The sequence below is a fragment of the Mya arenaria genome, chromosome 14 (genome assembly GCF_026914265.1).
Source record: "Mya arenaria isolate MELC-2E11 chromosome 14, ASM2691426v1".
In the NCBI taxonomy this organism is placed as follows: Eukaryota; Metazoa; Mollusca; class Bivalvia; order Myida; family Myidae; genus Mya; species Mya arenaria.
This window is the reverse complement of record NC_069135.1, coordinates 22,424-166,602: the sequence shown is the minus strand read 5'-3', so window position 1 is coordinate 166,602 and position 144,179 is coordinate 22,424. Positions and strand designations below refer to the sequence as shown.

Below are 144,179 nucleotides of genomic sequence, written 5' to 3'. Positions count from 1 at the left end.
GTTTATTATTGTTTAATGAACATTCTAACGAAATAGGAATATTTTGCATACATAAAAATTAAATATTTACCGCTCCCCAACTTTAAACATCACATAAATAGCCTAAGGTCATATCTCGTATGTTCCTAGTATGTGCTTATTGGGCGATGACACTTTGTGTACAGCTGAGTACCAGTTTGTCCCCATATTTTGACTACTTTGCCGCGTTGTCATGACAAAGTACATTAAATGATCTGTTCGGGACATTATGTTTTCTATTAGGTACATATTATGGCATCAACCAAAAACCGGAGTGACTTTATGCACAACTTAGAACTTGATTTGACCTGTTAGGTGCCAACTTGGACCACAAACTGTAGGATGAGGTCACATTCTTGTCACATAACATTATAAATAATATCGACTGTACGCTTTAGGCTGTCGTGTATTGTTATACACGGGTATTTTATCACTATATAGTAAACATTCTAACAAAACAAATGAATAAATTGCATGTTTGAAATTGAAGTAGTTGCCCTTTCCCCGCGTTGAACCTGACACTTGCGACATTTATTCCTCATAACATATGAAGAGCAACAGTGACCTTTCAAGAAAATGACTTTATATAGTGTCCGAAATGTTTAACACAATCCGACCTTTGGGTAACATCGCAACAACCTTTGGGCGACATGAAATTATTTTACCAGATGACAAAATTTTCTTTTGCCCGAAATTTACTGTGTTTGAAAAGAATACAGTTCTGCATACGGGTTTTACTGTTATCGCATTTGTTATTATTAAGGGACATAGAAGTAAATTGCCTTTTTAATTGCCTACGCATGACATGAATATTTTACCTCTGCCTAAAAGTAAGTTTTGTTTAGGATCAGAAAATTTTACCGAAAAGTCACTGTGTTAAGAAAAGAATATAGTTTTGCATACGGGATTTTTACATTTAATGTTATCGCATTTGTTATTGTTTTGCTTTTTATTTACTTTTGGTTGTTTTTGTTTTTGTGGGTTCATTATTTCTCTGAGGTGTAGACACATTTTAATATAAAAGGACATAGAAGTAAATTGCCTTTTTAATTGCCTACGTATGACATTTATATATTATCTCTGCCTAACAGTAAAGTTTAGGGATCAGAAAATATATTGTCAGTAAGAGTAGTATGTGCCATGTTAGAATATGGCATATATACATTATTTTCAGTAAAATGTTATCATCAGTTATGGTGCTATAACATATATATGTATATGATTATAATTTTAAACGTTTCTAAATGACTCTTTCATCTTTTAAGCACGCTGTAGATTTTAGATTACTGTTTTCGCTTAATAAGCAAAACATACCAGTCAGTTGCATACTATCACGGTCATCGCAGAATCTCATATTTGGCGGGGTTTGTCCGAGGGTTCAATAGTGATTTGATAATTATGATGATCGTAGAAAAGCGGATCTTAAGAAAAACTGTTGTTTCGGAATGGTAAATTCTGTTCTGTTAATAAAGATTGATTTTATTTAGCCACGATTTCGTAGTGATAATGTATGTACCTTTATTCTGTCTGTTTATGAAGTTTGGACGATCGGCATCCCGCCTAAGTACGAGCCTACAAGCGGTATGAACGCACAGCAATGATTTGTACGTCAAATGTCAAGGACACAATACAAGTTAAATATCAAAATGAATACTGTAAATGGAACTTATTTTGACTGAACTTAGTCCGGGTTGAAACTTTACCATGTATACTAGTATTTTCAACAAAACGTAAGTACACAAAGTACTTCAACTGATCCTGAGCAAACATTGTCCTGGCTGTATTGATCATTCATTGTAGGATTTTCAAAACGTTTTCACAATTATAAGGCGCCGTAGCACACACATCAGCCAGACCTTAAGGTAACACTGAGAGGTCAACATTTGAAACAGTTCTATTGAAACATTAATTAATTGAGTACACAATAAATTGAGATGTTCGAGTTTGTTAAATTTTAAAGTTGATCGTTACCAAATTATATATCATACTAAATATAAATAGTTTTCGTCTTACTGTTGAACTCCATGTAAGCCTGTGTTGCAATAACATGGAAAATAGTCTGACTGTGTCTGAAGCTTATTTAGCAGGCTTGACATGTCGCCACTTGGCGTCTATTATTGCCGTTGTTGAGTTTATAAAGGTCTGCCCGCACTCTATAGAGGCTGCGTTATGGCTTGACTCCGTCACAGCCCCAAGTGAGACTGAAACATTTTTCTGAGGCCGAGGGTTAATCCCATTTGTTTGTGGGAAATTTGCCAAATGAGTAACTGCGGGCTCTACTATAAATGAAATATGTGGTCCCACAGCTCTGACTTTTGGATATGTTTTTTTTTTCATTGGTCTTGACTTGTTGTAATTTAGAAATTGGATAGCATGCGTGTCTTAAAAATCTAAAAGCTAGAGTACTGTAACTTTGATATTTTTAAAGGATGAGTAAGACTCGTGGACAGTTCATTGGCAAGAGAGTGTTCTGAGATCAGGATGTTTCGTCCACTGTGTATACATATATAATAATGTGAACTGACCTCTTTGTTGTTGAATTCCCAGTTGCCTCACTACTATCTGAATTCTAAAACTTCTTCAATACCAAAGAATATGTTGACATTTCTTATTGATTTATTTTTCTGATTGTTTTTTCAAATATTTATCTACATATTTATGTTGTTTTTGTTTGTTGTTTTTTTGTTTGTTTTTCTTTTTCAAACGGCCCGCGTTCGATTGTTTTCCAATTTAGTATTCAAGAACGAGATAATTATTGCCCATACTGGACTATCTAGACATAAACATGACGCCCCTAGTCCAGTGTATGCTCTTTTTCACTGAATATAATTTATTTTCTATATTTGAATATTTGTTATTGAATGAATTAGGTGTGGGTCAAAAACCTACAATGTACTTGGACCCGAAGCTTTATCAAAATAACACCATCAACTTGCATAGCATACACCACGTATCATTCTGGACTTCTATTAGTACAATAGTTGTGTACAAGCTTTAAATGAGAAGAATTGAAACATTGCTTATAACATATACATTTTTTCCGATATTTTCTTTCTTGATGCGTTCGTTCGTTTGACGTTATGTTTTTGTGGTGACATGTATTTAATAGTTTATGGTTAGACCGATATGTAAAATCATACTCTGAAATACCTCATTCTTTCATGTAAAAACGAAATCAAAAAAGAAAAAGAAAAGTTTTGTCACCACAACGTGGATAATACATCATCAAAAAATTTGTAATAGTAAGTGTTTGTTTACCGGGCTCGGTAGGGTTAAAAGTTGATTAATATATCGTTTTTTATGCCATGCATAAGTCAATAAAGTCCTTTTCGTTTTATTCCATAATTTCAAACAGTAAAATATATGTGAAACACTGAATATTCTATAAGTTGTTCGATTTAGAAAAAAATGGCATCTAGTACACTATATGAATTTATTATAGACTTAAGGACAATATACCTGCCAATGAATGAAACGGTTGTGTCTTAAATACAGAATCATTCACGTTCTTACGTCAAGTTATGCGAAATCAAAGATTGAAGTAAGTACATAAAAGTTGATGATATGCTTGTCACAAGATTTTCAGGACGTTCGTACTTAAGGACCTATGCAAATTTATATGTCCCAAAAGTGCATTTTTTTTTAATTTTCAATCGATAATCTCTGCTCAGTGTAAATTATGAATAAAATTCAAACAAATTCAAATATTCGTAAAATTATGTTAGTGTTATTGTTTTGTTCTTCCCTCTATTATTTTGCAGGAAAAATGTCCTTTGTAAGCTTCATGTAAATAACGATATGATCTTAAGCGTTCCTTCCTGAAGAAGTAATAAAAATCAATGTATATTGCATGTCGCTTAAACGTATTTCATATGAAAGCTCTTTTCCATGTAAGCTCAATAAGGATTTTGTTTAAACCTTGATAATTATAAAACATACGTTTTTATTTCCGACTCAGTTATTTATTCAACGTATTGATTCAGATATATCATTGGTGTATATTTGAGGTAAAAGTCATGTTAAGAAACACGAAGAAACCTTACATAAAAACAACTGTGCATTTACTGCTAGGATGTGTTTGCAAAGTGTTTGTTATGTGTTAATTTGTCTTTAAAACATGCAGTAAATGGCTTTTAATAATATAACAGTGATATACCTCTTCGTCAGTCAAAATTAAACAAAATATTATGTCAATCGAATCAATTTCAATTTAAGCCTCATTATCCCGTTCAAAATTCCGCTTCTGTGACCTCATTCCTTTTGGGGTTTTTTATACTTCAACGGTTGTCTCGACTTCTATCGTGTAATCATAACCTGGGTTTAAGTGAAAACATCAACCCCCACTTTATAACAATATAATCCCACAAATAGTAAAAATATTTGAAACTAAACTAGGCGTCGTGCTACCAATGAGCACATTCTTTATATCTGAACAATTAATATTTGCAGTCGGACTCCTCTGTGAGAGACATCGTAAAACGAATGAGTGTGTCTGAAAAACTGAAGTTCGATTTGTAATTGAAAAACTTTTTATAAATTGATGGGAAAACTATATAAGAACCATTTTTGAATGAATTAAAATGTTCCTAGATTCATTTTGATACATATTTAAACGAAGCTTTGAATCTTAAACGTAATGTTCAAAATATCTTATATTTGTTATACATTGTCTACCCCACATTTACATGTGTTATGCCAAAGTTTAAAATACAACAACACTGTTTTAAAACGGTTTGCTGTTTAATACACCACGGTTTAATTTTTCGGACTCTACTTAATAACTGGAGCCGTATAATAATTAAGTATGTAAACCCCTTTTAAGGGGCGTAGGTTAGAAATGGAAAAGAGGGGCAACCTATCTCCTTTATATATAACAAAGAGATCGACACATGGAAGAAGTTGTTCCAACGCATGCACGATGGAATCAAGAAAACAACGGTTAGTGGCAATATCAGTTTGCTATTCAATCTAGGGAAGGTTCGTGTGTCGCTTTGTTTAAATAGGCTATAGAAACGCGGAAAGATGATGTACAGACAGTCTTGGGCTCGCGCCGGGACCTACCGCCTAGAGCGAATGTTGTACCTTCTTATCGTTTATTGTGCATTTTTTCCCCTGATGTTACCGCTTTTATACAGTATCAAATATTCAATTATAATTGTCAAGTGCACCTTTAAATTCGTTTTGGAGAGATTAACTGCACTACATTCATTAAAACAACTCATTTTTCTAAGTGGAATTATAATGTATGGTTTCTGGTGGTTGTTTCTCAAGTGAAATAATACGTTACTGATTTGTTTTGTCATTATCTTCTTAGAAAAAGCGTCATATAATTAAATCGAATGGTTTAACAATCGAACAGATACGAGTGAAACTTAATCAAAATGAATATGTACATATTTCATAGCATTTCAGCTTTTCAAATTAAAATCATAATAAGTTTACATTGTATATAGATTTCACTCTTATTTCAGTTCTGAAATTATTTTGAATAATGCACGTGCACTACGTGTGTCCCTTGTACTTTAAGGAATGCCATAACGGTAGATATTAGCAAGGAGTAGTTTCTATTTGTTATTGAAAGTACAGGAACAGTTGGTTTGTAACGACACGTCTGTTTAAGTCGAAAAGAAAATGTATGGAATTGCAGACGACATTACACCAGAGACATATATATAATCCAATCGCCAATTCTTCCTCCAAGTATATGGTCGTCGATGTCTGCGCCTCCATCAGACAATTTCGTTTTGGCATTGGCATAACAGGATTAAGGCATCATACACAACAATTTCAACTTTTCGTATTAAACTATTACTTAAATGAGTCATTCATGCTGCAATGTACATATAGTCATACTAACTTGTATTTTTTATACCCGTTTCATCATTATTGATGTTCTTCCAGCACACGAAAATAAAAAAAGGCTAGCTGCTAACTACGCTTTTGGATACAGGGGACACGTTTTTGACATACATAATCCCGCCTGAGGATGTATTCCGACAACCATATCATTGCTCACCGGTATCGCCATATATAGGGAGAAAATACCGAAATACACGGTTACTAGCTTTCAACGTTTTCCGGGTGGTTCCGTGGTCACACTAGTCAATCCAGGGACAGCAGTTTCGATTCCCAACCGCAACATTAATATATTTATCATCTTCAGGGATGGACGTTAATCGGGGTCCCGTGTGACATTCCTGTACTTTGCGGCACGTCAAAGAATTTGATTGGCTCAAACCAGGGCTGTATTGTGTCTGTGCACCATTCTTGGAATATTTTAAATAACTAATACTCTTACCAGAGCACTCGTCGAATGGGCAAGGCCCGAGTGCGAGTGTAAAGAAGCTTACACACCAACGGGTGGTTGAAGCAATTAAGCAACCCCGTCATTATTGCAAACAATGCTGCTTTTTTACAAGAGTAATGCAATGATGAAAACGGCAATAGAGTATGTCATTGGACAAGCAACATGTATTTGGTTTAATAATAATGACATAGATTTTGTTGTTATTGTTTATTAAGGTTCATAAACCTTTGTCTTAGTGTGAGGACAAGATCACAACCTAGCCCGACTTTGAATTAAAATTAACTTCAAATATTGTCATGAACACAGCAAACAAAATGCAAGGAATAATAATTTGATAATATATTGAAAGGATTGAGGAGATGGCTACATAAATCATGGTTACCGAACTGGCATCTTAACGTTGTCAGTAGGACTAAAGTATTAGGTTAACCGATATTTACCGCTTTAATTCGAACAGGGTCTGCCGCAAGACATTCAGACCTCTCTACGGAATGAGTTAAGTAGTTAAGTTACATTATATATTATTGAACCTTTTACCGACATATACAGTACAACCTTTGGGGTACTTAACCCAAAGGTTGTACTTTTTCATGAACATCCGGCGCTTAACCTTTAGGCGACAGTCAAAAATTGTATATTCTCGATGGCTAGCATTTTTGAAAAAAAGCATCATTAATAATGCTTTACTACATTTATATATGCATATTTTATGAAGGAAAATGCAAAGGATATATTATTATAGGATATATAGCATTTAATGATAATGTCTTCCAAAGGTTGTTCTAATTGGCAAAATATCCCAAAGGTTGAATTTGTATATATATATATATATATATATATATATATATATATATATATATATATATATTCTGTCGAATTTTCTTCAAGATATCAAAATGAATCTAACTCAGTCTTTCATAAAATGAGGCGGAATCTGCTGGTTAAAAGCAGTTTTAAAGGGAATCCCATTTCCCAAGAAAATAACCCGCGGATTTCAGTCGAAAATGGTGTAGAAAAAAGTAGTTGATGCAAAGTTTAGAATTCATTTTTTATTTTTTAAAAACATGATTGGTTTATTTTTGTTCCATTCCACCAAGTCCCCTTTTAAAAAGAGCCCATCTTTATCCTAAATACACTGTCACCGTATGTTTGGTTATGGTTAACATATCCTGGGAAATTTGACATTGTTCATACCTGATTCAAAGTGGTAGGTGTTATATGTAGAATGAGCATTTTTATACCAAGATGGTTTGGGAAACATATTACCTACACACTCATTGATATGATTTTGTCAATAACTGCTTATGACTCACATTATTTAACAATTCCCTAAAGCAGGGTATCATAAAGTAAATGTTATTGTTTATACAATTGGCTGCTATTTGTTGAGTACTACGTTTGATATGACAATGTTATTCTAAAACATGTTCTGCTCTATAGTGGATGTGGCAATACGTTTTGCTTTTAATTAATAGATGCATGAGGTAGAATGCTGAAAAAACTGGTTCAGGTGATGTTTGAAACAGTTTTGAAATTTTTATCCGCTCTCAGTTCCAAATCAGACGTCAACGTGCACACGGCTGAGTTTAAATTTTAACGACTGCATTTTCGAAAAATGATGTAACGTGCGCAGAAAATTGGGGCATTTTTCTACAATAATGCAATGAAATGAATTTCGCTCCAATTTTAGGAATACAATAAAACAAACTTGTTTCTTTCAGTGTAAGATTGTAATATATATTTCACCTCATGAACACCAAAAGTGAATTATTCACGCGTGGCTACGTCACTCGTAAAATATATCTTTTATATGTGCTCAATCGATGAAAAATCTTACAGTCTTACACTTAAAACAAACTACTATCATCTATAGCATCGTAAACTTTTCAGTAGTGCTTCCAAAAACGTCATTTAATTAAAATACCCCAAATCTGTATAAAAAAGTATAAAAAAGGCCACAAGTCGTGCGATGAGGCTCCGATGTTAAGTGGGTCAGCAATGTCAATTTATTCATGCCGAATGATGCGAGTCTTGCGAACGTGACACGTGTTTGGCACAATCTACTTAGAGATGAATTATGTACATCAATCTTATAGATATATGTCAGAGTATTATTTTCATTTTTATATTCACTAAATGTCAATTCATCAAACGTTCTGCGAGCTCACTTATCATATCCAGCCTCACAGGCAACAAATATTGTACGTGTTGAATAGCAACATTAGAAGTGTTTGCCAATATGAACTCTGTTACGAATATAGCCAATGTTAAGTAATGTTGATTCATAAAAATCTATGATTTGCCGAGAAAGGTTTGATAACCTTGTTTATGTATGTTTATATCTAGAAACAATTAAATAATGATAATGTGTCTTCAATAAAATAGTAGTACAGTCCAAAGTGGAAGGAAAAACTGTACAATGATTAAATAGCACCAGACTGGACTTACAAAGATACAATGAAAAACACAGGGACAAGCCATACAAGACAGTAAACAAACAAAAATGAATTTGAAGGAAATTGTTCTGACGGAAAGCATTACTTAAGTACAAATTTACAACGGTGATCAATTTGATATGAGTGAATGCCTTAAAAAGTAATTTGTCTTCTTTGTTTATCTTTAGCATTGAAAATAAGAACATTGGGCATTACTGACGTGTAAAAAAGCATATATAGATATAATGTAATATAACATATTTTATTTTCTTAAGAATTCGTGATCCTAGACTTCTATGACACTCGCGAAATAAAATCTAACTCTGAAATCAACAAGTATGAACTAAATATGTGTTCATTTCAATCATCCAAACGAAGGTTATGATTAAATAGATTATATTCATACCAAAAATGAATGGCCACTTTTTTCACAAATGTTATTTTAACTCACCCTGTAACTCCTAGAGTTGTGTTTATAATGATGCTTTTATTCGACGTTGTGTGAGACTCTGCCATTTTGATGCAGTATCCTTAGGCATTTTCATACGAATGAGAAAATCTGGTGTTTATTGTGCACATTTGATAATTAAACTATAATGTGGTCGAGTGAACGTGTGCTGTTCATCATGTGCATTTCGTCATTCAAACTAGAAAGTGGTAGAATGAAAATGTCGTGTTCTTTATGTGCATTTGCTTATATTAACTAGAAAGTGATAGAATAAACAAGTCCTATTCATCGTGCACAAATGGTGATTTAAACTAGAAGGTGGTAGAGTGAATATGTGGTGTGCATTATGCGCATTTGTTAATACAAACTAGAGTGTGGTATAGTTAATATGTGGTATTAAACCAGAAGCGGGTGTGATAAAAACAGTCGGGTATGTAAAATTCGACAGAAAATGTTGATATATTAAGTACTACCTTAATCCATCCAAATGATTAATGTAAGTATGGCTATGCACTCGACAATGACAATTGTTCACGAAAAGCGGAATTCTATATCGAAGAGCATTATAAAATAAATCTAGTACTTCATTATAATTTCTTTACCATGTCCATGTGTGTCACGTGACAAAAGTGATTCCCCACACTAGTACATGTACGTAAAAATGACGTTTTAATTCATGAAGATTTAAGTTGTATTTTATCAATGTTCGAGTAAACCATACCACGTGGAAATAAGCCCCATGTAAGAACAATCAATATATTGACAATAACATTTGGCCTTGAAGGTCTTCTCAGCAGCCATTTTGGAACGGAAAATGGCAATTACCATATAATTATTATTACTTTTCCTCAAATGTGTTCGATTCCATAAAACGTCATGAGTGGGTCTTTATTATTTTCAGAAATAAAAGTCAGCAACAAGGTAAATACAATGATGATATATGACGTATATCGATTTTATTCTAAACGACTTCTTAATCATTTTGCTGTTATTATTACCTTTGTAATCCCCAGTGAAATTATATTTGAAATTTTGGCAAGATCTTATATTTCATAATATAAAAATTGTTTTCATTGAAGAACTCTTTTCTGTTTTCAATTTGTTTAATAGATTCATAGTAATTAACAACAGTTAATAGGTTAAATTCAGCTTCCCTATTGAAACATAATTAAGCACTATAATTTGTACCAAACTTTGTAACACATGAAACATATTTAAACCAGTATCCGCTTGCAGCTGATAATTCCGCCAAATTTCAGTAGTCAGACAGGAGCCGATGAACAGTTCAAATCAAGAAAGGTGTCGCGTTTTCTTCTTTAAACGTCTTCAAAATGGCTTATTTCTCCCTCCAAAGTTTCATGAATCAGTTTAATTTTATATCTGATTAATAGGTGTATTAGCTTTGAAAATGTGAATTCAGTGCTTATATTATAATCATTAAGGATTAGGCGTGTGAGTGCGAGTTTGCAGTTAATTGGCTTTCTTAAGTTCAGTTAAAGTACATTAAACGTCCCGGGAAACCAGACCGAACCCGACCAATGGGACGGATATGGCAGTAAACGTTACGTAAAACAACAATATCCAAGTGTTGATATTGTCTGGATTTCAATAAATGTTGAACCGTTTGATTGAGTTGTTATCTCTTTGAGATATTGGTGCTACGACTAAAACCTTCTATGCACTAAGGAAGAGATCCATAATGAAGCGCAGCTAGTTAAGTAACGCATTTACTGGTGATTTTGGCTTCACTCCACGCTACGTAGAACAAACCCTACTACCGCGCAACGCAACATATTCTAGACTAGATCGCCGTCTACCCCTTCCTATCGTTCTACGCGGCATCGCAGACGAGGTCGGGGTCACACAACGCATGTTCAACCCCAAATTACACACATCTCCTTGCATAAGTCGTCTTAATACCACATTACACACGATCGTCAACATCGCTGAGTCGAAATGCTCCAAAAAGAGGTCGGCGTCGGCCGCCGCTGAATCTTTCATTCAATATTGAAAGAAAAAAAAACAGACCGTTAAAGCAATAAAAGTTGATACATTTAATTTTTGCTTTCAATCGCGTCTATTGCCATTCTTTGCTCGGCTTCAAAACCCTGTACTTAGCACAACTTTGTGCCGGGTCAAATGTTCGATGTTTGTTATAAATCTTAAAAAAAGACATCTTCAATGCAAACATTTTACTGAATAAGTAAAAGTTTGTATTAAATTAACAAATGACCTTATGATTAAAACTGATACAATGTAAAACACAACCCCGTTCAATAAACTACTTGACTGAAGGGTGCGAAATTCCAATATATTAATAAGTTAATATTATATGTAAATTGTTTCATTTTTGTTCATGGTTAAAATACCAAAACATTTTTTGGAAATATGTCGAAGTGTTTGATTATCAACTTATCAAACTCATGTAATAAAACGGCATAGACTGCCCTTTGTATCATTTGATTTAAGTCTTCATTTTAAGCAAAATTTTGCCTTCCGACGTAGCATATGTGACGTAATTTAACATGTGGTATATACATACTGTATATGTATGCAATAACATATTTGTTTTGTGAAAATGATATTTTCACCAATAGATTTATTTGTTCATAAAATAATGGAACTTTCCACTAAATGCTACATATATTCTTCAGTGTCGTGTTGGTGGTCTTCGAGTAAACCACCGCAAAAAGCTGGAAATTGTTTATGAACTTGTTTAGTACAAATTTAAATCTCTACTATGTTAAAATCAATTGTGTACGTAACAACTTTGCTCCAGATCATATGCTTTAATTCCATTCGTCAAGTGCGTACCTTTCAAAAATTTGGCATAGCTGGAGTTTCAATAGTGTTAAAACAGCTATAGGACAGCACTCCTTTCATATCAGATCACTAAGGAGTACAAGTAAACGGACTATTTCAATACAGGTTTGTAATACAAGAAGAAACTTGGTGTATTTACATCAAGTGATATGCAAAGTAACACTGTGGTTTTGCTTTACGTCAGAGAAACCCAGGTCATACACGATAAACATAAAAGTAATAAAACGTCTGTCATAAAAACGAGAGACAAAAATAAATGAAGAGTCATAAGAACTTGCTTTAAATCAAATTAAGCAACTTCTTTGGTTGAATGTTCTTCTTCTCTTTTCATCAGCTTCCTTTTGTTCTCTAATCGTTTCACACGATTTTCTTCAATTTCAAGACTTGCTGGGAAAACAGTTTGGTGGTATATTTTTTTATAAAATGCATTGTGGAAAACTTCTCTACAGATATGTGTTACTCTCTCGGATGTGTTTCAATTGCCGGTCATTGATCCCTGCCTTTCCCGTCTGCGAATGCGGACAAAGTCAAAATACTTGTAGGTATGTTGTATTCATCATGCGCATCATCGATCTCTCCTCGCCCTGCAAGAAGTGGGTCCTCTTTCTTGATTCATCGACATCTTTGTCACCGGTAGCGACTGTGGCTTTTTGTCGGTTTTGCCCGGTACAGTAACTCCTCGCAGGTGCGCTATGGTGAGGAGTCTTGAGTCTCCTGTAATAAACTTTTTGCTTGTCTTTGGTTTTCTGGTTGTAGAATTCAAAGGTTGGTGCTCCAGTATGTATGATGACGCCACTCGTTTATGAGATACGAACTTAGAACTGGTCAATAAATTCCTTATTTCTTTTATTATTGCTATCCGTACTTTCGATGGAGGTAATTTTTCTCGTATAGTTTGCACTAACGGAAATGTTTTTTTGCATTGTCTCAACATCTCTTATCCTTTGCTTGTCACCGAACCCGCGTAAATTGTTGATATTACCCTAACGTGTAGGTATGAATAGGTCATCCAGGTGGCTGAATCCATCTCTAAAATATTCGACAACATTTCTGTTTTCTAAGTTCGTCAACGGGAACCCAATAATACAGGTCTGTGTATCTATTATTTAGTTTGAATACATCCAGTGTAAAAACTTACATAAACATATTTTGTTTATATGGCTTGTTTTTATAGTATACTTTTGATTACATACAGGAAAATGTCTCACATCTAGACCTATAGGAATCATACTTTATTGCTTTGTTATTGCAAAATGCAAAATGTTTGTATTAATTGGTAAATTAATGGTAAGCATATGTTGATATTTAGAATGAGAATTAATGGTATAGTTTATGTTAGTATGACTTTGTATGTTTTTTAACCATTTTTGTATGGTATAATGTGTTGTTCACTTTGCCTTGTTCTGGTTAAGTCAGGTATTGTAGGTTTTCAAAGTTACTGGACGACTTGTTATTGGACAGCTCTCCAGAAAGGCAGCGGCGAACCCTTATTTATAAGAGATCAAATACCATCGATTCACAAATTATCAAATTGGCAATGGTTTCTATCATTTATACCTTATTAATGATGAAAACTTGAAGGAAAATCTCAGTATTTTGATTTAGTGTATCTGGAATCAAATATTATAAGTAAACAAACACTTTACTTTTACTTTGTATACCAAAAGGGACTTGAATGTGCGCTTGCCTATGTAAATGAAACACGCATAAACATAACGTTTTATGCAATAGATACAGAACAAGGTTTTTTTGTGTTCGTTGTAGCAAAACGGTTTATTTCGTCTGTATGAGGACTCTTTTGAAGAAAAGAGAGTAACTGTATCTGAATTTTACGACGATATGTGTATTGCATAAATAAGTGAGCAAATAAATGCATAAAAAATAATAAATACAGATTTATTTATAGATAAATAGAAATATATTTCCGAAAGATAAAAATTTGATTGCTATCATGGCCTTTCTAAATACAATGTATCGGCTAGTGGAATGACTCGAAATTCTCGTGCATGGTTTGCTTACAACCGTATGAAGACACTTTTTGATAGCTCTGATGGGCCTGTAGTCGTATAATCACAAATTGACATTTTTTGCTTAGGCTCACTGTACCGTGTATCAGACATCCTGATAGGTGGGCATCACACTCGTGGTAAACAAACCGCTAGTGTGAATGAAGGAGTCATCGGCGGCCGACGCCGACCTCTTATTGGAGCGTTGTGACACAGCCGACTCTTACTACGAGATGTGTGTAATTTGGGGTTGAACATGCGTTGTGTGACCCCGACCTCGTCTGGGATGCCGCGTAAAACGATAGGAAGGGGGAAGACGGTGATTTCGTCTAGGGTAAACTGCCATGCGCGGTAGTAGGGTTTGGCGGCGATCTGTTCTACGAAACGTAGGGTAAAGCCAAACTATCCAGGAAATGCGTTGCTAAACTAGCTGCGCTTCATAAAGAATCTCTTCCTTAGTGAGAAGGTGTCGCAACGCTCCAATAAGAGTAGTAGCACCAATATCGCAAAGAGATAACAACTCAACCAAACGGTTCAACATTTAGCACCAGACTGGACGTACATTTGAAGTTCAGACAATATCAACACTTGGATATTGTTGTTTTACGTAACGTTTACTGCCATATCCGTCCCATTGGTCGGGTTTCCCGGGACGTTTAATGTACTTTAACTGAACTAAAAAAACAAACTTAACTGCAAACTCGCACTCACACGCCTAATTCCTAATGATTATAGTATTAGCATTTTGAAAGCTAGTATACGTATTAATCAGATATAAAATTTAACGGATTCATGAAACTTTAGAGCGAAAAATAAGCCGTTTTGAAGACCTTTAAAGAAGAAAACGCGACACCTCTCTTGATTTAATCTGTTCATCGGCTCCTGTTTGACTGCTGAAATTTGGCGGAATTATCAGCTGTAAGCGGATACTGGTTCAAATATGTTTCATGTGTTACAAAGCTTGGTACTAATTATAATGCTTAATTATGGTACAATAGGGAAGCTGAATATAACCTATTAACTGTTGTTAATTACTATGAATCTATTAAACAAATTGAAAACAGAAAAGAGTACTTCAATGAAAACAATTTTTATATTATGAAATATAAGATCTTGCCAAAATTTCAAATATAATTTCACTGGGGATTACAAAGGTAATAATCACGACAAAATAATTTGGAAAACGTTTAGAATAAAAACACTACACGTCATATAACATCATTGATTTTACTTTTTTTTTTTATTATATTTTGCTTCTGAATATTATTGAATTCTCAAAAAGCCACCCATGACGTTTTATTAAATCGAACAAATTTGAGGAAATGCTAAAGTAATCATATGGTAATTGCCATTTTCCGCTCCTAAATTGCTGCAGAGAAGACCTTCAAAACCAAATGTTAAAGTCAATATCTCAATTGCTTTTCCATCGGGATTTGTTTTTCGTGTTCTGGTTTACTCGATCAAGCTTAAATGAAAACATTTCATGCATAATGAACACTATATAATCACTCTTCCACTTTCTATTTTGTATGAACAAATGCGCGTGATGAACACCAAATGTTCACTCTACTTTATCATGTACATATACTCTATGTCCTTATGACGAAAGCTAATACACCTATTAATCAGATATAAAATTGAACTGATTCATGAAACTTTGGAGGGAGAAATAAGCCATTTTGAAGACCTTTAAAGAAGAAAACGCGACACCTTTCTTGATTTAAACTGTTTATCGGCTCCTGTCTGACTACTGAAATTTGGCGGAATTATCAGCTGCAAGCGGATACTGGTTCATATATGTTTCATGTGTTACAAAGCTTGGTACTAATTATAGTGCTTAATTATGGTACATTAGGGAAGCTGAATATAGAAGATCAGGCATGTTTAATGCTTTGAAATAGCTGACTGCTTAATCGACGCTTTAAAAAAAACTGTTGATAATCGCTAATAGCTTCAAAGTGTTAATTTGTGCATAAAACAGTTAGTATGTCATTGTTTTAGAAGAAAATGCATGTATACTTGCTTTGAAATAGGATACCATTTTAGGCCGCTAGGCCGCCAGGCCGCTAACTTCACACCGCTAGGCCGCTAGGCCGCTGAAGTGCTCGATCGACTTTTTTGAAAAAAAAATGAAAAACGCTTCAGAGTGATAATTTGTGCATAAAACAGTAAATATATCATTGTTTTAGAAAAACAGGCATGTTAAATGCTTTGAAATAGCTAACTGCTTTATCGACGCTTTTGAAAAAAAACTGTTGATACTCGCTAATAGCTTCAAAGTGTTAATTTGTGCATAAAAACAGTTAATATGTCATTGTTTTAGAAGAAAATGCATGTATAAATGCTTTGAAATAGGAAACCATTTTAGGCCGCTAGGCCGCCAGGCCACTAACTTCACGCCGCTAGGCCGCTAGGCCGCTGAAGTGCTCGATCGACTTTTTTGAAAAAAAATAAAAAACGCTTTAAAGTGATAATTTGTACATAAAACAGTAAATATATCATTGTTTTAGAAGATCAGGCATGTTTAATGCTTTGAAATAGCTTACTACTTAATCGACGCTTTAAAAAAAACTGTTGATAATCGCTAATAGCTTCAAAGTGTTAATTTGTGCATAAAACAGTTAATATGTCATTGTTTTAGAAGAAAATGCATGTATACTTGCTTTGAAATAGGATACCATTTTAGGCCGCTAGGCCGCCAGGCCGCTAACTTCACACCGCTAGGCCGCTAGGCCGCTGAAATGCTCGATCGACTTTTTTGAAAAATAATGAAAAACGCTTCAGAGTGATAATTTGTGCATAAAACAGTAAATATATCATTGTTTTAGAAAAACAGGCATGTTAAATGCTTTGAAATAGCTAACTGCTTTATCGACGCTTTTGAAAAAAACTGTTGATACTCGCTAATAGCTTCAAAGTGTTAATTTGTGCATAAAAACAGTTAATATGTCATTGTTTTAGAAGAAAATGCATGTATAAATGCTTTGAAATAGGAAACCATTTTAGGCCGCTAGGCCGCCAGGCCGCTAGGCCGCTAGGCCGCTAACTTCACGCCGCTAGGCCGCTAGGCCGCTGAAGTGCTCGATCGACTTTTTTGAAAAAAAATAAAAAACGCTTTAAAGTGATAATTTGTACAACAATTGATTGATGAAGCTAATTCTAAAATCCTTAGTATTGAGCTGAGCCACAACTTCTTGAGTGATAAATATGACACTGTTTACACTGCTACAAACAACCACGAGGAATCGTTGAAAAAGCTACAGGGCGAGGTAAAATCTATCTCACAGACTAATAAACAACTAAATGACCAAAATACAAAACTTAAGGATGACGTTACAGATCTTAAATGTCGGTCTATGAGGGACAATTTAGTGTTCTTGAACATTTCTGAGACCTCTGCACCACGCCCAGACCTCCAGGTTAACACCGTTGAACAACTAGCATCAGCTGACTCCCCACCGATGGAAACTGCAAGCGGCGATGCGCAAACGACCCAGGCGGCGAGATCGGCCCTTGGGAGGCCGGGCCCGGCACATGGTTCGTATGCAAGTGCTGTGAGTACCGAAAACTGTAGCCAGAAGATTCTCGATTATTGTGAATCGGTACTGAAAATCGCGAAAGCCCGCAGTGTAGTACATATTGATAGGGCTCATAGGGCTCCTGGGCACCCAATTTCCGGGAAAATTCGGCCCATAATTGTAAAATTCAAAGACACTGACTCTAAACTTTTGGTAAAGAGAGCAGCCTGTGCAGTTAACCAAGGCAAAAATGTGTTTGATCAACAGCCGAAGGAGGTACAGGAGATACGGCGTGAGTTGATCCCCATCATGGAACAGGCCAAGCGCGAGAACAAACATGCCTATTTCGCCAGCGATAAGTTGTACATAAATCATAAACTTTATACCCCAACCTCGTCTAACTAGGACGGGCGAGGAGAGTATGAACTTTCAATCATTGCGTGGAATGTTGAAGGTCTAAAAACGTGTTTATCTGACAATGAATTTGTAAATTTTGTCTGTAATTTTGATATTGTATTCTGTTCCGAAACATGGCAAACGAAAGATGATAATTATACACTTGATGGCTATGATTGTATTTCTGTTCCAAGAAAAGAAAGTGTTTCAGTTAATAGAAAGTCGAATAGGGGCCATGGTGGGATATGTCTATTTATTCGTTCGATATTCAAAAATGGTATTACTGTTTTAGAATGTGATGAAAATGGATTTATTTGGTTAAAGATTGATAAAGAATATTTTCGCTTAGAAAACGATATTTGTATGTGATTTGCTTATATTCCACCTGCTAATTCTGTGTATTTTAAGTCTCATAGCACCGGATATTATGAAAAGCTAGAAAAAGATATACGACTTTATAGTGAATTTGGTAAAGTTTGTATTATGAGCGATCTAAATGCCCGAACAGCAAATTTTAATGATTATGCTGATTCTGTACAATTATTTGATAAATATCTAAATTCTGTAGATGGTGATGACGAAGAAATTAGCATTGTTGATAGGCATAGTGAAGATAGTATTATAAATTCATCAGGTATAAAATTGCTTGATATATGTAAAAGGACAGACCTAAGAATTGCCAATGGCAGAATTGGTGATGATAAAAGTATTGGTCAATATACATTTATGTCAACGATTGGTAAAAGTGTAATTGACTATGCGGTTATATCTGCTGTGTTGTTTAACGTTATAAGTAATTTTATTGTACATGATCTGGGGTGGTATTCAATATGTAATTTAAGTCAATCTTATGGTCATACATGATTGACTTCATTCACTGTATTGGTCAGTTATAAATAACAAGCACTCTGATTAGCTACATCGTTCTTAGATCCAGTTAATACCAACATAGAATACCAGCCCTGTACACTTTTTCTAGCCATGTACCTATACAAATTAATATTCGTTGTGTATACGAAAATACAAAAATGAAGACGCCCCTGCTACTGAAAAATTAGCTTGGAATAATAGTAGTATCAATATGTACAAACAAGCTGTTGCAAGTGAGTTAAATAATCTTAACAATATTGTTAATAATGTTTTATGTTCTAATGATGCTATTGACAATGGTATAATTACTTTTGGAAACACCCTGTATAAATGTGCACATGCAGTGTTTGGTTTACAAAAACAAACATATAGTCATGATAATCGGAGAAATTGTAAAAACCCGTGGTTTAACAATGATTGCGATACAGCTCGGCGTGAATTCAATAAAGCGAATAAAATGTATAGGTTAAATAGGTCACCTCATTTGTCAGCTGTTGTTATAAACAAAAGACATTGTTATAGGCGCGTTAAACGAGTATCGAAACAGAAATTTAATTTAAGAAAAAAATCACAATTACATGATTTGTCTAAGCAAAATCCAAAGCAGTTTTGGAAGGAAATTAAGAAAATAAAAAAAATGTTAATAAGCATTCTGTGTCTGCTGAAGATTTTTATTTACATTTTAATCAACTTTTTTCGAGCGATGAAGTGTATAAGGACGAGTATATAGAAACTGTCTTCAACGATAATATCGTATATGACAACATTGTTAATACGTTGGATTGTGATTTTAGTGAAAGTGAAGTTATAAAAGCTATAAATAGATTGAAACGTCAAAAGAGTCCTGGAGAAGATATGCTCATTCATGAATTATTTATAGATAGTAAAGATTCTTTAGCTCCATTGTTATGTAAACTGTTTACTTATATTTACACTAAAGATGTTTACCCTCATGGACTAAAGGAATTATTATTCCTGTTCCAAAAAAGGGGGACTTAAATAATGTTGATAACTATAGAGGAATTATGTTGACAAGTGTGTTTTCTAAAATATTTTCATTGTTGTTGGACAACAGGGCTCGGTCTTTTGTTGAAAATAATAATTCTTTGTCCGATTTGCAATTCGGGTTTAGGAATAAACGTAGTAATGTAGATTGCATATTTGTATTACAAAATATAATTAACAAGATAATAGAACGTGACAAGGGTTAGCTTTATTGTGCATTTGTTGACTTTAAAAAAGCTTTTGATATGGTGTATAGAAATGGTATTTGGTTCAAGCTTTTATTTCAACAAAATTTTTCGTCAAAATATGTAAATATGTTAAAATCTATGTATGAGTCCGTTAAAATTTGTGTTAGAGTGAACGGAAAGTTGTCAGATTCGTTTGAAAGTTATATGGGTGTGAAACAAGGGGAAACATTATCACCATTGCTATTTATTATGTTCATTAATGATATGGAGTCACAGTTAAAAAGTGTTAGAGATGACTTTGTAAATTTAGAAGAATTACAGATATTTATGCTTCTTTTTGCTGATGATACTGTTTTGTTCTCTAAATCTATGGCCTTCAATTGTTATAAAATAAATTACATGGTTATTGTTTAAAATGGAATATCACTGTAAATACTAATAAAACTGTTGCTATGATATGCAAGAAAGGTACACGGAAAGAAAATGTCAGTCTATTTTATAACAAAGTTAAACTGGATATTGTTAATAAATTTTGCTATTTGGAAGTAATGTTATCATCCAATGGAAAATTTTCAGTGGCCCAGAAAGCTTTATCTGAACAAGCACTACGTGCAATGTTTTCGTTAAATTCATTGTTTGAAAAGATACCCTTAAATGTACATGAAAAACTTAAATTATTTGATTCAATGATTTTACCAATATTAACATATGGTTGTGAAATATGGGGATTTCATTCTGCTCCCGATATAGAAAGGGTTTATTTGAATTTTTTAAAACAATTACTAAATGTTAGATGTCAAACAACTAATGCTACTGTTTATGGTTAACTTGGCAAAGTGCCATTATATGTTATACGCCAAGAGAGGATATTGCAATATTGGTATAAGCTTGTAAATTCAAATGATAAACTGTTGTCTAGATGTTTTAGATATTGTAGTTCACTAAATATAAGCAGCTCATGGTATACTGATGTTAAAAAATTGTTGAATTATTTAGGATTTAACTACCTATGGGATAATATGTCAGTCACTAAATTACAGTTGTCAAAAGTTATTGAAAGATTATATGATCAGCACACGCAGAAATGGTATGCGACTTTAAATGATTCGTCCAAACTTTGTACTTATAAAGATTACAAAACAAGATTTTGTTATAAAAAATATCTCGATAGTGTCACTAATGTTAACCATAGAGTATCTCTAAGTAGAGTGCGATGTTCAGCACACAAGTTAGCTATAGAAGAAGGCAGATAGAGAAATATACCAAGACATGATAGAAAATGCATATATTGCAATATGAATATGATTGAAGATGAATATCATTTTATTCTTGTATGTCCATTTTACAAAGATAGTAGACAAATGTGCTTACCACGATATTATTGTCATTGGCCAACCAAGAAAAAAAAACTATGTAATTTGTTAAGTTCTGAAAATGCAGCATTATTAAGGAAATTTGCTAAATTTGTTTATATTGCCACTGAAAAGCGCAAAAGTGCTTTAATTTAATTTAATTATATAAAGTGTAAACAAAAACCCGTTAAATTAACTACTAGACTGAAGGGTGCGAAATTCCAATAGATAAGTGAATATGATATGTAAATTGTTTCATTTTTGTTCATGATTAAAAATATCAAAACCCATTTGAAATGGCTGATCTGTTGAAGGAAACAAATGGTTACATTAGTCGAAGAAAATGTAATAAATCGGTGCTAAATTTTCCATCCAAATGCCGAAGACTGATGGCATGAAAGAATAATATATGTATACAATAACATTCTTGTTTTGAGAAAATAATATTTTTAGAAATACATTCAATCTTTCATTATATATTTGATTATTAATCAACTATTACGTATTTGACGAGATACAGACACAACTGCGGTATCAATACCAGACAATTGAAGACAAAATATGCCAGAATTCGCTCAATATCGACCAAACTCGGCCAATATCAACAAAACTCGCCTAATATGAGTTTTCTCCGTTCTGATTGGCTACAAAACTCGCCTAATATAGGATTTGAGAAATGGGTCATTTTCATTGGCTGTCGAAACTCGCCTAATATGAGAAATATGCTGGAAATTGCTTTATCAAGGTAACCATTTTGTTTTCCGTTTACCGACTTTTAAAAAAAAAAAATCTGCTTCGTATAACTTTATTTGGAATACTTGAACCTATTGAATGATTGAACCATTTTGTACGGTTTGATATAACAGTTGTATTTAACCCGTTGGTGGATTTTACGACTATTATGATTTTGTACGCCGACAAAATGGACGACGAAGATAAAACATTTGACGTTTTGGCAAACGATTTACAAAATAAGACGAAAAGACAAGCTTCCTTACAATGTACAGTGCTTTATTCATAAGTATGTGCAATGTCAATATAAGGATGCATGTCAAAATCAGCAAAGTCAAGTCTAGAAAAGCAGACACCATGAAAGATAAGGGATAAATACGGCTTCAATTTGAACTAAAGGTAAGTTATAAGAATGTTTTTATCCAAAACGGTAATAGTAAATTAATAAAATACTTATTAATTAGGTGATTTCATATTGGCCCAGTTATTTGTCCTCGGTCAGCTGTATTTGCCTTCGCCCTTTCGGGCTCAGGCAAATACAGCTAACCTCTGACAAATAACTAGGCCAATATGAAATCACCTAAATAATAACATTATATTATTCCAATATGTGCTGCAGAACAGTGATGTTTTGGTTGTTTTGTGTAAACTGCCGGAAAAAGCTGGAACTTGTTTATGAACTTGTTAATGAAGTACAAATTTGAACCTCTACTAAGTTAAAGACTGCACTCCATTCATATCAGATCACTAAGGTGTAAAAGTAAACTGACTATTTCAATGCAGTTCTGTGGTACCAAAAGAACATTGGTGTATCTCCATCAGGTGATATTCATAGTACCACTGTGGTTTTGCTCTTTGTTAGGCAAACCTAGGTCATACAGGATAAACATTAAAATAATCAACCGTCTTTCATAAAAACGAGAGACTGTTAAACGAGCTGAGGAGTCGTAAGAATTTGTTTCAAATCAAATTAAGCAACTGGTTTGGCTGAATGTTCTTCTTCTCTTTCAATCACCCTCCCTGTGTTCTCTAATCGTTTTTATTTCACACGAATTCCTTCAATTTCAAGACTTGCTAGAAAACAGTTTTGGTAGTATAATTTTAATATACTGCATTGTGGAAAATTGCTCTACAGATATGTGTTGGTCTCTCGGGTGTGTTACAATTGCCGGTCATTGATCCCTGCATTTTCCGTCTGCGAATGCAGACAAAGTCGAAATATTTGTAGGTAATATTTCCTCGCCCTGCCAGAAGGAGATCTTCTTCCTTGATGTATCGACATATTCGTCTCCGACAGCGTCTGTTTACTTTTCGCCGGGTTCGCCCAGTACAGTCTCTTTTCGCAGGTACGCCTTGGTGAGTGGGCTTGAGTCTCATGTAATCAATATTTTGCGTGTCTGTGGGTTTTCTGGTTGTAAAATTCCCAGGTTGGGGCTCCAGTTTGAATGTTGCTGCCACTCGTTTATGAGATACGAAATTCGAACTGATCTCTTAAATACATATTGCTTTTAGTATTGCTATTCCTACTTACGACTGGGGTATTTTCTTTCTTTTATTTGGGTTTAACGGATAAGTCAACCCACTCACATTGCCCCAACGTCTCTTATCATCTGTTTTTCGCGGAAGTCGCGTAAGTTGTTGATATAACCCTAACATGTAGGTATAAATATCCCATGCAGCTGGCTATATCTATCTCTTAAATGGTCGATAACATTTCTTTCTTTTTTGTGTTCGTCAATTGAAACCCATTAATACAGGTTTGTTTATCTGTTAACTTGTTTATTTACATCCACTGTACATGCTTTCATATACCAGAAGTGAGAGTGTTGTACTAAAGTCTAAGTTGATTAATTGTTGTCCAACAAAGAACCATTCTACTCATGGCCTCTCAAAGTACACACCACAATTACTATTACATTTTAAATTTAAGAGCGATTACCTTTGGCACCTGTCGTCGTAATCAAAGTAAAATAAATTGGCATACAATAAAGTTTCTATTTTATTATATAGAAGAACATATAAGACTCAAACAATTTTAATTAAAAGAAACAGATTGAATTAAATCAATGAGGTCAAGGAACAAATTCATACCCTGTTGTAACCTAGAGAGGCTGACTAGTTCAACAGGTTGTTTGCTTGCCCCTGTAAATAAAACATACTTTAAAATAACGTTATATTCCCAAATTGACATTTTTATGCTACGGCTCACTGAACTGTATCAGTGATCCTGATAGAGGGCATTTCACTCTTAACATACCGATTGTGTGAAAGAGTCAGCTTATTTCATTTTGGAGATTTTGCGATACAGCGAGCGAAGCCGACCTTTTTTGACGATATTGTGTGATGTGGTATAGAGCCGACCCATGCAATGAGATGTTCCGCAGTTTGGGGTTTAATATGCGTGGTATGACCCCAACCGCACCTGGGTTGCTGCGTAGAAAGAGAGAAAGTGGGTATATGGCGATCTAATCTAGTGTATGCCACGTTGCGCGGGGATGCTGCGTTGCGCGGTTTAGGTTTTGACGGCAATCTCATCTAGGATATGATGCATTGCGCGATACTAGAGGTTGAAGGCGATCCGTTCTGGGAATTGCTGCGTAGCGTGGGGTGGAACCAAACTCTCCTGTAAATGCGTTGCTAAACAAGCTGCGCTAAATAATTAATCTCTTCCTAAGTGTATAGAAGGTATAAGTCGTGGCACTTTTATCGCAAAGAGAAAACGACTTAACTGCAACATTTCTTGCAGTTCAAACAATATCAACACTTGGATAGTATTGTTTAATACCAGCTAGCGTTAACCAAAGACGTTCTGTCCCATACCCCGGGCCCTGACCTGTCCTTGACGCAGCTCACCTCGCGCGGACAATGCTCCCACTCGTCCGGGGTCGTTCCTTTACTCGCCCTTACCTCGGGTCCAAGTTCTCCCCCCGTTTCTAACAACGATTCGTGCCCCGTCCGTCGTCTTAAGTACCCCGGCTACAGTCCCACAAACACATCAAATTTAGACGCATTTTTACAGCGATATCCCGATAAGGTCCATGCACCATTGTTAAAGAATGGTTTCCGATTTGGTTTTAGATTAGGATTTGAAGGGTCGCGCGAACCCATCGATGCAAAAAATTGCGATAGGCTAAACTTCGACCAAGCGTAGTTTTCGATAAATTGGAAAAAGAAATATTGGAGGGCCGAATGGCCGGGCCGTTATTTAGTCCACCGTTTAAAAATCTTCGAATTTCTCCCATAGGCTTGGTACCGAAGTCTGATGGCGGTTGGCGCCTTATCACTCATTTAAGCTATCCACGGGCTGGCGGTAGTGTTAATGACGGCATAGTTAGTCAATTAAAATCAGTATCGTACACAAATTTTGACACAGTGGCAGACAGTATTCAAATTGGGAAGATCAACGTTAATGGCAAAGCGTGATATAAAATCTAGATTCCGACTACTTCCAATTTCACCTAAAGACTTCGAATTATTAGGCATTAAATTTGATCGCAAAATTTATATAAACTTTAATTTACCTTTTGGCGCCAGTTGCGCACCATATTATTTCGAGGCATTTTCGACCTTTATCCATTGGCTTGTAAAAGACATTTCAAAAATTCCATCACTTGATCATTATCTGGACGATTTCATATTTTGCGGGGCACATGGAACTAGCAACTGCCAACATTTACTTTCCATTTTCCATCAAGTATGTGTACAGTGTACCAATTAACGATGGAATAAGCACGGACCCTTCCACTGTAAAAGTTTTTCTGGGTTTGGAAATTGATTCTTCACAAATGCTTATTAGAATACCCCAGCACAAAATCGCAGAGTTGAAGTCCCTAATTTTGCTCTATATAACTAGGAAGAAAATAACATTGCGAGACCTTCAGTCACTCGGTGGTAAATTTTGCTTTTTCGGCCAGGCAATTCGTTCTAGAAGAGCTTTTTTGCGGCGATTTTATGATGTAATGTCCGGTATAAAACATGAATTTCATAAAATAAGGATAACAGAAGGAATGCGCGAGGACTTTCGCATGTGGCTGTTTTTCTTAACAAGTTTCAATAGGGTTTGTTACATTCCCGAAAATGCTTGGTTGGAAAACGAACATTTACAACATTTTACCGACAGCGCGGGTAGAGTCGACCTTGGCGGCGGCTGTTACTTAAACGGCAATTGGGATTTTTTCCATGGCCTCTTGACTGGAGCAAACATGAAGTCATGAAAGACATAACGTTTTTAGAAATGGTCCCTGTGCTGCTTAGCTTGTATCTTTGGGGTCCCGAACAAAAAAATAAAAAGATAATTTTACGAATCGATAACGAGTTGCCATAATCAATAAACAGTCTGCGAAATCCAAATGCGTTATGCACATTCTCAGACATTTTGTGTTAAGATGCATGCGCCATACTTTTTTGTTTAAGGCTGTCCATATTCGAAAGCAGTTGGTGCGCCTTCGCCAGCTGGTACCCGACTTGGCAGAAAGGGCACCAATTCCACCACTTTATCAGAGCATGATCTACGAAATGAGGCTCGACGACTAATTGGCTGTTCTATGTCCGGCAATACATTACAGTCGTATCAAACCGGTTCTCTAATTTTACGTATCAATTTCCAGTCAGCATCAGCTAAGTTTTGGAATGCCCTCCCATCTGACATCCGAGACTGTAACACCTTGCAAAGTTTTAAGAAGGCTCTGAAAACACACTATTTTATACAGTATTATGGACGATAAGTGTTTTATTATTTTATTTCCGAGTGCATGGATCTATCCGGGATTTAACTGCTTGTTGTTACTTTTATCTTTAAATGTTATTGGTTTTCACTAACTCTGAAATTATTTTTCCATTATTTTATAGTTATTTCAAACATTTTATATTATTTTAATTTTGTACATATGTACTATGCATAAACACTTTGTTTTAATTGACTAGCGTTAAGATTGTTATAAGCATTTTAGTTTGTCTATTGTTTTATATTACATTGTAAAGCACTTTTGAACATATTTTATGTATGAAAAGAGTGCTATAGAAATATGGTATATAAGTAAGTAAGTAAGTAAGTAAATTGTTTATTACCGTGACATGTGTATAAACATAATACAAATTCAATAGTTAAGTATCAAACAGATAACACCCGGCCCAATGGGCCTATAGGTCACCAATTAGAAAAAAGTTACAATAATTCAGAGAATGCATACTAATACAAAACATACATATATGAATATTAAACATTCAGATATCATGAGTATATGATATGCACTATTATGACAATAGCAAATATTGGAATTTCAGTATAGTTTAGCCGTGGAAATTAGCTAATTGGAATAAAATAATTATGATGTCAGAGATAGTAATAAATAAGACATCAGTGCGATAACGCTAGTACTTATCATGGAGATGTATTATAAAATATATAGCAACATTCTACGTCATGTATTATATAAGTCTATCTATACAAAGTATTTCTTCTTATCAAAAAGGCATGTACCAGGTATTTGGCAAGCCTACGTGGATAATTTGACATCACATGAACTAGTTTTTCATTCACATTTAGGTTGATGTCCTGGTTAAAAATATCGCTGTAGTGCGTATTTCTCAAGTCACTATAAAGACTGCAGTCAAACAGAAAATGCTATCGTCTTCAATCGACGAACGTTCACAGTGCCTACAAAGTCTTTGTTCCACAGGTTCACCGACAAACTGACCTGTTTCTATCCTAAGTGGTAAAATTCCACACCTGAACTGACACAATACAGATCGTTCATTTTTGCACAAATTTAAGCTGATATACTTTTCAACATTAAATGTGTCCTTAAATACTCTGTATGTTCTTAGTTTGGGAACCTGTTGTATATCCGTTTGCCATTTTCTACCGTAAAAGTCATTCAGAAGATCATCAACCTTAGATAAATGAACCGTAGACTTAGATTCGAAGTAGTCATTAAGGCCTAAGACGTCCATCACTTGTTTAACTTCATTTGATCAGTTATTGTTAGTATTGTGTGTAGCATATTCAACGTTAAACACTTTTTTAGTAATTCTGTCGTCGCTCATCAGGTTAAGTCTGTTCCACATTCGAATCATAGACCGCCATCGCCGATAGGTGCTCGGTAGCCAGCCCGTATCTCCTGCCATGGCAAGGATGGGGGTGAACCTATGGACGCCCAGGAAGTACCGCATTGCCCTGTGCTGTACGTTGTCTAAATGTTGGTACTTTCTAAAGCCCCATACTGAAGAACAGTAGTCCATGACTGGCGTGACACATGAGTTAAACAACTATTCAAAAGATTTGAAACCAAAGTCTTTAAGATTGTGTATTTTGCTAATAATGGACCCTAGTGCGCGGCCGGCCCCTTTCTCCAATGCTTCACTATTAAATGCGTAGTCACATTTTCCATGAAAAATCACACCAAGGCACCTATACGATCCATAGTTTCTAGAACATCATTTCCGATCCTGAACACAAAGTTACTGCGCTGACTTCTGCCCTTCCGGAAGTGCATGCACTTTGATTTGCTGGCATTGATTAGCACGCGCCATCGCTTACACCAGTCATGCACTTGATTCAGCATGGTTTGAAGATCCTCCTCCGATTTCGCCATTAGGACTATATCATCAGCGTATAGAAGCATGGAGAGTTTCCGGTCGCCTATCTGGAACCCAAGGTCAAGGTCATTGACCTCGCGGACAAGGTCGTTTGCGAATATTGCAAATAATGTCGGGGACAAATTGCTTGACGCCAGTAAAACAGCTGAACCACTCTGTCAGTTTGTTATTTATACGGACCGTTGAAACCGAACATGTATAAATGTTCTTTATTGAATTATACAGTTTGCTATCTATTCCGTTAATAAGTAACTTGTATAAGAGCATGTCCCTGTTAATATAGTCAAAACAGCGTTTCAAATCGATGAATGCAGCATATACTTGAGTGTTGTTTTTAATAATGCTGTTTAAAGTAAACACATGGTCCTCGCACGACCTATCGGTTCGAAACCCATTTTGCTCGTCGGCTAAAATGTCATTATTTTCAAGGTATCCAGTCAACCGCTTATTCAGAAATGAGGTGTACAGTTTACTAATGCAAGCTAAGAGACTAATCCCTCTATAGTTCATGGGCACTCTTTTGTCCGACTTAGGATCCTTTAAGATTGGACAGATAATAGATCTACGCCATATTGATGGTATTGTACTGGTGTCAAAAATCCGCTGAAATAATTGCTGCAGGGTACCTATAACGGCCGGATTCTTCACCACGTCATACGATAATTCATCAATGCCGCAAGCTGACCCACTTTTCGATCTCTGCACTATTAAAGCCACTTCCTCGATAGTCACATTTGAATTTAGCTCAGCGTTAGGTTCGTACAATGGGTCTGACATATTGTTTTCTAATAACACCTTATGTATTTTCGCTCTGTCAAAATGCTCATCGTCAAAATCATTGTGCTCATTGCAGTTATACAAGTTGTAAAAGTCATTCTTCCATTTCTTGAAAACAATGTTCTCTTCGTGCGAGATATTTCCCCTTTCGTCAACGATTTCGATTGGGATTGAATTGTCTTTCCTGGGTCCTAGATTTTGTATCTTTGTCCAGAATTCGTTCGAATTTTTGGTTGTCATTTCCTCAATGTCAATTGCAGTGATTCGTTTATAGTATCGTTCCGTCCTGCGTAGCAGTTTATCAAATTCATTTCTAGACAGAACATACTCGTGTCGAAGCTTAAGGCGTCTCTGTATACTATCTTTACATTGAAGGAAAACTACTTCTTTATTTCTCATAATATCCCAAAGACTTTGTAAATCATCGTCCCAGAATGGTTTGCGCAATTTCAGGCGTCTGTTTGTTAACTTTGTGGTACCTAGTACCGGTACTGTGTTTCGTAACTCTGTTTTAATGATGTCACAGAGATTTCCATAAATGTCATCCACTTCTGCTTGCGTTTCTCGTGCAATCTCTATTCTTGAAATCAGATTTGCAATGGCTAAGCGCGAAGTTTCACTAGTCATAAAATCATGAGGGAGTCTCTTTAAATTGTATCGCACGCTGCTGGGGATATCCTCGTGATCATCACAATAGCGGTTATAGTCCAATTCAAACGTCGCTATCAAAACAGAGTGGTCAGGTATGCGTGATCTTTCACCTAGTAATCCATGAAGCAAATGTTTGTCAACATTGGATTGAGATGATAATACTTTAAAGGTTTTGCACTTACTAAACATGTCATGGGGAATACATATGTAATCAACAACAGCTCTGCCTTTTCGTGATAAAGACGTAAAATTATCATTTTCAATCCTTAAACGGCCATTTAAACAACTCAATTTTGCATCATTAAGATCATGACCATGTTGATTGATACTTTTGTCTATTGAAGTTCGCACAGGAATGCTATCACATTGATCAAGAGTATCAGACAATGTCCCAATTCTAGATTTAAAATCCCCTACAATGTACATATTATCACATTCATCATATAAATAATTAGTGACAATAACTGAGCAAAGAAAGACTGTGCATCTCTTCCCCGAACAGAGTTTTCTGGCGGCAAATAACAGCTAAATATCACAAACTCAGTTTCAGTTTCTTTATCTACGAGTTTCACAGCTAATATCCCATCATAAATTCTATCAACAACTTCAGCGTTGTAGTTTTCAAGTAGAGAACAACGAACTAAAAGTCCAACGCCTCCGGAACCTTTAGGAGCATTTCTGTGAATGTCCGGCCTATAAGCGTATAAGCGTTAACGTTAATGACATCATTTCCTGTAAGATGAGTTTCACAAATAGAAATAACATCAGCATTAATACTGCTTATCAACTCTTCACGTAAAGTACGATTGTCTTTCGTCCAACCACACACATTAATATGCGCGACTGTGAGTGACCCACTGGGACGGGACTCTTCCTATTGCGTTTCCTGTGGGGTCGTCGGTTGTTGCGGCCCATCTCCTTGGCGCGGCCGGATCCGTCCATTGGCGTCTACACGGAAGTTTTTACCATGCGGTAGTTGACTAAGGAGTGTTCTGGCATTCAGTTCTATGAGACGCTCGGCATGTGACTAATATAATAATAATGATATTAATGAAGATGGACTACCTCATGTAATGATTATTCACATTGGTGGAAATGACATTGGTCAATATCCTACTAAAGTGTTAATGGCAACTTTTGCTGAAGTAATAAGAGCGCTTAAAGAGCGCTTAAAGAATTATTTCCATCAACCACTCTCGCAGTATCGCAGATAACGCCTCGAACAAAAGGGCGCTATTCAAGTAATAAGTGTGCAATGGGAAATGTAAGACGCCGATTAAATGGCTTTATAAAACAAACATATTAGGTGTTGGGGGTTCTTTCATTTCTCAAAGTATAACGCCTGAACATTTGAAGTCCGACGGTGTCCACTTGAACGAGCAGGGCAATGCGCTTTTGATTCGCGACATTAAGTCCTGCGTGTGCAGTTTGGTAAATCATTGAAAATAAATATCAGTTTTGTCAAGCGACGCTTTATGATAATACGCTAATACACGTTTACGGTATGCTTTACCGTTCATGGCAAGTTTGCTGCTGAGTGATACGAGGCTCCTTCCTTGTTGCTTTTTTTGCTGCCGAGCCAAAATTTCCTTACAGTATGAAGCAATTATTTAAGTGTTTCATAAGATAAAAAACCAAGTTCTGTTTTGGGTTGTGACGCTTGTTATCTCTTTATGCTTATATTTTGGCGAGTTCGCTTCTAGTACCTAGAATCTCACATTGGCGTTCGGCAGCACTTAAATTATGATGTTTTATTAAGCTATTTGAATTATATAAATACAGACAGTAGATTTAAAGTTAAAATGCTAACTTGTGAGTTCTGGCCATAGTACACCTTGACGGAATTCACGTTCAAATACTTAAGTTTATTTCATAATCAAACTCGTAAAGCCCATTGGGGGCTATTCAAAACTGCTGCTTTGCCCTTTGGGGCGGTCGCCAGTAATACGCCAAGTTTGCAGGGGACCAGATGGCTTCGTTCGCTGTTCATGCTTGTGAATTCGTGCTTGTGTAAATAACATGGAGCCTCGCCATTAAATCCAAACTTTAAATATAAATAAAACAAAATAAAAATTTGACAAGTTATTTGTTCTGTTGTTTTATATCGCAAAGAAAGTTATGGTTATGGTTGAACTTTGAGTAAGAGAAGCTAAGCGCTCCATTCGTTCTTGTAAGTTGAGGATTTATCGATAACGTGACGTTAACTGCGAAATACGTGACATTGGTCGGGCTCGGTCTGATTTCCCGGTACGTTTTACACAATTACTTTAACTGAACTAAAACAGCAGCTTAACTGCAAACTTGTACTCACACGCCTAATCCCTAATGATTATAGTATTAGCACTGAATTAACATTTTGAAAGCTAATATACGTATTAATTAGATATAACTTTGAAGTGATTCATGGAACCTTGGAGCGATAAATAAGCTGTTTCGTAGCCTTTACAAGAGAACGTGACACGACTTAAACTGTTCATCGGCTCCCGCCTGACTACTGAAATTTGGCGGAATTATCAGCTGCAAGAGAATAATTATTCAAATATGTTTCATGTGTTACAAAGTTTGGTACAAATTAAAGTGCTTAATTATGGTACAATAGGGAAGCTTTATTTAACCTATTAACTGATGTTAATTATTATGAATCTATTAAACAAATTGAAAACAGAAAAGAGTACTTCAATGAAAACATTTTTGATGTTATGAAAATATAAGATCTTGCCAAAATTTCAAATACAATTTCAATGCGGATTAGAAAGGTAATAATAACAGCAGAATGATTTTGAAGTGGTTTAGAATAAAAGCGATATACGTCATATAACATCATCGTATTTACTGTGTTGTTGTTGTTGTATTTATTTCTGAATATAATAAAGACAACCTCATGACGTTTTATTGAACCGAATACATTTGAAAAAATGTAATATTTTTTTTTATGATAATTGCTGATGTCAATAAGTCAATTGTTCTTCCATGGGGATTAGTTCCACGTGGTATGGTTTACTCGAACATTGGTGAAATATTACTTAAATCTTCATGAATTAAAACGCTGTCATTTTAAGTACATGTACCAGTTTGGGGAATACGTTTTGTCATGTGATACACATGGGCATGGAAACTGTAATCAAGTACTAGAGTGCATGACTATTATTATGTTAAAGATTTGATTGGATTTAGGTGGAACATAATATATACTCATTTTCGGTCGATTCTTACAAATCCAACTGTTTCCCTCACACCCGCTTCTAGTTTAATACCACATATTAACTATACCACACTCTAGTTTGTATAAACAAATGCGCATAATGCACACCACATATTCGCTCTATCACCTTCTAGTTTAAATCACCATTTGTGCACGATGAATAGGACTTGTTTAAAATACCACTTTCTAGTTAAAATGAGCAAATGCACATAAAGAACACAACATCTTCATTCTACCACTTTCTTGTTTGAATGACGAAATGCGCATGAAGAACAGTACACGTTTAATCGACCACATTCTAGTTTAATTATCAAATGTGCACAATAAACACCAGATTTTCTCATTCGTATGAAAATGCCTAAGGATACTGCATCAAAATGGCAGAGTCTCACACAACGTCGAATAAAAGCATTATTATAAACATAACTCAAGGAGTCAAAGGGAGAGTTAAAATAACATTTGTGAAAAAGTGAACATCCTTTTTTCATTTTTTAATCATTTTCTTCGTTTGGATGGGTTATCCGTTAAACTATTTCAATTATTTTCTAATTCGTCACAATAAATTAAATTGGCAAATGTGTTTAAACAGCGCCAAACGCGTGCATAATCCATTATGCTGAGCACCTGAAAATAAAAATAAAAACATATTAAGTTCATATTTGTTGATTTCAGAGTAAGATTTTATTTCGCGAGTGTCATAGAAGTCTAGGACCACGAAATCTTTAAAAAACAAACAACAATATTATTTTCATTGCCAAAGATAAACAAATAAGACAAATTACTTCTTATGGCATTTAGTCAGATCAAATTTGATCACGGTTGTAAATTTGTACTTAAATAATGCTTTCCGTCAGAATAATTTCCTTAAAATTCATTTCTGTTTGTTTACTGTCTTGTTTGGCTTGTCCCTGTGTTTTCATTGTATTTTTGTAAGTCCAGTCTGGTGCTATTTAATCATTTTACAGTCTTTCCTTCCACTTTGGACCGTACTACTATTTCATTGAAGACAAATGATCATTATTTGATTGTGTGGATATCTAAACAAACATAAACAAGGTTATCAAACCTTTCTCGGCAAAACATAGTTTTTTATAAATCAACATAACTTAACATTGGCCATTTTCGTAACAGAGTTCGTATTGGGAAACATTTCTGATGTTGCTATATTTAGCACGAACACTATTCGTTGCCTGTGACGCTGAATATGATAAGTGAGCTCGCAGAACGTTTGATGAATTGACATTTAGTCAATATAAAATTGAAAATAATACTTGACATATATCCGTAAGACTGATGTACATAGTTTATCTCTAAGTAGCTTGTGCCAAATACGTGTCACGTTCGCAAGACTCGCAGCATTCGGCATGAATAAATTGACATTGCTGACCCACTTATCATCGGAGCCCCATCGCACGACTTTAGGCCTATGTTGTTTTTTTTACTTTTACAGTTTTGGGATATTTTAAATAAATTAAGTGTAAGACTGTAAGATATTTTCATCGACTGAGCACACATAAAAAATATATATTTTACTCGTGGCTATGCTACTTGTGAATAATTCACTTTTGGTGTTCATGAGGTGAAATAAATTGCTATCTAACACCGAAACAAACATTTGTTTAATTGTATTTATTATATTCCTAAATTTAGAATAAAAGCCATTTTTTAACATTTTTATAGAATTAATGCTCCAATTGGTGCGCACGTAACACCATTTTGAAAAATGACGTCATTAAAATTTAAAACCATTCACGTGCTTGTTGACGTTTGACTTGAAACAGAGAGTGAGCTTGAGTTTCAAAACAGCAAAATACCAATTTGATATTCTCACTGTTCTGTTTCAATCATCACCTTAACCTGTTTTCGAGGTCAACCTCTAGCATCTATAAATTAAAAGCAAAACTAATTGGCACTTCCACTGTAGAGTTAAACATGTTTAAAACCACCATTGTCATATCAAACGTAGTACTCAATTAGCAATTAGCAGCCAATTGTATAAACATTAACATTTACATTATGACACCCTGCTTGTGGGAATTGTAAAATAATGTGAGTCATAAGCAGTTATTGATAATAGCATATAAATGAGTGTGTATGTTAGGGGCGTTTTTGTTGATACCAAACCAGTTTCAGTTTTGGTTTCAATGGTTTCAGCAGTTACGAAACCGGTTTTGATGGTTTTGCTTAAAGTAACAAGTGCATGGTTTTGTGTACATTATCAATAACATGGCGGAGCTGCTGAGCCAAACAATTACTAATATAATACTTTGCATTCAGCTCATTTGCCCATTGTAAGGCATTGTTATCTAAAAGATTGAGTTTCAACAAACGTGGTTGATCACTTTCCGCCATGTTGTTTTCGAAGTAAACTAGGTTTCGGATGGAACGAACCGATGAAACCGCCTCCGGTAGGGGTTTCGATAGTTTCAAAAACCGGTTTCGGTTTTCGTTAAGAAACGATTAAAACTGGTTTTGGTTTTATTTGAAACTGTTACAACAAATACACAGTTCGTGAAACCGAAATAAAACCGAAACCAGTTAACTACCAACAAAAACGCCCTAAATGTTTCCAAAACCAGTTTCATATAAGAAAGTTCATTCTACATATATCACCTACCAATTTGAATCAGGTATGAACAATGTCACATTTTCCAGGATATGTTAACCATTGGACCATAACCAAACATACGGTGACAGAATATTTAGTTTAATAATGGGTTCTATTGTAAAGGTGACTTGGTAGATTAAAACGAAAAATAAACGAAACGTGTTTTCCGAATAAAGATGAATACCAAACTTTTGCTTCAACTACTTTTTTCATCACCATTTTTGACTGATATCAAAACCATTTGGCACTAACCTAGTGCCTCTTAAAGTGGTCTATATTTGCGAATAAGACAAATTTGCTTGACCTGGTAAATGTATTATTGAATACTTGACAGTAATTTAATGACCTTCAACTAGTTTAATTTAATGGGACTATAGGGCCAAGAAATAACCACAACCCTGTTTGAAGGAACATGGATAAGACCTAACAGACACTGAAAAATACACACAACGTACAAACAATACATACAGCAAACACAAGCATTAAACTTGAAATTGACTTATGCGATGGTCGGAGTTATGTCCGAGTATGACAACATCGTACCTATGACGAGTTAGTACTGTTGCACGCACCGCAATTAATCGGTTGCGGGTGATGTATGTATCTGGTTGTTGTTGTTGTCCCCTAAATTATATTTTTGCTTGCACCAATTTTACCCCCTTCACATACACTTACGGATCGCAGACACGTTGGTAACCGAAAGCATCCGTAAATAACTCGCTGGTAGCCGTAAATAACTCGCTACAACTCCTAATATACCGTAAAAAAGTCGTAATATACCCGTAAGTTGATCCGTGACAACTCGTAAAAAATCATGGAATTTTGCTTTTAATAACTCGTAATGATCAGTAATTACACAGCTCTTTAATCGGTCGTAAAAGTGGCCAGATAATAAGGATTCGTCTGTAAGGACTCGTAAGAAAACCCGTGTTTAAAGGGGGCATAAATCGTATAATTTATTTTGCTTTTATTGTTTGTAAGTTATGTGTCACTACGGCCATGTTACTGATTGTTTTATTTTGTTTGTTCAAAATAATAAAAGAAAACAAAAACTAAAATGCAGTTGAAATTCAAGAAGTAAAATACAGGCTTAATCAATCGCGGATAAAATCTTTCACCTGGGCCTTTTCAGGAAGTGGTAAAATAAAGGTGACCAAACAAGAACAGTGCTATTGCGGTGAAGCATAATTAACGAACGATATATGTGCATCAAATATACTTTTCTGTAACCACCTCTTCATCTTTTGGTTAAACTATTATTTAATAACCTGAAATAGATTCTGTACATTAAACATTCACCATCGTTTTTAAATGCTTTATTTATAACATTTCCTAGATCATTGCGAACAAATGATACTTAAAACTTCTTTTGTAATTAATTGTTTATGCCAATGTCTCTAAGAGCAGGAATGGTAAATCTTAGGATTATGAGGATGTTATTTGATTTTTATGAAACAAATTTCGTCTGGAGAAGATCTCAGAAACTTTAGGAGGTATGTAAAATAATCAGAATAATGCAGAACAGCTCTGAGGCCCCGTTTTTAATTGTGATATCTCTATTGCATTGCTGCAATATGTTCTTATTGAATAGGAACCATAAGTTTTTGATGCGATGCAGCACTAAAAAAAGATTTGCCAAACAAAAAGCCTTGTATTCAATCGTTCAAATGTATGCTTTATGGTAAATCACTTGAAGTTATCAATTTACAACGTTTATTGGTACAACAGTGGAAATAACAGGGACAACCCAAGTTGTCACAGGAGAAGACTACTTTGAGAGGCGCATAGTTAAGGCCTAATAAAGACTTCACGCGAAACACACAGCATAAGGCCGCTGTTGGAAATTGCATGCTTTGAATAGATCAATCTAACTAGCTGTCTTTAAGCTGACTGTACACCAGATTGGTACAAAAAAGTTTTTATCTGTAACGAATCTCAGGACAATTATTTAATAACATGTTTTACTCTTTGATATCATAATTGATTTTTTTTTTTACCAAAATGTAAAAAAAAATGTGCCGTAGGAGACCGGCGTTGTTTCCTCTGGGCCACGAATACTTCGCCTACAGTTGGAATATTTTATCTATATACCTAACCAATCACGCATAAGGAATGAATTCTACTAGGTAGACATACCTAGTAATCTTTTTAAATGGAAAAATACGAAAAAAACTGCGAAAAACATATCAATATTAAACTATGTGGTACTTCATTTAGTAAGTTTGAATGCATTGTACAAATCGATATCAAGTTTATGTCAGTTTTCGGCATTTTTTTTTTGGCAATTTCATCATACGGAGTAAAGTCTCTTTAAATGGCTTAGAGAAAATACAACGGGCAATGAGAATCATTGTCGGTACAACATGGGGCGGTGAGAATCATTGTTGGTACCTCATGGGGCGGTGAGAATCATTGTCGGTACATCACGGGGCGGTGAGAATCATTGTCGGTACCTCATGGGGTGGTGAGAATCATTGTCGGTACCTCATGGGGTGGTGAGAATCATTGTCGGTACATCATGGGGCGGTGAGAATCATTGTCGGTACCTCAAGGGGCGACGAGAATCATTGTCGGTACCTCATGGGGTGGTGAGAATCATTGTCGGTACATCATGGGGCGGTAAGAATCATTGTCGGTACATCACGGGGCGGTGAGAATCATTGTCGGTACCTCATGGGGCGGTGAGAATCATTGTCGGTACCTCATGGGGTGGTGAGAATCATTGTCGGTACCTCATGGGGCGGTGAGAATCATTGTCGGTACATCACGGGGCGGCGAGAATCATTGTCGGACATCATGGGGCGGTGAGAATCATTGTCGGTACATCACGGGGCGGTGAGAATCATTGTCGGTACCTCATGGGGCGGCGAGAATCATTTTCGGTACCTCATGGGGCGGTGAGAATCATTGTCGGTACATCACGGGGCGGCGAGAATCATTGTCGGTACCTCACGGGGCGGTGAGAATCATTGTCGGTACCTCACGGGGCGGTGAGAATCATTGTCGGTACCTCACGGGGCGGTGAGAATCATTGTCGGTACCTCATGGGGCGGTGAGAATCATTGTCGGTACCTCACGGGGCGGTGAGAATCATTGTCGGTACCTCATGGGGTGGTGAGAATCATTGTCGGTACATCACGGGGCGGCGAGAATCATTGTCGGTACCTCATGGGGCGGTGAAAATCATTGTCGGTACATCATGGGGCGGTGAAAAACATTGTCGGTACATCACGGGGCGGCGAGAATTATTGTTGGAACAACATGGGGCGGCGAGAATCATTGTCGGTACCTCATGGGGCGTTGAGAATCATTGTCGGTACATTACCGAGCGGCGAGGATTATTGTTGGAACAACATTGGAAGGCGAGAATCATTGTCGGTACATCATGGGGCGGCGAGAATTATTGTCGGTACCTCACGGGGCGACGAGAATCATTGTCGGTTAATCATGGGGCGGCGAGAATCATTGTCAGTACAACATGTGGCGGTGATAATCATTGTTGGTACAACATGGGGCGATGGGAATCATTGTTGGTACAGTATGGGGCGGTGAGAATCATTGTCGGTACAACATGGGGCGGTGAGAATCATTGTCGGTACAACATGGGGCGGTGAGAATCATTGTCGGTGCATCACGGGGCGGCGAGAATCATTGTCGGTACCTCACGGGGCGGTGAGAATCATTGTCGGTACCTCACGGGGCGGTGAGAATCATTGTCGGTACCTCACGGGGCGGTGAGAATCATTGTCGGTACCTCACGGGGCGGTGAGAATCATTGTCGGTACCTCATGGGGTGGTGAGAATCATTGTCGGTACATCACGGGGCGGCGAGAATCATTGTCGGTACCTCATGGGGCGGTGAAAATCATTGTCGGTACATCATGGGGCGGTGAAAATCATTGTCGGTACATCACGGGGCGGCGAGAATTATTGTTGGAACAACATGGGGCGGCGAGAATCATTGTCGGTACATCATGGGGCGGCGAAATTCATTGTCGGTACTTCATTGGGCGGCGAGAATCATTGTCGGTACCTCACGGTGCGGCGAGAATCATTGTCGGTACCTTATGGGGCGGTGAGAATCATTGTCGGTACATTACCGAGCGGCGAGAATTATTGTTGGAACAACATGGGGCGGCGAGAATCATTGTCGGTACATCATGGGGCGGCGAGAATCATTGTCGGTACCTCACGGGGCGACGAGAATCATTGTCGGTTAATCATGGGGCGGCGAGAATCATTGTCGGTACCTCACGGGGCGACGAGAATCATTGTCGGTACCTCACGGGGCGACGAGAATCATTGTCGGTACCTCACGGGGCGACGAGAATCATTGTCGGTTAATCATGGGGTGGCGAGAATCATTGTCGGTACAACATGTGGCGGTGATAATCATTGTTGGTACAACATGGGGCGATGGGAATCATTATTGGTACAGTATGGGGCGGTGAGAATCATTGTCGGTACAACATGGGATGGTGAGAATCATTGCCGGTACAACATGAGGCGTTGAGAATCATTGCCGGTACAACATGGGGCGGCGATTATTATTGTTGGGACATCATGGGGCAGGGAGATTCATTGCCGGTACAACATTGGGCGGCGATAATCATTGCCGTTACAACATGTGGCTGTGAGAATCAGTGTCGGTACCTCATGGGATGGTGAGAATCATTGACGGTACATCATGGGGCGGCGAGAATCATTGCCGGTACAACATGGGGCGGTGAGAATCAATGCCGGTAAAACACGGGGCGTCGAAAATAATTGTCGGTACAACATGTGGTGGTGAGAATCATTGTCGGTACAACATGTGGTCATGAGAATAATTGCCGGTACAACATGGGGCGGTGAGAATCATTGTTGGTTCAACATGTGGCGATGAGAATAATTGCCGGTACAACATGGGGCGGCGAGAATCATTGTTGGTACAACATGGGGCGGTGAGAATCATCGTTGGTACAACATGGGGCGGCGAGAATCATTGTTGGCACAACATGGGGCGGTGAGAAATATTGTTGGCATAACATGGGGCAGTGGGAATCATTGCCGATACAACATGGGGCGGCGAGAATCATTGTTGGTACATCATGGGGCGGTGAGAATCATTGTCGGTACAACATGGGGCGGCGAGAATCATTGTTGGTACATCATGGGGCGGTGAGAATCATTGTCGGTACAACATGGGGCGGCGATAATCATTGCCGGTAAAACATGGGGCGTTGAGAATTATTGTCGGTACATCATGTGGCGGCGAGAAACACTGACGGTACATCATGGGGCTGTTTAAATAATTGCCAGTTCGACATGGGTCGGCGAGAATCATTGACGGTTCATCATGTGGCGGCGAGAAATATTATCCTTACATAATGGGGCGGTGAGAATTATCGCCGGTACGACATGGGGGGGGGGGGGCGAGAATCATTGCCGGTACAACATGGGGCGGTGAGAATCATTGTTGGTACAACATGGGGCGGCAAGAATCATTGCCGGTACAACATGGGACGGTAAGAATCATTGCTGGTACAACATGGGGCGGTAAGAATCATTGCCGGTACAACATGGGGCGGTGAGAATCATTGCCAGTACAACATGGGGCGGTAAGAATCATTGCTTGTACAACATGGGGCGGTAAGAATCATTGCCGGTACAACATGGGGCGGTGAGAATCATTGTTGGTACAACATGGGGAGGCAAGAATCATTGCCGGTACAACATGGGGCGGTGAGAATCATTGTTGGTATAACATGGGGCGGTGAGAATCATTGCCGGTACAACATGGGGCGGTGAGAATCATTGTTGGTACAAATGGGGTGGCAAGAATCATTGCCGGTACAACATGGGGCGGTGAGAATCATTGTTGGTACAACATGGGGTGGCAAGAATCATTGCCGGTACAACATGGGGCGGTTAGAATCATTGTTGGTACAACATGGGGCGATGGGAATCATTGTAGGTACAGCATGGGGCGGTGAGAATCATTGTTGGTACAACATAGGGAGGCGTGAATCTTTGCCGGTACAACATGGGGCGGTGTGTACCATTGCCGGTACAACATGGGGCGGTGTGTACCATTGCCGGTACAACATGGGGCGGGTTGTATCATTGTTGGTACAACATGGGGCGGCGAGAATCATTGTTGGTTCATAACCGGGCTGTGAGAATCATTGTTGGTACAACATGGGGCGGCGAGAATCATTGTTGGTACAACATGGGGCTGTGAGAATCATTGTTGGTACATCATGGGGCGGTGAGAATTATTGTTGGTACAACATCGGGCAGTGAGAATCATTGCCGATACAACATGGGGCGGTGAGAATCATTGCCGGTACAACATGGGGCGGCGAGAATCACTGCCTGTACAAAGTCGAACATACCTTACTGAAATGCACCACCAGAAGGAATATGTTTTTTCCATTGATGCATCCTTACATAAATTTGAAAATAAATGCTACTCAAGCTGCAAGGAGAAATTATGTTTACCTAGTGCCTACCACTTTTAATTCCACTGTCCGCTCTAAAATGTTCAAAAGTTTTCTTACACCAGATATCTGCATTTAGGCTTCAACTATTTCTTTTAACGGACCACACCGACAAATCGATCTTGAACTACGTCCAACATTATATTTGTCAAACCAAACGTTTATGAGCGCATCTACCTGTGTTTAAACTAGTCTGATTCTACCTTGGACATGACCCGGCGACCATCCCCTATCCCATGTATGTCACTCTCACTTCTCTTCTTCCCACTCTTATTACCAACTAGATATGATATACTTGTTTGAAATCGTTAAAATTAATAACCTCATCATGATCAAATATAAATGTTACAAATAAAAAAAGCGAGACCTAGTATAAGAATCAAAGCTTTAACCTTTATTCTTTCATCAGTTATTTTCGTTCTGCTTGTTGTTGTTGTTGTTGTTGTTTTGATCATAAACCACTTGAACTGTTCATGTTTTATTGTCACAAGCTATCCTTTAATTGCGTCAAAAACATTTTACTTCTTGAAATAAACTTGAATGTGAACTATTGTTTAAACCTAATTAAGAAGCAAAGCTGTAATTTAAAGGCGCATAATATAGGTTCATGCAACTTCTTTATAAACATTTAAATTCATTATCATATTTAACTCATTTAACTATGATCAAAACAAAACAATAACACATAATTGAGGTAAACATACAAAAAGCATTTGCGATAATTTGGCCTTTTTTATATTAGGAATTTGTGCCTATGTGCCTATGTAGCTATTAATTAAAAAATCCATATAAAATAGTTTTGGGTTTTAATCAATTAAGTCAAATGAGTAAAGCATGAACATGCATTTAAATTAAAAACAAAGGATATAAAATTGCAACAACCTATAGTGTGCGCCTTGATACAGTTTTTTTCAATACTAACGCTCGTAATCCTACCATAAAACACACTTTTATTTCATCGTTGTCTTCGGGCAGATTTTATTTAATCGTTTTCAGATACGTCGGAATGAATATCGAACGACATATGCCTCATTGATTTACCCCAATCATCTAAACGTCCAATGGCAACGGTAGTTTATTCGCACATTAAACACTCAAGTTCAAAAAGTATCTCCTTGATAGAGCCTTAAAGGTTTGTTTTCATACGAGCGACCATACATGATTGTGGAATGGAATTTAATCTCAGTTTTCTATTAAATAAGTCCTGTTTTTCCAAAGAAATCACATGTAGGTCATGTTTTAAGAATACCAATTTGATGCTTGATTAAACGTGGAAGTCGACGGAATAAGCTGTATGATACCCATTATTAACTGATTAACTCGATTAGATTCAATATACTGAACACACTTTCGAAACTTTTCTGGTATTTTAGCAATTATATTGCAAAATACACATGTGACTAGATTATTACCTCGAAAATAGAGTAGTCCCTCAAAGAATATTTTCCTAGAGTTTAGAATAAATCGTTGACTAAACTGTTACATGGAATTTTACCTGTAGTCTAATGAGTTGATCATTTAAGGAAATGAGAATGAACCGTTCTGATTTAAAAAGGCATGGGGCACAGTCGGACATGTTGCTACCAAATATAGCGATACAAAATATAGCATTACAAATTTACAAATATTCCCATTTAAATGACTCGTAAACTGACTATGGCCTCATTTGAACAACTCATTCACAAAGTGGTATCCTCACATTTATTAATGGCTGTATAGTTACTATTTGCACAGCTTATATTATTTTGTCTTATGACGTAAAGTGTACAGAGTGGTTCATAATATATCTCCCCATATGTCATACTGATATATTTTATACAGACAAACATAACACAAATTAGTTTCCATATTATTCTGATCACAGACTGAATACCTTTATAACATGTCTTACAATATAATTTGTCAATAAGTCAGTTTTACAAGATATGTTTCACCCGACGTCCTTTTTCTGCAATAACTAAAATCGAGTGTACGTGTTTACATGTAGGTATTTATGACCCCAGTACATTTTTCTTTACTAATGGACTTTGTTTTTTAAGAAATTCAAAAGATGAAAAAATAAGGGGACAAATGTTGCATACTATATGTTTAACCATGCACATTCAAAACTGTTTGAAGATAGTTAGTTGGCTGCTAAGCTCTAATCTGTAATTGCTAATGATATTTTTTTGTAATATTCCAAATAACATGTACCTGTACATGTCAGATGAAAACGAGAAGCGGTCACAACTTATGCTCTAAAATGCATAAAGCTTTAGCTTTCGCGATCAATATGGTCGTGGACCAAATATATTGTGCCCGGTTTAATTATCCCAGGGCAACCTTATTTTTCCATTAACCGGGAAGTAAAGAATAATTAAACGAAATCTGGCTTCGAGAAACATCCTTGGCCCTCGCATGCATTATTCTGTCTTCAACTACTAAATGCTTGTCTTTGGTTTTGACAGACGAGGACGCAATTGGCAAATGACCAGTCACATTCATTCTCGCCGCTTTATTCCAGTCAAAGACTATCTTATGTTTCATGTACTGCTTCACGGCGTATGTAAACACGCCTGAATTCATATCGCATAATCAAATATATTTCCTTATTTGACTCTTTTCTCGGCATGTAGAAGGTCATATTGCGGTATACTTTGTTTAAGATGTACATCGAAAAGTATACAATATAACAACATAACATTTATTCAGCATAAAATGATATAACAATTATAGCCAAAATGCAAAACATATGAAATAAATCATATGAAACAACTCATCGTGAAGAGCAAAGGCATGGTCAATAGAGAAGTATACTATATATCATAGTATCAAATTCTTAACATAATTAGGTTCTCGATCGTAACAAAGATGCATGATGTAAATATTTACTAACATTGGGCATAATTTTTCCGCTGTCTGAGGACAAAGGGTAATCGATTTTTGTTTTGTTGGCCACATAGTAATATTTGAGAATAAATTTTCGAAAGAATATTAATGAGAGTTACTCCGCTATAATAATTATTTTGCTCGTCTACATTGCCCCCTTTAAAAACAGGTACATTATTCCAGCTGTATGTGATTCGAAATATTTATCAAAATTATGTTAACATATGACGTAGATCCACGTGGACCCTTCTTCGGAACTTTGCAATATATTTATCCTTATATTTTGAATGGATTTCATCCTGTATAAAACTATTCTGAAAATAATCCTATTGAAACGCACCAAGACAAGTTGCCCCTCTCCCATAAAAAAATAAATAAAACAACAACAGAAAAACAAAAATAAGTAAATAAATAAAACATAAATAGTGAAATAAATAAAACAACAACAACAATAAAGGACACAACAAACAAACTTAAAAACCAAACAATAACACTAACATTGGAGTGCTTTAGTGAGCGGATGTTCATTCAATAAGAGCTCAAACGAAACGCTAAACATTTATCAGTATTTCGATTTTAGTAGGCAGACAATTTTAATTTTATTGCCTTATTGTAATAGCTTGGGAAATTTTAAACACAATTGTTTAAATAAGAGTGCACACACAATATCAAAGTTCAACTCCAAACGATCTTTATCGCCGAAAGATCATGCATATTTTTACCAATGGAATGTATTTTTCGCTTCTAACCTATAATTAAAATAATTCAGCATCGAGTGATACCGATTTTCTGGAAATTATAAGCGTTTTGAAATTCCATTTATCAAATTGTCGTTTATTGCACTTGAAACAGGTTTTTGAATGAATTATTGATCCGAAACTTGACATCCTAATTCGTTTGGTTTGTTTTCAATTATTCGCAGTGTTTTATCCTTAAAAGCCTAAGATTATGTTCACTTGTCTGGAACGCCAATTCTTAGTTTCCGCCGGGAAACGCTATAATCTACACACGGCGTGGAATCTCTTCTTTTTTGAGAGATTTTCCCTAGGAAATAGAAAGATTTGTTTGGAGCGAGTGGTGAATTTCCAATATCCATGCTGATGCGAATGATGTTGGACAAAGCGCAAGGCTCTCGTGGACATAAAAGCTATTTCATTCATAGGAATTCCAAAGACAGGGTCCGTTTTGAAAATAAAATAGCAGTTATTTATCACTGGTGCTTTGAAGGGACATTACAGGGGTAATGAGATACCGCGAATATCAGTGGATCTTCTAATGAGCGTTTTCCCTCCGGATGAAATTCATATAGTAGAAATTGATTAATAAATAAAAGAAAGCGCGATAAAGTCGCCGCGATTATGCTTGCTGGGACAGGGTGTGCAGAGCTTTCTCAGGAAGGATCGCCGGGAAATTCTGAATGAAGCGGCAAATGATCTATCACTCTAGTACCTCTGGCTGATGGTATTGGACGCTTTTTAATTGAACGTAAACGCCTGTTATTCTTGGTAATTTGCGATAATAATGTTATTGTTTAATGACCGAAAATTTAATAATTTTCAAAAAATATACAAACGGACTTGAATGATTCACACGTAGCGAAGTAAATAATACACTATATTAATTTTGGTGAGAGGAATACTAATATGCATATAAACCATGATTTTAGTGCACACATGGAAATTAATTTCCCACTATATATTTAAAGAGCGTGTTAATTAGTGAAAACATCGTATTTAAGATAATACCTAAAACACGCAGAAATTATCATATTCATTTAATTTAATTATTTATTGCATGGACATGTATCGTCCTATTTGAATGATATATGAAAAATACTTTACAAACGTTTTATTGGAATGTAAAATATGTGTCAAAATGTCAAGAAAGAACTCCGTCGAACTGGATAATACTACCTTGGATACATTCTCCAGTTCGTTTGACTGGACTTTAGTGTTCGGTAACGATAGTTCTAATTCGAGTGAGGATCAATTTGTGGGTGACGGGAAGGAGTTATGGCGGGAAATTCCGTTAGGGATTGTGCTTACGTTCCTGTGTCTCCTCACAACGGTTGGCAACGCCATGGTGCTGCACGCAGTCCGCACGGAACGCCGTTTACAGTCGGTATGAATCATGCTTGTTAATGTGTCTTTATTCCTAAACAAGTGGAATATTATGAGGGTTTTTTTTTAAGAAAAACGCAGTTTACGCTTATTTTTTAAGTAAAGATGAGTTTGATTGATTTAACGCAAAAGATAAGACTGTATCCAGTTGTTTGGCTATTGTTAGCAAAATTGATATTTCATTGCTTCATTTTTGTCCAATAGCTACTATTAACCAAATATTTAATTTAACGGTGCAAACTAGCCCCAGAATTTTGTACAAACCAACGTTTATAAGCTCAAATCTGTATAAAATGTAAAATTATAATATAAAATCGAACACAAAAACAAGACCATGCATCAAGGATTTATTTACCAGCGCACACATTTCGTGTACCTCGCCATATTTGCATATTGTCTTGTCGTTGTTTGAGTACCCGTATCAAATGCTTGGGGTTTTCGTCGTTCTTTGAGTAGACAAGACAAGACAAGTCATGCAAAAACCAATAACTTGAACTACTACAGCCAACGACAGTTATGGCATTACATACTTTTACGTGAATATGTTTAACAGTCACTAGTAAAAATTCCTTTTAAAAGCCCGACCAAATCTCTTACTTGCCAACAATAAAGCTTGCACCCTTGTCAGTAAAATCATCACTGGGTTTGTAAACGATATTGTCAATATGCTCTTCCGAAATGGAAATCAAAACTTAAATCCCACACAAGCAAATGTTTTGGCGAAGTTTTCAACAGGGAAATGATAATAAATCACGGACGTAATGTTTTACATGCATGATGGTCCTTTACGAGTGGAGTATTAAATCAATTTATGTAAAAAAAACAACCTTCATACAATTAAAATTGATTGTGAATAAATCATATACACTTCAAAACTACTATTCTGGGAACACTACGTGGTAGTGTTGTGCCGATTATCGACTATAATCAACAATTGATCGGAAAAGCCTGCGTCGGCGACAATCGATAGTGAAATTTGAACAATCGATTATAGAAACAAGGGACAAAACCGCTACCGACTAATTTTCATTTTCAGGTTAATGCTAGTTGATGTTGAAATGTTAAAATGTAACTATGTTAAGTTGTCTAGTAATATTCTTTTTAAAAGTCAGTAAGTCTTTACAGTACCTTATTACAAATTTTCTTGGAAATTTAACTGCTAAAGGATTGGTTCTCAACTTCTTTGTGGTTTGAAAGTGATTTTTAAAACATGCTAACATTTACTTCTTACCATGTAAGAATTTAGTTTTCTAAAAGGATATGTTCTTGTAAAACATATAGAATATTCTACTGCTTGTTGTTCTTGTTACTGACTATGTATTAAAAAGAAATGGATATCTTTATTTGTGTTTATTAAACACATGTATACCAAATGGAAGACAAAACTAGAACCTGTGGTCTCATGTTCTTTAATAGAAACTTGTAAACACTTGCAACGGATCGATACGTTCTGAATAAAAAATGTAATTTATACAAAGAAATGTACAAACAAAATTATCAGGGAATTTTAAAACTGGTGCATGTACTGTATATTTATACCTAAAATATCATGACCAAACATAATTAAATAATGATAAAATCGATTAAATAATCGATCATTGATCGGTTTTATAAACCGATTATCGACAGTAATTTTTCTGTCCGATTTCCAACACTATTACGTGGGAACATCACCCCTTATCTATTAAACAAATAACATCAAGCGTGTTCTTCAGTACAAACACGTGAATGTGCCTTACTGTCTCTAATATTTTTTATTAAGTTCATAACCTGTCTACGAATATCCAGGACAAATATTAACTAAAAATATCAATGTTGAAATATGAGCTTTTTGTTGTGTTCAAAACTTATTAAAACTGTCTGAAAGTTAATTGCCATCGCAGAGGTAGCATTATTTGTTTGCTTGAAATTGAACCATAGAAATGACAAAAGTATTTATTTAAGTAATATTCTTAACGGTCTTACATTTTCCAAAGGGTTTGAAGAATACTTTTGTATTAATCATCTATATGCCTACATTTTGCCATGTTTACAACATCGTCTCAGCGAAGGACAGAAATTTTGTATTTTTTTCTTTTGGAATAACCTAGCCATAATCTGTGAAAAACGTCTTAGATTAACAAGTATGTTTTCATCGATTAAAACAGGAACATTCTTTAGATATAAATAAAAATGATTTATTGTTTCCATCGATAAACTCGAGGTTGAGCAAAAATCCGGACTAGAGTATTCGGACAATAAATGCATTCCTAATTTTGTTCTTGATGATAGTTTCTGTATTCCAGTTGATATTAATAAGTTGGAATTGTTAGTAAATCTTTTCTTACAAGGTTTTACTTTACACTTAAAGTACTATCCCGCAACCAATGTCAAGTTCAGATGACAGATGGACTAAATTTGTTTTTCGTTGTTGTTTTTTTTCATTTAGATATTATTATAAAAAGTATTTATATTTATAATGTATACAGTATATCTGTTTTACTTCATTTAGTCTTAGTAAACATTCTAACAACTGACCAGTTAATATTTTCAATTTCTTTAATACATGTGTATTTATAAATATTCCAACCAAATTTTAAGCTACATTTAAGTCCAACAAAAGATGGGCTTATGTTTTTCCTTTTACAAAGATAAATGTATTTCTTCATTTCGTAATAAAGTATATTTTATTTATCAGAATTTACACCAGTGGATCCCAACATAAAAGACTGACAGTCCCATGTGAAAGGTTCATTTCCTGTAGATAAAACATTTTTTACACAGTTTAATAAGGTTTGAACATCATTACAATTCCAAAATAAATGCACTAAAGTTTCCTTCTCTGACAAATAAAATGTACATAGTCTGTCATTCACAATATTCATTTAAAACAGAAATGAGTTTGTAGCTAAAATCCTATGTAAGATTCTTGTTTGGAACCACTGGATATAAGTATCCATTAATCTATAATTACTAATAAAAACTAGTAATGGAACACATACATTTTAAAGACGTTGGTGATTGGTTTCCTTTTTTCCATTAAGAGAAAATCTCCCTCGAGCCCAAACTGTCATAAGAGCTGTTTCTGTGTGCCATTTTTCGAAAACCTAAAGTCCCGTGTCAAAATCTACAAAAGAGACAGTAGAAACGGGTGTGGGATGCAGTTTGTTAAATGTGTGTTTGATTTCAATTTATGAAAGTTGATTGCACGTAATGTTCTGATTGCATCGAATTCCAAGTAAATTTGTGTTTGAAAAAACAAATCATACTGTGTGGTAGCACGGTGACCAGATTCGGTCACGAATATGTTGAGTTACAAAGAACATCAGTTTTAGAAGCAATGGGAGCAATGAAGTTAATCTACTTTGAAGATTCAGCACACGTAACTACACTGCAAATATATTGTTAAAAATGCAAACTATGTATTTAAATGCGTCATACATAAACGTTAATTGGCAATGACTGTTTGATTTTTTTAAAGGTATTTTCCTCTCAACAGTATGTATCGTGGTCCATGTTTTGACATTAACTTTCAATTCAGAAAGTAAGTCTCTTAAATATTCGATGAATTGAGGACTATTTATGTTTGGTTGTTCAACTTGTCTACGTTATAAATCTATAAATTTATATATTATAATAATGTGTTTAAGAAAGTAACATTCTTGTCATTTGTTTTACCGAAAAGTGATTAGATTTTAAATAGTAGGTGTACAAGTTCTACCGTAATGTGATAAAAACTTTAATAGTCATGCTTTCAAGACAATCTACCAAAATATGACAAGATGTTAAATATTACGCATAACAAATAGTATTCTAAAAAGTGTGACTTAACAAAGTGATTTTATGCAGCCAATAGCGATATAATAGTTTAATTGCCACTGTAACGTGCCGATGCTCGGTCGTTTTCATCTTCATATTGCACTCTACCTCGAGGCTACTGTGCCACTTGATTGGTAACAGATGATAGGAAACATGATAAGAAAGTGGATCTAGATATCGTTTGATAAATATTCATTCAGCAAAGATTGAACTTTATCTTTTTATTTCACTTTGCAATGAAAATAAAATAAATTTGATACTGTTCTTCTTGCCTCCTGCTATAAGCATACTCGTGCGTTTACTTTACAATGGAAGACTAGGAACTAAACCTGGAATACGCTTTCACAAATTTTTAAATTTGATTCTCTAGAGATCATACCCGGCGTTCACCTATTGCTATGATAGATAGCTTGGTAAGATAGCCTTTAATAGTATGCCATGTATAATTGCGACGAGGAAAAGAAAAGCAATTTTACAAGAAAGAAAATTGATCGTAGCCTATACCTCACAAATTTGATGTTGGACCTTTCAAGTTGGTTAATGTTATCGTTAGCTTTAAATGAACCATGAAAAACATTTGAAGTATGAACATCCTTCGTTATAGCGTAATTGTTTCGTGACAGATAGCTTTAAGATTCTTAATGATTAACACTATTTGGCAAAAAACTATGAAAATCATTTGAAGTTGATCAGATTTTGTAACTACATAGAAGTTGGCGTTTAAGTGGGGCAACCAAGATATGGCGTTAGACAGAGCGCTTGGGCTGGTTTGTAAAACTGTTTAAATTTTATATTAAAGAATCTCAACCATTGTGTTTGCACGTTGACAAACATACATGAAGAGATGTATGTGTTGTTGAAAAAATACTTTGTTCGAGTATAAATACATATTACCTTGCCATGTGACCAACAAAACGCCTTTGGACGGCCTTGTGAAAAGTTTTGATCAGTATCTCATTGGATTTATAGCTCTGATATCATCAACACATTTTCGCTGAAATTTACCTTTCCAGAATGTAGACATAATAAGGAAAGTTTCCATATTTCGTATAAGCAATGGCCTCACATTGTAAACATGAGCATTAAGACATCACCGTTCCAAATTTGATAATTTGTGCCAAATACCAGTGTCATTTACATCGCTGCTTTTATTTTCATTCTAAAAATGAGTATTGTACACATTTATTTGTAACATTATATATATATACGAGGGTTGTTCCAAAACTTCCGCGACTTCCTTTTATGAAGTCTTATTTAATTTGATGAAATAACATTATGATTTTCACTACATGTATCGATAATGATCGTGTTACATGCTTGCAAGATTTGAAGATGAAAATGCGTGTGTCGCAGTATTAATATCAACAAATATAATACAAGATACTGTAAACCGACGCACGTAAGTATTCCTACTTAAGTTGTATATATACATGGCTTTAAATCGTAATTTTGAACAGGATATCAAAGGTTGTCGCTAAAAAAGGAATAAATTGCGGAACTATTGTCATTATCGGAGTATAAACGCAGTTAGTCCGAAGAAATCCATACGTACTTTTACCAGCCCAACTGCGTTCATATCCCCGATAATGGCATCAATCCCGAAATTCATTACTTAAATTTACACCAATAGTTCATTATTTCTTTCAATAATTGATTAAAAAAACTTAACATCTATATTAATATGCGATGTTTCGCAATCCGAAAATATCAAGTTCAAGTTAAAATATTTATTGTATGAAGGCCTCCGGTCAATAAACAGATTTGCATACATAAATAGAAGTAAACAACGTGGATTTGACCAAACATAGAATTCACAAAATATTAGTTGTTATTATGGCATCATACATGTTAATCAACTATGATAAATTGTTTCTAATTTTGTCTGCATAATACAAATACCTAGCCATTTTTTGCAAAACTTCTATGTTTTTTTGTAGCTATTAATAGAAAAAACTCGTCATTTGGTAACAAAATAATATTCATCCTCAACAACATCTTTACAGTATGAACAAAATCTATGCTCTCTATCAATTCCGGTATATATATATGTAAAATTTATTAAAAAGTTTCATATTCTCAGAACAAGTTTGGCTCCATAATTGTAGATGTTGATCTTTTAATCTAGTAACATATTCCGTAAGAAAACCTTTTTCATTTACTACATGCTGTGACTCCCTAATATATCTAAAACCATTCCTAAACAAAGTCATAGGCAATACATTAGCCCAATTTTCATGACCTAGACTATCATACAAATTTAACATATTGTAACACAACGTTATATATTTATCATCACATAGGAAGTTTAAAATAAATTAACCAATATTTAAGAGAACGTTTAGAAGCATAAATATGTAAAGGTAAAGATGGTGCGGTCATCGGAAAATATTCGCAATTGCCGAAAGTCTGTTCATTTAAGGACTCGAATTTGATGTGTAAATACTAACACGTGAACGTCATTTACAACTACTTTAACGTCATAAACAGTTTCTTATTTGAGATTGCAGTTGTTGTTTTGCGTAAAATAACAAAAAAAATAACGACGTTATAAACCCGCGCGGCGCAGTGATCAGTAATTTAATTTTGTACCGCGATTGTGAATGTTAAGAAGTTCAATTTACAAATGGCATGGGTGGTCTTCCAGTATGAAGCAGTCAGGGATGAAAAAACAACAGAAAACGGGGCGTCCGAAGTCCAAAACAGAGGATATTGTACAGACGGTATGAACGCTATCTGTTTTTGCCTGAAATGAAGTCTTTGAACAAAGATAACTGGACCATCGCGGGGAAAAGTTTGAGAAAGGCGCTTGACTGCCCCAACGCTTACGTTTTGACGGAAGAATAGACGTCGACCATGAGCTGCATGGCATTAGATGTGATGTTTGTGATACTCGTAACGTTATCTGTCGGAAATTTTCGGACAAGATTCATTATATAAATGCTTAAAAATATACTTAGCTTGTCACGGAGATTCGAGACAACCCTCGAATATATACACCTTGTATGCCTTAAAGCGCTATTGTTTATAGTGAATACCAAGGGAAGTTGGCATATTACTTTGTTCCATACATATGCTTTGATGACTGCATTATTGTGATTTTCATTGGTAATTTGTATGTATGCAATCTGTTGCGCATTTTATTGAATGTGCATGTTATTTATTTAATGACCATCCATGTCTAATTGTGGACGATACTGCCAAGAAGTCTCACATTGTGGTGTTCATTAATTATGACTGAAATCACGCCAGTTAGTTATCAGAAACTTTATGACTCTCTGAATTGACATTGCATCGATATATTTGTATTCAGTCTATTCAGAAAATCCTTCAGGGCGGATACTGAAGACTTTAGAGTACTGTACATGAAAGGTTAATTTCGCGCCTTATAGACACTGGAGCTCTGTTGGTAAAAATATTAAGGAAAATATAATTGAAATATACGGGTTTATATGTCGAATAGTAGTTTTGTTTTATTTTCAATATAACTAATAGGTTAAAAGCACTCTTGTTGAATAATTTTATAAATAACAGTTAATGTATGTGTACATATGTCGTCAAAACCACGTGGTGTGTAAATAGTGTTTATATTTTGAAATAAAGCTGAACACGTCTAATCATGATGATTGTTTGAAATGTATCCTGCCGGAGGAAAGAAGGGTTATTGATTGAGAAAGCATTTTACATAATACAGAACCAAATACCTGTTGCTTTATTGCGGTAATATTATGTGTGTGAAATGATTACAAATACGAGCTAACAGGCAGTTATGTAATAGAACTATTTACATAACACAAAATAGAAGGAACATTATGAGGCTTGCACGTATCAGAGATAACGAATGTTTTCCTCTCAATAGGAAAATATCTTTTGATGAAATTAGTTGTTCCATGAAATAAAAATCCAATAAACGGAAAGCCCGTTGAGAAATTCCCGTATCATAACGCGATTAAAACCGTCTGATGAACGTGAAATTCGACCTGTTATATATCTTCCTCTTCATGATTGCAATTAAAACTCACCTGTCGGACATTCTACACAAACACATCAGGAATAATTATTTTAAAATAAGACGGACATTGCGTTAATTTTTGGTTGTCTTTAACAGTATACCAACCCATTGTTATGTCATATAAATCTCTTCTTCACTGAATATAACACCACAATTTAAACAGATATTCGACTTTAGAAAGCAAATTAATGCGATGGTGCATAAATGGTTCATCAACGTAATGTCTCAGAGATGATATATCAATACAATCTGTCGAAGACGAATTATATGGATACAGTAAGAAGTTACAATATAAAGTTACTGTAGTTTAGAAATATTGTGATGTACTTCAATGAAATTGTTATAAAAATGCTTAGTCGGTTTTGCTTTAAAATAGTTTATGTATTTTATAACATAATCAAGAGTTCATTGCAACACTTGTGTGTAAATTACCAACACATTGTCTGCAGAGATGTTACTAATGTGATAGTGCCTTTAACACTAATGAAATACACAGTGTATATGAATGAAGCAAGCAGTGCAATAGGTGGTGTTCTACTGTTGGCGCCTTTGGAAAAGACGTCAGACTTTCCCACGAACTTCTCAATAGACGTCAAACTTTCCCATGAACTTCTCAATGGACGTCAAGCTGGACGTCAAGATTGTCCATGATCTTGTCAATGGACGTGAAGCTTTCCCATTAATTTTTTAATGGCCGTGAAGCTTTTCCATAAACGTTTTTTATGGACGTGAAGCTTTTCCATAAACTTTGTTATGGACGGGAAGCTTTTCTATGAACTTTTGTTATGGATGTGAAGCTTTCCCATAAGCTTTTTAATGGACACGAAGCTTTTCCATGAACTTCTCAATGGACGTCAAGCTGGACATCAATATTTCCAATGAACTTTTCAATGGACGTGAAGCTTTCCCATTAACTTTTTAATGGAATTTTCCATGCTCTTCGTAATGGACATCAAGCTGGACGTCAAGCTTTCCAATGAACTTGTCAATGGATGTGAAGCTTTTCCATGGCCTTGTCAATGGTCGGAGAAGCATGTTTTTTTACGCACTTCTTAGCGCAGATGCCGAAAGTGCCAGACAAGCATGCTATGCGGAAACCATTCTCGAGGTGATGTAATAAGTTTGAACATAATATATACTATAAAATGCTAAGCTTTATTCAGAATGTAATACAGTCATTTCAAATGGCATTCATTGTTTTAATTGTAATTTCTTGTACAGTAGTGTCACCCTTGATGTGTTGAGATGTATTTGGTGAGCATATTGGACTATTTTGAAACTGTTCTTCATAAAAAGTAAAACGATAATCACAATTTACATTTCATTCAGAAAAATACATTACATTTGTTCGCATTATAACATGAACATTATTCTACAATTTTGGAAAAAAACATGACGGACCGATAATCGAATTTCAAAAAAGTGTAGAGTTCTGAAAGGAAGGGATCGATTTTAGCAAGCGGCTAGCATTAAGGTATCGCAACGGGATCTCAGCTGTTTAATATGGTTCACCATCTGGAAACGGTTGTGAATAGAATCAATCTGATAAGTTAATGTGACTTCTGCTTCTTAAATAATGGCGGATATATTCTAATTGACGTCATTATAAAACAATGCCTTTGTAAAGGAAATATCGATTGTTTAAGCTCAAAGGCTAAAAGAAAAAACAAACTTTCTAACATCTTTTTTCTGTTATGATTACATTGCTATTACATGAAGGTTTGTTTTTTCTTCAGGAGGCATAATCTTTCTTGAATTTCCATGCGTTAATTACCTAACACTTCTGAACTTCATGTCATGGAAGTAATAACATATTAATCTATTTCAAGACAGAAAAACCACAGCCTTTCAAAAATAATGTTTAAATGCCTTTGTTTAATTGGATTTAGCGATATGCCTCTCTCTCCAATTAAGTAAAGCTTCGGAATGTGCGTGTTCTCTTACATCAATCAAGTATTTAATGATTTGGTCTTTAATGAAAAGAATGGCATCGAAAGAGACAGTTTGTTGTTTCTTGCGTATTGTATTTTGTTTATCTTGTTATTATATTACTACAAATTTAGAGTGGTAAAGAACACCTAACTGGTCTATGTCTTCCAACAGCAAGTTTCATATACCAAACTGTTTGCAAATTTTGTTCAATGCCGATGCGAAGCTGAGAAATCCAACATGGCGTCCAAGATGGCCGCCAAAACACAAACATTTAGTGAGTATTCATATTTGCCTATTTCCATTCCTACGTTTGAGTTTTCAATGACAATTTTCAACTGATCTGTTAAAAGGTATATAACCAATGCGATATACGTGGTTTTTATTACTATGTATGTCGTTTTTGTTTATTTATTAAGCTAAAATATGCTAATTTATGTGCAAAATAGGGGTTAGTATTTAGTATTTTTATGTGCAGACTGAAAGAAGGTAAACAGATATGTGTATTTTTCAGTTAAAATGGAGGTACATATTATGGACATTTATGTATATGGCATTTTAATTAGAATTAGTGAGTAGTCCTGTTGCAGTAAGGTATATGATGTGGGTGGGGTAATTCAAACGAGTTTCAGCGGTACCCCATACTGCACTTTTTCTACTATAGATCAACTACTTTTAACCAGTTTTTAAGTTTTCTTACACTTCATAGTTATACTAGACACATATTATAACAGTTAAATACAATTTTAAATGATTCATAATTTGTTGGTCAAGGCGGCGACTACATTTAGAAGAACACTGTGGGTAGGTTTGCATAATTTTATGAGTGGTCAGATCCATCATTATATATTACATTTCAAAAAAAGATTGAATATAATTCACAAAACTGTGTTGTGTCTTTAAATTATTACTTTTTACAGAAGGCGCATGTTACATTTACCTTTAACTGCGAGATTATCAGTAAATCTATTTGCTGGTGATTACAAAACATCACAGCAGTTACCACCCCCCTTGATATAATTAAGCCATGGGAAAATATACTGTAAGTTTGTAAGTCAGTAGTGTTCACATTTGATGCTATTGATATTATTGGAGAAAAGTAATTGCTATGGTATGTATCATTTCATAGAATTGATAAAGTATGATTCTATATGTTTTGCTTCACTAAATGTCTTTCAGAGACAGCTTGAGTTCAGTTGGGAGTGTAACTTGAGTATGAAACAGAACTTAAACAGAACTAAACGATTTTAAAATGTATAATATGAATTCAAATAATACGAGTTTAGGCAGATATATAGGTTAGTAGTAAGGGTGAAAAACTAGGTATGTGTTGGTTTTGTCACACAACCCATGACCTTTGAAAACAGAATAAGTCAACTATTAGGAGAACCATCCAGCAGGACATTTGACAAAAAATGCCTACCAGGTGGTAGTTTATACACCATCACGGCTTACAAGAAACCGAGTCAAAGACCAACTCCCGTTTTCGACAGCTCTGTCACACTAGACGAAATAAATCCAGTAGAGCCCAATGCTGTAAAACGTGTGAGACTGGATGAGTTGCTATACTCATTGGGACGGAGCTCCGTCATTTGTGATGACTTAGCTGAAGATAAAAAAGTTCCAAACTGGAGCGGTTTTTTTCGCAAATTCAATGGGGCAAGACAATCAAACCGTCTCGACTATCGCCTACAACCCAGTCATCATGGCCAAACCAACAGATTACAGCACTGTGCACACAACACTTCTTCGGGCCAAAGAGGTTATGCATGAGTTAGGACAGAGTCAAATTTGTTGTCAAAAGCTTGTGCGCCAGAGAAGCTTGTTAATTTTGCGACAGGTGTTCATGCTACAGAGGAAGATGCTGCAATCGATGAGAACATGTTTAGAAAGAGGACATCAGATGTTAACAATTGTGTCTGAAAGACTAATAGTAAAAGGTGATGGCTCAGATCCGACTGAGTAAAAACCATGTCAGATATGGAGCAGAAAAAAACGAAAAAACAAAAGGCAGAAATCATTAATGGGGCATCAATGTTTGAACGATTATTGGCAATTAATGCGTACAAGAAGGTGCCGTCTGAACGTGTATTTTTCTTTGAAAATACAACAGTACCACTGAGTATGTTCAGTGATTGGGGAAATATGATCAAAACAAAGAAGTCAGACTTCATGACCAAGTTGGAAGAACTATTGCCAAACACACGAGAAATGACAGACAACCCAGAAGAGGTCATATTTGAAGGTATGGCTTTTGTACAGACATAACCTATGCACAGTGAGCAGGAGACATTCACTGACATGGCAGCTAAGTTACAACAATATACCCTTAGCACAGTCCGTGAAATATCGCCCAAAGTGACGAAAATCAATATATTTTTCGACAAATATAGCACAAATGGCTTGAAAACGGAAAACAAAAATACAGAGGTGATTGTAGCCAAAGTTAATGAAAAAATGTTGATGTTCGAGGTGAACTTAAAGTACCGAAGGACTGGAAAATGTTTTTGGGTAACGGGAAGAATAAGGAGAGAATGATCCAGTTTAACAGTCCTCTTGATCAATAGTGGTAAAAGCACACCATGCGTTATTGTCACCACAATTGGGTGTTGCAATCAACCCATACTCGATACTAACCAATAGGATGCAGATACTGTAATGATACTTCATGCCAAGTATGAGGCGGAAAGGGGGTCAACTTGTATTGCAATCCACTGTTCAGGCACAGATATTATTGCTGCATCAGTATCGATATATAGGCGCTACTCATCTGTATATGTCAACTGGAAGTGTTACTCTACACACGGATGGTAGACGATTTATTCCAGTGCACCAGTTGATTGACAAACTTACTGAAGAATAATTAATTATCCTGCTGCCAGTGTACTTCATCACAGAATGTGATACTACCAGCGGATCTTTTCGGAAAGGGAAAGGGATCTATCAACCTCTCTTCAACTTGGGGGAATAATTACTGCTTTCCGGCCTTCAAAGTATTGAATGCACCACGTTTGTAATCAATTTGTACGGGGGAAGCGACGTGCAAACTCTTCACCAGTTACGATGCTTCAAAGCCAAGTCCTCTGTTCGTCCAAGGAACTTTCTCCCAACCGCAGACAGCCCCAATCTTCATCTGCAGAGATGTGTGATCCAGTTGTGGATATGGAAACACGCCACTACAGCACAACACAATCTTCCTCCATTTACTGACTTTGGATATGAAATAGACGAAGATTGGTTGACACACAAAATGATGAGTCAGCCAGGTGCTGCATCGGAACTCTTGAACGACCTCGTTTGCGGATTTGAAATATGTAGCGAAACATGTGTTTGCTTTGCAAACAGACAACCATGCACAGTGGCATGTTCTTTCACAGGAAACACTAACACAGACGACATGATGTGCATGAACATTTATACACTTGAATCCATCGAGGACGCCGTAAGCTCTGACGATGAATAAAAAGAATACTATCATTTATCACATGCCACTTGTTTCCAGTGTCATATAACTATAACGCATTCATTGACTATGACACGTTACTTATAACAGAACGTTCTGCAGTTAGTACTAAATTACTTAAAAACGCAAGTTTCACTCATATACGGCCATAAGATATATTAAGTCGGACTTTCGCTGTCATTTCATACGCATTTATATAACATTTGTTCAGAAATATAATACACGCATGCCCATATTCTGTAGTGTCATTTTAACAGAAAAATACAGATGTTTGTTTCAGTCTACATATAAAAATGCTAACACCAACCCCTATTTCGCGCATAATTTAGCATATGTTAGCTAAATAAATAGACAAAAACGACAAAGATAGTAATAAAATACACTTATATTGTATTGTTTATATACCTACTGACATATCAGTAGATATATGTCATTGAAAACTCAAATGTAGTAATGGAAATAGGCAAATACGAATACTCACGAAATGTTTTTGATTTGGTGGCCATATTGGACTCAATCTTTGATATCTCAGCTTCGCATCGGACTTGAGCCAAACGATTAAGTATTTCAGAAACGATATACCATTGCAAATATTTTCGCAGAATAGACCAGTTACCCCTTTAAATATGCATGTAATGTGATCTGATTTGCAGCACTATTAGGAAATATGCATTTTTAATTCTATACAATATTTTAATTATATGTCAATTTTCGTATATTTTCAGATTCTTAATAGCTTTTATATCTGCAATTGTAGACGGTTGACATTTTATAATTGAAGGAACTTATAAAACGCCGAGAAAGTACTGTCACTGTGGCAGTGTTCGTTTATGTCGCCTGCGAAGCATGACAGACATTCAGAGACCATGGCGTCTAGGGTGTCGTCCGCGTCATTCCGCGTCATACGTGGGGTCGCACGCTCACATGCACTCCCTACCTCGGACATTCCTTATCCAACCTTTACGAAACTTGGTTGCAATGTTTATGGGCGTAATGTTGCCCTTGAATTGTCAAAATATGACGAAATTCACTTTGACTGCTGTCAAACTTGAAGATCCGTTTAATATTTAACGCCATAATAGCTCGAACTTGTTCAATCAACACACATATTATTATACTCACCTTTTCTTATGGTTCTTCAATTACTCAGATATCTTGGCATATGTAATTCGATCTTTTCAAAACTCGGTTATATTATTTAAGCGTAAAATATCCCAAGAAAACTTAATTGTTAAGTTACATCAATAATTAATAATTGTTTATATATTTCCGCTTAAAAAAGGAGGACGTTCCCGTCAGCCGATATATTTTATTCGATGAATGTTAGTTTGTTGTATGGTGTGTATTATGTTTGTCGATCTGTACGTTCTTGTGGTGCTAGTGTTGAGTACAATTTTCGCATTGATCCTTGTGCTAAAAGACTTTAATTAATAAGTACTATTATATATTTGTTTACGAACTGCTTGCAATTATGAACCGGAATACATCCGTGGCTGTTTCTGATGGAATATGGCAGAGGTGTTTCGGATGCAGTTTGAACTTGTATATTCACTGATACTCGCCTTAATCACTGTCCACCAGCAATCCTACATGCTACTCTTAATGTCTGCATTATAACCATACAATAATGACATACGGCAAAAAAGGTAGCCCACATGTACACGGACAAGAACGTTTCGCAATCTCTTAAATACTTCCATGAACTAATTGGACGACAAGCTTTCCAAAGAACTTCTGAATAGACGTCAAACTTTTCAATGGAAGTTGATTTTCCCAAAGAACTTCTTAATTGACGTCAAACTTTCTCATGAACTTCTCAATTGACGTTGGGCTTCCAAAAGAACTTCTTAATGGACGTCAAACTTTTCCATGTACTTCTCATTGGAGATCAAGCTTTTTCATTTACTTCTCATTGGACGTCAAGCTTTTCCATGAATTTCTCAATGGACGTCAAGCGTTTCCATGTAATTCTCAATGAACAGATAAATTTTCCATGAACTTCTCAATGAACATCAAGCTTTTTCATTGACTTGTCATTGAACGATAAGCTTTTCCGTGTACTTCTCAATGAACGTCAAGCTTTTCCATGAACTTCTCAGTGAACGTCAAGCTTGTCCATGAACTTCTCATTGGACGTCTAGCATTTTCCATGTACTTCTTAATGAACGTTAAGCTTTTCTATGTACTTCTCAATGAACGTCAAGCTTTTCCATGGAATTCTCATTGAACGTCTAGCATTTTCCATGTACTTCTAAATGAACGTCAAACTTTTGTCATGTACTTCTCAATGAACGTCAAGCTTTTCTGTGTAATTCCAAATGAAAGTCCAGCTTTTCCATGTACTTCTAAATGAACGTCAAGCTTTGCCATCAACATGTCAATGAACGTCAGGCTTTTCCATGTAATTTTCAATGGAAGTCAGGCTTTTCCATGAACTTCAAAACAAAACTTTTCCATGAACTTTTCAATGAACGTCAAGCTAGACCTCAAGTTTTCCCATGAACTTATCAATGGACGTGAAGCCTTTTCATAACCTTGTCAATGGTCGGAACAGCATTCATTTTGCACTTCTTGGCGTAGAAGCCGACAGTGCCAGACAATTATGTGTAGCGAATACCAGCCTCGAGAAGATATTATACGTTTTAATGTTAGATAGACTACATAGATTGAAACACAATCATTTTGAAATAATATTCATTGCCACTGACTTTAACTGAAAATATATATATTTTTGTACAGTGTGGTCACACTTAAGAAGTATCTGTATTCGTTACATACTGTGAATATCACCATATGTGGTAGAAATAATGATGAATTGGGTTGAGTTGAATTAGGTTAGCATAATTGATAACTTTGAAACTGCTCTTCAGAAAAAAAGATGTAAAATTCTCCCACCTCAGATAAGTAGATCCAATAATTTAACCATGCTAGAAATTCTTATCTTGCCCACGGGCGAAGATAAAATGCCCGTATGGAACTCCTTTTTATGGTCGTCACATTGTAATTACCTCCCTTGTTAAAGACTGTCGTCTGTAGCATCATAGAAACCTTGTCTTGTGGCAATACTTAGAACGCCAAATAATTATTTCTCGCTTCAAATGTCACCATAAAACAGTCTTCACGCACCTTTCAAGAAATAATGTTTCACTCTTCTTAGAACTTTTGAAGTCAAGTTTGACTATTCGCATAATCGAAATCACTGCGCGCATATCCATGACAACCACGAATTATCGCATATTCACTAAGCACAAAAGAATTCCAGCAAAAATATATTTTTACTTAGTTTTGCTTAAATGAGGTGGGAGAAAAAGCATCTACCATAGCCGCTCGTGTAAGATAGGTTCATCCCGACCCTCGCGCAGGGTGTATTGCGGAAACTCGGTAAACCTCGTTTCCGCAAAACACCCTACGCTCGGGTCGGAATGGACCTATCTTACACTCTCGGCCATGGAAGATACTTATACGCTAATCACGTTTAGCATTTCATACAGAAAACATACATTGAATTGTTAACATAATTACATGAAACTTATTATACAATTTACAAAACAAACATAACGGACCGGTAAACGAATGTTTCTGAAATTCGTAGTGATCGATTCTAGCCAGCGGCGAGCATTAAGGTATCGCAACAGGATCTCAGTTCCTGAATATGTTTCGCCATCTTGAATCGGTTGTGAATAACCTCAATCTGATTAGTAAATGTGACTTCTGTTTCTTATAAAAGCCGATGTATTATTATTGACGTCATCTTTGAACTATATCTTTGTGAAGAAATATCGATCTTTAAGCGCGTAATCGAAAAAGAAAAAAGGCCGAACCATAAGCTTTCTAATGCCTTTCTCTATTATGATTACATTTTTATTACATTAAGATTGTCTTTCTTAAGGAGGCTTATTCTGTCTTGAATTTCCATGCGGTAATTACCTAACACTTCTAAACTTCATGTCCGGTATGCGGTTATTACTTGAGGGAAGTAATAAACTATTAATCGATTTCAAGAAAGAGAAGGCACAGTCTTTCAAGATGACCGCTTTAATGAATTTATTGTCCTACATGATTTCAACAGGCCAGTTGAGAATAATTTCTTTCTTACTTTTACTTGAGAACGTTGAAGCTAAATGTATAAACATTTGCTCTCATACAAAACAATAACAGACAAAAACAACGGCTTGGACAAAAATACGATGTTATGCCATCGTTCAAATATATATTTGAACTAATTGTCGTTGTTACATGTCAGACGAACGTCAGGGAAAATTCACACAACTATCTACAGATTAACTGGTATTTATATACCCAACTCATGCTTCAAAATTTGTTAACAACCAAGTGTTTCTTTACTCTTTACAAGAAAATCAGACTGGTCTCTGACAGCGTGGGAAGACTGATACCCATATATAATGAAACAAACGCAAAACTAAGAACAAAAGGTTTTGTTTATCTAATGAGTATCAGCACCAGGTCCGACATTTCACATTTTCAAATTGGTCATATATTCATACCCTGTTTACTTTTAAAGTGCTTTTGAGTATACAATAACTGTTATTATTTGAAACATAGATGCATAAACAGAACGATTACTATCGGAGATCATTTTCACCACGAATAAAAAATAGGAAATAGACAGCTACGTCATCAGCTTTAATGTTGTGTGAATGGCTTCCTACGGGTTGCGATAGCCTTATCAACGAAAGTATAATATATTGTTCCATCTAGAAATTGTAATTAATACTTAGCGATTTTCAGAAACCGAATTTAAGTTTGCATTTGCATTTTGAATAAAACTGGTGTATCTATTCAACCCAGCTCATTTGTTTAAAATGTATCGCTTAACAACAAATTTTGTTCGTATCGATTGTTGGAAAAGTTTGTTTTTATAAGTATATTATTGGGCATTGAAATGATTTAGGAAATAAGAATTTCACACACATTAACTTGAAAATATATAGCAAAAACGACTACTAACTTCGGAGTTAAACGCATTAGAAGTAGCAATTGTTTTTCTCTGAACAAGAAAACAAGGTTTGATGAAACCAGTGGTTTCATGGCGTGAATATCTAATAAATCTGGAACCCCGTTCAGAAATTTCGATTGTATGAAACGATAAAAGCTCATCTGATGACCTGCTAGATATAACATGCTCTTTGTTATTGCAAATAAAAATCATCAGCTGTAGGTTCGATTTTTTCTCCATAACACACATTAGGTACTGCATTATTTGAATAAAAAATTGTCTTGTGTTTTAAACAGATATGGAGTGCGTCACTTTAATTTGCTAAGCAGTGTTTTTTGATAAACTGAAGAAAGCAATTGGAATAATGGTATATTTGCTATATTTGTTTGGTTTTAATCGTAGATTTAAGCGGTTGATCTATTTAGTATCTAAAGTGAGAATGCAAGGACGAAGATTTATATGGAGAGACTATACCAAGTATGTTCGCTACTACAATCTACATGTGAAAAACATAAAAACAAATATGCTGTCATTAACGTTGTTTCAAAAATTTAAATGCATTTTTAATCAAACCGATATTGCCATTGCTTTATACGGAAATTTGATACTATCAAACATGTTAGAGAAATGTGGGGTTCCGAAACACGAAGTGCACGTGTGCCTGTATGACTGTGTAGTTCCATGCACACGTAAAATTTGCCGTTTAGTCTTCAAAGCCTTTTGCGAAATTTCACTACAACATGTACCACTCGGAACAACTCGGCCATTTTCCATCGAAAACAACCCTGGATATATATGGATGGTATACATTGTCAAAAATCATTACATTTTACTACGTTGAAAGACGATCACGTAGTTCATTCCAGAATTAAAACCAAATGACTCTTGGGAATGTTAATTACTTATGCAATAGTACACTTCCCTGGCAGTAAATTCAAACTTAGTAGGTAAAAATACATAGTTAAAATACTTTTTTATAAGTATAATTATACTTTTTTACAAACTGCTTGCACTTAGGACTAGAATACATCCTGGTTGTTTTCGATGGAATATGACAAAGGTGTTCCGGATGAAACATGTAGTGGTACATTCACTGATACTTGCCTTAATCACTGTCCACTCGCAATCCTACATGTTACTCTTAATGTCTGCATTATAACCATACATTAATGACATAAGGAACAAAAGGTAGCCGACATGTACTCGTACAAGAACGTTTCGCAGCCTCTTAAATACTTCCAAAAACTTCTCATTGGATAGCAAGCGTTCCAAACAACTTCTAAACGGACGTAAAACCTGCCCATGAACTGCTCAATTATCGTTGGGCTTTCCTAAGAACTTCTTAATGGACGTGAAACATTTCAATGTACTCCTCAATGAATGTCAAGCGTTTCCATGTTCTTCTCATAGGACGTCAAGCTTTTCCATGTACTTCTCATTGGACCTCAAGCTTTTCCATGAACTTCTCAATAACCGTCAAGCTTTTCCTTGTACTTCTCAATGAACGTCAATCTTTTCATGTACTTCTCAATGAACGTGAAGCTTTTCCGTGAACATCTCAATGAACGTAAAGCTTTTCAATGTACTTCTCATTGGACGTTTAGCTTTTCCATGAACTTCTCAATGAATGTCAAGCTTTTCCATGAACTTTCCAATGAACGTCAAGCATTTCCATGTTTTTCTCAATAAACATCAACCTTTTCCGTGTACTTCTCAATGGAGGTCAAGCCTTTCGCTTGAACTTGTCAAAGGACGTTAAGCTAGACGTAAAGCTTTACCGCGACAAGATGTTATACGTTTCAATGTTAGATAAACTACATAACGCTTAGAATGAAACACAATCATTTTAAAATGCTTTTCATTGTTTTCACTGCGTTTGACTGTAAATGTAATTTCTTGTACAGTGTTGTCACCTTTAAAGAGTATCTGTTCTCGTTACATGATATAAATATCGCCATATGTGGTAGATATAAAGATGAGTTGATTTGTGTTGAATTAGGTGAGCATATTTGATCACTTTGAAATTGCTCTTCAGAAAAAAAAGTAAAACGCTTATCACGTTTTACATTTCATACAGAAAACATGCATTGAATTGTTTACATTGTAAAATGAAAGCTATTCAACAATTTACGAAACAAACATGACGGACCGGTAAACGAATGTTTCTGAAATATGTAGGCCACTGGAAGGAAGGTTCGATTCTAGCCAGCGGCTAGCATTAAGATATTGCAACGGGATCTCAGTTCTTGAATATGGTTCTCAATCTTGAAACGGTTGTGAATAACCTCAATCTGATAAGTTAATGTGACTTCTGCTTCATAAATAATAGCCGATGTATTCTTATTGATGTTGGCATTGAACAATACCTTTGTGAAGAAAATATTGTTTTCTAGCGCAGATGCGAAATAAAAAAGCCAGAAAATCAGCTTTTAACATCTTTCTCTATTATGATTACATTTTTATTACATAAAATTTGTTTTTCTTAAGGAGAAATATTCTGTCGTGATTTGGCATGCGGTAATTACCTATCACTTCTGAACTTCATGTACAGTTCCCATTTTACTTGAGGGAAGTAATAAAGTATTAATTCATTTCAAGAAAGAAAAGGCACAGTCTTTCAAGAACATTGTTTAAATGCTTTTGTTTTTATCGCAATATGCCTCTCTCTCCAATTTAGTAAAGCTTAGGAATGTGCGTGCACTCTTGCATCAAGTCTGTATGGTTTTGTCTTTAATTAAAAGAACGCCGTCCTACGAGACAGGTTTTAATATTAAACGTAGTTTGTTTCCATATAATTAGGCGATATGCATTTTTATATTATAAATTTATAGTTATCATACTTCACATTTTGTATATTTTCAGATTCTTATGAGAAATATCTTTTTCTGTCATTCCGCGTCATACGCGGTGTCGCACGCTCATTTCCGCTCTATACCTACGACATCCCTTAACTAAGCTTTACGAAACTTGGTTTCAATGTTTATGAACGAAATGTCTAGATTGAAGTAAACAAATAGCCATATCGTATCATTAACTCCTGACTTACTGCCGTTGATTTGTCAATATATGACCGAATTCACTTTGAATGCTGTTAAACGTGATAATCTGTTTAATATCTTAGGGTATTATATCCTGTTTTTGTTTATTAAACGTATTATTATACTCACTTTTGACGTATGTTTCTTGAATTGCTCAGCTATCTAGACATTTGCAATTCAATATTTTCCATACTTGGTTACATTGTTTAGGCGTAAAATATATCAACTTCAAGATAAAATTTTCCGGTTTAAAAAGTGGACGTCACAAGTAGCCGACATATTCAATTCGAGGAATTGTAGTTTTTTTATATAGTTGATATATTGTGTGTCCGTCTGTACGTCTTGTTTTGTTATTGTTGATTGGATCGATCCTTGTGCACACAGTACACAATGTTTTTAATTAGATAGATGGCTACTGAGCATGTCCCAAACATACATTTTCCGACCACCGGAGTCTACACATCTGGGATATTGCACTAATGTGCAGCCATTATACAATTTAACCTTTCCAGTTTTAAGGACAATTTTCGAATAATTGTTACAATACATTGCAGATTAGTATCTTCTTCGTTAGCCATCAATATTTCAAGCTGAACAATTTAGGGGGGAAATATCTGAAATAATGCCCTGAACGGCGATTTTATGACACAAAAGAGACGTTTATAGAGAATTTTCGGAGACACTTTTTACAAACACAAGACTGCCTAATAGCTATCTTGTGAGATTTTCCACATTGTATCGTGGCATAATGTATAATTACAAGAGTGAAATAAACACAAAACGTTCGCGTTTATCGCTCGCGGAAGCGGAGGTGTCTGTGGGCGAAGGACATACTGACTGGTACAATATAATATGGTTTCGAAGTTTCCTATTGCTGAATTGTAGAAGAGTCCGCTTTTTGTGCGTCACTTTTTCTCTGATAAAGCTGCCCGATTTCTCTGTTTCGTTCACTGTGGTTTGTACAGTGCTCATTCTGGTGTGCAAATCTAAAAGATTTAGTTTGGTTGAGGTCAGAGCAATTTTTTATTTGATCGATTTTAGGGATGACCGCTTTAATGTATTTAATGTTCAACATGATTTCAAGGGCCCGATTGAAAACAATTACTTTCTTACATTTACTTGAGAACTTTGAAGCTTAATGCTCAAACATTTGCATTCATACAAAACAAATGAAAACAACTGCTTACGCATAAATACGATGTTCTATCATCGTTCAAACATCTATTTGACTTGTTTGTTGTTGTTATATGTAAGACGAACGTCCCGTAAAATTCACACATCCATTTACAGATTTACTGATATTTTAATTTCCCAACCCATGCCTCAAAGCTTGTTAAGAACTGAGCGTGTCTCTACTCTTTATCTTGAAAACGACCTGTCCTAAAGATAAATCAAACTAGTCTCTGACAGCGAGGGATGACTGAATAACCATATATAACGAAACAAACTCTAAAACTAAGAAAATATGTGTTTATCTAATGATAATATCTCCGCAACATGTTCGATCTTTCAAATGTTCGTTTTCTTGCGCAGATGCGAAATAGAAAAAAACAACAACAGAAAATCAGCTTTCTAACATCTTTCTCTATTATGATTACATTTTTATTACATAAAATTTGTTTTTCTTATGGAGAAATATTCTGTCGTGATTTTCCATGCGGTAATTTCCTAACACTTCTGAACTTCATGTCCAGTTCCCATTTTACTTGAGGGAAGTAATAAAGAATTAATCCATTTCAAGAAAGAAAAGGCACAGTCTTTCAAAACCATTGTTTAAATGCCTTTGTTTTTATCGCAAAATGCCTCTCTCACCAATTAAGTAAAGCTTAGAAATATGCGTGCACTCTTGCATTAAGTCTGTATGGTTTGGTCTTTAATTAAAAGAACGCCGTCGTATGAGACAGGTTTTAATATTTAACGTAATTTGTTACCATATGATTAGGAGATATGCATTTTTATATAATAAACTTTAAGTTATTACACTTCACATTTCGTATATTTTCAGATTCTTATGAGAAATATCTTTTTCTGTCATTCCGCGTCACACGTGGTGTCGCACGCTCATTTCCACTTCCTACCTTTAGACATTCCTTATCTAAGCTTTACGAATTGAGGTTTCAATGTTTATGAAAGAAATGTCTAGATTGAAGTAAACAAATAGCCATATCGTATCATTAACTCCTGACTTACTGCCGTTGATTTGTCAATATATGACCGAATTCACTTTGACAGCTGTTAAACGTGATAATCTGTTTAATATCTTAGGGTATTATATCCCGTTTTTGTTTAATAAGCGTATTATTATACTCACATTTGACGTATGTTTCTTGAATTGCTCAGCTATCTTGACATTTGCAATTCAATACTTTCCATACTTGGTTACATTGTTTAGGCGAAAAATATATCAACTTCAAGTAAGTGGCTTCCTACAGGTAGCGACAGCCTTATCAACGAAAGTATAAAATATCTTACCATCTAGCGCATTCAGCTCATTTGTTTAAAATGGATCGCGTAACAACAAGGATTGTTCGTATCGATCGATGAAAAAAAAAATTCAGTTGTGTTATGGGGCCTTAAAATGATTAAACATTCAATAACACAGACATTTGCGTGAACAAACTAGCTAGCGTATACGAGTACTAACTTCAGACTTGCACAATTTGGAAGAAACAATTATTTTTTCTCTGAACAAAAAAATAAGTTTTGCCAAACCAGTGATTTCATGGCGTGAATAGATTTTTTGCTACGACAATATTCACGTGAAAAACATAAATATAAGATATGCTCTCATTTACATTGTTTCAAACATTTAAAAGCATTTTTGATAAAACCGATATTGCCAAGTAGACGCTGCTTTATACGAAGATTTGACTTATTATGTTATATTATAGTAGGGCTGCACGTGTACCTGTATGTGTTATTTCACGTAAAAGTTAACGTTTAGTCTTCAAAGTCGTTTACGAATATTCACTACAACATGTACCACTGGCAATACATTTTAACTTGGTATTACAAAATACACGTTCAAAGATTACAATTAATTAATAGTATTCTATATGTTTTATGCACTTCTTCTATTTATGTACCATCATACATCCGAGCTCTTTTCAATGGAAAATGGTCGAGGTGTTCTGGATGCAACTTAACATGAATGTTCGCTGATACCTTAATCACTGTCCTCTCTCTATTGTTCATGTTATTCCACACGTCTACAAAATAACCATACGTGAATGAACATTTCGCGCTTTATTTCCTATTACGTAACTATAATACGTGTACACTAAAAAAAACTGTGACACATTGCTTTCCAAATTAGTCTTGAATACCCATGTTGTAATAACATAACGCTCTGGACTCATCGTACTGACTTTAATTATAACTTGAGGAATAACAGTGCATGAATCTGTTTTAAGTTTTGTTAAAACGCCTAAGTTCAATCAGTTTTAGCAATTTTCCTCTCCCTTCAACTAAGAAAAGCTGGTGAATATGTGTGCAGTCTCTCATCAAACAAGTTTGCGGTGGTTTACTCAAAGTCCGACACTATATAAGACAACCCTTTTTTAATTAAGTTATGCCTTCTCTTCTGTCTTTTAGGTAATACTTTAAAACCTATATTGGCCTTAAATCAATTGGTAATACATATTTTTAACTCAAAACGTTTATTTTAAGAAACAGTTTTGTTGTGATTCATATCATGCGTGTATTTCTCTCACCGGGCTTATGTGTTTTCTGGCCTAGTGTGCCTTTCTGTTTCTGTTTTCGAGTGTATCACTATTTGTGGATCTTTCTACGGTGTGTGTATTTCTTTGATTGTGTGTCTCTCTGTTTGCGTGTTTCTAAATGTGTGTGTCTCTTCGTTTAATGTCCCTGTGTTTGAGTGTCTCTCTGTTTGCATATATCTCTGCTAGCGTGTCCTTCAATTTGTGTGGTACTCTATTTGTGTATCTCTCCGTTTGCGTGTTTCTCAACTTGTGTGTCTCTCTGTCTGCGTGTCTCTCTGTTTGTGTGACTCTCTGTTTGCGTTTCTCTCTGTTTGCGTGTCTTTCTGGTATCGTGTTTCTTTCTGTTATCGTGGGTCTTTCTAGCATCGTGTGTCTTTCTGGTATCGTGTATCTCTCTGCTTTCGTGTGTCTCTCTGGTATCGTGTGTCTTTCTGGTATCGTGTGTCCTTCTGGTATTGTGTGTCTTTCTGGCATCTTGTGTCTTTCTGGTATCTTGTGGCTATCTGTTATCGTGTGTCTTTCTGTTATCGTGTGTCTCTCTGGCATCGTGTGTCTTTCTAGTATCATGTGTCTTTCTGGTATTGTGTGTCTTTCTGGTATCGTCAGTCTTTCTGTCTGTTATCGTTTGTCTTTCTGTTATCGTGTGTCTTTCTGTTATCGTGTGTCTTTCTGGCATCTTGTGTCTTTCTGGTATCGTGTGTCTCTCTGGCATCGTGTGTCTTTCTAGTATCATGTGTCTTTCTGGTATCGTGTGTCTTTCTGGCATCGTCAGTCTTTCTGTCTGTTATGGTTTGTCTCTCTGTTATCGTGTGTCTTTCTGTTATCGTGTGTCTTTCTGGTATCGTGTGTATTCCTGTTAGCGTGTGTCTTTCTGTAATCGTGATTCTTTCTAGCATCGTACGTCTTTCTGTTACCGTGTGTCTTTCTATTATCGTGTGTCCTTTTGGCATCGTGTGTCTTTCTGTTATCATGTGTCTTTCTTTTATCGTAAGTCTTTCTGGTATCGTGTGTATTTCTGGTATCGTGTGTCTTTCTGTTATCGGGATTCTTTCAATGATCGTGTGTATTTCTGGTATCGTGTGCCTTTCTTGCTTCGTGTGTCATCCTGGTATCGTGTGTCCCTCCGGTTTTGTGTGTCTTCCAGGTATCGTGTGTCTTTCTGGTATCGTGTGTCTTCCTGGCATCGTGTGTCTTTCTGGTATCGTGTGTCTTTCTGGTATCGTGTGTCTTTCTCGTATCGTGTGTCTCTCCTGTTTCGTGTGTATTCCTGGCATCGTGTGTCTTTCTTGTATCGTATGTCTTTCTGGTATCGTGTGTCTTTCTATTATCGTGTGTATTTCTGGTATCGTGTAACTTTATTGTATCGTGTGCCTTTATTGTATCGTGTGTCGTCCTGGTATCGTGTGTCTCTCTGGTTTCGTGTGTCTTTCTGGTATCGTGTGTCTTTCTGGTATCGTGTGTCTTTCTGTTATCGTGTGTCTTTCAGTGATCGTGTGTATTTCTGGTATCGTGTGCCTTTATTGTATCGTGTGTCATCCTGGTATCGTGTGTCTCTCTTGTTTCGTGTGTTTTACTGGTATCTGGTGTCTCTCTGGTATCGTGTGTCTCTCTGGTATCGTGTGTATTTCTGGTATATTGTGTCTTTCTGTTATCGTGTGACTCTGTGTTTGTGTACACGTAGTTTCCATTGTATTAATTTATTGGGATATTATACATTTTCTTGCCACCTGATATTGCGATTATATTGTACAACTAAGGCTTTGAGCTTTGTCTGGTATTTAATTTAAAATAAACTTATTATATTTAATAGCTATTTTTGGATACCTGTAACAATTAGTTTCAAGTTATTGCCATAAGTGTTAGCCACAACACGTGATGGTAAAAGCAATTTAGGTGAAAAATATCTCAAATTATGTCTTGTAAGACGTTTTTAATGACAAAATGGATCAAATTTTCAGTAAATTTTACCGGAGTGACACGTATTTTATGATAATCTTTAATAAAAAGAATAAAAGACGTTTTATTAAGGCAGCGACTTATTTAGTTTAACATTTAAATAGGCATCGGTATGACACGGAATAAAGCAATGCTACTTTGCGATTTAAAAAGCAGTATTTGCCGATCAAACAACAAAGTACTGTGATAAACATTTTAAATGTTTAAAGATGCTTTGCATTGAATTGATATACCCATCCAATTATACAACTGAAGCACTAACCGTGCTGCCAAGTTCAAATGACATTAATCGTCCAAAAATCGACATGTCTTGACTCTTTCCTAGAAAATTCGCTCATGAGATTTTCAAAATACTTACAAAATGATATTTGCTAAATTATTACCTGTAATAATATGTCGAAGAACGGAAGATTAACGATATAAACATCATGCAGTCCTACTTTGATGGAGTTTTATGTAATAAATATTGTATATCAATGATTCTGCTGGTTTTGCTTTAATAAAACCTAGCCAAAGACACGTTAAAATGTAAGGTCATCGTCTGTATTTAAATACTGCATTGGAAATGGACTTAAAGTTTAACGGAATGTTAGACAACTGTTTTGACGAAAAGTTGGCCATCCATTTAAATAAGAAGATTCAATCCATGTACACAAAATGTTTGTTTTCCGAAGGACAAACGTTTGGTAAATCTTAAATGCCTGCACGTTTTCAAATTTTAACTATCAATGGTATGCAGTATGTAAACTTAACTTAAAGGGAGTACATCTGTCTAATACACACTTTAAATAAGATCCGTAGGTTAACAGGTGTTTTTTTCTTCTATAATGACCATGTCTTTCATTTGCAGTGACTCTCACCAAATAATTAACTTATAGTTGAAATCAAACGCTGTATCATTGATCTTTTTATCGAACTAAATACGTACTTCAAAACAACGTATTACGCGGATTTATTTCAAAGACATTTGATGGAATGACACAGAGCTAGGTTTCAGAAAATTACCTTTAATAGTTAATTTCTTCGATGCCAAGACATCATGCTGATAAAATTACGAATTCCAGCAGTATCCATGTTAACACGATCGCCAGCAAGAACACACTCTGAATTAGAATGCTGGTGGAGAGATGCGATAGTGGTATAGTTCACAGGGATATGCAAATAAGGTGGACAGACAAAATATGCATGACTATTTAACTAGTTGCTTAATTCCTCTTTAATATTTTTATATATCCTCGTTATTGTGTGTATTTTCAATACTGGCGGAAATTCAGTTTACAAAACATGTGAATAAGAATCGCGCAATCTTGATTTTCAGATAATTTTACTTTACGACTTCAAGCTTTAATGAAACGGATACAAGGCTTTTTGGTGAGGGAATCCTGTGGAAAATGAAGCATGAAAACACGAACAAATCAACAACTCGTACGTTGTATTACCTACTTACATGGCGCCATTTACACAACGTTATTTTACATGACGTATTACGTTTGTCTTAAAATGACAATTGTAAGAATATCTTAATGAACAAACTGAGGCATATTACTTTGATGTTGGATATCTTCTTAGTCCAGTGTTCGGAACAAAACCACACAAACTATACATTTTCCTAATGTTTCACTGATTTCACCCACTCAAAACAATATTAACTAGTATACCTAATAAAATAATGTGAAACAACGAGTGTTCTACTATATTTATTCATGATAGTGTCAACAACATGAATATCATACACGTGTGTTGTAATGCAGTTTTCTTCTGAATCAATCACTAAGGCTGTAAACATGTTATTGTCGCATGAGAAATCGCCAGATACACATAGAAATGAAAATTCAGTGATTTCATGAAAGAGGGACGTGAACGCTCTCATCAATCTCCACACCCTTCAGCCGTTTATGATCACCGTCAAGCCTAAATTGTACTTAGTCGACCTTTGATGGCATTTATTCAAGTGTAAAACTTGAGACACGTCCCTTACTCAATGAGTAGCATGTAAGTGCAAATAATGACGTATAGTGTAACTGGGGAAACCTTTTGTTGCCCGTACATTTTCAGCAATGATCTTCGTTAATTCCGTTAACTGAACGCAAATGTTTTACGTGACAGGCATAACTATGCACACACGCCTATATCTGACCACTTACGTTTTGTATCAGATTTTGAGACTTAGGATTTAAAGCTGCTAATTTTTAAACCATTGTAATCAGGCGTTTTATTTTCCCTTTACCCCATCGACCCTACGTTTTTCCTTTGGGAGATACACGCATATTAATATCCAATTATTTGATATACAGTTATGTATGCCCTCTTTTTGTCCGTCCATGTGCTCATGCCTGATATAGCAAGACTGGTCCACATCATCGTTCAAGACCTATTAATCCATAGACTCAATGAATGCACTAAACCCTTTACATATTTGCATATAATTCCCCTTTTGTTGGTGTCTATAACAAATCGACTTTAAATTGACGGACGCAATGGGTATTGCCCGACATATGTACTGTTACACAGTAAACACAATTCAATTATGATTGTTTTTCATACCAGTGATAGTTTGTGTTTAAATTAAGCTTCAAGATTGTAAAACAAATAGTTTTCTTATAAAACAAATAATTTATCAGCAATATTGAATTTGCACCAGGCTGTGCTATATTTCTGAGGAATTAACAATTAATTTCACACCAAATACTCGTTAATACAAAACAACATGCACCATTTTTATAGAAAATAAAATAATATAACATATGGTGTTTATAGTCGTGAACATGTTTTGGGGATTTTTTTTTTAATTATGCCATTTTTCTATAGTAGGCGAATTGTTGGTACAGTACGCTGTCATTTCTGAGACGGACTGACAGGTGAATTCATTTTTAATATAAGCATACACTTTAATTCTCATTTCAATCGTACTAGTTCCCTTTGTAATATATTGCATTGGAAAACACTCAGTATTTCTTTAATTTTAAAAAGAAACCCTCCATATTTTCATGAAAGGTAGTCCCTTACCAGTAAACGCATTGTACAACAAAAAATAAAAATCCGATTGAAACATATTAGGTCATACGGTTATATTCATGACATATTGAAAGGCATTTTTAAAAGCGGATTGAAACGAACGCTGAGCTTATAATGGCTTTCTCTGATTTGGTTAAAAGGCACTATCTTATGACATATATTGATATCTTTATTGCCACTCCGTACAGCTCTTATAAACGATTTTGACCCTGAACTGTGCCTGTTTATCAAATATGCTTTGCATTAACTTTATGACAATTGTTGTTTAATTATGCAGGGTATTGCCAAGAAGTCTAGCATACGTGTGTTTGTCAATAAAGGCAGAACTCCCGCAAGATATTCCTCACAAACGTTAAAGCTTTCTAAATTGACATACACATAAACAAGATATAAATCAGGGATACAATACATTGGTAATCGACATAACAGATGTCGATTGCCTCCCGCAATGGGATCCTGGGACAGATTCACATGTAATAATATAGAAAAGCTCTGACAACCAATATTCTATAAATCACATCATATCATCCAATTTTCATCCAGTTACGGCACTTTTTTATCTAGTCAATAATTGGTTACGAGAAGTGAGTAATTTAGAAGATCGCGCATGCGCACTGGAATGTATAGAAATATTTGCGTTGCAATTCATCATGCACAGTAAGCAATTTTTTTGTCTTCTAATCAATAAATTTGCAATGGGCTGCGTATGGCTCTCCGACTTTATCGTTTAGGAAAACCAAAAATTAACACTTACTTTTATAAAGAAGATGTTTGTTTACTTTCTGTTTTAGACAGGAGCTTATTTTACCGATTGATCATAGAAAGCAGTATTCGAACAGCAATGAATAGCATCTGGTGAACTCAGCTGAAAAAACAACAACAACCAAGTATTGTTCTAATTAAAAAGAATACGTCGACTATTTCATTATATTTCAAAGAAGAAATGAAAGAAACATCTATTCTAAACACGATTTAAAATTAGTCGTTATTTTTTCTCAGTTTGTTTCATTAAACATCCGACATTGCTTTAGTCATTACTGGACTACACGACCTTCGGCAGATGGATGTCTTTGTATGATTACATTATACCTTCTGAATTGCAATTTGTCTGTTTCTTGTTGTTGATTTTTATGTTGATATAAAAAAATGTACTTTATTCACATTGCCTACAAGTTGATGCTTGCACCGATAAGAATAATCACACTTTTGCAGGCATGAATCAAGGCAAGTGTGAGTTTGAGCGTTCGTTTACCGGTTTAAAGCCCCAGTGAGTTCATAATAAGATTTTCCTGGCCGTGCCAAGTCTTTGCTGGACCCGTTCGTTTAATGAGAACGATATTATGATAGTTGTGTAATGTGATTGTTGTTTTATGGTGCAGTTTGTTTGTTCGACCTTGGTTGAACAGGATCTCGGTCAGGTTTGGGCAACTAGGCTTGTAGTTTACTTTTAATAATTGTGTGGTAGAGTATATTTTGATTCGCTGAATATGAAACAAAACATAAATCAAAGTGCTGAAAGCACTGATGGACTAGGGCTTCATTCAGGGGAATGTTGACAACCATGTTCTAAGCATTGAAAAAATCGGCTCACATCACAAGGGGTCACTGTTTAATGGGCTAGCTTAAACTTTAGACTAAAACTGGTTGCAAGCTGCAAAGGAAATTTGAAAAATCTAGTTAAATGTGTGTAGAGTGAGGGGGGTGGGGGGGGGGGGGGCTAAAGCATTAAATCTGATAAAGTCATAGTCCTTTTGAATTTCTCAAAGTCGTTAAATAAGACTTGTACAAATTAATTTACGTGGTTGGCACACATACTTCTTAAATTTGATCAAATCCTTTTATATCAAAGGACTGTTATTTGCAGTTTCAGAGTAGATTTTCAATGATGTAATTATATACTATATAGAAAACCTGTCACCTCTTTTTCAGGGGAGCTTTAAACCACAGGGCCATACTTTGAACAATCGTTGTAAAAGACATCTACATTGTACACCTATGTCAGACTGCATACACAATGCTATTAGGAAGAAGTTTTTTTTTTTTAAAGTGAAGAATTATTTTTTCCCTCTTAATTTGTGCTTGTTATTCAATTCATATAACATGTTACCATGATAACTTAGTGCTGCTGATAAATATTAGGCACTGCCTTCTGTCTAATGCTATTCATATTACTGCTGCAGACTTTTGTACATAGCCAAGCATGTTGAGTAGACTCAGATGAGATGAATATCGTTTTTAAAGTATGAAATATTGAAATGTCTTTTAAATAATTTGACCATCAAATTTCATAACATGGTGTCAGCCGTTCATCACACTGCTAGTGAGAATGGAATACCAAACATAATTTTATTCTTTATTTTATACCCATCATCAATCCACATGCAATACATATCACAAAATACTTTAACCCATATACCACTCTTGTGACGTCCCGTCATAACAAGTATGTTGCGCAATATTAAATTGACGTCACTATTAAACCAATGAGTGCATCCTTAAAATGAAATTTATTATGCAAAGATGTGGCTTCTAAGTGATCTAATCAGTAATGTATATAATAAAAGGGTTATTAGTACTGCGTTTTGATCCTGATATGGCGAAATGTCATATTTGATTCTGGTAGTTTTTTGTAGATTTTGATTTTACTCGGCTTGTGCCTTGTGAAATCCGAATCTGCAAAAATCTACTTGAGTCGAATACAACCTCATGGATCAAAACGCAGTACTTATAACCCTATTATGTACAAAACCTGTTACCCCGTGGACAGAGCATCTTTAACCCACAGGGCCTTTGTAACTTTGAACAATCATTGTAAAAGACAACTACATACATGTACAAGATGCTTAAGGAAGTAGTTTGGAAAAAATAAGAATTATTTTCTCCGTCTTAATTTGTATGCATTAGATAACTCAATAAATGCAGCAGTTGGCCATTCTTGTATTGTCCTCTGTCACTGTCCTGATAGCTCCCTATCTCAATAGATGCAAAAGGTTGTAGGTTTATAATTCTCCTGGTCCAATATGTCATACAGAAAGAAGATGTTGAATGTAGAATCAAGAAGCTTTCTTTTCAGGCACTCCAAATTGAATATTACTGTAACATTTGGAGTGCCAAGAATTTGTTGGATTCCTAGGCAACAGGTATCAGGTGTTGCAGTACATTTGGCAAATACTTTTCACCCGTCCTTGTAAGTCTAAAACATTTTTCATTTCGCAAAAGTAGTTCATATAACAATATTAAGGTTGCTAAATCAGAGTTTGATTAATTCTGAAAACTAGATGTGCCTTTAATTGCAGAAATTTGAACTCCAACTCATAATGTCAATTAAGCTGGTTATGCAATACTGCAGTTCCTTGGTGTGGGGATTGCTTTATTTACTTGAATAAACAAACAGTTCTTGCGTTGGAAAGTACAATGTATTAACATGCCTCCATCCAAGCCTTAAATCTTAGAGCAACATGTACTTGGAGCTATGTGTAATATCAATGAGAACTATAAATTATGTTCAATTTAGTGCCACTTATGATATTTCATTCCACATACAAAAACACTTACATGTTCTTTAAAACCAATATCCTATGTTATGATAAAAACATTGCCAAGTTGGTAATTTGAAAAGACAAGAAATTATATCTGGTCAGGGCTTGACATAGTCTTTCTAGACAGCTGGACTTGTTTTGTAGTTACTTTGAAAATCTTCAAAAGCTAAACTGAACAAGACTGGAGCAAAGAACTCACACTACCCAAAGGGGTTTTAAAGACTTACGAGATCATTCTCACATCACATATACCATTAGTTCTTATCTACAAACTTAAGTCAACATAATAATTAATGTTTTACATAAATATTGCAATGGATAAAACATATTGCAATAAGTGCCAATAACATAGCAATCAAGTATGATCACTATAGGCCTAAACATGAGATTTCAACATTTTCCTGTTTAACAATAAATAATGTTACTTTCTTTTTACCAATTTTCTCATTATTTACACAAGCTGAAAAAATGGTCTCTTTTTGAATACTTCACATATTTCATGGCTTTCATCATTCAAACTAACATTTCGCTTGTTATTTCAATATTCATTGATTGTGTAAACATTCATAAATGATGGTTAAAATTAACATTCATGCTAATCATGCCTACCAAAAGCACCTGACTGACCAATCAGTATCCAATTTTGGCAGGGCTTATTGGTGGTTCATTGAAATCAACCATGACCTCCCACAATCTGCACTGATCAACAGTAGTTAATGAATTGTTTCAATTGTTCTTATTTTTATAAACTTAGAAAACAACTGCAGTGAATAAAATTTATTCCTCATCACTGAGAGAAAGTTTAGAAAAATGAACGAAGCCGAGTTACATCTAGTAGGATATCAAATCCTACAAATGTATTCATCATTTTATATAACCGTATTTAGTAAATGTTAAAGTTTTAAAAGTCTAAAAAGTTTCATTTTTTTGTATATCAAAGAACATTTGTGTGTATAATTTTGATGATATTTTGTGATTCATTTAATTTCATTCTTGTTTCATTTAGTGTTTAATCCCAAGCTTTCTTGTTCACATTTAAGTGCAAGAAAAGTCACTTAATTATGATCTGAATAAATTCATTATAATGTAAGGTCACATCAAGGATATATTGTGCTTTTTAAAAATAACATTTTTCATCTGTTTAAAATTATGTCAAATGTAGTGCATTGAAATTTTATTACGGTATGAGTTTAAAGCTGCACTCTCATTTTGACAACTTTTTTATTTTTTGTCTTGGAACGAGCTAATTTTTGCGAAAATCCATGGAAACCAGTTATATAAGACTACTGACCAAAACTTAAATAGCAGATTTTTATATTAAAGTCAAAAAATGATGTTTTAAGCATTATTCTTAAACTGTTAGTAACGGTTTAAGCCATAAAACATTGATTTTCGAATGGAAATATGACAAACTACAAGCTGATTGTTTGTCAGCAATCTAATATCATTGGTTTGAAGATGTTTACGCAAATATTTGCTCTTTCCAAGACAAAAAAAGTTGTAAAAACGGTAAATCTGTGAGAGGGTAGCTTTAAACTATGACCGGAAAAATTCAAGGGAATGATTTTTTTTGTGATTTCTAGCATTAAAATTGTCTGAATCGCAGGAAAATTTATAAATTATGTAAGGTATTCTCACATTGGTCACACTTTTTGAACTTTGTGCTGTCTCTTTTTGTTTGTCTCAAATTAATACAGCATTGGCTTCACTTGTTGTTTATGAAAGGGACTGTACACCAGATTGGCACCAAAAAAGTTGTCATTTTCCTGTAACGAATCTAAGGACACTTTTTTAATAAAATGTTTTACTCTTTGATATCGTTATTGTAAATAAAATACCAAAATGGAAAAAAAAATTGCAGTGAAGTGTCCTATCCACTATGCTATGAAGACTTACTTTTACTGGGAGGAATTTTCCAGATATATACCTAACTCGATAATATCATGTAATAACATCAACGGCAGATCACGCATAAGGAATGAATTCTACCCGGTAGACATACCTAGTAATTTTTTTTTAATGGAAAAACACGAAATAACTGCTATTAATAAATCATTTGTAAACTATGGGGATCATCAGTTAGTAAGTTTCAATGCATTAATTGTACACATCGATACCAAGTTTATGTCAATTTTCTACAATTTTCTTTAAAATTTTGCATTTTCATCATTAACTGAGTACAGCCCCTTTAAACTGTACCTTAGATAGATAGATTTATTTCGGCATAGGAAGCATATACATAGTTAACAACATAACATAGGATAAAATAATGAGCATTATTAAATACTATATCACATACGAGAAAACTATGACATACACACCAACACCAAGGATAACACAAAAAAGGGCAAGCCCTTATTTCCATTGTGGTCCTTTGTATTGGCGGCATGACACAGAGAGGCGGACCTAAATATAATCATGTGTAAAAGTACTATTGAGTCATAAAAATGTATATCACAGTCAAATCTTGATTTAGTGACACTCCTGTTTGCAGCTAGGATTTAAAACACATTTCTAAAATTGTAAAAAGATATTAGCAAACAATTTAAAATCCTGAGCCGAAATAGGTAAAAACAATTTTTAATACTGTTCATAAGATGCCTTTTGATGGCAACCTTAAAACTTTGTAACCTGTTGATCTCCGTTAACTCTACAGGTAAATCATTCCATAGTTTAATTCCAGAGAAAGCAAAGGACTTAGAACCATGACTTTTGACTTTAGGTAGACAATACCCACCCTTTTGACTAAGTCTTGTACTATAATTATGTACGGAATCTTGCGAAATAAAGTGTTCACCCATGTAATCCGGAGACAGGCCATTTTTTATCTTAAAAACATGACACAACATTATCTGTTCAACTCTTCTGTGGACCGGTAACCAGCTAAGGGACTTAAAGTGGGATGGGTCAATATGGGCTCTGGAATCTAAGTCAAGTACAAATCTCATTATTTTATTTTGACAAGTTTGTAACTTATTTTTTAAAGACTGTGTCAAGCTATTATACCAAACAGAGCATGCGTAGTCATAGTGACACTGAATTAGAGACATAACCAGAAGTTTCTTGGTATGCTGAGTAAGAAACTCTTTCTTGCGGTAAAGAAATTTTAACCGAGAGTTGGCCTTCTTAAGAACAGACTCGGCCATGGAGCAAAATGACAGATTTTGGTCTATAGTAATCCCAAGATACTTGATAGATGAAGTTGATTCAATGGATGTACCAGAACAGGTTATATGCAGGTTAGATTGTGACCTAAGCTTTTGCTTGGACCCAAATAAAATTGACTCGGTTTTACCCAAGTGCAGTGACAACTTATTGTCCACTAACCATTGGCTGACCAAATCCATATCATCTGTCAGCGCCTTTTCAACAACAGATAAACTTTTACCAGATACCAGGATACCAGAATCATCAGCATATAAAAGCAATTTATTTTTGACCACAGCTGACATATCATTTACATAAATTAAAAAGAGAAGGGGTCCAAGGATTGAGCCCTGAGGAACCCCACATGTTATTTTGGAATTGGAAGAATAAGTACCAGAGACATCTACAAGCTGCTGTCTATCTGATAAATATGATTTGAACCAATTTAGGACGTCAATACTAAGACCTGATGCTTGTAGTTTCATTAAAAGAATGGAATGGTCGACTGTGTCAAACGCTTTCTGCAAATCCAGCAGCACCATACCAACAACATTACCTTTATCGTTTTCATACCTGATAAAGTCTGTAAGGTGAACTAGACAAGTATCAGTAGAGAAACCACTCCTGAAACCTGATTGTAATTTATATAACAGATCTTTATCCTTAAAATAAGCTTCAACCTGGTCATAAACCACCTTTTCAAGCAGTTTAGATACAACATTTAAAATGGACACAGGCCGGTAATTACCAACAGACAATTTGTCGTTCTTTTTATAGAGGGGAACAACTCTTGCAGATTTAAGATCATCAGGGACTTGACCTTGGATAAGGGATAAGTTTATGATATGAGCTAATGGACCAGCAATAACTGGGGATCCATCTCTGATAAAACGAGAAGGTATACCATCTAAACCAGTAGCTTTTTTGACACCTAATGAAGTTAAGTATTTAAGAACTTTACTTTCAGAAACAATGGAAAAAGAAAAACTGTTTGCAAAAGCACCCTTATTTGCATAATAAGTATTAACAAAATTCTTACTAAATTTATGCACACTTTCTGGCAACTTTTCAACAAGTTTACATGCAACTGTTGTATAAAATTTGTTGAATGATTCAGCAATAAGTTTCTTTTCAAAACACACATTATCATCGATATTTAAACAAATATTTGAACCAGTTGAAGATGAACCCTTCTTGGAAGGCAAACCAAGATTTTTAACAGTTTTCCATAAAGAGGTTGAGTCATTTTTGTTCTCCTCGAGTGTATTAGTAAAATATTCCTTTTTTGATTTGACAATAAGATTCTGAACTTTGTTTCTGAGAGTCTTAAATGATTCATAATTATCACAGTTTCTATCACATTTATATTTATTAAAAGCTTTATCCCTATCATTAATCGCACTAAGAATGTCTGAGTCAATCCATGGTTCTGTTCTCTGTTTAATTCTAGTCTGTTTCACAGGAGTTATATTGTCTATCACAGATAAAAGTAACTGTTTAAATATATTCCAGGCATCATTTACACTATCACTCAGCAAAACAGGAGACCAGTCAGTAGCTAGAAGACTAGCCTGAAAGTCATCTTTGTTATAATTTTTCAAAGATCTTAAAGTGACATTGTTATGAGAACAAATAGGAATTTTACTGACTTTTCTTGTACAAAATATTAAGCTATGATCACTAAATGAAGTATGAATTACACCTGACTGAGTAATTTTATCATTATCAGACACCAATATCAAGTCAATAATAGTTGCACTTGTAGTACTAACTCTAGTAGGTTCTGAGATCAATTGTTTGTAATGAAACATATTAATAAATGACTTAAAACATTGCAAAAGAGGATAAGACTTAACTTTAGACACATCTGTATTAAAATCTCCTAATATTATAGATTCACATTGTAAAAAGTCACTACTTGACGAACATAAAGAGTCTAAAATTGTATAAAAGTTGTGTTGCACAGGAGGTCTATAAATAACACCACATAAGATAGGTTTTGATTTTGGCAAAAGTATATCAATCCAAGTAGCTTCTAATTCTTCATGATTGAGATCATCGCGTGTGTTGAATGATAAATCCTTCCTGATATATATACAAACGCCACCGCCTTGTCTGTTTCGATCCCTGCGCTGAATACAATAGTTGTTGATGTTAACCTCTGAATCTGGAACTGAGTCATCTAACCAGGTTTCGGAAACACAAATACATGCGGCTCTAGATGTACGAGCTACAGAATTAATTTCATGTAGTTTTGGTAAAAGACTTCTAGTGTTGACATGAATAAAGTGAAGACCACGTTTATTGAAAACTTTAAAATCACTTGTGGTGGAACTAGAAGTGTCAGCTGAGGGTCCGGGGCACGGATGGATATCTCCACACAACAACAAGCATATAGGAAGTAAATCGTTTCTGCTCTCTATGGTACGAGAAACATACTTTCTAGTGGACACTGAATAATTAATAAAGGTATTAAAATACACTAGTTGTCCATAGTTGACTGGTAAAACGTTGATACTGTCCGAAATATAATTATCCGGATACTGTTGAACTTGGAAATCATGAGAATCCTTCTCCTCCAGAAAACGACATGAAATAAGTATGAAAATGAAAGTTATCTTCACTGGGTTCATGATTGGACAGTATAGATGTGTGAGGGTACATGGAATCCACAAATTAATAATAAATAACTAGTCTGTCCGAAAATTACGCTAGCCGGATACTGTACATGTATTGCACGTATGATGTATGTTCTTCTACCTTGGAACACGTAGCAAAGCACAACTTGCCTGGGTAACTATAATCCAGAGTCCTTTATTTAACGTCATAATCACTAGTGAAAAGAGATCTTAAATGCTTTAAAATCGACAAATTAAAAATGTAAACAAATGCCTCTCTAGGTCATAGACCACCAATTTAAAAAAAAACAAAAAACCTTATAATGTCTGTGACTTATCAAATATTTAAAAGTAATGGTCTACAACCATGATTTGTTTTAATTATCCAGGTTTCAAACTGCATTGTGTATGCGATTGGAAAGGTAATCTTGAAAGCTCAATTAGTATATTTTTTACAAATAACATTCACCCTGCAAGGTACTCATATTTGGATGATACATAAAGATTTGCACAGTCATTTATGTATACTTGCATTTTTGATAAAGGATACCTTTTTCAAATCTTTGATTTAGATTGCAAAGTATAACTTATATAAATAAATATATATTCTTAACTTTATCTGAATACACAAGCTTATGCATCAGTCAATTGTAACCATGCCCCCGCCCCCCCCCCGGTCCCGGAATAGCGGGGACTTTTACTTTAGGTCCAGCCAACCCCAGCTAAAATCCCCGCCCTGCGGAGATAATCTGATGGTAAAGTCCCCACCAAATGCCCCGCACCCAAGGGTCATTAGGTTAAGCCACAGGTTAAGTCCCGGAGGTGGGAGCCGTGGTTACAATTGACTGGTGCATAATGATCCATAGTGATCCAATCTTATGCCAATATGATTTCTGGTCTGACATCGTGAGGTTAGTTATTCTTAAGCATAAAAAAGCCTGGACAGCATTTGAGAAAGACTGTTGTGAGGTTAAATCTTCATTACTTTACTATTCCACAACATTGGGTGATAAGGGAACTTTATTGAATATTTTGATTTTAATTTTGTTCCCTAAACGCCACAAGTCAACTGACTAATTAATACAAATTCAATTCTATCTCCACAATATTCTGCACTGTATTGTTAAATAAAACTCAAAAGTTACACTTGTAAATTATTTAACCTTTCCCTCAAATATTTCACAAATTTATATTGATCGATTAACAACAATGCATCATCATACTGTATCTCTGACTGATTTTTGATTTTCATTGTTGGCTAGAAAACAACAAGTGAGTACAAAGCGTCTTCAGAAAAAGAACTTGTAAAGTATGCACCAGTCAATTGTAACCACGCCCCCCCCCCCCCCGACTTTCCGTCCAGCCAATCCCCAGTAAAATCCCTGCCCTGCGAGAACGAACTGGTGGTAAAATCACGCGAATAACCCCGCACCCCGGGGATCTAAGGTTAGAGCAATTCCCTGATATGTTTTGAGGGAAGACAAAACCACCGCAATCACCCGGCATTGCGAGGACACTAGTTTTGGCTTCCATAACTTTAATGTTGATATTTTTTTTTTGATGTTTACAACACGTCGCTGAAGTTCTTTAGCTACGAGGACACCTGCAAGGTAAAAACACAGCCCTTTTCCCTGGTATATCCCCGAAAGGGCCGTGGTAACAATTAACTGGTGCATTATAAGAGAGGAAATCAAAATTGAGCATGCAAGATTGTTTTATCAATGGCGATGGTTTATCACAATGTCATGTACTTACACTGAGAGTGGCTCCAAGACTTTTCTACGCACACAGGTAAACAATCATCTTATTCACAGATGCTGTGCACATATTCATACATTTGGCTTCATTTAGAATGAAACTTTATAAATAAGTATGCGCATATTTAATATTTTTTATCTCCATTTTGCAAAATTGAAATCACATGATTTTTTCAAACGAACTTGTTTTGCTTGAAAATTGACATGTCAAATTAAAAATGCTTCCCACGGTAAGATGAAAATAAGTCCGTTTGATGGTGGTAATCATTCAATGGCGGCTATATTGATTAATTTCCTCAATAAAACACTATGAAATTCACATCATCAGTATCCGGAAGTAGTGATAACATACATGTCTGAATCATTCGGCCGCTCTGATCAGAGTAAATTTTGAGGTCAATAAGTAGACTGGTACCCTGCTTTACTTTTCCTCAAAAAAATAAAGTTATACAGGTACGCGGCATATGTTGTTTAGTTAACATTAATAGTATTTGAACAATCAATACCAAAACTCATGTTGTTTTTAAAAAAGTGCTAAGTGTCATGCTATGATTAGTTAAAAAAAAAATTGTATCAAAAAGAAAATATCACGGAAACATGCAAATTATGTCGAAAAAAAGAACAAGGACCGACTTCGGAATACCAACATTGTATACAAAGGATAACAATACTTTTTTTAAACCAACTTTCCTGGTTGTTTGCTTTATTCGCTTTACGTACATGTATGAATTCACAATTCTGGTTTATTTTCGGATAAAAGAGAAAAGGGGTACCAGTCTTTCAATACAGAGCATTGAACGGAAAAATTTCGATGCGTGCTTTTCCAATATGTTCATATTCTTATTGCATATAATCTGACCGTATGCAAGAACATTCATGTAGTTAATCCGATTAACTTACTCGCTACGTATGAATTTCTTGTGCTTCATTAAAATAACATACAGTTAGCTTGAATTGTTAGGAGAACTATTTTTATTGGATGTTTTCATTGTAATCAGTTCTGGTACTACTTTGATTATTAAAATTAGCTCACGGCAATCCAATCAAAATACAGCGTATGAATACATTACGTCAGTGAACCCCCAAATGCAGCTTGAGAATGCAGATAGCGCGTTTATGGCTATGAACTAGGCCACAAGTGCCCTAGTCCAAAAATAGCCTCTTACTTTTATTAAACGAAGGAAGGAATTCTACATCTTATTATGTTTTTTTTTAATTTTAAACAATATGTCTATAAAATGCCTTGAATATGTTCATAATCATAAGGTATGAACGAGGCTATTAAGATGTAAAAAAGGTACAATGCTCATTATTTACAATTACATTATGATTAAACAATAAATAAGTAGCTATTATTCACAAATTAAGAAAACAATAAATCTTTTTATTCATTTGTCGAGATATCTTATTTACTGCAGAGAATCACTTAAATGGAAGTATTTATTAGCTTTGCATCGACTTTATATTACATAAATTTCTTTGTTATTTTTTTGTAGCAATGTAATGAAATTTATAATCTAGCTAACTAGTTTGCATTCCAAAATCTAAAAGTACATTAGCTATTAATATCGTATTTATACGCATACATTTGTATTTCTGTTTTGACATAACACAAAGGATGCGATGCAATAATGAAATAGAAATCCCGACATGCCAATAATCTAATATTTAATACAAAACGCAATAAAACGAAAATTTACGTTAGGGCAATGAAGCAACACACATCTGGTACTTAATCAGAAAAACGATCGATTCTTACATGTAGTACTCAGGTCGTTATCAAAACGGGACCTGTTTATTTCGGTCGTTATTATGCCGTCTTAGTTCACCTTGACTTCATGTGAAATTCACAGATATGAACTAAATAAAATTAAGCTTTGCATAAGTCATTATTAATTTAAACAAGAAATCCCATTGGTCATTGTAAAATAAGACAAAAAAAATTAAGGAGTGTCTAAAACGATCTATTTTGTTCTTCTTCATGGGCAAATAGGGTAGTGAAACTTTTGCTCCCCAAACAATAACCATTATGCAACATGTTCAATCTTCAAAGACTACGATATTATCTGCTAAGCTCAATTTCGGTCATATTAAACATTAATTGATTTCGAGGAGTCGTTGTTTTCATTATCATTAGGCTTTTATCACGTGAAGCAGACGTTCATATTGATTTTTTTACGCGGTGTACTGTATGTGTAAACTTGTGCTGTCCTTTATTTGGACTTGTTTTATGTTTCTTTTATTAAAAAAGCTTTGAAAAGTGCTCAATTTAATTGTTTTGTTCAATTATTCTTATCTCTCATAAATTCATATGCTCGAATAAAACGAAATGTTTGAATTGAAATTGTTTTTTTATTCGGTTTAACTAAATTCAATTGTTTGGTTTTATTATTCTAATCTCTCACCAGTTCATATGCTCAAATAAAACATAACAATTTTTACTCAAACATTTTACTTTAAACAATCACTAGAGAGGTTACGAAACAGTACTTGAAAGTTTACGTGTGGTCCAATGTGTAAGTGCTACGTCAACGAGGTGTGTACTTTTTGTACATGTTAATAGCGAGGACAAGACAGGGCACATTCGATTTAATGGCTTATAACAAATTTAAAAAGTGTGATCTGCATCGTACAGGAATGAGTTTGAACGGTAATAGGTGGTCGGTCATGGCTTCGTCCCCGATTTTTATGGTGTTGTTTTAAAGAAAATGCGTCGACTTAAATTGTTTCCAGCAAGTAGTTGAGCTGATAGACTCATTGAATTGCTTGGATTTTTTTCTGAACCGTGGATATAACGGCAATACTTTGAAGAGTACTTGCCTTCTAGTTTTTGGAGATGAATTCTCCAAACAAAATACAAGGTTGAATATTACGTCCTTACAAAACTAAACTTTCAGTCCTTTGATTTTATGAAAATTTTGCAGATCAAGTTATCTTTAAAACCGTTTTTGGCTGGCTAAGAATGTTTCGGCATGTGACGTCTCTTTCTTTAAATATTTTACATAGGTTATCATTTGGAATAAAAGTCTAGCTAATTCATGTCGATTTTATTTTAAATAATGTTTTCTTTATTTGTTCCCAGTTTAAATACAATGATGCTTTTTATTATGAAACTCTATAATCACACATTCTTAATACTTTTATTTTCTAAGGCAGCCTGTGTGTGATGCACTTAGTTTCAAACAATAAATGCATCGTATTTTTTAAATGCATTAGGTACTATGAATTGTATTCCTTCGTCTGCAGATAGCGTTGCGATCCCTAATCATGTGTCTTTCGTTTAGGATCAGTTAAGGGTTTGACCCATGTGTCCTCCGCTTAGGATCAGTTAGGAATAGACCTATGCTCGTTTTGTTTATGATTAGTTAAGTTTTGACCCATGTTCTTTTCGTTTAGGAACAGTAAGTGTTTTACCTTTTTTCTTTCCTTGATGCTCATTTATGATTTGACCAATGTACCTTTTCTTAAGGCTCAGTCAGGGTTTGATCCATGCTCTTTTCGTTCAGGATCAGTATGGATTTGATCACTGTTACTTTTGTTAAGATTCAGCTAAGGGTAGACCCATGCTGCTTCTTTCGTTTATGATCAGTTTTGTTTGACCAATGTATATTTCGGTGAAAATCCGTAAGGGTTTGACAACGTATACCTTTCGGTGAGGACAAGCTATGGTTTGACCCATGTGTCTTTTAGTTAGGATCAGTAAGGATTTGAAATATGTTTCTTTCGTTGAGAATTAGTTGAAGTGTTGACCCATATTCGTTTCGTTTAGGATCAGTTAAGGTTTTACCCATCTTCTTTACCATGGGCATCAGTTAGGAATTTACCCATGTTCTTTTTATTAAGGATCAGTAAAGGTTTGACCCATTTTTCTTTCCTTAGTGATAATTTCAAGATCTTAGCCATGTTCCTTTCATTTATGATCAGATTTGACAAACGTACATTTCGTTGAAGATCAGTTAGTCTTCGACCACGGGTGCCTTTTATTGAGGAACAGTTTTGTTTTGACCCACGTTTCTTTTGTTTAGGATCAGTTAGTTTTTGATCCATGTACATTTTATTGATGATCAGTCAATCTTCGACCCCTGTACCTTCTATTGAGGCCCGATTAGTGGTAGATTCATGTACCTTTTGTTGAAGATTAGTCAATCTTCGACCCCTGTACCTTCTATTGAGGGTCGATGAGTGATTGAATCATGTACATTTTGTTTATGATCAGACAATCTTCGACCCCTGTACCTTCTATTGAGGGTCGATGAGTGGTTGACTCATGTACCTTTTGTTGAAGATCAGTCAATCTTCGACCCCTGTGCCTTCTATTGAGGGTCGATGAGTGGTTGACTCAGTCAATCTTCGACCCTGTATCTTCTTTTGACGGTCGATTAGTGGTTGACTCATGTACCTTTTGATGAGGACCAATTAAAGTTTGACCAATGTATATTTCGATGGGCATCCGTTAGTGTTCGACCCCTGTACCTTTCATTGAGGATCAGTAAAGGTTTGACCAATGTCCCTTTCGTCTATAAACAGTTTTGTTTGATCCATGTCTATTTCGTTAAAGTTCAGATAGTGTATTGCCTATGTGTCTTTCGTTGAGTATCAGTTACGTTGAGGATCAATAAGGGTTTGATTCATGTTCTTTTCATTCAGGACTCATGTGTCTTTCGGTGAGGATCACTTAGTGTTTGATCAATATTACATTTGTTAAGATTCAGTTAAGGTTTGCCCCATGTTCCTTTCGTTTATTATCAGTTATTTTTCGACCACTGTACCTTTCATTACGGACCAGTTGAAGCTTGACCCATGTATCTTTTGATGGGCATCAGTTAGTGTTCGACCCCTGTACCTTTCGTTGAGGATCAGTTGAAATTTGACCCATATACCTTTTATGGGCATCAGTTAGTGTTCGACCCCTGTACCTTCCGTTGAGGACCAGTTGAAATTTGACCCATGTACCGTTTGATGGGCATCAGTAAGTGTTCGACCCCTGTATCTTTCATTGAGGACCAGTTGAAGTTTGGCCTATGTTTCATTTGAAGAGCATCAGTTAGTGTCCGACCCCTGTACATTTCGTTAAAAATCTTTAGCTCTGACCCATATTCATTCCGTTTGGGAACAGCTAGGGTTCGACACCTGTACAGTTCATTGATGAATCAGTAAGAGTTTGAATTAGGGTTAAGCCACTTTGCCTTTCGTTGAGGATCTGTTAGATGTTTTACCCATATATCTTTCGTTGCGGATCAGTTCGGGCTTAAAAAGTCATATTAAAGTGATTGCCACTCGGTGTGTCCCTGTTGATTCCATTGGATATGTACGACTGTTTTATTCTGCGATACCTCTCTTGGTATACCCTAGTTCTTAGAACACCTGCGACTTAACGCTAAAAGCTGTCTATTCACATATATCAAGTATACACACTGTAGGTTAAGCCGCTATTTGCCAGTACTTGTAACAATAAAGTTCAGTTTATTGCTTTCTTTCTGATCCACGAAACATTCCAGGGAAAGCAATATAGCCGAGAAAATGTATGAAATTATGTCGTGTAAGACAATTTTATGACAAGTTGAGACGTTTACAGAGAATTCCCGCGGAAATACTTATACCAGACACAAGACTACCTAATTGCTTTTGTAGGAGTTTATCAACATTTTAATGTGTCTTAATATCCAATCACATGAGTGAAAAACCACAGTTTTATTATTCATCAAACCATTAGAAATCGAATACTTTTGCATTAAAAAAATAACCTATTCCATACAAACACTAGTATGAAAATAAATAATTTGTTATAATATCATTTGCAAAAGGTTTTTTCAGATAAAACCACATTTTGGTGATTTTTAGTAACGCTTTCAATATTTAAGTTGAATTGACATTAGTTGATTTACCGACATAGCATTGAAACTGGTATAAGCCGTCAAACGTTTTCATATCCCATCAACCTTACAAAAATACTTTTTCCATTTTTTCTTGTTTAGTTTATTCCTTCAGAATAATTTCATGTGTTTCATGAGTATCTGACTTTTGGGGACATTTTAGCGGATAAAGCTTTGTCGCTTAGATAGTTTTTAGACTGCAAATGTCACTCAATCAGTAAAAATGCTAGCCTATTTTAGAGAAGATAAATAAATGGGATTATGTTAGCATATTTTATAAAATATAAAAGGTGAGATTGTGTTAGCCTATTTTTAAGATGATAAATAGATGAGATTACGTAGGCCTATTTTAAAGAAGATAAAAAGATGAGATTATGTTAGCCTTATTAAAAGAAGATAAATATATGATTTTTTGTTAGCCTATTCTCAAAAAGATAAATAGATGCGAATATAAATAGCCTAGTATAAAGAAGATAAAGAATTATAGATGAGATATAACTGCCATCTCATTTTGTTATTCAAACGTAAACCTAACTTAAATGATATCATGGGAACCACCGGCTATTCCCAGCATCCAAATATGAAACAATGATTAGTGTTACACATGTTTTAAAGCCTAAAACATTATCTACAGATGTCACATATTAAGACATTAATTAGATTGAACAAATATAAAATATTGTAATCAATGAATGCTTGGCTTAATTTCTTTGAATCTAAAATGAAATTGGAGATTAGCCTAAACTTTATTTAATTTACAAGCACTGTGAGGAAAGTAATATGAACTTACACTTAGTCACTCTCTATGATACTATGGTTGGGCAAGACTTTGGTTTTGTTTTGTCGGGAAAACCCGGAAACAACACTTGTTCCACTTGGTGACCAAACATACGCCTAGGCCGGGAATCGAAAGCTTGCCGCCTTGATGAGAAACAAGTCCGCTAGCTACAGTGCTAACCGGACAAGCGGGAGGTTTTGAAAATGTACTAGATTTCAACCTCACACTTGTCACACTAGAATATGTATATACTAAAATACCTTACACGGTTAAACTTCTGTGTACAGAGCTTCTACTTTATGTTAGAAACAGGTAGTCGTTGCTTATACATGGTGCTGATACAATAAGAAAGACCACTTAAGTCTCCACACAACAAGCTTGCGGAGGGACATGAATAATTAACTGGCTATATATTTAATTCACTATGAAGGCAAATCAGCTGAACATGTTAAACAAACGTCACTAATAGCTGTTGTCCAGCTTTCACCGTAGGCACTTTCGTTCGTGAATATATATATTTCATCATTTGCAATCACTTCTTACAGAGAGTTTAAATAGAAAAGAACATCTTAGTTCTATGAATTAGCTTGAGAATATTGAAATACTCTTGCATTAATGAGACTTTTCAAGCGTCTTGAGGAGTTTCTTAAAATATACAATCCCATCGTTTCCTGCTGATAATGGTATTGTTGCAAATGTCATGATAATGTGAGAATGACGGTTAATCATGTTAAATGAAACGTTAGAATGTCTGTCCACTTGGCTTAATAGCAGTCTCTCGAACGGAGCTAAGGACGCTGGAATAAAATATCACCGGTTTAGAAAGCGCCTTCCAGTTTTATGTTTGGCTTGGTAGGCTGAGGTAAAAGTACGCTTGATTGATGAAAATATTGTCAACTTGGGGATTAGACAGCTTTCCGGTGCAGACAAAGAATCATTTCAATCTTTCGGAAACGTTTGTTTTACATGTTAACAACTATGTAAGCAGATAAAGTTTGTTACGACCGTTGCAATGATCGAATAACCGATTTACCAGTGGCAATAATAGCTTTAATTTCAGTGTTATAGCAAATCTTGTAAATAAAGGAAGGGCCAAATTACTAGTATTAGATTCAATCACCTCTTGATTAAATTTTATCACAGCAGACGAACTTGAACGCGATAACGACCTGGAATTGAATTTAATACGAGTGAGGAAAATGATGATCACAGGGGGAAATGCCATTTCTTTCATTTAATCGAATCTCGAGAAATTTGCATGTTTTGTCACTGTTAATGAAGTAGTAAGTTTTAGTTAAAAAGTACATAGTAAAGCCATTACCATTTATTTCGCAGAAAATTAACTTCGAAGGGTCATCGCCCTACATAATAAAAGGTTAGATTATACTAAATCACGATTCTATAGCCCTCAATGCTGAACATTGAATATTGGCACGCAATTTACACAGTGACAGAGCAATGAGTATTCACATGAACCATTTATCGCCTTAAAACGTAACCCTCTTATTTTACCAAAAAATGAAAACTAGTAAAAAAGCTTTACAAAAAAAGAAAATTTAATAAAAACATATACCCTATGGTACTTTTCTCACAATTTTGCAGAGAAAACATTGTTTATTATTAAAAATGCACTATGACAATGACGTTCAATGATTAGGCAAGATAGTGTGCCGCAACTCGAGGGGGCTGGTGATCAATTATACATTCGCCCAAAGCTTAACTATTCGGCGATATCCGGTAATCACAAATTAGTTGAACTTATTTCTTAACTGAAGTCGATTCTTAGAATTGCCGTTGTAGATCCTTAGGGCTTTCTAGTATCAGAGGTAACTATTGTTTTTCTCTCAACAAGAAAATAAAAGTGATTAAATCAGTGGTTTTATGACATAAATGTCCAACAAAACGAGAACCCCGTATAGAAATTCCCGTTTTATAACTCGATAAAATAGCAACTTATGAACTATTTATGTGACCTGTTATAGATATTTTACTCTTTGTTATTGCGCATAAAACTCACATGAAGGCTATTTTGCAAAAAGCACTTCAGACTACTACTTTTGAAAAAGATGATATGGTCTTTTTTTCTGAAAATTGTCAACATCACGTTTTAATTATTTCTTGCTATAAGATGACGCGCCAATATTTGACATTTAATTAAAATGTTAAATCAAAGAAATTGGATGCTTTACATCCCATCGACTATTTAGAATGGATCGCAGAGAGGCCAAAATACGAAAAAAGAAGGTTAAAACATATCATCCGGCTCAAATTGTATAACTGGAAATCACTTGAATTGCTGTCCGCAATGCTGTATTTTCTTTCTACAAGTAAGTTAGCCTTCATTGTTGCAGGCAGAATTAACACAATTCGAAAAACATTCATATTAAAGTTTTACATATACAAAGAATAGGGCCACAACAACTTACCGATATGAACTGTTTTACCCGTCACTATTCAATTAAATATGTTAAATTCAACGAGATCGAAATTAGAAAAACGACATAAGCGATAAACGAATATATATGTACTGATACGCTCGGGCACATGCGAAAACTGTTGTTGATGTAAATTTAGTTAACCTTCCTTTTAAATGACTGTATTCGCATTGATTAATGAATACTTTGTTTGTGTATATCTGGGATTTTGCAAATAGTGACTGTACCAAAACTTTTACAAATGCGCTGGCTTGAAAACTGCGCACTAGCATAGTAATTTGATGGAGAGCATGCCATATTCAGTATTTCTTTGTAGCAATCCTCACAAATTTCATATTTGGCATCCTCAGATTAATTGTCTCTTTTTTAAATTTAATGATTTACTGCAATCACAATCTGTGCAACTAAAAGTTCGCTGCAAATGCTCACATTTAATGAATCGTAAAATACTCGTTCTTAAGAGAATTTCACCAAGATAGTTCATTGCATAACATAAAGATTCACAAGTGTTTTTTTATGAAAAGTGGTTTTACGTTTTGTTTTAACTCACTCAACCTGGTAAAGGCTAATCCGTCTGAATATGTTTTTGTCATTAGCGAGTGATGGTTTGCAGGGCTAATCTCTTTCTAAGGAAGGCTACTTTTAGTTGTTAAACTCTAGGACAATTATAGTACTGTGTTGTAAGTTTAAGGTGTCTTCATAGCTTTTCTAAATGTCGTTTGAATGTATAGAAAATGCGATGTGTTGTGGTGGATGCAAAATGTCGCTGAAGATCTAGTAGACTATCGTCAATCGATCGAAAGTCAATGCTTTCGTCTTCTCTAGAGTTTTAAAAAGGTTGAATTACTTTTAACGGGAGGCAGATGTAATTTTGTCTTTTTCGGAGCTGGGGGGGGGGGGGGGGTGAAATTGCTTACAACAAACGCAAAAACCTTACATAGACTTTAGTACAATTTCTCAAACCCCGAAACCATCTATTTGTTAATGATTGTGCCATGTATAAGTTATTCGGGTTAAGTAGCAGATCATGATCCAACTTGTTTAAAAACCGCCATGAGTTATTTTATAGTATCAAGAGTCGAGCGTAGCAGAATTGTCGAGAAGCACCCCCGACGGACGGGCATCTCGCAAGAGGTGACTCTACAACAAATATACCTACACAAATCTGTTAGTTAATTATATGCTTATGGGTATATTCACGGCAGCGATTTTCAACTACTCTACTCGGTATAACATAGCGAAGGATATCTGCGAATAGAATGACACATAGAGCATAATGTGATCATATGTCTCTTTAACAAGTTACCTCTTTAAAATTATATCCCAGAGCCCATGTTCAAAACTGTGGGCTCATGAACACTGCAACACTTTCGTTAGCTTTCAACTATTTTTATTCATAACAAATATCATAGTAAATGGAACTAGAATGAAATGTTTTCAGCAACGATTTTAATATCGCATATTGCAAATAATTTATTTCGCTGCATACTTTACCTTCCCTATGCCTTATTGCCAGTAAATATCATAACCGTTAAAGATATTTTATGTTAGATGTTCTCAATGATATTTCAATGTAAGGTAACAAAACAAAGTGTTGGTTTCAAAGCTTTTGAAATCAAGCATTTTTTACTGTACAATTATTGTACTGTATATCACTGTACTTGATTAGAGGTTAACATGTATAAACTAACACTGGATTCTTGAGCCAACTCAAAAGTAAAAGTCTATGGCATTTTGTATATCATTATAAAACATGATGCATGTGAAGCAATTGTTAACCTAACCTTGATCTAATAAATTATTTGATTTAATGGGCTTGAAACGAACATTGGTTTTTAGAATTAGGGATCACCAAATCAGCCCATCTGCCTCTTCATTTGTTAATGAATCACCTCGTTTTTTGTTTATTAAGTTCCTTCCGCAAGGGCAAACCTGTTCAACTAGCTCAACCTGTACAGTATTAGTAATATTATACCTTCTTCGCACGATATTCGTATTTTCTGCTATATAATTAATTATTTATGAACATTTCGTGCCGCTGTTTTCACTAACATTAAAAGGTAAGAAGCTGGCCCCATTTTTTGAAGATATGGGTTTATATGGGTTTTCTTCGTGCAGTTTTAAGGAAATAATGTGTCTTAATAGGAGAGGGGGGAAATGGGGATATAAAACACTTTGAAGGTATTAACATTATATGATGAGTATCTTTTGGTGTGAAGTTTGCCATTTTTAGAGAAGTGTTACAGGAATGTATGACGTGCTAAGTCAGGTTAGGTCATTAACATTATATGATGAGTATCTTTTGGCGTGAAGTTTGCCCTTTTAACAGAAGTGTTACAGGAATGCATGACGTGTAGGTTAGTCAGGTTAGGTCAATGGTTATTTGGCTTTAAAATAAATATTTCTGATGTATCGGTCAAAGTAACACGGTCGGCTACGTTTCTGACATGTTGGTGTATATTCAAGAAATAACGTGGGTGAGACGATATAGAACGTCAAGTTAGGACACGCTTATGAAGGAGTCGTATGTTCCGATGAACAATAGTATTTATACAAGCTTCTAATTTACAATTTATTGTTTTTAATATTAAAATTAAGATCATATTGCAATACAAGCATTCAAAATAATATCTTGTTTAATACAACTTACCTTTAGCTAGGATCAGTTTGCCGTACAGTTCGTTGCATATAAACAAGTTAAAAGAAATGCATATCATAATAGCCTATTCTGATGGAAATCAATCCAACTGTAAAATGAAGTAATGTTGCTTTGATCCTGTGATCAAAACGAAATTCCTCTTTGATAAAATGAAATTGAAAGAACATGGAGAAGTCCGACGGCAAACAAGGAAAAGCCCGACGGCCAACAAAGAGAAGTCCGAAAGCCAACATGGAGAAGCCCGACGGCCAACAAACAAAGCCCGACAGCCCACAAACCAAGCCCGAAGGCCAACAAGGAGAAGCCCGGTGGCCAAAAAAGAAGCCCGACGGCCAACAAGGAGATGCCCGACGGCTTACAAGGAGACATCCGACGGCAAACAGAAGGACGCTCGACGGCCAACAAGCAGTCGCTCGACGGCCAACAAAGAAACGCTCGACGGCCAACAAAGAGAAGCCCGACGGCCAACAAAGAGACGTTTGACGGCCAACAAGGAGACGCTCGACGGCCAACAAGGAGAAGCCCGACGGCTAACAAGGATTTGCCCGACGGCTAACAAGGAGAAGCCCGACAGCCAACAAAAAACCCTGACGCCCAACAAGGAGTAGCCCGACGACCAAGAAATAGAAGCCCAACGGCCAACAAGGAGACGCCCGACGGCCAACAAAAAGAAGCACGACGGCCAACAAGGAGAAGCCCGACGGACAACAAGGAGAAACCTGACGGCCAACAAAGAAAAGCCCGACGCCTAACAAGGAGAAGCCCGAGGGCCGGCTAAACTATGATCTTTTTTAATGTTGCACTGATCAAAGCTTTGCAAAAATTACCAAACCAGACAACAAGCAAGAACCAGAGGCACATATGTTGTAATGTCGTTATAACCGGATGTTAATGATGCATTCTCGGTAAGATTGTTAAAACGGGAGTTTAAACTGTGTTACGCAAACCTCACACTTCTCATACTTCCAATCTGGCGTATTTGAAAGTTTCACATGGCAAGACATAGGAGAATGTCTTTTATCCATTAAAATGAGAGTGTGTTCCTTGCCAAGACGTCATGCTGGTACAATTACGGCGACCAGTTAAATTCTCCTTACAACTGAATTGGAAATGTACAAGAACAGCACAAACATATTCTGTTTCGAATTGGATTGCTGCTGTAATGTTATTAACCAATTAGGAATGGCACAGGGATAGACAAAACAAGCGTCAGTATGTGTATAATGTGTTCTCTTGCAACTTGTGGATACACGTTGAAAGCGTTAAGACCTCTAACTTATTTGAGATGTCATTGTATTAGAAATACAATGTTATTTCCCGTTCTTTTAATTCATTTATAAGTCGAACATGACAAAACATAAGTATAAAATATAGCATCGTTGTTTAAGGGGACAAAATAGAGGTTGCACGCGATTATTAAAAGCATGTTTTAATGCATTTTATCAGGGTGGGGAATCACGTGACTAAATAGAAATTTTCGCATGGGTCACAATCGATGTAAACAAACAAGTAACGTTAATTACTAAATAACTGTTTTGAGTGCAAGGCTATTTCTTAGCTTATAAAAGGCTATGATATTTTCTGCTTTTACACATGTAAACTACTTTGATTTGCTTGTATTTTAATGCACCAGTCAATTGTAACCACGGCCCCACCAGGTCCGGAGGTAAACATGGGATCGCGGGGAAAATGGGCCGTGCTCTTACCTCTCAGGTGGCCCTGCATTGCCGGGTGAATGCGATGACTTTGTTTTCTCGCCGAAAAAAGCGGAGAAAGGGCTGTGGCGTTGTGGTGGAAAATTACCGTTCTTGTAATAGTATTTGACCGCGTTTTAGCCAAGATTTTCCCGGAGATAAACGAGATCTCGCGATAAATATAAAACAGATGGTGCCTCATCCTGATTTTCTCTCAATTTTAAAAAAGTCAGTTTAAAATTACAGGATCTCCCTAGGGTGCGGCGGGCATTGGGCGGGGATTTTACAAGCAATTTGTCCCCATAAGGCGGGGACTTTTACTAAGGATTAGCTTGACCGAAAGTCAAAGTCCCCGCTATTCTCTGGATATGGGGACGTGGTTACAATTGGCTTGTGCATAATGATCCAATCCTTGATCAAATTTTGACCTGACAGAATGTTGTGGAACGATGCAACGCTGATTGTTTGTGCCAAGGTTCGCATTATGAAAAACCCATGTGAACTCAATTTTGAGTTTAATCTTCATTGAACAGTGGAAAATGTGTCAATACATTCCTTTAACTCAAGAATGGAAAAAAAATTTTTTTAAGATAATCGTACAAGTTTTAAGAAAAACTACGTTCATAATAAATATAACCCCTGCTGCTAAAAAAAGGTTAAGACATGTTTTCTACCTGACTCACATTCGCATCGTTTACATCTGTATAAAAACAATTACTTTGATTAATAGTGGATGTTAAAAGAATAAAAATTCAAAAGAGGCAGCATAAAACAGTGTGCAGTAAGCTAAGAATTCATTTTAAACAATATTTCACCTCAGTTTAAAAGCATTTTTCACATCAGGTTGTCGTTTTGTTGGACAGGTTGATACTAAATTTAAACCGCTGTCGGATATAAAACTGTACGTATCGGTAACTCCCCTTCACAAACTAATACTATACATTTGTGAAGGTAATTCAGTGCGTATGAATAATGTATTCGATTAAACTGCATCTTTCAAGCAAGCTTGTTGCGACAAACAATATGCGGTTCAAGGTGAAAATATAGGGCCGGTCAGCAAAAAAACACATCCTTTTTTCACATTTTCAATAAAATAAGTGAGGTTACTCTGTGGTAATAAACAAACGGTCTCTTTTTCACATTTTAAACAATGATTTGATCAGAAACACCAGGTGGTGTGTATGCACATGTCCGCGATAATTCATATTTGTCTGTCATGGTGCACGGCTCTGTTTGATGTTTGTCTCTAGATATCAGTATTGAAAGTTAAAGGCTAAATGTTAAGAATATACATCGTTATGAAGGTCAACCACCGCTCTGTCAAAATATAGATAGGCTGCCTTCAAGTTTACCATTGGAGGCTATGAAACGTTATTTATGGGTGCAAAACGTTTAATGCGTTCCAATATGTTAGATGCAGCATATACAAACGAATCGAAATTATATTTTCTAGTGCAACTATGCTTGTAAGGAGAAAACTCGATTTTTCTTCATTTAATCTCAAGAAATTACCTTTTTTGGTACTTCTAATGGAAAGTAAAGTTCTTTATTTATTTATTTTCGTCGCAGCTCTTTGGGCCTAGTTCGCAACGTGGACTTTAGGGTTTTGATGATAACATATCCATCCTTGTTTTCCTTCTCGACGAATACAGCTGCACCAAAATCCCTATTTTACATATAACATATTGAGACATTTTGTTAATAACTGATGTTTTGTTTTAAATCTTAAATCTATACAAATTATTGACGTCATGGACGCTTTGCGGTTCTGGGCGACTTTTTTAGGTGTCTATTGAATGTCTCATCTCTTCCACTTATTAGACGTCAAACAACCACATTTTGTTTATATTTTTAACAAAACAGTGCCATGTCAACATTTCTCTTTTGTTTGGCGTCTTGCTGTTATACTAGCGTCTGCTTGTCGTAAATACATCGGCGAGCCTGTATTTAGAAAATAGTATTCGCAAATGGCAAATTCCTCATCATTGTTTTATTGCTCACGTCTTCCATCCTAGCTCGAACTTGTCATTGCTAGTCCCTTCTTAATCAGGAGTTAAACATGCACTGATTGAACGACGACCAAACTTTGTTTCCTCATATGAAGTAACAACAACAAAATATGATTTGAATGTATTTATTGATCTATTCATAATGCATCATAAATATCAAGATCAATAATCTAATAATACGTTGTAAATGCAGTTTTCTTTTCAATAAGTCACTTACGTAAAACTTTATTTGGGAAATATATTCCTCTAGATTAACATAGAAATGAGAATTCGTTAATTTCATAAAACTGCAATATAGACATACACATATTACATCCGTCAAGCACGAAGTGTATATGACCGAGCTCAGATGATATTTTTTCTGTATTTATCTGTAAATTGTTAGACACTCCTCTCCTAGAAAGAAGGGTGTGTAAGTGCAAACAATGTCATATGGCACTACAATGAGAACGATGTATGTTATAGTGTTAAGGCAATTATCTGTCTTCAAGATTGTTTTTTAAGAGGTTTGTTGTGTAAGGAAGAATGGCACTAATTAAATCTTCCTTCGCCAAAGCAACCAAACCTATTCATTATGCTTGTGTTTGTTGTTTTTTTTTATATCACAGGGGAAACGTAATAAAAAGATATATTTTATAAGTTAAGTAAAAATGGTATAAGACCAAATGGATTAGTACTGTAATAAATATACTAGTCCTCGTTTTTTGTGCTTTGTATGATTAATATTATAATGTTATTAATAAGGTGATTTTATATTGGCCCAGTTATTTGTCTGAGGTAAGCTGTATTTACCCGAGCCCGAAATATTTTGGTTAAAAATATTCTAATAACTTACCTTAAGTTCACATTGAAGCCGTATCTATCCCTTATTCATTCATGTTGTCTGCTTTTCTAGACTAAACTTTGCTGATTTTGACATGAATCCTAAAAGTGACATTGCACATACTAATGAATATAAGGCACTGTACAGTGTAAGGAAGCATGTATTTCGTCTTAATTTCGCAAATTGTTTGCCAAAACGTCAAATATTTCACTTTCGCCGTCCATTTTGTCGGTTACAAAATCATAATAGTCGTTAAATACAACCTTAATATCAAACCGTACAAAGTGGTTCAAGTATAGAATAGGTTCAACCACAAGTATTCCATATATGTTTATACGATGTACAATATTTTCAAAACACTCGGAAAACGGTAAACAAAATGGCTACCTTTTAAAATATTTTCCAGCATATTTCTTATATTAGGCGTGTTTCGACAGCCAATGAAAATGGTCCATTTCTCAAATCCTATATTAGGCGACTTTTGAAGCCAATCAAAACAGCAGAAACTAATATCAGCCGAGTTTTGTTGATATTGGCCGAGTTTGGTCGATATTGAGTGAGTTTTGGCATATATTGTCTGCAATTGTCTGGTATTGGTACCACGATTGTCCCCGTATCTCACCAAATACGTAATAGTTGATAAATAAAGTGGTATACGACAAAAGAAAAGGCAACGATAAATGCAATTGTACTTGTCTATTTTCAGGTGAGCAATATGTTTATCGTGTCCCTGGCTATCGCAGACTTGATTGTTGGGCTGGTGGTGATGCCAATTAGCACCGTCTATATCTTCACCGATGAGTGGCTGTTTGGAATTGCCGTCTGCCAGATCTGGATAGGCATCGACTACACGGCTAGCACAGCCTCAATCCTGAACCTCTTCATCCTTAGTTTGGATCGATACTGGTCCGTAACCTCTCCTTTGAAATACCTGAGGAAACGTACAAAGAAGAGAGCTGTTTTAATGATAACAGGAGTTTGGTGTTTATCCTCTATGTGGATTGTACCCATTATTGGATGGCATCACTTCTTCTTTGGTGGGGAGAGGAGTGTTCCTTCATCTGTGTGCGATACTGAGTATGCAAAGAATAGTGCTTTTAAGGTTGTGACGGCGTTCTTCAATTTTTACCTTCCGCTAGCGATTATGTATTGCTTATACTGGAAAATATTTCAAGAGATTCGTAAACGGTCTGAACTGGAATTAGGTCAAAGAAATGTTAAAAATTATGCTTCACCTTTAGTAAATAATCAGTCTTGTGTAGACGACATATCCTTTAGTGACAATAATATAGACACACATTTTGACAGTCACAGTCATACCCATATTGAAAACCCACACATTACACACATTCCGATTGAGTTAAGCATATTTAGTATGTCAACGAAACATTCAAACAATCACAGAACACAAAAGACAACGAGGGGCAAAAGGTGCAAAGGATACTTTGTAAAACGGTTCTTAAAATCACCAAGGAAAGATAATCGGTTAAAAGTAATTCAAAATGGAGCGGCCTTAGAACTTCCTTCAACAACGATAAGTCAAAATTGTAAAATAGAATATGTTTACGACGAAAATGTAATTGATGAGGAGACTGAAAAAGTTGAACGGTACTTTTACGAGGAGTTTTCATCCATAAAGCCACAACAACAACCACCACATGCACTTATAATGATGAACAGTAACAACACATCGGCCGATCTATCAACACCAAGCACTCCGAAAAGTTCTAGTTCTAGCACAGAGGACAGACGTACACTAGCAAATAAGACAGCGAACTATTCCCTGATAAGTGGTCTACGGCGTATAAGGGAGGCCGAATCCATAATTGACACGACATGCACTGCTACAAGCAACTCCAAGACAAGTGGAAGTAGTAGAAATCAGTTTGTGTTCCGCGATGAAAGGAGTAGACGGCATTCCACAAATGTGTTCAATATCAAAAACAGGATTAAAAACATACGGCAAAGTTCTGCTTTGACAAAAGAAATCAAAGCGGCTCGGCAACTTGGAGTAATAATGGGTGCTTTCACGCTTTGCTTTCTTCCATATTTTATTCTGTTCCTTGTTGTTGCATTTTGCGATGGATGCATAGATCAAGGGTTACTTCTTGCAATGACCTGGGTTGGCTACCTCAATTCTACACTGAATCCCTTCCTGTACCCACTGTGTAACGCCAACTTTAGGCGTAAGTTTAGAATGATGCTTGGAATGAGGTCCAAACGTTCGAGATTTAGAAGAAAGAACGGACATGAAAGAAACAGCATGTCCACAGCACGTTATGACTAACCATGAATACAAAATCAAAAATAATTACGTTTTATTTGTTACATTCTCCATTGATGAAAAGCCAATAATTGAAAGTTCTGTATATACAAATTATGTTAATTCTTGACTAAAATGCCTTCATTCGATTGTTAATATTCATATATGATTATCAATTGCAATATGCTTTATCGTGTTTATTTCAAATATGGATTCCTTTATGTGTGTACAAACAGTGATTATTTACATTTCTTTTACGATTATAAAATGGACAAGAAATTGAAACCTGATTGATTTAAAAGTGTTCGCTGAAAAACATATCGAACTTGATTGTGTATGTTTAGTGCGAATATACATATTTCATTAAAACAACACCTGGATCTATATTTTCAGTTATAAAAAAGTAAAATTGCGATCAATTGCATACAATTTTGCTAGGTCGGTCTATGAGAGATTCTTTGTAAACTCATATTATATCCAAAGAGTAAAATTATCATTCTCGGTTTGACAACTTTCGAAAAATGTATCACCGGATTTATAAAAGAAAAAATACTACTGGACCGTTGACAAATGATTGTCTTATTTTTAAAACGTGCAAACATAGTTAAAGAAACGTATGTTACACATGGCTGCATGGTTCATATTCATAACTAAACAGATCAAGTAAACAAGGATATAAAAACCATCAAAGGTCGAGATTAATAACGAATTCCAAACGCGTTTTTACGGACAGCAGCAAAAGAAATAGGTGAACAATAACAAAAACAAAAACAACAACATTATTCACAGACACGGTACGTACAAATTATATACTAAAAGTAGGTCGATATGACTGTTGGGTTTTTTTATACAAAAAAATATATGTGTTGTAATATGTATTTAAATCGTCGTAAATGTTAAATATTGTTACTACAAATGTTCAGCTCAAAGCACATTCAAGAAAGTTATTTTGTTTATAAATTCGAATGTCCAGGCATGACCAAAGTTCTATACTATAAGTTTACGATAAATATAAATTAAAACAAGTACCTTCAAAGTAATATCTGGTTTACGTATAGCAGCGGTCCGTTACTATATACAAATAGATAAGTGTCTAAGAAATCTGCTTCCCCGTTAGAATCACAACAGTGCACTCTAAAAGTAGGGTTTCCACTGATTTGCAATATGTCCTTACTTTCTGTTTCAATAGCTCTTAAATGAAATCACACTATATTCTATGAAGGTCAGAGTTAAGAGTTCAGAATGTCTGTTTGCGTTTATACCCTTAAACCTAATAAATATAAGCATATCGATAAGCGATTTCTCTCTTACTCTTTATGGTGTGCTTAAATGTCACTATAAAATGAACTGTTCTTACATCAATACATACTCATATATATATATATTTTTAAACTTTTGTATTTTCATTTTTAGTATTTGCATGAATGACATGTGTAGAAGCATACCAGTGTTCCCAAGCTTATATCGACGGTCGGTGTCAACAAGGAGCTATCGTTAAAAATGAAGTGGAAAATATAAAAATGCCTTACCATATCAAAAGCTTTTTGGTAAGAATGCGGACAGGAGAACTGAGTGCGCGTTTTTTTTAAACGAGAAGAAGATTGTCCCAGTACTACAGTACATAGTTAATGGAAGGCGAGTGAAATGGGTAACATATGAGTGAAATAAGCAGTTATAAAAAAACAGTTACATATACACTTGGCACTAATTTATTCTAATTCTAATTAAAATTTTATTTATAAACAACGAAATTCCAAGAATATTCACAACAATAAAGTGGGGTTTTAACAACACCCGTTCAAACATTTGTCAACAACATAGCTTTCGCGAGCAGATTACCATATATTCACTTAAATATGTTGTAAATTATGCTCTGTATATTTACTCTCATTCAATGGCCCCACTATATCAATGCCCTTCCTGTTGAAATGTACTGTCACCATAGCTTCCGGATTTGATGTTTTTATCTTTAGTGGACACAGGTTTTATCACCAGGCCTCAGCTCCATCCATTTTATTTGATGTGATTCAGTAATTATTTAGTATTTTATCAAAACAATTCGCTTGATTTGCCCTCCCTGTAGTATTTAGTGGCTCCTAAGGACTGTCAAGTTAATTTCGCAAAACCAAACCGGATAAATGTTGCTTGTGACTGTTAAAATTACGTTTACGTGACAAACTACTGGACGGTCATATGTTATTTTAACCATTATTGCGTGTAATAAACTCGCTTCATTTAATGGGGTCACAAATAAACGAGGGACAATGTACTTTTGTTTTGTGCCACTTTTTAATGCTGACGAACGCTGTTATGCACGCATATCTGCATGTATAAACTCAGTTGCCTTCAAAGTCAAGTATATTCAATGAAAATAACTTCTAAACATCAACATTATCCCATTTATTACTAACTTCGTCATACACTAATATCTTGTCAATTTTGAAAATAACATTAAGGAGAAATTCTATTTATTTTTTATCTTATTAGAAGAAGCAACTATTCTGATTTTGTGGAAGAGAAATCCAAAATGTCTATAATATGTTGACTATTCAATACAATAAATAGGAAATATACGTTGAAAGTACCGGCTTTAGACTTTTAAACCATATCCTTGTTCGTTGTAAAACCAATTGTATTTGTAGTATTGTAGCAGGTAAACCATTTGAATGCTTTTTTTTGTTTTTGTTTTTGTTTTGTTAATTTACACGTATCAATCTTATAAGGGATAACACTACTTTCCGCAAATTCAATTCCGTAAGCTTTCTTTTCATTTATTGAGTAGCTTATATAACAATAGTGTTTCTGAGACACAATTCACGTGTTAGAATCACATACCGGACAACTTTCATTTACCGAAAAGTGATTGAGAAGCCATGAACAACCTATAAAAGAGGCTCGATACATATTATTATCCCCAAGATACAACAGATAGACCAGATGCCCGGTAAAACTACTATAAATGGTTAATCGTCATGCCAGGATATCGCGAACATCTCGGAGCATGTGCGTACGCCATAACGATAAAGGACTTGCAGTATGTACAACATTTTATGCCGTTTCTCAAATCGAATTGAATAAATTAATCTGGTTTGTAGCACTGTGGCCTTAGAGAAATAAATGAAATACAATCACGTTTCTATTTACGATTATACTGAAATGTTCTAAAAGATCATAAACAGTTAAATAACATTTTGATATTTTTCACTGTTTTCAAATTTTTAGCCAGCTCTCAATTTCAAATTAAACGTCAGCGCGCACAGGGCTGGGACTCATATTTAACGACGTCATTTCCAAAATGACGTTACGTTCTCTGACAAACTATAGTAAACTGTCAATCACACTCCTTTTAAGGCATATAGTAAAGAGAAAGAATGTTTGCTTAAAGTGTCAGATTAAATTGCAAAATATTTCACCTCGTGAACACAAGAAATAAATATTAAACGCGTGCCTGTGCCATTCGTAATGTACAGCTTTTGGTGTTAAGTCCTTTTTCTTCTCAATTTAGTACTAGATGGCACACGTATGTCAGATATAAGCAAGTATGATAAACATATGTTTCAGATGAATAAATTAATATAGCTATATAATGTCACTGTATTACAATTTTGCTTCATAGCAGACTTCTACTGGGTTGCTTATTCTAGCTCCATATTGAAATATAATGCTAGACTATAGAATCTTCGCAATAAATTCATTAAATTGATATCAACACAATTCACGTATCCTTGCATTCACAGCTGCACAATTTACATGAAACAATGGTTAATTGCAAGACTGGCACACAACTGGACACATTATAATTTAACCATGGGTTTCTAATGCTAGGTAATTTAACGCTTTGCGGTCATTATCCGTCGGAATTAAAACTTTGATTCGATTTTGGGGATTTATTTTTTTAAAGTCAAATCTTGCTGATTGAGGCTTATCTTCCTTTAAATAAAACCTTTACAAAATTTATGTTTATAACGCTTACATCAAAATGTCTGTTTTTCTTATCAAGCTTAGAATATACTTATGCCAGATTTGATAATAACGACAACAAACTTCATGTTGTTTTTATATATTTTATCGCCTAGGAAAAAGCACACATTTAATATCATCTATCAAGTATTTGTTCTTAATATGGTTTCAGTTGGAACAAGTGAATTTTATTCAAACAAAAACGACCAACAACTTCTACAATATAATTAAATAAACCAGGTTGGAAACTAAATTCATCATGAAAAAAGCCTCCTATTGAAGAACTGAATTGATCCCAACATACTTTACATGAACAAAATTCTATCGAATTCGGTAAAAATATACTCGAATTATATTCTTAATAAGCTCAAAAAGTTTTGATAGCAGATGTAAATATTCCAAATTAAACCATTCCTAACATTTGGAAAGATACTCTTAGATTAAATGTATATAAAAAGTTTAAAATATAAAACTACTTAAAAAAATCCCCAAAACAAACCTCTCAAGTCAGAGCAAATATATCAAATTTAGATTAGGCCATTTTATGAAAGGCCATACATTCTTGGTTGTTGGCATAAACGGCTACGCAAGCAAATTTGCAGGAAGGCTTGGTATTATTTGATTCATAAAACCATTGTGGGAAATACAATCGAACAGTTTAACCTATATTTTATTTTATTATTTTAAACGATATTGCAAAATATTTACACAAATTTTGAATATATAAACTTTGAAATTGAAAAATAGTCCTTTATATATTAATTGCATTGACGTGGAAAACTGTAGACTGTTTTATGTCCAGCTATGTCAATATTTTGGAGAGCTATACATGAATAATGTGATATTCAGAAAGCCATAGTAGTGTTTTTATTGTTCGAGCAATTACTCAAAATATCTAATATTTTAGCACAAATGTTAAATTGTTTTTGTAATACTTTTTGTATATTTTGAAAGAAGTTTCTGCCTTGTGACATAACTAATGGGTTATTAAATTACATTAAAGTAAGCCAGTCTTATTCCGAAAACTGAAATATTTCATATGAAATTATTAATAGCCGATTTAGAAACCGGCGGTGTATCAATTTTAAACCAAATGTGGTCGATAAGCGAATTTTATATTTGTTATCACAGAATGTCTAACATTCTAATACTTAAACGCATAGATTTGATTGTTTCACATCTAAAATACACAATTATTATAGTTAATCAAGTAAACAATCTTCCGCAACCTACCATTTCTTTTTTACTTGTATACCCTATATCATGCACAAGGGCATCACCTATTCGAGCAATTGTTTGTTTATAGGCCTTTAAATGCTAATGTTTGGATCACAAAACGCCACGGACCTGACAAACTGAACAATTTTCGATCACCCCCCCCCCACTCTTCCCGGTCGTTACGTTTCTCTCTCTTTGGTTACTTTCATTCATACTTCAAACGTATTTTACCACCTACTACTTCAAATATCTGTCATTCATCTTTCACCTAATCAATCTTATAACGAATAACATAACTCTACAAATAGTAACAACAATTACACCGTTACAAGCAGCTTGAAAGAGTCGAAGAAGCAAGGCATAGTATCAGTTTATAAGCTTTCTTCTCAATTCTGTCAAAATTATATTGTTTTGTGCAAATATATAAATTGTTTTTCTAACATGTATTATAACCCATTTATTACTGGTTAAGATGGTTATGATTGAACTTTGTGTATCTTTAAAATGCTCTTTTGAAGAAAATATAATAATACTTTATCTAAAGGTTAGTGACCCATTTGGTCGTGTAAGCTGCACAACAAGAATTAATTTGCCCATGTTTGCCAATCATGACAAAGAAGTTTACATCCAAACATAAAATACTGTTATTGCTATACAGTTTGGATTTTTCCCCAGCAGGATACAAATTAAACAAAGTGAACAACATCCAAAATGTACTCCTTCCTTTGCTAGGGATTTAGCAAACCTAAACGTAATCATTTATATTTAATCGATCTGCGTTGATTGGTATGATGAATGTCTCGTGTGTGTGAGAGGCCATAGCCATGTGATGATATACAAGGTTTTCGTTAAATTATATTTTCCATTGTATCATTTCGACATGTTTTGCTTCTTTGATGTGCCTTCAAAAAAGTAGTTTGAGTGTTACTGTAGATTAATTCAAAATATTTATTGAACAACTTATCCTTCATATTTTCGAATCCCAAAACTATGAAGAATCTAATTAATATACCTTTAGAACATTGATATATCTGCTAATTACAAGCTTTTAGTAAACTGCATAGCGATTCAAGGTATACCAAGTAAAACATAATTTCTGGGGCTTAATCCGATTAGATTGTCTGAATATGTTTGTTATTTGCTATCATTCATGCTAATAACACCAATCTTAAATACAAATTGAATAACTTCCGGAAACATATATCGCTAATAAATCGCAAACGTTGATTTACAGCCAACTGGGGTACATAAACAAACATGTATTCTCTAAAACCAATCAAAAATCAATGAAAGTCATTACGATGATACATTTCTTCGACGAAATTATTTTATTTTAGGTAAAGGTTATACGTTTAAATGATAGTTAAAGTTTGTATTGAATTGAGGGATTTATCATAATTAGGTATGAAATAATATTAAACCATATCAGAAATATCCTTTTAAGATCGAGCTTTCGATAAATGAAATATCTTTAAATACTGAATATTTTATTTTCAAACGATGAAGAACAACAAAACCCCGTGAACGTCTCTGACATCTCATGTAACGCTAATAAATATAACCCCTGTTCAATCTTAATATAATCTAGATTCCTTTGACCTATTTATCCAAAATAAAACTTTACCGTTGGAAATTTACTTTTACACTATATATTAAATGAGCATACACCTTCGTAAATATGTTAATTAAGTCATCTTAAAGATTAACTGCATTAAAAGAAGAATGTTAGAAGTATGTAACTTTCACTTTTGGTAACAAGAGAATGAACAAGTCGGAAAATGGAGCGAATAAAAGTAAAGGATTTCACACATTATGATTTATTTAAGTAAATATAAGTAATATTTCTAGAAAAATCATATGGCTATTTTCTAACAAGCAAAAAGATGTCCCTTTAAAATCTATATTCAGGATCTGCGTTCAGAAGTTGTGGTTACTTATTACCGCGTCAAAGACACACGGGTAACTCTGTCCTGTAGATAAATATTATTTGTTCTATTATCCAACGCCAGCTTTGTATATTATTTTTTTAATAATTGTCGACTTTTCGTTTGTGTCCTGGAACGGTCAGTCGAAATATTTTCGAGAATCACTATCAAATTAACATAACCTTACATCACAATTTTTGAGCTTTATCTAAAGACAATCAATTTGATATAAATCTTTGACAAAAAGGGGTTTTGAAATACTTCACATGGATATTGGCAAAAGGTGCCGTGTTGGACATACTAAAATATAATAAATAACGAAAACAATTCACGTTTTAATTAACATCGAATAGATTATTTAAAGTTATAACTACATTAAAGGAATGTGCCAACCATATGACTGAACATTAAAGTAAACAAGCTAGCGATTCACATTTTCCAGCCAATCAAAATGAAATGAAGTTTACTATTATACCGGTAAAATGTGAAAAGTGACAATCACTTTTGACATGCCAACACACGTCTTAATATAAGGAGTTAAAGTGTAACTAATCTGGTTGGATTTTTTCAAATGTCTAATCACCTTTAGTTTAGTATGCCCCTTCACAACAACACATATTCGACTACGATTTCCTTAACAAGGTATCCACTGCTTTTTTAAGCTACGACGTGGCTTTATATGTTCCCGGTCACAAGAACAACTCCCAATACACTAGCTGATTGATAATGCTAATTGACAAACTTCAAAAGTCCAACATTGGACTGATCGAAAATAGATGCAGAAGAAAATGCATATGATAGCCTCTCAGGTTATCAATTTTAACTAGAATCCCTGTCACATATCAACAGACTCGTGATAAGGTGCAAGAACAACTTTCGAGGAAATATTGGTGGCCGCGGGGATGCCGTTGCTATCATGCGGACGCCGTGGCGCTCTTTCTAAAGCGAATAGGGAGCCTTTAGCGCGGATTTAACAATCACCGATGTGAGTGAATTTCCTTAAAATAAGATAAGTCTACAATCAATGGAGGGTGAGTTAACGGAGAAATATATAAGCCAGTAAACAAAAGTTCCAAACTGAGTTATACATACGAAAACACCATTGAGGTATGAAAATCACATTCATAAGAACGGAGAAAAGCAATGTGATTTTTATTCCGGGCCGGCAACTATGCAAACCTTGTCGCCAATACTGATACATTCTCTACCTGGAATAGCGCTTAACTATTCGATGCTGTGGTAAAATGAGGTTGATCTAAGTTGCTAAATGCGAATTTCATGCATACCGACACAATCAATGATAGGGTTTTACAAATGTACTTCCGGTGCTTCCGGATAATATATTTATATCTTTGGTAGAGACAAGTTTTATCATCTGGCAATCTCAGCTTCATCTATTTCATTAAGTATTTAATTTGTACTTATAGGATTCCATCAAAACAAATCGCTTGTTTTACCCTTTCTGCAGGAATAAGTGGCCACAGAGGACTGTCTGGTCAATTTAGGCAAACCAATCAGAGGATAAATTTTGCTGATCCATGAGCTAAGTCCATTAGATTGACGTGACTGCGTCGAAAATTGTGCGTTTTTAAAGAACACATAGGTAACAAACTGATGGGTCTCCACATGGGTTTTTAAACCATTATTTCATTTTATAAAGTTTGTTTATTGAAATTATTGGCTACTGAGTACGTTTCTGTAGTTTTTCATACAAATTTTGGTCGCAAAAACGGTTTGCAATGGGTTTGTTTGGTTGCTGATATGTAATAAAGTATACAAAAGTTAAAAGTTAAAACATACTTTACTTGAAAGACTCACTCACTTGTCATGAAAGTTTACAACTTCTTTGTAAATACAAACATATAATAAGTGTTTATAGCTCCAGTGTCACTAGCGAATACATAATAAAAGAAAATAATGAGTATTTAACTATGATAGAGTCTCATATATTATCTTATAATATCCCGACGCCCACACGATTCTTTATTAAAAAGAAATGAATGGGAAATACCAACGAAATACCAACTGGCGGAGCATTTCGTTTTGCAAGCAGTACCTAAATAGTTGCCGGATTAGACTGGCGAAATAACTAGGAAAATACTGTACATTTGAAATCATATTTCTCATAAAGAAATTCAGCGCCTGTTTCTTAAATAAATGTTAGGCAAGTTCTTTTGAATGAAAATTATCTATGTTGTTCATTGAAACATCGCAGATAGGTACTCGCTCATATTTTCGTTAAGTTCACTTGTTTGAGTATGATAAAATAAAGTGTGGCAACTCATTATATGTGTTACATTTAGGATAATAATGGCTGGAACACTTCAGTAAGTGTTGATTATACTACAATATCATTTTTGAAGAGCACAATTTTCAAAATAGCGTCCGATGGCTTATTGTGGTTTAAACACTGCTTCAAACCATTTAATTTACTTTTCTGTTTTGACTTGTTTACCCGCTCTCATTTCAAACGCTGGGACACAATTTCAACAACGTCATTATAAAGTGACACGACTATCGAATACAACTTGCACACGAACCTCACGTTCGTTGTGAAATATCTTTGAATTATATACTTAATTATCTTATGTTTATACTCTTTTTCATTTTTCTGTTACCTCTTACCTCCTTTTAAAGATCAGTTCTTCCTTTAAAACATTCGGCTGTAAAAATGCGTTATTTTTTAATAATTAGCGAATGGATAACAGGTATTTACGACAAACGGATAACCAGCTCTCTTCCCATTTATTGACTTAATTATTGAAAACTAGTGTTTCATATGATACAATTCTCGTGCTAGAATCACATTGCGGAGAGCATTTAAGTCCCGATGCGTGATATAGAACCATCTACAAGCTATATTCTTGACTTGTTACAGACTGATATTTCCCGCGATATATCAGGCAGACCACTAGCCTTAAATAACTTAACAATTCTGAGCACATGTTCACACCATAAGTACAACAGCATTGCATAATCTATAGCATTCCGTGCGGTTTGTCAATTGGCTTTGTAATGTGCCAGCTGGATTGTGCTGGTTTTGAATTGAAATAAAAACAAGACATAGCTGCTAACTCATATTTCTTGAATTCTGCTGACTTAGGCTTTTTCTTTTTATTGAAATTATAATTAAATTCAACCATTAAAGTAAATTACATTTTGAAATTGATATCAAGCTGGATATTCCTTTTAAAGTTTAACACGCAAATGCGTTTAATTGATATCCCCCGCCAGAATAGGCAAAGAAGATGGCATTGAAATCGTGTGTTGGAGAAATATTCCAATCAAACCAAGCAATACCAGCAGAGAGATGCATTCTTATGAACATCAGATAAGAAATGTGGGTTTGTTGGTAGCTGTTTGAAATAGAATAATATAGTGTAGCATTTAGATTTAGCCTAGTAATCTAGATTTTGACCACTCGATACAATGTTTCAAAGAAATATGATATTTTATCAAGGCCAGATTAGACCAGAAATATTGCCAAAATATAGCCTCTAGAATGTTCCCAATGATTTATCAAGACTCTACCTAATTACCTAGTTTTTGACCCCATGTGACCCATTTTCAACGTCTATCAAGATAGCATCAAGGGGAATAATTCTGACCGGGAGCGAGTTTATCTGTGTCTTTTTAAATCACACGGAAGGAACAAATAAATGATGTTTTTTTTTAATATTTCCTGGAAACCCAGCCAATATTTATAACACGATATGTTGGAGTCTTATGCTGGGACTGGTTATATTCAACACCCTGGTTTCCTGGTCTTTCAGTGACATTAACACTATTGTCTATAAAATACTATTTTTCATTTCTTATAATGCTTTAATAAACCTGGTGCGGCCTCTGTGACTAGTTTACATGGGGATCACTATATACAATGCGCCACATATAATAATTCTAGTTTCGTCAAGTCCCCATGTGCTAAACCCATGAATAGTCCCAGGTTACAAAGTCCTAACAATAAAACTATCCAGGCAAAGGCGCACATTTTATAACAGTACATAGCGCCCATGTCATTGATAGGGGATGTTTACGGAACAAGCTTGTAAGAAATCCCATTTTTAAATTAATAATATTCAAACTAGCTAGTTTATATATTGCGTAGAAAATGTTATATCTATAGAAACATGTAGGCTGGGCCTTATATGTTATATTCTTTTAAATTATAGATTATTTTACCATTCAGACGAATTTGTGTATAAATGTTGTTCTTCCTTATTAATATATGTGATATAATCTTAAGATAATTTATTTTAAATGATGACAGTTTATCTATAGAATTTTATTTATTGCGTAAACTTTGACATATTTTAGAGTCCAAAGCACCCACATTTTGATCTATGACACATTTTTTAAATGCGTATAATTATTGTAAATTGGTAGAGTGCTCGCCATATGAGTATTTCCCAATGGCTATGGTAAATGAGCTTCATATGACCTATGTTCAAACAAGTCATTGATTTTATCAAGGAGAACATTTTGATTACGTTTCATAAATATCGGACCAGACAAATTGCATTTAGAATGTTCTTAACACTTTTTCTAAAATTTGACCTCGTGACTTTGGTTTTGTACACCACATGACCTAGTTTCAAAATAATCATGGAGTTCATCAAGTTCAACCACAAGTACATCAAAGGAAACATATAAGCAAACAACGGATTTTATGCTTTGAAAATAACACAAATTAGGCAAATGTTTATTGAAAGCATAGGACTGAAAGCTTAGTTAGTTTAAGACTCTAGATTAAAGTTTATATTAACTGTAAGGAATTCATTCTAAAAAAAACAGAAAACAAGTACTCTTGAAGGTATTGCCATTAAATCCACAGTTTAAATAAGATCCCAGCAATTCATTGAGTCTATTTGCAAAATCAGCTACTTGAATCAGTTTAACTTTAGAATCGTTTAAAAATAATTCCCATAAAAATCAGGATGAGTTTTACTGTTAGCAATACGCAGTTCAAGAAGCCTTTCGTTCTTAAATATGATTTTATAATGACCCTTACAAAGTGAGAAAAATTTATTTTATGAAATGTATCTGTAACCCTGTTCTAGCAGTTCATACGTCAAACCTTTACTACGAGAGCTGAAACTGTAGACGTCTGTGCATATTCTAGCAAATCTTATCAATTGTGCAATAAAAACAAATATGATGGTGAACCAGGAACATCTCTATCTAAACAAGGATAATAATATAAATATTTTAAATTCAATATTTTACAAAGATGTTTTGTAAGAAACATTGATCAATGTAATTTTTAGACGCAAATTGAATCTTTAATATTGTGGAATACTGAAACTCTAGGAAATCTTATTAATAAACCTTTGAAACATTGAAGTCTCTGGCAATTACATGCTATTAGATTACTGCATAAAGTACCGTGTGTTTCATCTTTTACGGAAAACCAAGTAAAACATGATGTCTGGCACTTAATCAGATTAGATTGTCTCAAAATGTTTGCTATTAGCTAGTATTCAGGCTAATAACACCAATCTTAAATACTGATAAAAAAACGGAAATAGATACCGCTTATAGATATTTACAAATGCATCATTTCCTCATTTAAAACTTAGATAAACATTTAAAGCGAACCGTACTACATATACATATCTTCTGAAAGTATATTTAATGGTTCTCTTTACAATGATATATTCGTCCAACGAATTGTTTTAATCATCCAATAGACCTGGTTCCTTTCATATGTTTAAATGCTATTTTTAATTTTAATTACAAGGAAGTTTAAGAATAAAGAATGTAGTAAAATGGAAACAATTCAGACATTTTCTCAATCGATCGAACCTTAAGTTACAGAACTCAAAGAATGAACATGTAATTTTAAATACATATTTTTAAAAGATGCAAAATAATACAATACTATGTAGCATTAAAACGTTTACTTTACTGACCTTTTCTATTTCCTTTGTATTTGAAAATAAGAATTGCAAAATACAACCGGTCAAAACGGTATCGTCACTGAAACGGTCGCCCGTTTATATCCTACTTACCATGTAATTTCCATTGTTAAATATTTGATTCAGTCTGACCTATTCATCTACGATGTTTAACGATAAAAAACAACAACAACATACCCTTGATAAACTGTATTGTCTAACAATACTTTAACTCTATATATTATATCAGCATTCATCTTCGCAACTATGTTAAAGAAGTCATGTTAAAGACACAATAGTTTGAAACAATTACATGCATGATTGGGACCGCAATGATTGTATCGCAGCAGAAACAACAAGGCAGTACAAAATTGGAATAGCTTCATTAAATATAATTTACAAACACTGCTAATAGTATTTTAACTGGTTGGATGTAGTTATCACGTGTGCCCAAAACACTGTCTTCTTCCTAGTATAGAGATTATAACATGTTGAAACTACAGGGACAATCGCAGCTTCAATACATTCTATATTGATATTGATAAGAGGCACAACTATGAAACCTATTACATTTTTGTTGAAAAGTACAAAATTCAAGGCTAATACATCTAACGTTGAACTTGCTTTAAGACATAACGGTCAAGGGGTCGATACATCTAATGTTAACCTTCCTAAGAGTCACAAGGCTCTATGGTTGATAATCTAACCCGTACCTTGATAAGAGTCATAAGGATCTAGGTTGGTACATCTAACACTGACCTTGCTAAGAGTCGACAGGATCAAGGCCGATACATCGATCGTTGACTTTGCAAAGAGTCACAAGGATGCAGGTTGATAAATCTAGCGTTGACCTTGCTTAAAGTCTTAAGGATGAAGGTTGATAAATCTAAAATTGACCTTGCTTAGGAGCACAAAGGTCAAAGTTGATAATCTACCATTGACCTTGCTTCGAGTCACAAGGATCAGGTTGATAACTTTAACGTTGACTCTTGCGAATAGTCACAACGATCAAGGTTAATACATATAACCGTGATCTTATTTAGTGGCATACGGATGAAAGCAGATACATCTAATATTCACGTCTTGATGAGTCAGATAGAATTAACGTTGACATTTTTCAAGACTGATATATTTGACGTTACAATTGTTTAGAGGCACAAGGTTCAAGGAGTATACATCTATAGTTCACTTTTACAGATACAAGGGTCAAGGCCGATTCATCAAACGTCGACATTGTTTGGGAACGCAAGGGTAAGGCGATATTTTATTGAGACACAAGGGCCAAGCCGAATACATCTAATATTCACAATGGTTTAAGACGGACGGGTCAAGGCATGAATATCTTTAGTTGGCATTATTTTACGGCTAACAGATCAAGGTTTTTATCATCTTCGGCAACCACGGTACCTTTTTGTTGTTAAACTTCATACATGACCAAATCTACTTTTTATAAATATGCATTAGGCAGGGGAAACAGTTTTTCTTCCAATGATATTACATGTAACAGTTAATACTCTTACATTACATTGTATTGCCAGTTGTCTTTCACTCGCAATCCTACATGTTACTCTTAATGTCTGCAATATAACCATACATTAATGACATATGGCCCAAAAGTAGCCCACATGTACACGGACATGAACGTTTCGCAACCTCTTAAATACTTCCCCATGCACTTCTCAATGGACGTAGAGCTTACACAACAACTTCTAAATGGATGTCAAATTTCCCTATGAAGTTCTCAATTGACATGGGCTTTCCTAAGACGTTCCAAATGAATGTCAAGCTTTTCTATGTACTTCTCAATAAACGTCAAGCTTTTCCGTGTACTTCCAAATGAATGTCAAGCTTTTCTGTGTACTTCTCAATAAACGTCAAGCTTTTCCATGTACTTCTCAATGGACGTCAAACTTTCCCATGATCTTCTCAATGGACGTCAAGCTTTTCCATGTACTTCTCAATGGACGTTAAACGTTCCCATGAACTTCTCAATTGACGTTGGGCTTTCCTAAGAATCTCTCAATGAACCTCTTGCTTTTCCAAGAACTCCCCAATAAACGTCAAGCTTTTCCACGAACTTCTAAATGAACGTCAAGTTTTTAAATGAACTTCTCAATGAACGTCAAGCTTTTCCATGTACTTCACAATGAACGTCAAGCTGTTCCATGTACTTCTCATTGGACGTCAAGCTTTTCGATGAACTATTCAATGGACGTCAAATTTTTTCATGTACTTCTCAATTTACGTCAAGCTTTTCCATGAACTTCCCAATGGACGTCAAGCTTTTCCATGAACATCTCAATGGACGTAAAGCTTTCCCATGAACTTCTCAATGAACGTCAAGCTTTTCCATGTACTTCTCAATGGACGTTAAGCTTTCCAATTAACATGTCACTGAATGTCAAGCATTACCATTAACTTGTCAATGGGGGTTAAGCTGGACGTCCAGCTTATCAATGAACTTGTCGATGGACGTCAAGCTTTTCCATGAACTTGTCAATGAACGTCAAGCTGGACGTCAAGCCTTCCCATGAACTTGTCAATGATCGTAAAGCCTTTACAAGACCTTGTGTATGGTCGGAAAAGTATTCATGCTTGCACTTCTTTGTGTAGAAGCCGACTGTGCCAGACAATTATATTATTATTATTATCTTTGTTTTACGAACTCCTTGTATTTATGTACCATCATACATCCGAACTTGTTTTTGATGGAAAATGGCCGAGGTGTTCCGGATGCAACTTTAACATGAATGCTCGCGTATACCTTTATCACTGTCCTTTCTATATTGTTCAAGTCATTCTTCACGGTCGCAATATAACCATACCTGAATGAGCCTTCGCTTCGCCTTTCTTCCCATAACTTATTATAATACGTGTTTACGAAAAAATCTGTGACACATTGCTTTCCAAATTAGTCTTGAAAACCAATTTTGTAATTATATAACACTCTGGACTCATCGTACTTACTTTAATTATAACTTGAGGAAAACAACAGTGTATGAATCAGTTTTAAGTAAATTGTTTAAACGCCTTAGGTTTAATTAGTTTTAGCAATATTCTTCTCCCTTCAATGAAGTAAAGCTGGTGAAGATGTGTGCACTCTCTCACCAGACAAGTCTGCGGTGGTTTACTAAAAGTCCGCCACTAATATAAGAAGCTTTCGTGTAGCTTGTTTGAGGAAAACTTGTAATTATAATCGAAATCACGCACATGAATAACGGTACAGAAAATATAGGTTATGCCTTCTCTTCTGCATTTTAGGTAATACTTTAAAACCTACATGGGCCTTAAATAAATTGGTAATAGCATTTTAAAAACTCAAAACGTTCATTTTAAAAGCGATATCTTATCTTTACAGAAAGACATGACCGTTAAGTTATAATGCATACATTGCATGTATTTCTCTCTCCGCGCTTATGTGTTTTCTGGCCTAATGTGCCTTTCTGTTACTGTTTTCATGTGTGTCTAATATCTGTGATCCTCTCTACGGTTGCGGGTCTCTCTGTTTGCATGTCTCTAAATTTGTGTGGCTCTCTATTTGCGTGTCTCTCCATTTGCGTGTATCTCAATTTGTGTGCCACTCTGTTTGCATGTCTCTCTGTTTGTGTGTCTCTCTGTTGCGTGTCTCTCAATTTGTGTGGCTTTTCATTTGCGTGCCTCTCTGTTTGCTTATCTCTCTATTTGTGTGTCTCTCTGTTTTCGTGGCTCTCTGATTGCTTGTCTCTCTGTTTGTGTGTCTCTCTGTTTGTGTGTCCCTCTGTTTGCTTGTCTCTCTGTTTGCTTTGCTCTCTGTTTGTGTGTTCTCTGTTTGTGTGTTTCTATGTCTGTGTGTCTCTCTGTTTGCATGCCTCTCTGTTTGCGTTTCTCTCTGTTTGCGTGTCTCTCTGTTTGCATGTCTCCCTGTTTGTGTGTCTCTCTGTTTGTGTGTCTCTCTGTTTATGTGTCTCTCTGTTAACGTGTCTCCATTTGCGTGTCTCTCTGCTTGCGTGTCCTTCTGTTTGCGTGTCTCTCTCTTTGCGTGTCTCTCTCTTTGTGTGTATTTGTGGTATCTTGTATCTTTCTGGTATCTTGTATCGTTTTGGTATATTGTGTCTTTTTGTTTGCATGTCTTTCTGTTATCATGTGTCTTTCTGTTTGTGTCCCTGTATTAATGAGATATTATACATTTTCCAACCACCTGTTTCTGTGATAACATTTGTACACCCGAGGCTTTGGGCTTTGTCTTATATTTAATTTAAAATGAACTTATTGTATTTAATCGCTATTTTTGGATACCTGTAACAATTAATTTCAACTTATTGCCGTAAGTGTTAGCCATAACACGTGTTGGTAAAAGTAATATAGGCGAGAAATTTCTGAAATATGCCTTGTAAGACGTTTTAAATGACAAAATGGATCACATTTTCAGTACATTTTCCCGGAAATACACATATTGTATGATAATCTTTAATAAAAAGTACAAAATATGTTTCATTAAGGCAGCGACTTTTTCATTTAACTTAAAATAGGCATCGGTATGACACGGAATAAAGCAATGCTACTTTGCGATTAAAACTCCCAAAATTTTCCGATCAAACAGCTTTGTACTGCGATAAACATTTTTTATGTTTAAAGATGCATTGCCATGAATTGATATACCCATCCAATAATACAACTGAAGCACTAAATTGTACCACAAGTTCAAATGACATTAACCGTCCAAAGATCGGCATGCCTTGACTCTTTCCTAGAAAACTTGCTCATGATAGTTTCAAAATACTTACAAAATTGTATTTGCCAAATTATTACCTGTAATGATATGTCGAAAAAGAAGAAGTGAACGATATAAAAATCCTGAAGCCCTACTTTGATGGAGTTTTATGTAATAAGTATTGTATATCAAGGATACTGTTGGTTTTGCTATAATAAAACTTCGCCAAGGACACGTTAAAATGTAAGGTCATTGTTTGCATTTAAATACTGCACTGGGAGTGGACTTAACGTTTTACGGCAAGCTGGGCAACTGTTTTAATTTTTGACGAAAAGTTGACCATCCATTTTTATGAAAAGATTCAATCCATCTAAAACAAATTTTGGTTTTCCGATGGACAAACGTTTGGTTAATATTAAATGCCTGCACTTTTTCAAATTATAACTATGTATGGTATGCAGTGTGCAAACATAACAAATAGGAAAAACAAATGTCCATTACACACTCTAAATTTGATCCGTAGATGAGCCGGTGTTTTTCTTTTATAACGACCATGTTTTCCATTTGCAGTGACTCTCACCATATAATAATCTTAAAAATTAAATCTACCGCAGTGTCATTTGTCAATTTATCAAAATAAAACAAAAAACTTCCAAACAACACATCACGCGAAATTACTTTAAATGCCTTTGATGGAATGGCACAGAGCTAAGTTTCAGAAAATAACAACCTTAAATAGTTCATTTCTTCGATGCCAAGACATCATGCAGATAAAAATACGAATACCAGCAGTATCCATGTAAACAGGGTAGCCAAGGAACAAGATAACACTCTCATGACGTATAACGTTTGTCTTATAATGACAATTGTACGAATATCTTAACGAACAAACTGAGGAATATTATTATGATGTTGGATATTTTCTTAGGGCAACGTTCAGAACAAATCCACACAAACTATACACTTTTCTCATGTTTCACTGATTTCACCCAATCAAAACAATATTAACTCGTATATCTAATAAAATAATGTGAAACAATGAGTGTTTTACTATATTTATTCATGATAGTGTCAACAACATGAATATCATACTCGTGTATTGTAATGCAGTTTTCTTCTGAATCAATCACTACGGCTGTAAACATGTTATTGTCACATGAGAAATCGCCAGATACACATAGGAATGAAAATTCAGTGATTTCCGGAAAGTGGGACGTGAACGCACTCATCAATCTCCACTCCCTTCAGCCTTTTACGATCACCGTCAAGCCTAAATTGTACTTAGTCGACCTTTGATTTTATTTATTCAACTGTAAAACTTGAGACATTTCCCTTTCTCTCAATGAGTAGCATGTTAGTGCAAATAATGACGTATAGTTTAACTGGGGAAACCTTTTGTTGCCCGTACAGTTTCAGCAATGATCCTTTGTTATTCCCTTTAACTGATCGCAAATATTGTACGTGACAAGGAGTTTATATTTGTTTATATTTTGTTTCGTAATTTCCTAAAAGACTATGAATTGTTAAAGTGAACATGTTAAAATTTGACCGAGTTATTTTTTGTACGATAGTGATATACCCTAGTATTGTTTGGTCTGGTACAGAATCTCGGAAATATTAGAAAACAAGTTATTCCTACCTTTCTTCCGAGATGTTAATAAAAAGGAAGAACTTATTTTCTCCTCAATGTGACAGTAAAAACAGACCTCCACACGCTTCTCCCACACACAATGAGTTGAATTATATAGAATATTGTAATATTCAGGTCAACTGATCATGAATGATTGATGTAAAGCTGGGTCTGAATGGCATTTGTACACTAACGCAGGTGTTATGTATATATTGACTTCAAATAAATGTATTCACGTGTTTTAATGTACAGTATGTAGCTAACATTAGCAGGAACATACAATACAGTATATTCTGGAATCCCTGACGGCACAATGTTTGTATAGTATGCAGGTTGTTATCCAATGATTTGATATACAGCTTTGTATGCCCTCTTTCTATCAGTCCATGTGTTCACGCTTGATATAGCAAGTCTGGTCCAAATGATCGTCCGAGACCTATTAATCCATAGACTCAATAAATACACTTAACCCTTAACATATTTGCATATAATTCCCCCTTTGTTGGTGTCTATAACAATTCGACCTTAAATTGACGGACGCAACGGGTGTTGCCAGACAAATGTACTGTTACACAGTTTACACAATTTCATTATGATTGCTTTTCATACAAATGATATTTTGTGTTCAAATTAAGCTTCAAGATAGGAAAACTAATAATATTCTTATAAAACAAATAATTAATCAGCAATATTGAAATTGCACCAGGCTGCGCCATATTTCTGGGGAATTAACAATTAACTTTTTTTACCACTTCACATAATGGGAAATATTTCAAAATATGTTGTCGTTGAAATTTTTTCGAGATCTATTTTTTAACTAAGGCCAATTATCGAGAGTGGGAGAATTATTGGTACAGTACGCTTACATTTCTGAGAACGATTGACAGGTGAATTCGTTTAAAACATATATTTTAATTCTTATCATTCTTTTATTGATAACAGGGGCCTACTTTACTTATTTAACATTTAATTGGTAAATACTCAGTATTTCTTTAATTATATAAAGAAACCCTCCATTTTTTCACAAAAGGCAGTCCCTAACCAGTTCACGCCTTGAACATTAAATACATGTGTATGTCAAAATCAGAGTATTATATAATAGGTTATACGGTTATATTCATGACAAATTGATAGTCATTTTTAAAATGAACTGAAACAAACGCTGAGCTTATAATGACTTTTTCTGATTAGTGTATAAGGCACTACCATAGGCCATATACTGGTATATAAACTGCAATTTACATGTATGACGGTCCACTCTCTGCAGCTCTTATACAATATTTTGAGTCTGTACTGTTTCTGTTTATCAAATATGCTTTGCATTACCTTTATGACAATTGTTGTTTAATTATGGAGGTTATTGCCAAGATGTCTAGCATACGTTTGTTTGTCAATAAAGGCAGAACCCCCTCAAGATATTCCTCATAAACGTTAAAGCCTTCTAAATTGACACAAACATAAACAAGATATAAATCAGGGATTACAATGCATTGGTAATCGACATAACAGATGTCGATTGCCTCCCGCAATGGGATCCTCGGACAGATTCACATGTAATAATATAGAAGAGCTCTGACAACCAAAATTCTATAAATCAGATTATATCTGCCAATTTTCCATCCAGTTACGAAAACAACAGGCACATTGATATTTTGTCATTAATTGGTTACGAGATGTGAGTTATTTAGAATATCGCGCATGTGCACTGAATAGTATAGAAGCATTTGCGCTGCACTTCATCTTGATCAGTAAGCAAGTGTCTTATTCTTCTAAATAAGTTTGCAATGGGCTGCGCTTGGCTCTCCGACTTTATCGTTTAGGAAACTAAAAGATAACATTTACTTTTAAAAAGGTGTTTGCTTAATTTCGGTTTTAGACAGGAGCTTACTTTACCGATTGATCATGGAAAGCAGTATTCGAACAATCATGAATAGCATCTGGTGAACTCAGCTTTAAGTTATTTTGAAAGAACAACAACCAAGCATTGTTCTAATTAAAAAGAAAAAGTCGAGTATTTCATTATATTTCAAAGAAGAAATGAAATGAACATATATTTTCTAAACACGGTTTAAAATTACTCGTTATTTGTTCTCATTTTGTTTCATTAAGCATCCGACTTTGTACATTGATTCCGTCATTACTAGACTTGACTAGCTTGGGCAGATGGCTGCCTTAGTATGATTTCATTATACCTTGCAAGAATCAGAACTATTGGTCCGAATTGCAATTCGTCTGTTTCTGGTTGTTTATTTGTATGCTTATATTAGTTTATTTCGTACTTTATTCAAATTGTCTACAAGTTGATGCTTGTCTTTATAGGAATTATCCTACTTTTGCATGCATTAATCAAGGCAAATGTAAGATGGGCGTTCGTAAACCTGAGTAAAGCCCCAGTGAGTTCTAACTAAGTTTTCCCTGGCTGTTCCAGGACAAGGCGGTTACAACAACGTTAAATGAGAACGATATTATGATAGTTTTGTAATGTGATTGTTGTTTTATGATGTAATATGTTTGTTTGACCTTGAACATGATCTCGGTCAGGTTTGGGAAACTAGGCTTGTAGTTTACTTTTTTAATAATTGTTTGTTAGAATATATCTTCATTCGCTTAATATTAAATTAAATGTGAAAAAGATAGCCTCTTACTTTAATTAAACGATGGAAGGAATGATACATTTTATTGTTTAATTAGAAACAATATGTCTATAAAATGCTTTGAAAATGATCATAAAAATAAGGTATTAACGAGACTATTAAGATGTAACGAAAAGTAAGAATGCTCATTATTTTCAATTACAATATGATTCAACAATAAATAAGAACCAATTATTCACAAAATAAGAAAACAATAAATCATTTTTTTCATTTGTCGAGATACCCTATTTACTGCAGAGAATCACTTAAATGGAATTATTTATTAGCTTTGCATCGACTTTATATTACATAAACTTCCTTATTATTTTATTGTACCTGACTTTCTGTAAAATTCAAAGAAATGAACTAAATAAAATTTAGATTTGCATGAGTAAAGTAAGACAAATAGATTAAGGAGGGTCGAAAACGAGCACTTTTGTTTAATTTTGCACATTTTTAACTGTCAACATGGGCTGTTATGATAGTTTGTATATCGCCCAAAATGATAGGTTAGAGAATCTCTTGCCCCTTAAACAATGGCCATTACGAAACAGGATCAATTTTTAAAAACTGCGACATTATCTGCCAGGCCCAATTTCGATCATATTAAACATTAATTGATTTCGGAGAGTCGATGTTTTCATCGTTAATAAGCTCCAATCACCTTTCGAGTAGCAGATGTTAATATTGAATTTTACGCGGTACTGTTTGTGTAAACTTGTACTGTCTTTAATTTCGACTTGTTTCTGTTTGTTTCCAGTTATTTGCATTTATTTAAAACGCTTAGAAAAGTGCTCAATTTAATTGTTTTTGAATTATTCTTATCTCTCATTAAAGCATATGCTCGAATACAACAAGACGTTTAAGTTGAACTTGTTTTGTTTTATTCTATTTTATTTAATTTAAATTGTTCGATTAAATATTCTAATCTTACATAAGCTCATATGCTAAAATTAAACAAAATAAATTTTACTCAAACATTTTGCTTTAAAGCTGCACTCTCACAGATATACCGTTTTTACAAGTTTTTATTATTATTTTTTGTCTTGGAGAGAGCAAATGTTTGCGTTAATACCTGCATAAAAAGTATAAATATCTGTGATTAAATGTTTACTCTGCAATTTTACATAACTGTATCCATGTATTTTTGCAAAATTTGCTCGTTGTAAGACCAAAAAACCTTGTCAAAACGTTCAATATGTTAGAGTGCAGCTTTAAACAAGTACTATAGAAGTTAGGAAACAATATTTGAAAGTGTACGTGTGATCCACTGTGTAAGTGTTATGTCAACGTGGTATGTACTTTTGTTGTACATATTAACAGCGGCGAGGACAAGACACGACACATTTAATTTTATGGCATTAAAACAAATTTAAAACAAAATGTGTTCTGCATCGTACAGGAATGAGTTTAAACGGTAATAGGTGGACGGTAATTTTTTCTTCAAAGTCACAACAAAATCAGTTTGTCTGAGGGCCGGTCAGCCTACATGGTCATGTGGAAATATGGGTTCTGCAATCAACGTTTAGTGCAGGTACAAGTTTTGCTTCGCTGCATTTCTTCCATATTAGAGGGACTATGCAGCGTCTTAATCTTTTTCAAATTTATTTGAGGAAACTTATCTATATGCCTTTTTTCATTAATTCTATAAAAAATAATATGCATAAAGTGTTTTATTGATTGGACATCACCATAAATTTGGGAAGGTTTATGTACGATAATCGCCATGTTTGTTGAAAACATGCCCTTTTGTTATTATACTTATTTTTCATTGACCTCTCTTTGTTGTGCATGCGTTCCTGAATAGTAATTACATATTCAGTGTCAAGCAATATCTACTGGCGATCAATCACACAGCCTCCTGTATAATCTGCCTAAAGCATCGTTCATTTAAAAAATAAATAAAAACAATTTATTTTCAACCATGGTTCATCACTGAAACTTATTTGAAGATTTTGCCCTTGTTCGTGTGTTACTTTCATTCAGGATCAGTAAGGGGTTTGGCCATGGTTCCTTCCGTTGAGGCTCAGTAAGAGTTTGACCCATGTGCCCTTCGTTCAGGATCAGTAAAAGTTTGACCCATGTTATTTTCGTTTAGGATCAGTTAGTGTTTGACCAATGTTACTTGTGTTGAAATTCAGTTTAAGAATTGAGCCATGTTTATTTCGGTGAAGATCATATAATGTTTGACCCCGTGTACCTGTGGGTGAGGAACAGTTAGGGTTTGACCCATGGTTCCTTCCGTTGAGGCTCAGTAAGAGTTTGACCCATGTGCCCTTCGTTCAGGATCAGTAAAAGTTTGACCCATGTTATTTTCGTTTAGGATCAGTTAGTGTTTGACCAATGTTACTTGTGTTGAAATTCAGTTTAAGAATTGAGCCATGTTTATTTCGGTGAAGATCATATAATGTTTGACCCCGTGTACCTGCGGGTGAGGAACAGTTAGGGTTTGACCCATGTGTCCTTCGTTTAGGATCAGACAGGGTTAAACCCATGCTCGTTTCGTTTAGGATAAGTTAAGGTTTAAGGTTCTTTTCGATAAGGAATAGAAAGTGTTTGACCTTTTTTTTCTTTCCTTGATGTTAGTTTACGATTTTACCAATGTACCTTTTCTTAAGAATCAGTCAGGGTGACTCATGTGTCTTTCAGTTAGGATCAGTAAGGATTTGAAAGATGTTTCTTTCGTTGAGAATAAGTTGAAGTTTGACCCATATGCGTTTCGTTAAGAATCATTTGGGGTTTAACTCATGCTCTTTACGATGAAGATCAGTTATGGTTTGACCCATATTTCATTCGATGGACATCAGTTAGGATTTGACCAAAGTTCTTTTTATTGAGAATCAGTAAAGGTTTGATCCATTTTTCTTTCCTTAGTGATCAATCTTAACCCCTGTACCTTCTATTGAGGGTCGATTAGTGGTTAGGTTTTGACCTATGTACATTTTGTTGAAGAACAGTCATTGGTCGACCCTTGTACCTTCTATTGAGGGTCAAATAGTGGTTGATTCATGTACCTTTTGTTGAGGACCAATTAAAGTTTGACCCATGTATATTTCAATGGGCATTAGTTAGTTTTCGACCCCTGTACCTTTCATTGATCATCAGTAAGGATTTGACCACGTCCCTTTCGTTTATAATCAGTTTGTTTGACTCATGTTTATTTCGTTAAAGTTCAGATAGTGTTTGGCCCATGTGTCTTTCGGTGAGGAACAGTACGGGTTTGGCCTGTGTGTATTTCGGTGAGAATCAGTTAAGGTTTGACCTTTGTGTCTTTCGGTGAAAATCAGTTAAGTTTTGACTTATGTGTCTTTCGGTGAGAATCAGTTAAGGTTTGACTTATGTGTATTTCGGTGAGAATCAGTTAAGGTTTGACCTATGTGTATTTCGGTGAGAATCAGTCAAGGTTTGACCTATGTTTCTTTTGTTGAGGATCAGTTATTGTTTGACCCATGTGCATCTTGATGAAGATCAGTCAATTTTTGACCCTTGTACCTTCTATTGAGGGACGATCAGTGGTTAACTCATGTACGTTTTGTTGAGGACCAATTAAAGTTTGACCCATGTATATTTCGATGGTCATCAGTTAGTGTTCGACCCCTGTACCTTTCATTGAGGATCAGTAAAGGTTTGGGCCATGTCCCTTTAGTTTATAATCAGTTTTGTTTGACCCACATTTATTTCGTTGAAGTTCAGATAGTGTTTTGCTCATGTTTCTTTCGTTGGGGATCGGTTATGGTCTGACCTATGTGTGAAATTTCTTTCGTTGCGGATCAGTTTGGGCTTAAAATGTTATATGAAAGGGATTCCTCTCGGTGTGTCCCTGTTGATTGCATTGGATATGTACGACTGTCTTATTCTGCGATACCTCTTTTGGTACATCCTAGTACTGATAACACTTGCGACTTAACACTTAAAGCTGTCTATTCACATATATCAAGTATACCCATTGTAGGTTAAGCTATTTGCAGTACTTGTAACAATATAGTTCAGTTTATTGCTTTCTATCTGATCCACGAAACATTCCAGGGAAAGCAATATAACCGAGAAAATGTATGAAATTATGTCCTGTAAGACAATTTTATGACAGGTTGAGACGTTTACAGAGAATTCTTTCGGAAATTTTTATACCAGACACAAGACTACCTAATTGTTTTTGTAGGAGTTTATCAACTTTTGAGCGTGTCTTAATATCCAATCATATGAGTAAAAAACACAGTTTTATTATTCATCACACCATTAGAAATCGAGTATGTTTGCATTGAAAAGAAAACCTATTCCATACAAACACTAGTATGAAAAGAAATTATTTGTTATCAAAACATTTGCAAAAGGTATTTTCAGATAAAACCACATTTTGGTGATTTTTAGGAACACTTTCAATATTTAAGTTGAATTAACATTAGTTGATTTACCGACATAGCATTAAAACTGGTATGAGCCGTCAAACGTTTTGATATCCCATCAACCTTACAAAAATACTTTTTCACTTTTTTCTTGTTAGTTTAAGGTAATAATTCCTTCAGAATAATTTCATGTGTTTCATGAGTATTTGATATTTGGGAAATTTAAGCATATATAGCTTTGTCGTTTAGATTGTGTTAAGATAGTTTTAGACTGCAAATGTCACTCCATGAGTAAAAATGTTAAAAAAGATAAATACATGGGATTATGTTAGCATATTTTAAGGAAGATGAGTATATTAGATTATGTTAGCCTATTTTAAAGAAGATAAATAGATGCGATTATGTTAGCCGATTTTAAAGAAGATACCAGGTGAGATTGTGTTAGCTTAGTTTAAAGAAGATAAATAAGCGAGATTATGTTAGCCTAAGATAAATGGGCGAGATTATGTTAGCCTATTTTTAAAAAGATAAATAGATGAGATTATGTAGGCCTATTTTAAAGAAGATAAAAATATGAGATTATGTTAGCCTAAGTCAAAGAATATAAATATATGATATTTTGTAAGCCTATTCTCAAAAAGATAAATATATGCGAATAGGTTAGCCTTTTATAAAGAAGATAAATTATTTTAGATGAGATATAACTGCCATCTCATTTTGTTATTCAAACGTAAACCTAACTTAAATGATATCATGGACACCACCGGGTATTCCCAGCATCCAAATATTAAACAATGACGTGTTACACATGTATTAAAGCCTAAAAGATATTTACAAATGTCACATATTAAGACATAAATTAGATGGAACATATATAAAATATTGTTATCAATGAATGCTTGGCTTAAATTCTTGGAATCTTTAATAAAATAGAAGATTAGCCTAAACTTTATTTATATTACAAGCTCTGTGAGGAAAGTAATATTAACTTACGCTTAGTCACTCCTTATGACACTATAGTTGGGCAAGAGTTTGTTGTTGTTTTTTGTCTGGAAAATCAGGAAACAACACTTGTCTCACTTGGTGACCAAACATACGCCCAGGCCGGGAATCGAACGCTTGCTGTCTTGATGAGAAGCAAGGCCGCTATCCACTGCGGTTACCGGACAATCGGGAGGTTTTGAGAGTGTACTAGATTTTAACCTCACACTTGACACACTAGAATAACAGAATACTTATACTAAAAGGCCTAACACGGTTAAACTTTTGTCTACACAGCTTCTTCTATGTTTAAGAAACAGGTAATTGTTCTCGTTGCCTATACATGGTGCTGTTACAATAAGAAAGACCACGTTAAGTTTCCAAACAACAAGCTTGCGGAGGGACATGAAAAATTAACTGGTATGGACTCGATTCCTGGCTAAATGAGGCTTATAGGATTCATTTATTGTGAAGGCAAATCAGCTGGACATATTAAACAAACGTCAATGATTGCTGTCTTTCAGCTTTCACCGTAGGCACTTTCGTTCGTGAATATATATTTCACTGTTTGCAATCACTTCTTACAGAGTGTTTAAATAGAAAATAACACCTTAGTTCTATGAATTAGCTTGAGAATATTAAAATACTCTTGCATTAATTAGACTTTTCAAGCGTCTTGAGGAATTTCTTAAAATATACAATCCCATCGTTTCCTGCTGATAATGGTATTGTTGCAAATGTCATAATAATGTGAGATTTCTTTACAGTTAAACGAATGATGCTCCCGGTTAATCATGTTAAATGAAACGTTAGATTGTCAGTCCACTTGGCTTTATAGCAGTCTCTCGAACGGAGCTAAGGACGCTGGAGTAAAATATCACCGGTTTAGAAAACGCCTTCCAGTTTTATGTTTAGTTAGGTAGGCTGAGGTAAAAGTACGCTTGATTGATGAAAATATTGTCAACTTGGGGATTAGACAGCTTTCCGGTGCAGACAAAGAATAATTTCATTCTTTCGAAACGTTTGTTTTACATGTAAACAACTATGTAAGCAGATACATTTTGTTACGACCGTACCTGTGATTGAATAACCGATTTACCAGTGGCAATAACATGTTTTAATTTCAGTGTTATAGCAAATCTTGTAAATAAAGGAAGGGCCAAATTACTAGTATTAGATTCGATCGCCTCTTGATTAAATTTTATCACAGCAGACGAACTTGAACGCGATAACGACCTGGAATTGAATTTGATACAAATGAGTAAAATGATGATCACAGGGTGAAATGCCATTTCTTTCATTTAATCGAATCTCGAGAAATGTTTTGTCACTGTTAATGAAGTAGTAAGTTTAGAGGTGCATAGCAAAGCCATTACCATTTATTTCGAAGGGTCATCGCCCTACAGAATAAAAGGTTATGTTACACTAAATCACGTTACTATAGCCCTCAATGCTGAACATTGAATATTGACATGCAATTAACACAGTGACAGAGCAATGAGTATTCACATAAACCATATATCGCCTTAAAACGTAGCACTCTTAATTTACAAAGAAATGAAACCTAGTAAAGAAGCTTTACGAAAAAGAAATTTAAATAAAAATATATAACCTATGGTACTTTTCTCACAATTTTCTAGTGAAAAAATTGTTTATTATTAAAAATGCACTATGTCAGGGGCGTTGAATGATTAGGCAAGATGGTGGGCCGCAACTCGGGGGTGATCAATTATACATTCGCCCAAAGCTTAACTATTCGGCGATAAATACTTCTTAACTAATTGTAGAACATACTATACCCCCAATGATACATGTACGTGTTCCACTATCATTATAAAACTAATGACTTTTTATATTAACACCCGATGATCCGCGATCCGAAAATATCGAATAGGTTGCGTTTAGCGAAAAATGTTCGCAAAGAAATGGAAGTTGAGGTTTAAATATTACCCTTTAAACATTAAAATTCCGTTATTATTCAGTAATAATTGAAAATGAACAGTGAGACAGTTACCTTAGAGGAAAGACTTAGGTTAGAAAATGACATCAGATGTTTTATGAATATCATCCTGAACTGCCTTTCAGTGCAATTATTCCTAGAATAATTATGTTGAAATGAAAGCAGTAAAACAAATGCATGTTGCGTATGCATTAACACATGGTGTGTTTTGGTATTAGCAAAGTATTTTCAATTATTGAAGAAAAGGTTATTACACAGCAAGAAACATACTTGCTGTTGTTTTATCGTTTTATTATGGGACGTTGAAATTATTAAAATATGAGGAAACAGAGACGGACAGTTACTTGTAGAATTATGTTTTCTTAATATAACGAGCAGATCCTTAGGGCTTGCTAGTATCAGAGGTAACGGTTGTTTTTCCCTCAACAAGGAAATAAAATTGATCAAATCAGTGGTTTTATGACATAAATGTCCAATAAAACGGGAACCCCGTTCAGGAATTCCCGTTTTATAACGCGATAAAAAAGCAACTTATGAACTATTTATGTGACCTGTTATAGATTTCATTCTCTTTATTATTGCGAAAAAAACTCACATGAAGGCTATTTTGCAAAAAAAACACCATACTTGTACTTTTTTAATAGAGGATATGGTCTTTTTTTCTGAAAATCGTCTACATCACGTTTTAAATATTTCTTGCTATAAGATGATGCGCCAATATTTGACATTTAATTAAAATGTTAAATCAAAGGGATGGGATACTTTACAGCCCATTAAATATTAAGAATGGGACGGCAGAGAGGTCAATATACAAAATAGAAGGTTAAAACATATTATCCGGTTCAAATTGTATAACTGGAAAACACTCGAATCGCAGTCCGCAACACTATCATTTTTTTCTATAAGTAGTTTTCCTTTATTGCTGCAGGCAGGTAGAATAAACACAATTCGAAAAACATTCGTATTAAAGTTTTACATATGCATAGATTAGGGCCACATTAACTTACCCATATTTACAGTTTTACCCATCACTATTCACTTCAATATGTTACCTTCAACGTAAACATATTCGGTAAAGAGATCGAAATTGGAAAACGACGTAAGTCGTGAAAAGCGAATATTTATATATACAGCTATGCCCCGGCACATGCGAAAAGTGTTGTTTATGTAAATTAAAAAGAATTTCCTTTTAAATGACTGTCTTTGTATTGATTAATAAATACTTTTTTTGTGAACATCCGGGATTAAGCAGGTAGTGACTGTACCCAAACTTTTACAAATGCGCTGTCTTGAAAACTGCACACTAGCATAGTAATTTGATGGAGTACATGCCATTAATTCATTTGACAATGTTTTGTTACTAGCGAGTCATGGTTAGCATGGCTAATCTCTTTTTAAGGGAGGTTACTTTTAGTTGTTAAACTCTAGGACAAACATAGCACTGTATTGTAAGTTTTAGGTGTCTTCATAGCTTTTCTAAATGTCGTTTGAATGTTGAGAAAATGCGATATAGATTCAGGTATCAGTAGAAATATTAACTTTTATCTTTTTAACAAGTTACCTCTTTAAAATTATTTCGCCCATGTTCAAAACTATGGGCCCATGAACACTGCAGCAAAAACCCATCACACTTTACTCTGTCGTCAGCTTCTGTGAAGTTTAGAGCATTTGCGATAACTATCAACTATTTTTATTCATTACAAACTTCATAGTAAATTGAACTAGAATGAAATGATTTCACCAATGATTTTAATATTGCATATTGCAAATAATTTATTTCGCTGCATACTATACCTTCCCTAATTGCCAGTAAATATCAAAATAGTTAAATATATATTATGTTAGATGTACTGAATATTATATATAGATGTAAGGTAACAAAACAAAATGTAGGACTATAATCTTATGAAATCAAGCATTTTATTACTGCACAATTATTGAACTGTATATCACTGTACTTGAGGTAAACATTTATAAGCAATCTCAAAAGCAATAGTCAATGGCAGTTTGTATATCATAAAAACACCATGATGCATGTGAAGCAATTGTTAACCTTACCTTTATCTAATAAGTTATTTGATTCAATGGGCTTGAAACGAACATTGGTTTTTAGAATGAGGAAGCACCACATATGCACAAACGATCGATTCTAGCACGCATTGAGGAATACAGTCGGGATTTCTGTTTATGTATACATTTCTCATGTGCCTCTTCATTTGTTAGTGAATCTTCTCGTTTTGATATGTTAATTATGTTCCTTCCGCAAGGGAAAACCTGTTCAAACTAGCTCAGTCTGTACAGTATTAATGATATCATACCTTTTTCGCACGATATTCGTATTTTCTGCTATATAATTTATTATTTATGAACATTTTGTGCCGCTGTTACCATTAACATTGAAAGGTAAGACGACGGTCCATTTTTTGAAGTTATGGGTTTATATGGGTTTTCTTCGAACAGTTTTAAGAAAATAATGTGTCTTAATAGGAGAGAGGAAAAAAAAGAAATGGGGATATGTCAGACAATCCAGAACATCAAGTTGGGACACGGTTATAAAGGAGCCGTATGTTATAATAAAGAATAGTATTTATATAACCTTCAAATGATCAATTTATTGTTTTTAATATTCAAAGTTATTTCATTTTGCAATATAAATAATCAAAATAAAATATTGTTTGATAAATTATCTTTTGCTTATCAGTTTGCTGTACTGTTCGTTTCATATAAACAAGTTAAAAGTAATGTATGTCAGTCCATTCTGATGGAAATAAAACAATCTGTAAAATGAAGTTAAGTGTCCTTCATACTGTGATCAAAATGAAATATCTCGTTGATAAAAATGAAATTGAGACAACAAACTGAAGGCCAACCAACTACGAGAATCCAGACGGCTAATAAGGAAACGTCCGACGGTCAACATGGTGAAGCCCGACGGCAAACCAACAAGGAAAAATCCTACCGTCAAACAACGATAAGAAAGCCGATGGCTAACAAAGAAGAGCCCGGCAGCCAACCAACAAGGTGAAGCCCGACGGCCAACAAAGATAAACCCGACAGTCAACATGGAGAGTCCCGAGGATCAACAAGGAAGGGCCCGACAGCCAACAGGGAAAGGCCCGACGACCAACCATGAAGAAGAAGCCCAACGGCCAACAAGGAGAAGTCCGACGCCCAACAAGGAGAAGCCCGACGGCCAACAAGGAGAAGCCCGACAGTCAACAAGGAGAAGCCCGACGGCCAACAAGGAGAAACCTGACGACTAACAAGGAGAAGCCGACGGCCAGCAAGGAATCGCTCGACGGCCAACAAGGAGAAGCCCGACGGCCAACATGGAGAAGCGCGACGGCCAACAAGGAGAAGCCCGACGGCTAACAAGGAAAAGCCCGACGGCCAACAAGGAGAAGCCTGACGGCCAACATGGAGAAGCCCGACGGCCAACAAAGAGAAGCCCGACGGCCAACAGGGAGAAGCTCTTTAATGTCAAACTGATCAAGGCCTAGCAAAAACGTACCAAACCAGAAGACAAACGTATGGCACTTTATTGCAATATTGTTATAACTTGATGTTAGTGATGCTTTCTCGGTAATATTGATAAAGTGGGAGGTTAAACTGTGTTACGCACACGTCACACTTTTCATAGAACCAATCAGGCAGGCGTATTTGAAAGCTTCACATGGCGAGAAATGGAAGAATGTCTTTTACAAATTAAAATGGATAGTATGCTCCTTGCCCTGACGTCATGCTGTTACAATTACGGCGACCAGTTAAAGTCTCCTTTAAACTGAATTGGAAATGAACAAGAACACAAACATATTCTGTTTTGAATTGGATTGCTGTTGTAATGTTATTTACCAATTAGGTTGGGCACAGGGTTAGACAAATGAGATGAGCAGACCAAACAAACGTCAATATGTGTGGAAACAGTGTGTTCACTTGCAATTTTGGAAATCGGAAATTATGTTTATTTTAATTGAAAATGTTTAAAGCTCTAACCTACGAGATATATCATTGTATTTCAAAACAATTTTATTTCTCGTTCTTTTAATTCATTAGTCGAACATGACAAAACATAAGTATAAAATATAGTATTCTTGTTTAAAAAGGCACAATTTAGGTTATTTTGAAAAACATACTTAAATTTTAATGCATTTTTAAGGATGAGGAATCACGTAACTAAAATGAGTTTTTACATGGGTCACAATCGAGTAAACAAACAAGTAACGTTAATTTCTAAATAACTGTTTTGACGGAAAGGATGAACCTATTTCTAAGTCTATAAAAAGCAATGCTACTCTCTTCATTTACACGTGTATATCTTTTTGATTTGCTTATAGTTTACTCCACCAGACAATTAACGGCCCAACCAGATCAGGGGTAAACTGGGGATAGCGGGGGAAATGGGCCGTGGCTTTGTGCTGGGAAATATCCGTTCTTTTAACAGGAGTTTTCCGCGTTTTAGCCAAGCGGTCTTAAACTAGATCTCGTGAGATATTTAAAAAAGACGGCGCCCCATCCTGATTATCTCTCAGTTTAAAAGAAGTCAGTTTTAAATTACCGGATCTCCCCAGGGTGCGGGGGCTTTTGGCGGGGATTTTACCAGCAGTTTACCCCCATTAGGCGGAGATTTTACCGATGATTGGCTTAACAGAAAGTCAAAGTCCCCGCTATTCCCCGTACCTGGGATGCGTGGTTACAATTGACTGGTGCATAATGATGCGACTCTTGATCAAAACTTGACCTGACAGAATATTGTAGAACGATGGCAACGCTGATTTTTTTTGTCAGATTTCGCATTATAAATAACCAATTGCAACACAATTTTGAGTTTAATCTATAATGGATAGTTTACATTCCGTTAACTCAATATTTTAAGTAAGCTCAAGAAAGGAGCAACTAAATTTCTAAGATAATCGTACAGATTTTAAGAAAAATTAAACGTAATAATAAAAAATAAATAATAATAAACATAACCCCTCCTGCTAGAAAAAAAGGTTTAAGACAAGTTATCTGCATGAATCAAGTTCGCATCGTTTACACCTGTATAAAAACAATTACTTTGATTGATAGTAGATGTTAAAAGAATGAAAGGTTAACATTTTTAAACGAGAAAGCATAAAACATTGTGCAGTAAGCTAAGAATTCATTTCAAACAATATTTCACCTCAGTTCAAAAGCATTTTTCACATCAACTCGTCGTTTAGTTGGACAGATTGACACTAAATAAACCGTTTTCGTATATAAAACTGTACGTATCGGTTACTCCCCTTTACAAACGAATACTATAAATTTGTGAAGGTAATTCAGTGCATATGAATAATGTAATCGATTAAATTGCAACTTTCAAACAAGCTCATTACTACAAACAATATGCGGTTCACGGTGAAATTATAGGGCCGGTCAGCAAAAAAAACACATCCTTTTTTCACTTTTTCGAAACAGTAAGTGAGGTAATAATAAAAAACCGTCTCTTTTTCACATTTTTATCAATGCTTTGATCGGAACACCAGGAAATGTGTATGCACATGTCCACGATCATTCAATTTTGTCTGTCATGGCTCTATTTGATGTTTGTTTCTAGATATCAGTAGTGAAAGTAAAAGGCTAAATGATAAGAATATGCATCATTATGATGGTCAACCACCGCTCTGTCAAAATATAGATAGGCTGCCTTTAAATTTAGCATTGGAGGCTATGATACGTGATTTATGGGTGCAAAACGTTTAATGCGTTTCCTTATGTTTGATGCAGCATAAACAAATGTAATTTCAAAACCACATTTTTTACATAATAGCAGATCTTGTTATCATAGGAAGGCACACATTAATTATATTAGATCCGATCGTCTCTTTGATAACATTTAATCAAAGTACAAAATCTTGAACGCAATGACGAATCGATATTGAATTTACTAGAGCAATTATGCTTGTGAGGAGAAAACGCGTTTTGTCTTTATTTAATCTCGAGAAATTACCTTTTTGTACTTCTAATAGAAACAAAGTTCAAATTCTGAGTACGCATAATGTAATTACTTTTATTTATTTTCGTCGCAGCTTTTTGGGCCTAGTTCGCAACATGAACTTCAGGTTTTGATGATAACATATCGATCCATGTTTTCCGTCTCGAGGAATACAGCTGCGCCAAAATCCCTATTTTACATATATAACATATTGAGACATGTGGTTAATAACTGGTGTTTTGTTTCAGATCTTAAATCCATACAAATTGAAATCAAATCAATAAAAGACATCATGTACGCTTTGCAGTTGTGAACAACGTTATGACGTGTCACTGGCGTGTATTTGAATGTCTCATCTTTTCCAATTATTAGACGTCAAACAACCACATTTATGGTTATATTAGGGAATAGGTGTTTTAAAACAGTGCAATGTCAACACTTCTCTCTTTTTGGCGCCTTGCTGTTATACTTGCGATTGTTTTGTCTGCTAGTCGTAAATACATCGGCAAACCTGTATTTAGTAAATAGTATTCGCTATAAAATAAATGGCAAATCCCTCATCATTGGTTTATTACTCACGTCTTCCATCCTAGCTCGAACTTGTCATTGCTAGTCCCTTCTAAATTAGAAGTTAAACATGCACTGATTGAACGACGACCAAACTCTGTTTACTCATATGAAGTAACAACAACAAAATATGATTTGAATGTATTTATTGATCTGTTCATAATGCATCATAAATATCAATACTCTAATAATTTTTGTTAATGCAGTTTCCTTTGAATAAGCTACTTACGTAAAGCATTTTATTGGGGAAATATATTCCTCTAGATTAACATAGAAATGAGAATTCGTTGATTTCATAAAACTGCCATATAGACAAACCCGTCTGTCGTCATTCTTCCAGTATTTTATTACGCCTGTCAAGCACGAAGTGTATATGGCCAATTTAAGATCATATTTGTCCTGTATTTATTTGTAAAATGTTAGACACTCCTCTCCTACAAAGAAGGTTGTGTGTGTGTGCAAACAATGTTATATGGTATATAGCATTACAATGGGAACGGTGTTTGTAATAGTGTTTAGGCAATTAACTGGCTTCAAGATTGTTCTTAGAGGTTAGTTGTGTAAGGGTGAATGGAACTAATGAAATCATCTCTCGTCAAAGAAACCAAACCTTTTCATTATTGTTGTGTCTGTTTGGTTTTATTCATCATAGGAGAAACGTAATAAAACGATATGTTTCATAAGTTAAGTAAAAATGGTATACAGGTAAATGAATGAGTCCTGTAATTAATATACTCGTCCTCGTTTTCATGTGCTTTGTCCATTTTCAGTTTAGCAATATGTTTATCGTGTCCCTGGCAATCGCAGACCTGATTGTTGGGCTGGTCGTGATGCCAATCAGCACCGTATACATCTTCACCGATGAGTGGCTGTTTGGTACTGCCGTCTGCCAGATCTGGATAGGTATCGACTACACGGCTAGCACAGCCTCAATCCTGAACCTCTTTATTCTTAGTCTTGATCGATACTGGTCCGTAACCTCTCCTTTGAAATACTTAAGGAAACGTACAAAGAAGAGAGCCGTTCTAATGATAACGGGAGTTTGGTGTTTATCTTCTATGTGGATTGTACACATTATTGGATGGCAGCACTTCTTCTTTGGTGGGAAGAGGAGTGTTCCGTCGTCTATGTGCGATACTGAGTATGCAAAAAAATAGTGCGTTTAAGTTTGTTAACGACGAAAAATGTAATTGATGAGAAGACTAAAAGGTTGAACGGTACTTTTACGAGGAGTTTTCATCCATAAAGCCGCAACAAGAACCACCACATGCACTTATCATGATGAACAGTAACAACACATCGGCCGATCTATCCACACCAAGCACTCCGAAAAGTTCTAGTTCTAGCACAGAGGACTGACGTACACTTGCAAATACGATGGCGAACTATTCCCTGATAAGTGGTCTACGGCGTATAAGGGAGGCCGTAATTGACACGACATGCACGGCTACAAGTAACTCCAAGACAAGTAGAAGTAGTAGAAATCAGTTTGTGTTCCGCGATGAAAGGAGTAGACGGCATTCCACAAATGTGT

The 144,179-nt window shown here is 35.0% G+C and overlaps 1 protein-coding gene and 1 pseudogene across 1 annotated transcript; both read left to right on the top strand.

The window, feature by feature from the left end:
* Positions 1-46,805: 46,805 nt before the first annotated feature.
* LOC128218531 (histamine H1 receptor-like) lies at positions 46,806-107,248 on the top strand. The gene is made up of 2 exons (XM_052926217.1): positions 46,806-47,404; positions 105,329-107,248. The coding sequence occupies exons 1-2, from the start codon at positions 47,102-47,104 to the stop codon at positions 106,907-106,909; spliced, it is 1,884 nt and encodes a 627-aa protein (XP_052782177.1). The 5' UTR covers positions 46,806-47,101; the 3' UTR covers positions 106,910-107,248.
* Positions 107,249-143,424: 36,176 nt separating this feature from the next.
* LOC128217376 (histamine H1 receptor-like) overlaps positions 143,425-144,179 on the top strand; it is an 829-nt pseudogene continuing 74 nt past the window's right edge.

Excerpts from the sequence above, each read along its gene's own strand:
- LOC128218531 (XM_052926217.1), top strand. The coding sequence starts at position 47,102 with ATGATATATGAAAAATACTTTACAAACGTTTTATTGGAATGTAAAATA. Across the intron at positions 47,405-105,328 it reads CGGAACGCCGTTTACAGTCG|GTGAGCAATATGTTTATCGT; the intron begins GTATGAATCATG and ends GTCTATTTTCAG.